Here is a 142,423-nt window from a genome sequence, read left to right on the forward strand (position 1 = left end):
TATGCCATCTCCCCCCAGAACAGCAGATCAATTCCCATCAGCACCGGCCCTGGCAACCTGAGAAAAGCAAGCACCATCCCTTTCAGTCTGCCCCTGAGGAGGTACCAGTTACCACCTTTGCAACGCCACTTCCGAAAAACCTCACAGTATAAAAGCTTTCCTGTGTCAACAGCAGGTAGCACTTAACAGCCTTACTTGCTTTTAGGGCCCCTCTTGATGTATTTGGCCTCCATTGCTACACTTAACATTTATACCAGCACCTAAAGCATTTACACCAAGAATGAAATACAAAACAAAGTATTTCTCACTGAAAACACTATGCTGCAAACAACTTCAGAAAGCTTGAAAGGTCACGCCTCAGTCCTGCAAGGCATCACGAGCTGTTAATGCCGCCTCAAGTTAGTGAGGGCATATGCCACAACAGCTGCCAGAATTGGGCAATAAATCTTAGTTACAGCTGGCAAACCTGTATTCCATGAAATTAGTGCTCCCGGGGCTTGATACAGCCTGCTCCCACAGAGGTCAGTGGGGCACCATGCAGAGCTCGATGGCATGATCTCATTTATAACGGGGACCTGCAGCCAATTCAGCCCGGCCACCGAACAGCGCTGCTTTGGTGACTGTTTGCAACCAACTGTTTAAAATCAAGCACTCTAGGAATTTTATCCTGGCATGCTAATAAGATCACATGCTTATTGCACAGATGAATTTCTAAGTTTAAGATCCTGGGGGGGGTGTGAAGTAAAAGGAGCTAGAAAAGAATAGGAAAATGATCTGAAATTAGGAAAAAAGGACCAAAAATACAGGTAGTGTCAAACCAATGCAAAATAAAGGCCAGATCTGTTATACCTGCATGTTCTGTTTTTTAGATCAATGGCTTAAAAGTTACAAGTATATTTACTACAAAATGCCTTACAAAAATCTGGTTTTATACTGTCGAGCAAGAAGCCTATAAATAGCGAGTAACATATTTCTGAATGTTTCCTCTGGCAAATAGTTTTTGTTTCAGCAGCAACATGTTTTGGGATTCATGCTGTTCTTTAAGTCAAAGATCAATCTTTTAAAATGTATTTCTTCTTCCTTTTTTAATTGGTAGGCATAACGCCACATATTTTACACTGCTGGTGTAAAATCCCCAGATGATTGCAGAAAAAACATTGTAAGAATAATTAATCAATAGCAGAAGCTTACAAGGATCCTTGCCATATTCCAGTTTGGACAAGTGCTTGATTGTATGTGTGTGTGGTGTTTCCCATAGCTGAAATAATTTCTCTAACTTCATAATTAAATTATGTCATCAGGTTATCCTGCTGTGGCTTTGCAGAACTGGCGAATTATATACAGTTGGTAAGATTTTTGCAGATAGTAACACAAGGATAAAACAGGGCGATAGGCTGTGTGGTTTATGTTGAGTGGAGGGGACAGATGAGTTTCTTATTTCACTCTACTCTAGACACAAGAAATCTTGTCTTGGGTCACTCAAAATGGGTTAACACTTGGTTTCCAGAGAAACTGGTTGCTTATAAAAGCTGAGTGACAACCGCTTATACATAAATTTCTTCCCAGAAGACTTGGTCAGCTGCTTGTTTTGGTTAAGAACACGTGATACTTATTACTTCCTATTTTTCATCCAAATCCAGCAGCTGGTACCTCATGACTCACAAGCATGCCAATTCATTCTTGCAGTTCTCCATAGTTCTTTTCCCATTAAGATAGTTACACAAAAATTGTAGATCCGTTTGTCTTTTCTACTACTTACAGTAAGTTAAGTCTATACCATGAACTCTGAGGGTCTTTTTTCCCTGTCTTCAAACAGTTCACTCTGGACTGTTATGAAAAACACTGATCAAAATCTCAGTTACTGTTCACCAACCATAATGGTCAGGAACAGCTGAACAAACTTCTACCATGTTATGGTGTTGAGCAAACATTCTGGACTATCTGGATTCATATTAGGAAAAAATCCAAAAATTGAGTATGTCATTCAGGAAGGACCACATTCCTGTGCAACTGAGAGAGGACCAAGTACCATTCATAGATAAAGTTACACATTGACTTACATAAAGGCAATTTATGAAGTTAAGGAAAACTAGAGATATCTGCCCTTCACCCATTTTTGTCACAAAGATAACATGAGCAGTTGCTCTGATGGATTGAACAGGAACATTTTTCACATGGGAATGGAATTAACTTAAATAGAAACACATAGGGTTTTTCAAATGTAGCCTACTACCCACAACAGGAAAGTCACTCAGTATTTCAATCAATTAGAAACTTTCCTCCCCAAACAACAGATTTTCTAAACCCAAGCCTTCAGTTGACTCAAAAAAGGTCATGACACTGATGTTAAACCTGTAAGATTATCACTGTTATTTCTGCTTTACAATTCCCCCCCCAGTTTTGGCACTAATTTTTTTCAGGATTCTGTCCACAGTTATAATAGCTATTAAATAATAAATTGCAGTCAATTCTTATAACCATCACATCTATCAATGCTGAAAGCTAAAGCTTAAAAAAATACCAAATGCCATACAAAACTTGTGATAAAACAACACCAATTAGCAATACTGCCATAATTTACTACTGGCAAAAAAAATATCCAAAACCAAAACAGCAGCAACAAAACCCCTGACAAGTATCAAGAGTCGTGTTTGGGAAACTTGAAAGAAGTCAGCCCTGCTTACCTGTGTGTAGTTTCCCAGGGACCCACCCAGTACAGAGAAGCGATGGCTTTTAGCTGCTGCTGCGAATCAAGGTGCCAGCGGCAGGTGTCTGAGCAGCCATCTGGAGGCAAGTCTGTGACACTGAGAAATCATTTACAACTCTCACCCTACGGCACCCTCCTGCCCACACAACACAGACGCGAAGTACCAGCGAGCCATAGCTGCTCCACAGCGCCGGTGCTGTGTGACAGCTGGTGCCCCAAGCGCCAGGAACGCAACAGCTGCCATCGAGAGCCCAGAGGTGCATCAGCCTCCGCAGCAGCAGCAGGCCAAGCACAGGGTCAGCCCAGAGAGGGTCCCCACTACAGAGGGGGCTCCTCCCACCCTCCCTTACCCCTCAGCCTGGAGCAGCAGGCAGCCCTGCCAGGCCCTGTTGTGCAAGGGACCACATCCACCTTGCCCAGAGCAGACTTGCTACCATGCCCAGTAAAGCTCCTCTACACACCCAGGCTCGCTCTGCAGCATTTCACCTCTCCCCTCTGCCAACACGGGAGTCCTTCTCCTCTTTTTAAACACAGTTAAAGCCTTACAGCCTAGGGAAACGTCGAGAGCATTCCCAGGCCCAACCACCATCTTGAATGCGCGCAGTGAGCCGCCATCTTGGGTGAGGCTCTCCCACCCATACAGAACCCCCACGGAGCGGCGGGGGAAGGTTCATTTATCCACTTCCTTGCCCTCACCCAAAATGGCCGCTGGCGCGCCCGACCCTCCTTAAGCCGGGCGTCGCGCCGGCGCACCCCAGCGGCCGCTCTGGCCGCGCTCGGTGTTCGGGGCGGTGGGGTTGCAGGAAGCGGAGGCGGCCGGGCCTCCCATTCAAAGCGCGTCGCTGCGGGTGTGCCACTGCGCGCCCCGCGCAGGTACCGCCGGTGGGAGCGGGGGGCGGCTGAGGGGGTGTTGGGGTGGGCAGAGGCGCAGCCTGCCGGCAGGGTCTGCTGGGGGAAGGGGGGGCGGGGGGCCGCGGTGCGGACCTGGCCAGCGGCAGCCCCTGTGGTGAGCCGCGCTGTACCGCGCCTTGGGGAGCCGCCGGCCGCTCCTCCTGAGCCCCCCGGGCTGCCCGTGCTGGGAAAGGCCTCTGGGGAGCGGGTTACGGGCGGCGGCTGGGGGCGAGTCCCCGCCGGCCTGGCAGGGGTGCGGCGGGGTCGCTGCGGGCGGGTCCCAGCGGACGGTCCCGTGTTACCCACGCGTCCGGGAACAAACCCCGGGATGGGTTTTGGCGCTAGCAGCCCCCTGGAGGTCCCTTCCCGAGCTGGGCGCTCAAGTGAGGGGGAGGTCAGGTAGTGCCGGGGTCTCGGTGCGGGGAGGCGGGTACGGGACTGGGAGGTGAAGAGAATTCAGCCCGGTGCGTGGACCTGACTCGATAGGTGTTTGTAGTGAAGCTCTCGGGGTGCTTGTTCAAGGAGCTTTTGCTGGCTGACCCTCGATTGGGGGCTTGGAGGAAGTATGTGAATGTTTATTTGGGTGCTGAAGCTCAGTCTAATGTCAAACCCAACAAATTCAAGCAAAAATAGCAGCCCAAAAATACTCCTCTCGCTGTAACTGTAAAATTGTCATAGCGAAACTCTTGTGTTCGCATAAAGGCTTATGACCGATTTTATTGAGTGGAGCTTTTAAGAAGCTACCTTGGTGCTTTTTGTTCCCTGAGGCACCCACCTTGCAAGCAGCTGCCTCAGGTGATGCCAGTGAGTGACTTTGAGTGGCCACTGTAAAGCTCATACTGGCATTTGCACGGTTGGACTTAAGTGAATGAATATTGTGGGGGGAGAGATGTAAAAGTTCCAGTTTTTAACTGGTATGTATGTGAATTCTGTTTTAAGTAGTGTGTGTTGTTTGTCAAATACAGTCAGATTTCTGTAGTGATCTTTGTCTTTGATAACTTGCTGATATTTTTAGGTTGCAGGCAAGAGAAGGCTTTGTACATGCAGAAATATTTTCTGATATACTCACAGGAGTAATTTGAAAATTAAATTTTGATGCTTGACATCCGGAGGAGGTGGAGTGTGTCTTACGCATAAGTGGTTTTGTCTTTTTCGGTTTCAGATTTTCTGAGATGTGTTGCTAAGAGATTAAAATCGAAGTGATATGTGCTTTTTATTTAACTGAAAAGACTTGAGTAAACCTGCTTTGTTAGATGAAAAAAATAAAATCCCCTGGAGCTTTATATCTAAACTAGCCAGTTGGTGCAGAATTGCAGGAGTGTCATGTAATATCTAAGCACAGCGTGATGACTAAAGGACTAAAAATTGCATATTTTTCCTCTGTAAGAACCTGGGTGTGCTTGGGTGTGCTCTCTAAGTGTTTTTCATGGTTATTCAAAAATCTATTGAATGTTGGCATTCTTCTGGAAGCCTGTTCTCATGGGCAGTTAAGAACAGCTTAATGCCAACCTCCTACAAACTGGTTCTGTGGGTAGAAGGGTTGCCTATTTAATGATTAAAGTACCAAGTCAATAGAAGGAGTTGGTGTTCATTGTCTTCAACAGTAAATGAGCTGTTTAATGCTCCTGCAGTCCCCAGAACACTTCATGGATATTGAGCTTTATCACAGCAATCAGAAAAGTAGAGAGCATTTTCAGAAATCCCTTTTGAGGAAGTTTGCTTAAAACCCACTACCGTAAGTGGTATGAAAGTTGTGTAAAAAGAAAAAAAAGGCAAGCAAAATAGAAGAAATCTGTGATTAAGGCCCAGGTATAACCTGTTAACATTATGACATGATACTTAGCACATGCTTTCATTTCCTGTTCACTGGATTGTGGTTGTCTTAATAATAACGAGCATCTCTTCCAATTTGCATAAGAGAAGCAGTAAGTAGCCTGTCCTTTCTATAGTCACAATCCTGAACAGATGAGCTGGGTCCTCATATGGCGCTTGCATCTCATGTGAATCAGGCTTTATGCTTGTGCTGATAGTGTGACATTGCACTAGAACTCACAGTCATGCCTGACCTGCAACAATTTTGTTATGTAAATAGTAAAAAAAACTTGCTGAAAATGCTGCTTGGGACTGCCCAGCTCTTACTGTTTTTGATTAGTACCTTTCTTTTTATTCTCTACTGTTGCTTTCTGTCTAGGCTGAAGACACAGTCTTGTTGAGGAGACAAACATACTACTTGTTGGAAGCTCCTGGTTTTATTCTTGGGTTGGCTTGAAAGATGGGAATGCTGTATATGGCATTGTGTGACACTGGCACTGCTAGGCTGAGGCTGTAACCCTTGTTGGTCTGTCCTCAGGGATGAGAGACCCGATGTCTGCATTGTCCTGCTTCAGGCTGCCAGGCATCATGGCAGCCTTTGCAGTTGGCAGGAAGAATGTTGTCAGAGAACTTTCCATTGCTCTTGCTGCTTTATTTGTTTGAAGTGCTGCATGAATTAGCAACAACATTGTCCCAGGTTCTTGTTTTTCACATTTTCTTCTGGAATCTGGTTGTGATAGAATGGAAGAGACTTTTAACCCCAAAATGAGAAGTTTCTTAAAGATTTCAGGTTCCTATTGTTGTGCAAGTCTCCGCGTGACAGTTTTCCTTTGCAGTTTTTTTGAGTGTGCATATTGCTGCTCTTGTGAGAAAAAGACTACGCTCTCACCCTGGTCATCTTTTAGTCTAGATTAAGACTTATTAAGTCCTGAAAAATGCTAGGAAGGGAGAGTGCTAGAGTTGACAATGATTGTAAATTCTTACTTATCTTTTTTTTTGGTCCAGTGAGGTTTCATGAGTCAGACTGGGCTGTTGGGAGTTGCTTCTGAAGATGTACATGCTGGTTGAAAACCGCACGAGTTCCCACCTTCATCTGAAGAGGTCACCTGGCATCCGAGCGTGGTCTCTCTTTGTTGGTAAGGCCATAATATTCCTCAGTTTCAGAGCTTGCTTTAAAGGAAGAGCTCACAGAATAAATGGCTGAAAGAGCCTCTAACAAGAGCTGCCCGTCTTCCAGGCATGTTTCTTTCAAGAAGAATCATCATGCTTTGAACTTCTTTAGCGTAGCCACTAAATGAGTCTGAAGTCTCCTCTTCAGTGTGGTAGTTTCAATGTGAGACTGATAATCTTTCAGTCTGTCACCTGCAGAACCTCAGGCTCATAGACAGAATTTTAAGGGGGACCTGAAAGATCAAGAAAAGAAAGTTTATTATATGCCATATAGCAATATAAATATGAAGCTTCTGAAGGGTATGTGTACTTCTGTTGAAAAACATCTGCGTTTTCAGAAATGGAAAAAATCTGCAGTGGAGCGGCGCTGGGGCTAGATCTTGCATGTGGTTAACAGTTCGTGTCAGCGGCAGCGTGTGCATGAATAGGAAGTCATACAGGATGCTCTGAAAGGCGTCTGTTTTTAAATGCTAAATATGCAGTAAAAAAAGTGTTGTTTCTTTGGACCACACTGAGAGAGCAGGAGGGGAAAATGTGGCATATCCTGCTTTACAGCTGAGTGGGTCCCACTGCAGTAACATTACAACATTGTCATGCTTTTGGAGATGTCAACTTGTCATTGAGACAAGCTCTTTGCTGTTGCAGTAGCCCCCTGGGGCATGAGGCACTCTGCTGCTGCTGCTTCCTCCTCAACGGGAGAAAGGGGCTGGCAGCTTCTGACACAACTCTGTTGCAGAAGTTTTTTTCTGGCTCCACCAAGAGTGGAAAAATAACTGTTGTGGTGTTTATGGTAGCATGCTCAAAGCTATACTGTGCTTGAGAGGAAGTATGGTGTAATGGTTAGATTGAGAGTCCTTCTGAAATTCAGTTACAGATTCTGTCATGAGCTTTTATTTCTGACCTCAGCTTCAGTGAGGTTTTTTATCTCTGACCTCAATGTCTTTGCAGAATGGGAGGCGTTTTTATACTGAGTTCAGTAAAGAAATAACGGACTCTTTCATATAGTGATCAATGTTGCAATCGTGTTGTCCCCTTTCAAAAAAGTGATGAAACTTTGTCGATATTCATATGTTTTTCATCAGGGAATTTTAGATTGTTTGAGATGCTTGTTTCCCTAATTCTCTTCCCTCTCATCCTAGGCATAGCCTCCATAGGTCTGGCTGCTGCTTATTATAGTGCAGGTAATGGCCTATCCTTTTTTTTTTAAGAATTGTTTATTTCCTGTTGATCTGTTTGTCATGCTGGTGACTCCTCTCTGCAGCTTCTGTCTGGCCTTACAAAGGCAGTGTAGGTACCTATCGCACTTTGTGCCATGGATATTAAAATCCAATCATGATTGTTGCCTGTGTATGACTTGCTGTACTTGAATGGTCTACTTCTTACTCAGCCTCCCTTTCCATTTGCAAGAGTGTTTTTAATAATGATATTTAGCACTCTGTGGCATTTTGTACTTTCAGTGTGTTTTATAAATGCGATTAGCTGGTCCTCACAGCTCTCCTGGGAAGACATATAATGATTGTTTGCCATCATAATGAAATGATTACCTTGCCTTTGATGGAAGTGCTCTGTTTCTCTGGAAGCTGTTAAATCATCACTAGCAGAGATTACTCATAAAAAACACCTTTAGAGAACAGGCAGCTACTGCTGCTTCCTGCCCCCCCCTGCAATAGAGCAGCCTGCACCAAATGCCAGGTGTCCTTCCATCTGTGGAATTTATGCTGCAGGCTGTCATGTGATTCTCTTGCTGCATCGTGTTAACATCAAATTTTAAAACTTAACAGTGTGTAGGAATATGCTACCAGTATAATCAACATATTTTTATTTGAAGAGCAAGGTCCAGTGAAAGCTGTTTGACACACGGGCTATATCAGCCTTTTTTTTCCTTAAGACATTGCAACAAAATTTTCTGGAACAATACTGAGTGTGGTTTCACTCTGCCTGCAGTAAGAGCCTGAGTAAGCAAATGGCTTAGGCTGCTGTGTGTAAACATTTCCAGAACATAAGATGCAAGTGTTTATTTGTCAAGAGGGCTGACTGCTTCCTTTCATGAAGAACCATGTTTGCTTCAGTGAATTTCAGTTGTCCCTTACCCTTGTCCTCTGCAGCACAAATATTTGGTGACTGAGAGTTTTGTGGATGCCTTTTAAGATGCCTTTGCTTTTAGAGGAGAAGGATGTGTAGTGATGTTACAAGCTTGCCTGTAATACCTGTGCTTGTAGTTCTCTGTGGTTTGGAGCCCAGTGTAGATGGAGTCTTTGAAAAACATTTGAAGAGTTTCTGTATTTTTATGCTGGGAGAGAGCTGTAAAACAGCTTGCATTGCAACTAAAGGCAGAAATGTTGCATCAGAGAGACCTTTTTTGTTCTGTTGCCTTTGAAGGGAGCATGTTACTTTTAAAACTAACTGTTTGAATACCAAAGAAGGAGGAAAACCCCTAAATTTGTGCATGTTATGCATTGTTCAGACAGCTTGGCATGGAAGCTCTTCTATATGGCCGGGTGTTTCTTTGTGGCAGCACAGAATCTGGAGCAGTGGGAGGTAAGATGCTGAACTTGGGAAATGAGGCTGTGCAAGTTTAGAAACGGTTGGCAGATGCTGATTTCAGCACTTGCTCAGTCCAAACAGACAAGTCATGCTTTTGATTTTGAGGAAACCCTTTGGGGTTGCTATACTAGGACTAGAATTAGGGCAATTATTCTTACACTACACAAGCATGAAAATGTGAAGCTAAATATAAGTGTGTTTTTTTTAAGAGGAGACTTGCCTAAAACTGTTTTGTGGCCTTTTCTTCCTCTGATATCAAAGAGGGAGAAGGAATAACACATTAATCTGCTACAACATGATTTCATACTTACTGTTCCAGTAATGATGGAATGACCATTAAATAGGGTAGCTCTAACCTTCTGGGCTACTCAGCCATTTTCCACTGGGAAAAGTGGTGTTTGTGAAGCTGGTTTTTAACCTTGTGGATGTTGATTTGTTAGGAGTTGGACTGAGAGCAATAACCCATTACATAGGCTTGTCACCCTGCTGACCCGAGTTGCTGTTAGAACAAGCAACCCACGCGTAGGAGACACCCTCCTTTCATTGATGGTCAGGGATGTTCCTGGGCCATATAGCATGGCACTGGAATTTTGGTGGAGTTAATGACTGTGTTAGTCAAAAGTGTAATTAGAACCTACATTCACTGTATGCTTACACTGTTGGCCAAATGCGTACACCAAAAGTGAAAATTACAGGAGCTCAGTTAGTGTGCAAATTTGATTCCAGGCGAAGTTTTTATTACATAAATAATGCTGCAAGAGGGGCAATGAAACCAGCTTTAACTTCCTTGTAGCAGTAACACAGGAGATACAGTCAAGTCTCTGTTAAAACCAAGAGCAAGATTGTCATTTTTCACTGTCTGATAATAGAGGAATGTCTAAAATATCTCTGCATTTTTCTGTTACCAAGATTATTTTCCTATATAACTATTTTTTATTTTACTTTGAAGCGTTGCTACTGATGGTGTTTTTAAGAAAATCTTGATTTTTATTTTTCAATCTTACAGGAAGCTGTATTTGATAAGAACAAGGGAACAGTCTGCCTAAAAACATTCAATCTTTACAAAAAAATACTGACCTTCTCAAAAGGAGGCAATGAACAAGGTGAGAAAGCCATATCTGTGGTAGCAAATGTGGTGGGCAGATGGAAGAAATGCATACGTGCCCATTTAATAAGCTTCTCTGGAGTTCTGTACTCAAATTAGTTGCATCTGCTTCCAGATCTGTGTTGTTCCCGAGCAGCAGATGTAATAATCTGCCTCTCAGGACACAAATGCTTTTTCAGGTTAGGGTGCTGAATGCATCTTGTTAGTTGTTTTAATCCAAACTAGGGTTACACGTTGCTTTCTATAATGGCCTTAGCCGTTCTGTTGGGATGTTAATGGGCAGGTTTGCATTTCCCTTGGCTAGCCTGCTTTGCAGATGGGACTGGTGGAAAACCTTAAATTTTTAATCTAGCGATTGAGTTCTCCATAATCTAATCTGGTTTTGGTAGCAGGCAAATCTTTAGCTATCATGTGCAGGCAGGCATGTTATGTCTTGCAGATAGATGCATTTAAAACGGTATATTTAGTAGGCTCAGCTTAATGCACTGACTTGTTTCTTTGATACTGTCAGAGTAACAGAAGCTGCAGTATAGTGGTTGACTTGGTTGAGTCACTGTGAGCCAGGAGCTCCATTGCAAACTAAAGTCGGATCCTTTTCAATGTCAGATTTTTTTATTCTACTTTCTAATCCAAATCAAACTCTCAATATGCTTGGAAAACTGACAACATTTGGAATGCCCTTAAGGTGAATTGGTTTTTAAACAGTTCACTTTGGAGATAGAAGGTAAGAGATGTGGGGAGAGGGATGTTTAATGTTTTTGAAACTTTCTTTAGGGCATATTTATATGTTGGGGAGCTGAGCACGTCTCTTCATGAGAGGTTTTTGATATGGCTGTTTCAAGTACTGTTAACATGGGGATGCAGAGATCAGCGGATGCTCTGAACAGTTAAATCTTTCAGTATTTCTTCAGTCTCAGCAAAGCTAACACCTGTTACCTACTCTGTACAGAAAAACAGTTAAAACTGTTGTTAAATTAAGTGGGAAGTAACAAACGAATGGTCCCCAGTTTCTGGGAGGCAGTATAGCTTCTTCATTAGGGCCTATACCAGCCCGTGTGGGCTGTAGTCTCTCCTCGTTTGTTTTGCCTGACTAGCTCAGCAGTTGTTTGCTATTGCAGCTCTGCCCCGGTTGTGTGGGACCAGAGCCATAGTACCCGAGAGCACGGAGTCCCCGTCACCAAGTCACTAGTAGCAGTGCCGAGAGTTTGCTGTGATGCTAACAGACTGCTTTGTTTCCCACATCTGTCTGCAGTGGTGGCCCTACTGAATGAGATCCGAGATGTGAACGTGGAAGAGGAGACTGTGCGATATTTTGGGAAGGGTTACCTGGTTGTGCTACGATTTGTCACTGGATTTTCACACCCGTTGACTCAGAGTGCAGTGTTGAGCTGCAGGAGGTGCAGTGTGGGCTTTTTTAAATTGGGGTGTGTAAGGTGGGACATACCAGTCGCGTGGGTCGGTAGCTGCCAACTACTGAGCCTCAGCTTAGCTCCGTTTCCATACTGGTTGATATGACCTTGTGTTAGTTTAACTTCTTAAAAACCTTTAATGCCTTCAGTTGCAGACACTTGGGTAACGCCATCTCCCATCAGGAGACTGTATTTACATACCCAAGATCCCTCTAGTGCTGTATGGCTGCTGTAGTTACCTTCATAGCTCAGCTGTGCAACGGCAGAGGGTGTTAATTCTATTTTGCAAACATTCAGTGTATTTATCAGTTAATGGGATTTATTTTAAGCATTGATAATAAGGAATCTTGCAGCAGGGACTGTGGGAAAAGAATTGATTTGTTCCAATGTGGAAGTAATGGCTTGGTATGTCTTCACAAGTGGGATGCTGTCAGTCATACTCTATGCTATATATGGCTGGCCCTTCAAGCAGTTATTCTCAAGAATTAGTGTGCCTGTTCTTGTCTTCTCAACACCATGGTTCCACTAACTCTTACGTTGTTTCTTCTTTTCCACAGTGATGTGGAAGCAGTTGCCAAACTCATTACTAGTTTTCTGGAACTGGACAGAGTAGAGAGCCCACAAGATCTCTCTCAGAGCAGTGAAACAGAGGCTAGTGATGCAGATGAACCACAGGATAAATATTAGTCATCATGAGCTGAAGAAAGCCAAGGCTTTCAGACATCTGGAAGATATACTGATTGCTCTTCAGAAAAAGAAATCCCTCAGTCTTGACCTGGACGTTTCTCTACGTGTGCATTTACAGTGGAGGAATCTGTCTTAGGGCACCTTTTTCTGTGCTAAACTGCTTTGAGATCCGTGCTCCCAGTATTGCTGTCGTAGAGTCCAAAGCCAATTCTGTTTTATTTGCTCCTTTGCCTTAGTTCCTGCATGTGGACACTGCTGGCTTCTGAACTTTGTCAGCTCATCAAACTTGTCTAGGAATAGTTATTTATTAATGAATTGGTTTGAAATCGTTTATTGCTTTCCCATTAATGAAGTGGAGCTACAGATGTAAGCTTGCCCTTATTGCAAACATCTGCTGCAGGTACAGTGTAGGAAATGTAGAAGAGCTGAATTTGTAACTCGTAACACAGTGCTCTGAGGTTTTTCTTTAAATGTTACAAATGACTGAATGTATTGCTAAATTGGTTTTAAGCAGCTTAGTATGTGCAATTAAGTGATGCAGAATAGTGGCACTTGTATTCTCTACTACTGACTTGCCATTAGATACCAGGGGAAATTAAAGTTTGAGTGACTTGGAATTGGAAACATCAGGCTGAATAACGTGTTACATCATCTTACTTCTCGTGGCCTTGCCAAGGAGCCATGAATAGTAAACAAGAAAACGATCATGTTCTAGCTTAATCCTGTTGTGCTTAACTTCTGGGCATAGACTGCCCTAAGATAGAATAGCCTTTTCCTAGACCTCAATGTTTACTGCTTTAACTGTGTATTTAGAAAGGAAGAAAAGCACATCTGTTACTTTAGGGAGGGAAAGGGCTGATGTCAAACGACACTGTAGCCTAGATTTGTTTAGTATTTCCTCACTTGAAATGATACCAAAGTGCTCAATAATAACTTAATTTTTTAAGGTAGATCTAATGTTTGAATTGTACCATGTTTTACTCCAGGTGTGTAGTGTCCAGTGTGTTCTGACCAATGGTTTCATAAATAGTTAAAATACCAATTTTCCAAGGTATTTTTTGAAGTAAAAGCTACCTCTATTAGTCAATATGTTCCGTCTAGAAGTAAAACTTCCTCATGCCTCTATCAACATGTCAGTAAAAGAAAGAGATGAAAGTTCCTTCAACATGCTAGAACTGCTTGTGTTAAAGCTCACTGGGTTTTTATTTAGGAATTGTATGGTGTTAAGATGTCAATTAGAAAATACTTACACAGTTACTCCTAGGAGATCTGAACAGGGTACAGGGCAACTGTGTGGTCTTCATACTTGGCCAGCAGCAAATGGCTTCTGGCAGCAGTTTCTTCAGGACTTAAAAGAACCTGCGTTCTTCTTTCAAAGCACTCTACCTCTACGGAAGAGACAGCTATGAAACGATTTCAGTAGAAGCTCCATCCTATTGTGTGCTCCAGCTATATCTGAAACGAAGCATCTGTGCTTATCTGACCAAAGAACAGGTTGTACCGAGACTTTACTTCCAGCCTTTCAGACCTAGAATGTGCGCTGTGAGACAAAGATGCTCTTTGAAAGGGCTGTCAGGCTATGACAGCTGTTGGTGCAGCTTGACTGCAGCACAGAAGTGGGTCTGTTTCTATTAAATAAGAAACTTGTAATCACTCATCAGGTATCAAAGCAGACCTCTGCCAGTAGACACACTTGTGAAATCCTCTGAGTTGGCGGGCTAATGATGTGGCTTTCAGTCTCTACCCCACATCACTGGAGTTGGGAAGATGCTGTGTATGAAGGTGGGAAAATTGGGTTGCAGGCAAGTAGATAAATTTGGCCTTTATTTTGAAGTACAGCTGTAAGCTAAGAATAATGATCAACCCTGTTTAAAAAAAAAAAAAACAACAAACCAACCCAAACCTGCAGGGTGTAACACTTTGGAGAGTTCTTAATTTACATGCACTGTAATACATACCCTAGGTGACCTTCATTTTGGAGAGAGGAGAATGAGATGGGGAATTTGGAGCCCTCTGTTCCCCGCCTGCCCTGTGTAAAATGAGAATGTCAAGTGTTCTAAGGACTTCCAGTAAGAAATACTGAAAAAAACTAGAGCATTTAGTGGTATAATGTAAGCAAAAGGGCTCAACCTGCAGATAACTGCTGCTTTGTAGCAAGGATATCCAGAGGGAGCACGTGGTATGGACGTGCATTGCACTTCTGTTCTGAGCCCCCAGCCTTCACCGTGGATGGACAGACAGAAGTACCCATGTGCAACCTTAACTATACTGGGTTTCTTTTGTGTTTCCATGAGAGCTAATGTCCTGTGGATGCAGTGGTTTTCCAGTTAAAAATCAGCTTTAGAAAGGTACATGTATTGGTCCAACCCTACGCTGCATCGTGTGCCCTGCTTCTGCTGAGCTCTGTTGTGCATCTAGCTTGCTGTATGTTCTTGATGTTAGTAATGTATGTACGTACGGACTATGCAATGTCATCATACGGAGACTATAACAATGAAAGGAAAATTCAGAATCCCTAGGAAGGGGAATGACCTATAGTAAGATATAACATAGCTTAAGGTACATTGTGTGGAATAAGTTGCACTTTGAGTTGATGTCCAATGATGGTCTCTCTAAAGATGTTCTGTAGTGTCCCCCTCACACCTGGGCATCCTGCTGGTGGTAGGCAGCAGGGGGATGGCACAGTGCTGCTGTGCACCGTGTGTCTGGGAGGAATATTTTGACTCCTCAGCCTGTCACTTGGAGCAGCTGGTGTGATCCTCTTGTGCCACTTCCATGTTGCGTTCGGTAGCTCGGTCACCACACGAACCGGTACAGCTTCCAATGGGGACCTGAGTTCCGTGGCCTGAGCCAGCGTGAAGGGGCGCTGGGTAAATGCTCAGTTGCTGAGCGTTCTGCCTGTGTCCATGTCAGGCACTGCTGGCTGACAGGTACAACTGGGAGCTTGGTGGTACCGACCTTCCGTGCAGGTAAAGGATGTTGTAACTTGGCAACCAGATGCTGTACGTGAGCGTGTGTCACAGGCTGATGTGTACTTCTCTTGAGCTAGGGTTTGAGCTTCCCGTCTTCAAAAACTGTTTGTCTTTTCTACTTGGAAGACATATCCAGACTTTCATGTTTTGCAGGAACTGTGTGCATGGAAAGCTAACTTGTAAATTGCAGTTAACATGGGTTTGGTTATGGCAATGCCTGCGGGCTCCTCAGGGATGTGATGCGGCTTGAAGGGCCTGTTCAGAACAGCAGGTGCTAACTGAGGACAGGTTCTGTTCTTCCCTCTTTCCACTAGGCCTTTCTCTGATCTTCTTTTTCCTGCCACTTCTCCCCATTTTGCTGAAGGTTTTCCTCAGTTCTCTCGGCCTAGCACATGGAAAGGCCCAGTAAACACAGCCTTACATGTGCCTGATGTCAAGTGGCTTGTACTAAAAGGAATGTGACAGGCTAGTTTTGGTTAGGCAATTAGATACCCCTAGAAGAGTATTGCAGATGTATTTGTTAAGGTTTTTGCATCTTGGGCTGTCCAGTAACAAAGTTTGACTTACAAATGATTTGAAACCTTGCATGAAAGATCTTAAGCTGGATCTAAGCCCCTGCTCCACAAAGCCAACACTTTCTATCACGTCCTTTACTGTAACTGTACCGTAAGTGCCATTTGGCAGATGCTTCAGCTTCAACTGGAGTAGTACACCTGAAGTTACTTGCATGTACTGGTGGTTGGATGGGATCAGGGCCTTGGCTGTCATCCTGAACAAAGCAAGGCTGCATGCTGCACAAAGGGGGCAAGCTGCATTATCTGAGCTACAAGCTAATGTTCTGGTATTTCACAAAATGAGATATTCCAGTAACTGGGATCAATTGTGCAAGTCTCAAAGAAAATCAAAGTATTTCTGTAGCCGAGATGTGACCCTTGTGCTGTATTTATGAAGTTACACAGATACCAAAAGCGAAGCTGGTGTATGTAGTAAGTAGAGCGCTAGTTCTGACACTGTAGTAGATTGCTAGAGGCAAAAATACTTGTGGAAAATGTTTGGAAAGTGCTTTTCTACTTTAAAATTGCAAGTAGAGTTTCAGCAGGGCCTTGTGTGTTGTCTTTTTAAAAAAATGTCCATTGATAAACTTGACTTTGATAACTTGCTTGGTGTCCCTGTAGTCTTTTGTATTGTTTTGAATTAAAATGTATTAAAATACGAATGGCTGTCGAAATTACCACTTGGCACAGACGTACTGAAGGAGTTAAGGGTGGGGAGGACGGAATAGAGGAAGCCCAAATACTTAGCTCATTACTGACCCCACTTTCACTCTTTTTCAGCAGTCCAGCTTTCAATTTCATATAAGCTGACAGATCCAACTCTCCCTTGGTGAATAATTTGCATTTTTTCCCTCTTTAAACCAAACCAACATGGCACATGCAAAACAAAGGCAAGTTTCCACAAACATTTTGAGTATCAAAGGATTTATTAAAGTAAAATAAATTAAGATCTTGCTTAGTTCAAAGTATGTGACTCTTGTAATTAAGGTATACATAGCAATTGATAAAAATCTGCATGTGGACCTGACTCTTGGGACTCTCATAAGTTAAAGATTTGCTTATGCTGTACTTGTACTTTCAGCATCTAGAGGGTACCTAGAGCTGTACTCTTCATAATGGATTGTTCCAAGAAAATTTCAATACCTGTGCTTCCACAGTAAGACTTTCAAGAAAGTGATAAATGATGCAAACAAGGAAAGAGTATTTTGAATATTCATGGTAGCATACTTTACTTAACTACCAGAGTTTTGAGTTATTTTCCCTTGTGGTGATTATCTTAATACTCTTAAGTCCACAAAATATATTGCTATACATTATAACAAGTTCAACATTAGAGCAGAATAAAACCTAGCCTTTTCGCCTCTATTCAGTAGACTTGAGTCCTGCTTCAAACTTGGACAAACCTGTGGTATTGCTCAGATTTCACATAGCGAAGCTGATGCCTTAAAGTGACTGAGATGGCGCTTTTCTGTGCGGATGGAGCTGCGCTTAGCTCAGGGGCGCTTTGGTAAAAAGTCAAGCAGCCCAAGGTGTTAAGGCAGTTTTCGCTCAAAGTCCAAGTGCCACCTTCCCTCTTGGTGGTAAGCTCTTTGCTGGAGCTCGCTCTTGCTCTGCCCTGTGATGGTGTATGTCCTCTTTCATGCCTCTGCTCTAACCTCACCTGATCATCAGCATTGCCAGCAGTTCCTTGCTGAGGCTTCTGCCAAAAGCTGGATGTTAATTTCTTGATCTGAAGCTAATCAAAGCTGGATTTAAGAATGATGGTTTTCTGTATTTTAAAGACAGAAAAAGTCCAAAAAAAAATCTGGAACAAATCAACTGCTATATGTTGTGGAAGGACTTGTCATGATGGAATGCTAGGACACATATCTGAACAGAGCTGAAAGGTGAAGGAGTCACAGTACAGAACATAAGGACCTAAAGCATGTTTAAAGCATCCTAAATCTTTCTTTTCATGGGAATTCCAAAAGGAGGATGTGTTGGTTCCTACTAGAGTAGAGCTTGTAGAACCTTTGCAGGTCTTTATGTAAGAAAGTCTGTTACTACAAGTACTGAATTTGGAAGAAACTGGGTTCTCCTCGTGCCTTGTAATATAGCTGAGTTCTGACTCACTCCTCCATTCTGTTACACAAGGGGAGCAAATCTGACTTACAGGGCAGGTGACTTAAGGCTCAGCAATGTGTTAAGACAGAAAAATTACAACAGAGTTGAAGCCTATTACACTAATAAATTCCTTTGTGCCTTCAGGTCACTTGCTTAATCACAGTTCTTGCTTCCATTCTCAAGATGACAAACCCTAGGTGTATGACGAGCTCTCAGTTTCCACTAGGCACGTTTTCCCACGGAATGAGACAGACTAATTGAAATGCCCCTAATTTTGTGCCTTTATGGCTTTATCTAAATCATCTACCACTTGCTGCAGCTTCTGTAGGCTGGGGTGGACGTTCTCCTCCATCCACTCCTCTACAGTACACTTGTGGAAAACTTGCTCCATGGCTGCTTGGAGGTCTTGCACCACAGCATTCCACTTGGAGAGAAGACTAAGCAGAAATCAGAAGGAAGAAACAATCACATTTGCAGGTGAGCTCTGCCTCGAGGGAGGGCTGGCTTACTGGGCCTTTTAAAGGGAGTGCAGTCCTTAAAATGACTTTCTGGGAAAATAAGCATCTATTACAGGAGCTCAAAGGATTTTATTTTGTACAGATGGCAAAAGGTTGATGCTGTTCGTGTTTAAGTACCATTAATCTTGGCACTTTTCTTACGCAATGACTTTTAAAGTACTGAAATGTAAGTTCAAAAAACCCCCATTGCACACATTTGAAGTGTAACTGAAACCCCCTGTGAGACTTGTTGGTAACTTAATTCTGTTTTTTATCAGGAAGACTGGATGCAGTTGGATATTCACCTTATCACAGCAAAAAATCTATAATTAGCCATTTAGCATGAACTGGCATAAAGTTTGGCCGAGCTTTGAAAATGACAGGGAGCAGGGGAAAGGGGTCTGGCTTTATTCCAAGCCCTGCCTGGAACCTGCCCCACGCTGAGCTCCTACACAGGCCAACAACTGCTGTACGATGCAGCAGGTCTATATAGGAGCAACTCCATATATAAGGGAGAGTTTTTCAGAGACCAATCTTGTACTTGTATTCAAAGAACTTGTTCAAAGATAAACACGTTCTTCTGTTTAAAACTGTATTATGAATATTTCATATTGTTTGATTCCCACTGATGCTTTTGGAATAATTACAGAAGGAGGCAAGGACTCAAAACTGTGTGTACTTGAGTGCCCAAAGTATGACAGACTCTATTTCCCCTATAATGCAAGATAAGTGGTGTTACCTTACTGCATCTGGCTGAAAGTGATGCATTATTATAGGATGAATAATCTTCCTTTTTCTGTGGTAAGGGCTGAACCAGCCTGTGACATATCTGAAAATGGATGTTAGTATGAGTGGTTTTTGAAGCAGCAGGGACATACGTGTTTGTAGGCTGGCAGGGAGGCGCTAGGGCTTTAGCTGAACTTCTGGACAAACAGAGATAATGCTTAAGCAGTGAGTAAATTTAAGTCTACATATCTTTGGAACTAGCTTGTAAAAGACTGTTCCTGGCAGATGAGAATAACTGACCATCTGTTGCAATTTACGTTTCATTTCATGCTCCTTTTTTCTTAGAACCACATCATTAAAAAATGTCATTTGAACTTTAAATAACAGTAAGATTTAATTCAGGAAAGAACTAGATTCTTGAAATAAGGCAGCACATAGTATTTAGGAATTTTGTTGAAATACTTTAAATTTTCCTCTAAATATTATGTTCTGCTGAGGTGTCAACATCTAGGGATGCGATGCCTGAAATGCAGAGCTTGATGTTAAAATTGCTTTGCTGGAGTTACGCCCCATTTTGAGATGATACAGCTCCAACACTCCTGCAGGCAGCCAGAGAATCAACATAAACCTCGTTACCTGTTCCTTTCAAGAAGTTCATCCACTGATGACTTGAGGTAGAAACTAACTTGTGTCACAAGTGTAAGGATATTGCTTCCAGGAAAGGTCCCCAGACTTGTGCTGTCCAAAGAGGATCTGTTAGTTTCTGAACTTACCACACAATGAGAAGCATCTGAATCCTGCAGCTGGAATTTTACCTCATGAAAGTATCGGTTTCCAGGTTGGACATTCCCAGGAGCTTTTCTACATTTTCTTTAATCTTTTCAGAATAGCCACCTGGCAGAAGACAGTGGAAGTAAGTAAAAGAAGCCTAAATAACTAAAATGTTCATAAAAGAGGGCTTTCCTGGAGTACTCTGCATTAGCTTAGTAGCTCTCCTTGGATGAAGGGTTTTTTTAAAAGGTAAAATGGAAGTAGAACAAGGGGAAAAAACCCAGGGGTGGGAGGAGTACATTGTCTTTCACACAACTGTCTTGTGCTGGGTAAAGCACTTCTAGCTGTGAGCTTTCCCTTCAGGGTGCTGAATACGTTTAGTGCCTTAGTTAAAAACAAGCAGGGTGAGGGTGTTTCATTTCGAAGATAAAAAATACAGAAAGACAAAAATTCTGTTGGCAACTGCCTGTAAAGAAACCAGAAACTACAGGAAGGATTTTACTAGACAGTGTACTCCCTAGATCAATTTTAAGAAAATTGATTACTTAAAACAACTTTTACATGTAAACAAGATCTATATCTACAATCAGTCTCACTTATATACCAGCAGTGTTTCAAATTGGTTTCAAAAGCAATTCAGCTTCTCAAATTTTTTTTTAGTATAAGTATGAAGAAGTTTGTGACCATTTGTGGGCTACAACATAGTAAATGACTAGTACAGTGTGGCTGGTTTTAAATACTTAGGCCAAGAGGCTTCTGCTTCCCTATCACAAACATGCAATATGTATAATTTATTGTTCATAATTCAGACCACAATCAGATAGTCAAACTACCTCAAAATATAATAAGCCTGTGCCAACCTTAGGGCAAGGTCACTTCACTCCTGCGCTAGGCATTAGCTGAGAGAGAATAAAGTTGTCATTGTACCATTCTTTAGAGCCTGCAGGCATACAGCCAATGACGGAATTGCCACAGGGAGGAGCTCACACAAAACAGAGAAGTGATCATACCTAAATAAGAAAACATTAATTCATTAGACATTTTACCGTTAGAACATACTAAACAAGTGGGAAGTTGTAATATTTCAATCACTAAAATTCAAAGAGCTTTAGAAACATCAGTTTCAGTCTCAGAGAAGGGACCTTCTATCTCTGAAATGCTAAATATTCCTGTTTTGCTAGTAAGAACAGATAAAGACTAGATTACTTTCTGAAGCCAAATTACAGTCAGGAATTGGAATTCAGCTCTCTAGTATTCCCTTAGACCTCCTGACTTGCATAAAAACCTTTCACTCCTTCATTACATTAACAAGTTCTTCTCTTATGCAACTTCATTCTGTGTGAATTCCCTTCAGATATACACCATGCATTAACTGTGCTGTCCACACGCAGTTCAGGGTGGCACACAGTACATTCAAGCCTTCAAATCCAGTCTGCTGGTGGTGGTGTCTGCCAAAACAATTGCTCCTGCTGGTTAATGCTGTAGCAGTTGACTGGAACTCTGAAATCCCCTCTTCGCAGTCAGTGGGTGAGGCCCAGCAGTAACCAACAGGAAGGGCTGCGGGGTTGCAAAGTTCCCTTTGAAATCCCCAGCCTCCTTGTACCTCTTTGGGAGTTTTTGGATGGAAGTTTGCTTCCATGTGACCCTTGGAACCATTTAAAAGGGTGTTCCTTACCTTTGCCAGCCGGTCAGCGCGATACCTTCAAGGACATCGGCGGGGCTACTGCTCGCCACTTTCAGCCACTGAAGGTGGTTTTTTAAGTGGTGTCCAATAAGCGTTAGAGACTGATTCACTCCTGTAGCTCCTTTAAAAGCACTAGCAAACCACACCTTGGAGAAGCCACATCTACGATACTTCTCGATGAGCTGCACTGCAATCAGACACAGAAGAACACTTACAGGACAAGTTTTCCTCCATTTTCAGCCTTGACTGTAATGCTCCAAGTAAGAGGAACCCAGGTCCAGTTACAACAGGCTGCTGAGCCTTGTCCCGTCAAGTTTTGAGCATCAGCAAGGACAGGAGATGTGACACCCCCTCTGAGCAATCCGTTTTGCTGACTGCCCTCCTGTTTTCATGTGCCCAGTTACCACAGTCCTTTCCTGTGAATTGCTAAACTGCTTCCATGCTAAGAACAGGGGCATGTAACGAGCACGTGCAACATCTGACAACTGATCTGCTTTCAACAAAGAAATATTTGTAGGCATGTTAGATGCCTGATGGGACCCTTTAGGAGTTTTTCCTTTGAATTCTATGGATGTATGAAGCCTTGAAGCTTCTTTCACAGAGCTGTTCAATATGGAACTATCTGCTTCTACTAGTTTTAATGCAAGGAGAGTTAATGCAACGGTGCTTGTGGAAAAACCTCTCAATCAGTGATTCCATAGCCCTGTTGAAAAGACTTAAGCAGCAGACAATGCAAGTCCTTCACAGGAGAAGCATAAATAGAAGAAGAAAATAAATAATAGCAACTATTATGTGAGATCAAACAAGGGCTATGTTTATGCTACTAAAGCAATAAAAAGCAATTTAACAAATAGAATTTTTTGGTGTCCCACTAAGGTATGTTTTAATCATGCTATTTTGGTTTGGCTGTTTTGCTTAAAGGGTAATGGAGCTCGTTGCTTCTGCACAGCTCAGCAGAGAAGTACAAACCTTTGCCCTCCACGTCGAGGTCTGCTGCATAGTCCCAGATCATTGGCTGCACGAGCTGTGGGACCCCGGACTCTGAAAGCAACGGAGTTCTGCTAAGTAGTGGGCAACAGACAGTTAAAAGTGAGAACTAAGCACATGCTGTTGGTGCAGAAGCGGGTGACTTGTCACTAGAATTCTTCACTTACAGCTGAAGTGCCCCTGGGCATGTTCCACCTGGCCAGGGCTTTGCATGTGCAGGTTCACATGCCAGAGGCCACTTAGTCCTGACAGACCTTGAAACCACTAATATGGACCAGCAGGGACAATTCATTGGAGACCCCATTCCTCCCCAGCCCATCTTGTTCTCAATCCCTTGAATCTATTGGTAAACCCGCTGGGTTGAACTGGTAAAGCTGCAAACTGTACACACGTGATTTCAGCTAAATTCAAAGGAAATGTTCACCCCTTAAGTTAGATTGTCTGAGCTGTGCTCAGAACTTAGCTTTTCAAGATGCTTTTACAGTACAAATATAAAGGTTTAGCTTCAAATCTCTTTATAATCAACTCCCTGACTAGTTTTAAACACGAGAAACTGATCTCTAGAGAAGCTGCAGTAAATCGTACAGAAATTCAGTACTTTAACAGCATCCCATTTTAATTTGTTTAGTCTTTATTGCCTGTGGCAGTAAAGTGCACTTAGCTAGATGCTGTGCTGCTCATGGGGAAACTGCACGGGTCCCATCTGCATTTTTTTGGATGGTTTCCCACTATTAAAGGCGTGAATAGGTCAGTCACTGCTGGAGGTGGAGGAGCTACACAGCTCTTCATGATATTGTCTAAATCTGTTTAGAGCAGACATGTAAGATGGCTCTGAAAATGCTGGAATCTGTCTATGCTAGGACTGCCCAAATTTTAGCAGTGGTTTCCCATTTTTCAACAAACAAGACTTGTGACATCAAGGTCTTGGAGCTACCCCACCATTAAGCACCAGAGTTCCTCGTGACATGCACTATGGTCACGTATACTGTCAAAGATGCTCACAGGGTCGCAGCTTCTGTGTGTGAGTCTGCGCTGCTGGAACCAGATGCTGCACACAGCAACAGCCAACACCAGAAGGTGGCACGAGGACAGGAATTTAGACTGAGGCCACAAATGCTAACAGTTGGGGTTTTTTGTTAATGTGTAAAGAAAGTAGCATTGCTGGCAACCACTGCATGATGACTGTTTTGTTTGTGACTGTGTATTACCAGACAGAAAACTGAAGTGCATGAGTTGAGACTTGCCCACTGTCATACAGAAAGTCTGTGACGCAGCCAAGGACTGAACGTCTCTCCCTTCTAGTCTAATGGATCATATCTCAGCTATTCTCAGATTTCTTGTTTTCATCTGCCGACAAAGCTGTTTTAACTGGTTGTGTAAACTTTTTTGTATGCTACAAAATATGACTCACCCCATCACTGGTCACACACCTGCCAATGTTTCCTCACTCATCCCCCTGAGCATATCATCCCACACGATGGGCGTCACAGCGGGGTAAGACGAGGCCACGCAACTTGCAACAGCTTTTATGTGGGATAAGCACAGCTTCTCTGGAGTGTTGTCTTGTTGCTGCAGCCACTGCTTTGACTCCTCTCCTTCGCCAAGGTAGTAGACCTGAAACATCAAACAAAGAATCCTGACTTCTTTTATAGGAACAGGGGGAGCGAGTCTGACACAGTGGCATGAAATTGTACAATATTCCAAACCTACTGCAAAGATATGGCACATCAGACACGTATCTGAGTATGTCCCCAAGAGTGGACGTGTTCCAAAGCACCTCTCCGTGTTGAGGACGCTGCAAGCATTTCTGTTGGTCTGCAGGAGACAGTGGCCCTGCCTAAATGCATCAGGTAAAGGAATTTTCCTATAGGAACTAAAAGATCTAAGGACTAATTAAAGCATGCTGTGTTTGTCTTTGGAAGGTTTGTCCTTGGAAGCTGCTCTCACTAGTTTTACTCAGTTCAAATCTAGCAACCCAGAAGGTCCTGAATTACATGAAGTGAGGTTCCTGTCTTGAGGAAGGAGATCATTTGTACATGAATCTAGAAGTGACTTGGGGACATGTCCAAGAGCGGCCCAGGCATACTTCATCCTATGCAGAGTGGATTCGGGCCTGTTAAGCTGGATATGCATTTAAACTCTTTGCTGTTTTAGAGCAGGTTTTAACTAAAACACATTTAATCTACATAAATAGTCTTTTGCTTTATAAAAGCTTGCAGGTCTCTCTTTAACCTTGCCATTAGTTCCCACATAACAGGATACAAACTGCTAAACCAGTAGCAGTACAGTTAAGGTGATCACAAGGAATTTCAGGGATCTGCATCCCATAGGGATGGTTTTAAGAAACTGAGAAAGAAAACAGATTCTCCTCCTCAAGGAGACAAGCTACCCAGAGGAAAAAACCAAACAGTTCCCACCACAAAAGGGCTTACTTTGAATAAGTTGGCCAGAACAACGAGCCAACATCTTACATCCGAACTCACATTATTGTTAATGAACACCTCCAATTAATATCTCACTTTTAATACTCATTTGACCTAAACCCATCTGCTGAGTTAGCTTTAAGAAACTGCTTTCAATACTACACTCAGAACAATAGAAATGACATCCTGTGCTACTGGAATAATTTATTGTCAAAAAGACTTTTCTACACTGGCTTGAGTCGGTGTTTTCTGTCCCCAAAATCCTACCCAAATGTGGCCTGGTCACCGCTGAAATGCAGAAGCCTTGGCCCTTACCATCATTCCTCACAAGGAAAAAATTCCTGGCTCAAGAGAAGTCCCACCTCATCACATCCGATGTGAAACCATTTTAAGTCTTCGTGCAGTGCCATGACCTGGTCAATCATGGCTTTGACCAGTGCCCGTGACTCTTCCTTGTGTGGGTTGAGGGCGTTGGGAAACACCTTCACCTCCCGGAGATGAGCGAACTCTTTGTGCTTCAGCACAAACTGCAAGAGAAAGGAGAGCTTGGGGAACAACTGCAAAATGAAGGGGACAGCAGTGTCCTCCTGTGCCACCTGGGCTGTGCCATGAGATATCCTCCTAAAACCTGGGTTTTGGCTGCGTGTGGGCACAGGGGACAGCACGAGGCCTCTTGCCAGGGGTGGTACAGGCAGGAGGGGCACGGCTGCTGCTCCGCGGTGCTGCGGGGGTCTCCGACCACAAAGCACCTCAAGGGGTGAAGGAAACGAGGAGGTCAATGCAACGCCACCCTGTCGCCTGGAGCCTGCAGCTGGCGGGAGCTGGATAACTGGAGCACCAGGAGTTACGATGGCGATTTCCCAACAAACCCACCCCCACGCCGGCGCTCCCGCTCGCCCAACGCGGCGCTCCCAGGCGTCGAAGGCGCGACGCCGCCCGCCCGGCGCTCACCTCCATGTGCCCGAAGGTCTGCACCAGCGGCACCACCTCCAGCCCCTGCGCCCTGGCCTGGCTCAGCACCGCCCTCACCTCCGCGGGGCTGCGGGGCGAGAGCGAGAGGTCAGGCCCCGGGGCCGGCGGCGCGGCCGCCCCCCCCCAGCCCCGGGCCCGGGCCCTCCCTGGGCGGTACCTGTAGGCGTGGGGGGCCCGCAGCGGCTCCAGCGGCCCCGCGTAGGGGAAGGTGTCCTCGTACTCCAGCAGCAGCCCGGTGGCGCCCAGGGCGCGGAGCAGCGGCAGCACCTGAGGGGGCGGGAGGGGACAGCGGGTGGGCCAGGGCGGGGCGGGGGGAGGCCGGGCCGGGGAGCCCCCGCCGGCCCCCGCCGCCTTACCTGCCCCAGGTAGGGGGCGCGGGGCGGGGCGCCCTTCAGGTCCAGGTGCACCAGGCGCCGCCGCAGCCCGCCCGCCTCCATGCCCGCCGCATGCCGCCGCTCCGGCCTCGATTGCTCCCGCCTGCTCCTCGATTGCTCGAGGCTGGCCGCGGCACCACCGCTCCGCATCGATTGCTTTGGCCTGTCGCCACCGCCGCCCCGAGACTCCGGCATAAAGCGCTTGACCGCGTCTCTTCGCCCCGGCTCCGGTGTCTCCGCGCTGCCCAGCCGCTGCCTTTCCGTCTCGGTGAGGCTTCTGCCGCTGCTCTCGGCTCTGTAATGGCTGTCTCCTCTCTGCTAGTCTGAAGCGTTTCTGTTCGGCGGCCGATTGCTTTCCCCTGGCAGGCGGGAGTGGCGGGCCGAGCGCATCGCTCTGTGTCGGCGGGCGCGATGGCTCCGCAGCGGCGGGCAGCGCCGCGCGGCCCCGAGGGCGGCGGGACGGCGGCTGGGCCCGACCGCGGGGGCCGCCGCCACAGCAGGTACTCGGCGGGGCTGGGCCGCGGGGCTGCGGTTAGCGGCTCGCACCTCCCGCCGGCAGCGACCGCCGCTGTTCCCGGGGTGGCGGTGCCCAGGCCCGGTGGCTGAGGGGAGCGGCCTGCGGCAGCGCCGCCGGCTACTGTGGGAAGGCGGGCTGTAACCCTTGGGCATGAGAGGGATAAAAACTGCGTCTGTTCATAAACATGTGTGTGTATAGTCAAAACGAAGGGTCAGTCGGGGTACCGGCCCTGGCCCTTGGCCGGGTCTCCCCGGTATCGGGCAGGGTAGCGGCCAAAGCCGTTCCTCACCGGCTCGGGAGCGTGTTGTTTCCTGACGTGGGACTGTCGCTGTGCTCCTTCCGTAGTGCCAAGAAGAGCAGAGGCCAACAAGGGTCACGGTGGAGGTGGCTGAAGGCAGCGTTCCTCCTCTCTTCTGCTGCGGTCGGTGGCCTCCTGAGCTGGAGCTACCTGAGCGCCGAGGATGGGGTCACCGAGGTGCTCGCTCGTCACAGTGAGAACTTGCAGGACAAGTTCATTGAGATCCCCTGCTCTGAGGACTACGACAGCCACAAAAGATTTGAAGGTATTTGGGTAGGGTTGTCTGAGGTGGGATGAAGCAGTCTTCAGAGGACTGCAGCAGGCTGACTGCTGTCTAAGTCTGTTAAACCAAACGTGTGCTGCAAGGCTCCTGTGTTTCTAGCAAACACCTGGTCACCGTGTTTATCATTTAAAGTCCCAAATGTTCATGCCTCTTGGGCCAGCCCAGAAGTTGTTGTACCTGAGAGGTTTTTCTGTCGTTCCTCCATAACTCTCGTCTGAAGCTGCTTTGCTTTGGCCGTGGGAAATAAACCTTTTGTTAAATTTGTTTCTAGTGTCTCTTCATACTCTGTTGATTCTTGTGGTGAGTTTGTCACTGGTGAATAACCATACAGGATATGGAATGGAACTGATTTAGAGTATTGTCTGTACTGCTAGCAGGTGATAATGGCGCAATTGCCAGCTTCTGATATGCTTGTTTTGAGATGTGTCTGCACAGGCAGCTTTTTATACTCCTGCAAAGCATTTCTCCTTTGTCTTTTTCTTTCAGCTGAGCCTGTTTTCTCTCAAGTTAGTATTTGTCTCCCCTGGCACTTATTTCTTTGGAGTGTTGATGTTGGATCTTCTGGAGAAAGGGAAGATTTTCATCTTCTCTGATGAAAAGCAGTGAGAAAATTGCAGTCTGCATGGATAAGCTATGCTGATGTTCTTTTTCAGATTTGCAAAGTGTCTTTTGATTAACATTTTGAGCTGGTACTGCTGCCAGAGAGCAGCTCTGCTCTTGCTTTTTATCAGCCTACCTGTATGTCTAGCTGTGTGTTGACTGATAAGATTTTGCTTCTGAAAAAAAAAGTATTTCTGAGTTATTTTTTAGGCAAATCAGTTGTGTTATCTGATTCGTTATGTGGCTGACAGAACACTTGCTGACACAAAGCTGGAGGCAGTGTGGAGGCTGGAAGAAGCTGCTTGGAGTTGAGGAAGAACGAAGATGATCAAAGGGCTGGAGAACCTTCCCTGTGAGGGAAGACTGAAGGAGTTAAGTCTCTTCTCCTGGAGAAGAGAATGCACAGGGGGACCACATCATAGTATTCCAGTACTAAAGGGCAGCTATGAAGAGGATGAAGGTTCTCCCTGCACAAGGAGCCACAAGGGGCAAGGGGTACAAGTTGCACTGGGCAAGGTTTCGTCTTGATGTGAGAAATATTTTATATAAGGAGAGCAGTCAGTCACTGGAACAACCTCCCCAGGGATCTAGTAGAGTCCCTATGACTGGAGGTTTTCAAGATGCAATTGGACGGGGTGTTAGATAATCTCACCCACGCTCACTTTCCCATCAAACGCTGGACCAGGTGATCTTTTGAGGTCCCTTCCAATCTGAGCTGTTCTACAGTTGTACAATTTCTAACTTCCAGTGCCGATTCTGGTAGAAAGTGTTTGTCAAACTGCAGCCTGGGTGTGGTGTGCCAAAGCTGTGGAAGCAATGCCCTCTGTCCTCTTCTCTTGGCTGGTGCTGGTGCTGTTGATTGAAAGGCTTGTAACATAAACCAAAAGTTTGTGTAGTCTGTGGGCAGATAGTTTTTCCCCAGTGCTGCCACTGTAGCATCTTTTTGGGGAGGATTCATCCCAAATGTTATTGAGGCCAAGAAAGCTGCTGTCAGGAAGCTACCAGCAGGAAAACTTCCTCAGGTAGGGGGATTTTTTGGATGAGCATGTCAAAACACATGTTCTAACTTTTCACAGTTGCTGTAAGGAGAAAGGCTTTATTGGCTTTATTTGCATAGTGCCAAGGCCAGAGAAAACTGCAGCCAGTGTTGCCACAGGTTTGATAGTTATGACTGAGGTAAAGCTAAACTGTCTGCATTCTCTTATTAGGGCTTCTGCTTATCAAAAGAAACCCCCAAAACCAACAAAACCTTATTTTTTCCCTTTTGTGGTTTGGCAGGGGAATTTTCTGAGCTGTGGACTTGTGGTCTTGGCAACCCCATCAGTTATTCTTTCCTTCAGAAGGAAGGCAGGGACTTTGAGGGGATCTGTGCCTGGGGAGAGGAATGAATGTGGTCTCTGTTCTGGTGATGTCACGGGGAGCAAGCTCTGCAAATGCTAACTGGAGGGTGAAGGGTGACCTCTTGGATTTGATTGACATGGCTGGCACCAACCCAGGAGGAACAAAGGGGAGTCATCTTGTGTGAGTTCGTATTCCGGCTTTCTAATTAGATGTTTGCTTGCTGCTGCTTCTTCCCTTGTGATTGACTTTGGTTTTCAGCAGATGTTTTTACATGTGTGCCCCTGTGCTATGCTCTCAGAAAGAGATCGGTGCTATTAGAAACGTGTGAACATCTGTTTTGTGAAGTGGTTGGTTGAAACTGTGTTTGCTCTTGGTTTTTAACTCCTGTCCCCTGCTCTGTGCCCACAAGAGGGTGGCGGTGAGCTGCTGAGCCTTGCTGTCGCGTCCAAGCTGGGCTCCTCGCTCCTTGTGTGTGTTACTGATAGCTTAGTGAGGCAGTAAATGTGGATTACGGGTTTCTGCCAAACTGGATCCAGCTCCGGAGCTTTAGTCACTTTGTTGGAAATAGCTTTCTATCACTCAATAGCTTTTCATTCTCTGTCGTTACTCTGGCTTGACATCCGCAGCTGCTGGCTCTGTGTCAGAAGGAGGCACATTCCTATCATCACTTGGTGTCTGATGCTCAGCTGTAAAGTTTCCGCAGCTGGGATGAGCTTTTTATTTATGCACCTGTCCCTGCTTCAAACTGAACTAGTGCAACTCAGCTTCTAGTTTGCTTCAAATGATAGGTGGTGTCATGGAGCGGTGACTTGATTTCCATAGCGCTGCCTGCCAGTAAACATGCTTTGTACAGGGATAAAATGTCTTATTTTCTGGAGGCCAAGCACTCAGCTTAGTGTGTTTGCAGAAGATGGGGTGTTCTGTGAGCACAGTCTCATTGGCATTCTGAACCCTGCAGCCAGATCTGGCTGTTTCTGCTGCCCTGAGGCATGGTTAACTACTTAAAACTGCTGGGGCTACTAGTGTGTCTGATGAAACTCCTGTCTAGTCTCTTGTGTGCTGACATGTTGTGTCAATGCACAAAGCATCCATGATCACTGCCCAGGAGACAGCTTTAAGATGCTTTTCCAGAGACTAGTGGATGTGGAAAGCAGAGAAGTCTGTGAGCAATGGAGGAAAAGGTCTAGCACCTAGACTGCTGGTGTGCTTCTGGGGATGGCATCCAATCAACCTTTGCCTCCTCTTGTCCTGCTTTGGGATGGATTGCGTTAGGGGGGCATCACAACGTGGCTTTTTTCTCATGTGAATCATCTCGGTCTTGGCAGCGTATGGTTCTTGGCCAAGTACCGCTTTAAATAGAAGACCAAGGTGCAGTTTAGGCAGTTGGACCCCTGTGTTATGCTCTGTTTTCTGTGTACTCAATAGGAGCAGGGGCAGTAGGGAGTGCTGCTGGTTTTGCATGTTTTGATATGCTCCTCCTTTACCTTGATTGAAAGACTACAACTCTAGGATCCAAAGCTGAGTGCCTTACTAGATAAATGAATGATTTTGTGTCTACTAGGCACAAATTTGTGGAAGCTACTGGATGCTTTGTAATCCTAAACTGAATTTCTCCTGAGTGCAGGTTCTCCAAGTGTGCTTTTAACACTTCAGTGCTCCCATCTACCATGGCCTTGTAGACAAAAATGACACGTTTATTAATGCTAAAACTGTTTTCAAACAAACAGACTGATCTTTTCCTTAGCATTCATCCAGTGTTTGTGCTTTACCATTGGTACCTGACTGACCGGACTATCTTTTCCTTATTTTCCTTCTCACTTTGGAAAAGCTTCTGCTGTTGCCTTCAGAACACCTCCTGCTTCCAGTACTGTCTTTGCCAGCTCTTTGTCAGAGACCCTAGGCGTGTAACAATTGTCCTAGGTAACCCTGTAGTTTTGCCAAATCTGGACTCTCCAGTCCTGACCTTTCCAAAAGGGTAAAATGTGCTGTTGTTTGCAGCTGGAAATAGAGAGTACAAATCTTTTCTGAAATCAGAAGTCTTTGCTAGTGTGTTTTTGCAGAATGTGGTACAAAGAAAACTTTATTTAGACAGATTTGTCCTGGAGTATTGAAATTTTCCTTTGAATTGACTCTTCCTACCTCTTCTCTCCTTGAATATCCAATTTCTATCATCTCAAAGACAATTTTCTTTTGATTTTCATGCGTTGAAGAGACCTTTTCAATGGCAGAAGGAAAGTCACTCACCTTTTCTTGTCTCTGTTAGCCAAGAGAGCTTCCTTGGTTTTCTGTGTTCACCTTTCTCTGAACTCCTGAAAAATATCTCAGTCTTTTTTAGTCTTGTTTAACAGGACTATAAAAAAAGTGTACTGCCAATATCGAAACTTGTGCTTCCTAACATCATTGACATCTTTATACCCAACAGAACACTGGGTACAGTGTGGACCGTGTTACGTGATTTGTGATTGATGATTGTTGTTCTGCGAGTCTTTGAGTGGGTCTTGTGACTACTAATGAAATGTTTGGTAGGGTTTTTTCAGTTCTGTCAGCCCAAATTGCTTCCTCTTTGGCTGGGTGGTTTTTTTTGCATGCATTTGAGTTTAAAATTGGGTGCTGGAAGCTGTTACTGCCTCAGCCATCTGTCTCGCTCCTCGGGTGAGTATTTGCTAGTCTGGAGGCAGAGGTGGCTCGTCCCTGTCAGTTGGCTTCTGAGATGCTCTTCAGCCTGGCATTCAGAAGTGAGTAACTGATTTTAATCTGCCCCTGCGGAAGGTATGCTGGAGCCTTTAAGGCACAGCGACCCAAAATGTGTATGTCTTTGTCAGGGCAGACAAGAAACAGTCTGCAGTGTTTGATGGCTGCTACTTGTTGCTTTTCAGACCTGCTAGCTCACACGCTCCAAAGGAACACAGCACTTCCAACGCTGGCATTTTTACTGCAAGATCTGTGGTGTTTAACTTGCAAATTGTTGGCTTCTGGAATTGAGATTTAGAAATGCACAAATTTCCACAAAAACTGTGCCTGGCTTTTCTGGTTGCAGAGGGGATATTTGCAATGCGCCTGAAACATGGCAGAGAAGCTTCCCCTCTCTCCACTCCCAAATTTCTAACCTAGACCAACTTTCTACCTATAAAGCCCTTGTGGGTTTGAATTCTGTACCTTTGGGGCTGGTACTGTATTGAAAAGTGTTCGTCTTTCATATGCAAAGCACCTTTGGGTTGCTGCCAGAATTTTTAATTTTTTTGGTGCTTTTTTTTTTATATCAAGGCAGTATGGTTTCTGATGAATGGTGTGTTTTGATTCTACTAATTTCCTTAGCCGACAGGGTCGAGAGGAGAAAAGTGACCTAGGGGAGCAGGGGTTCTGGTTCATTTTTGTCACAGTGCTGGGTTCTGTGCTGGCATTGATGAATGGATGCGTAAGAATGTCATCTCCAGCATTATTTTAGCCTGCTAGTTTCCTAGGTTATCTTCAGATAACTTCGTGTGCGCTTCTGGGAGTCTGAATCTTGAGCTGACTTCAGTGAATTGCTGCTGGGTAGTCAGAAAACATGATGAATTATCTGGGTTGTAATCCAGTTGGTTCGACCTATATTTACACTGTCTGCTTGGTGTGGGCGCCTTTGACTTCGATTTCAATGTGTGTCAAACGAGCGTCTTTTCTCGAGCGAGGAAGCAGCGTGTAATTTGGTATGTTGCTGTCAGTACTCGGCCTATTCACCCACGCGTCTTTCTCGTTGCTCCTCTCTCTTCTTGAAACACTGGTGTAATCAGAGGGCTAGGTCAGGGTATTTCCAGTAAAGCGGAGAGGAAATTCCTCCAAAGCACTCATGCTGTGGCAGAATTTCTCTTTCTGTCAGTCTGTGGTCGTTGTTATTGCTAGTTGCTTTATCAGAGCAGACCGATGCTTTTGACTTGCATGGGTGAATTGATTTATTTCTAGGAGTTTCCCCCTCCCTCTTGCATTCTGATGAGCACAGAGTACTTGAAGAGGAGCTTGGTTCAGCAACAGTAACTGTATTGGCAGATGTCAGAAAATACACTCATCCTGACTTTGCTGTGGCTTTACATCTGTATATGGATCTTCCCCGGTGAAGCGCCAAGTGTGACATCTCAGGGTCTCTGGTGGCTCAGTATTGATCTTATTTCTTCTTGCCTGAAGACTGCTGTGGACCAGACTTCTAATTTCATGAGAACTTCTGTATATTAGTCACCTGAAACTATTGCTGCTCTTCCATGAGCTTTTAAAATTTAACATTAAGTTTCTTTGCAATTAATTTTAAGAGATTTTTTAATCATCGTATATGTCCAAGGTGTTTGCTTCAAGGCACTTTTGTGTGTAGTCCCATATAAGAAGCTGCCCTTCAAGGTGTGTTTGTATAGACACCCCACACAGAATGTGGCTTCCTTCCTTTTGACTCATGTTTGGGGGGGGGGGGGAGGGTGTTGAGCAAATCTGAGATATGCTGCTTTTGTACTTGTGACAGTACAGTTGGAATGTTCAAATTCACTGGGTTTTTCTTATGTTGCCATTGCTTTTTCAGTGGCTTCTAGTGGACAAATACAGTGGTACTTACTGCCTGACTACAGGAATCTCTGTTAACAAACTGCATGATTTAGGCTGAATACCAAAGCATAAGTTAAATTGTTCTTTGTGTTAATACATAAACTGTTAATACATGTACTGATACTACATAAAGATCCTGTACCTATTCAGGAACCCTTGTTGTTAATATCTTCCTCATGGCTTGAACTGTTTGTGTTCTAATCAATTTTTTTCAGTGTTGTTTTTTTTTTTGTCAAGTAGTGATTTCACTCCTGTGAGTGGCATTGTCTTTTCTGTTATTGGCATGGAGGTGCTTTGGTGTTACATCTGCTGCAGTCTGCATCCAAGTGTGTCTTGTCATCCAAGAATGTCATGTCATTTTTCTCCAGGACAATTGAGTTGTTTTATTCTGTTGAGACTGATTTTGGGACAGAATTCTTCATGTTGTGTATTGTACCTAAGAGTGGTGTGTACTGGACCTTTGGGTTGAAGACTTGCATGAACTGTAATAGAAAACGTTTTATATGTGGACAAATTATATTAAGGGGGTTTAGTTGCTAGAGATCTTGGCTGATTTGGGAACTGTCAGCTTGAGATGGAAGGATCCATGTGGCACTGCTGAGTTTTCCAGTTCTTGTCCTGCCTGTCCAAAGGCTGGAACAGAGTGGGTAGGATGAAGATCATCAAAGATAGTCATCCTTTCAAAGACTAGTTATATAAACAGGAGCTTTTGTTTTCCTACTGCACTTGGGAAAATGACTGGATCTATCTGTCTTGCTGCATGCCCATTGAGATACAGATGCGGCTGATTTCACCTTCCTAACCAAAGGCCATCTTCTCTACCTTGAGGTGGTAGGTGTGCAAAGGGAGATCAGTAAGGCGGTTGTAATCCCAATGTTTGCAACAAACTTGTAAAAACTTGTAACAAACTTAAGGTTTCTAAGAATTACTTTCAGATCAACAAGAAAAGTAGTTTGGTTTTGAAGGCACAGCAATGCTGTGCATTTTGCTTAACGTAAGCACTGGAGGCTCTGGGTCATGCCTGATGGCCCCATCTCCAGTGGCTGTGATACTTCGGGTGTTAGGATTCATTCCTTTTGATCATCTCCGTTCTGTTGAGTTGCATTATAGATGTAGCAGGAAATGACTTGTCACCTTAGTTGGTGTCATTCAGGGGAATGACACCAACCAGCTGTGGTGGGGAAAGTGATGTAGCTTAAGGAATCCCGGGGACTTGAACCTGTGCAGAAGCAGCAGTGACACTGGCTGGGTCATCTTTGCTCTGATGGTTGCAGTGCAAAGCGCATCAAAATGGAAATGTGACTTTATTGTAGTTGAAGTGATCTAAAATATTCAGAGACTGCCGATATCCCTTCTGAATGTTGTGGATCTGAACGGGAAGTAGGAGAATATTAATAGAAACTTGTTTTGAACCTTGTTTGAAATATTTTCTTTTCTCTCTTCTTTGTGTTCCAGGGTGCACTCCTAGAAAGTGTGGAAGAGGTGTGACTGATGCAGTAATCACGAGGGAAGAAGCTGAAAGAATCCGTAGGTAATATTTCTTTTAGCTCTTAACTTTTACAAGCACTTACTTTAATGACAGTGTGCCAGTGTTTAAGGTGTAGCACAAAACTCAGTAGCTGAAGGACGTTGGGTTAAGCTGTTTAAAAGACCAAACTTTTTTTAAAAGCCATTTTCCATTTTTTGCTGTAGTGGAGGCAGTTCTTCTTTCATATGGACTCTGCCTAGCTCTGTGGGGCCTGAGTATTGTAGAGAAGAAAGGAAATGAATTAAGTTTTAAAGGATTTTCTCTTGGCCTTCTGTTCCATTTGGTCTTTAAAAACAGAATAAACAACATAAGCCTCCTTTCAGCTGAGTCTCTGGGTAATTATGAGCTAGTGCTGACCCTGTAGTCCTCTCTGAACACTGAGTGCTGAGATTTAATCAAATAGTAGGGGACACTGTCAAATTATGCAGTTAGAAAAGTTATCAGCCGCTTTGAGTGTGATTTGCGCTTGATAATCATGTTGTGGGGAATATCACTGTAATGCCCGAAGCAACATGCAGCTGGTAGAAGTGCTTTGTTCACGAGTCAGGCTGGCCACTCTGTGATTTCAGATTCACTTGTGCTCCTGATTTTGATACAGCATTTCTGCATTGTACAGGTTTATTTGTACTGCCCTGAAGAATCAAGATCTGGTTTTTTTGTGTTTAATCTTACTTGGCCAGAATGTATTTGAAAGACAATGTTTTTGGGTGTGTTTTGGGGATTTATGGAAGGGGGCTATGAGCTCAGAAGTGTTCTGAAACATAGATACTTCATTTTTATGACAGGCTGTGAGATTGTTTCATATAAATGGCAGCTTCTATTAACTCAGGTTATATCTGATGCATCAAATACCACTTACTGAAGAGTTATATGTTGTAAATAATGACATTAAAGGACAAAATAATCAGACTTCAGTTCTCATCTGAGGTTATTGTTTTGCCTGCAGAATAGCAGAGAGGGGACTGTCCTTGGGAGGATCTGATGGAGGGGTGAGCAGTGTCCTGTTACTTTTTACATTCTTTTACTGCCAAGGCAAGGTTATAAATGCATTTTTGGGGCTCAAGAAGAGGAGATGGAGAATTTTTCCTTCCATTCACTTGGAAAAAATTGTTTGGAACGTTATTTTATCTTCCATTAATGCTTCTGCTCGCAGTGTAATTCATGACTTGTGCGACACAGTTGGCATTCCCTGTCGTTCAGTTTCGTTATTTCTAGCGCCTCTCGAACTGATTTTGCTTTCTCCATCTGGAAACAGTTATTATAGTAGAACTGCACAAGCTTCACTTCTGAGACTAAATTACAGTGATTCACAGCATCATGTAAAGATTGGTTTAGTGTAGTGACAAAAAATGTCGTGTAATGTCTTAAGTAGAATTTGAGTAACTTTTTTTAAAAATTAAAACAAACCCACTTCTCTTTAACAAGCACCTTTATTTTAAATTCTTTCTTCTTATCTTTGTTATCAGGATGTTTTTGTGTATGAGCAGAAGCTGTTTCTTGAGTATTTGTAAACACAACCACTTCTTTAGGCCTCTCCTGAATTAGGGCGTATATTAGCAAAAAAGGAGGAAGGTTTCGATGAAGAAGTGACTTTATTGTCCTTGTGTTTGCTGAGAAAGACCTGCAAAAATAGAACCTGAGAAACTTCAGCAGTGCTGCCCATCTGAAAGAATATATTTAGAGGTTTTAACAGTCTCTGTTCAGTTCTGTCAAGATCCCTTGGATTTTTTTTCAGTTCTGTGATTGTGTAATTTGCCACTTTGCTTAGATTACTCTGCCTGTTGGGACCTCTGGCTTAACTCCTGTCATTAGTGCTGTCAAGTGGGTTTCCCAGCCTGTTCTTTTGGGACCTACATATGATTTTTCGTTAGACTTCCACAAAGAGGGATTAGAAGGGCAGTGGGTAACACACAGCTTCATGGATTTGGACCACAGGAAGCTAATGTCCAGCTGGAGGTCAGGGCCCTGGGGAAACTGAGACAGAGAAAGCTTGGAAGAAACATGAGGGGAGGTAACCTTGCTGCCCAATGTACAGAGCTGGGCAGGGGTCCTGAGCTGGCTGGCTTGGACAACAAGCCAGAGCATCAGAAAAGTGTAAATCCATCATCTATGTCGTTTTGGAAGCATCACTGTGAGGTTGGTTTTGTTTTTTGTTTTTTTTTTTTGTTTTTTTAAAGGCAAGGGAAATGAGGGTGGGGAGGAGATGCTATTGCTGCAATAAAATAAGTCTGTTAGGAAATCTGATGTCCATTGAGAGGTCTGGGCTCTGATTCAAGCCTTCTCACATTTCCCATAATCTGTAACTGTGAGAAAGTTACTGCATGCTGTTACTCCTTAGGGAAAGGTGCAAGAAGTGGTGTAGTGTTGCATTGAGGCCTTATCCAAAATAGTGGATAAACACGGGAAGATGCTAAAAGCAAGAGCTGAGCAGTGTTTCTGGGAGATTGTGCTTAGGAGAAGCCATTAAGTACAGTCTCTACCGAGTTTCTTTTATGCCTCTCTCCTCTGTTCTGCTGTTTCCCTCTTTGATGTGCATGCTTGTATTCCCCATGTCACGGAGTGACTCTCTTCCCGATGATACTGTCTTGGCTCCCAGATATTGTTAAATGTTGATGGATGTGTGCTGGTGATGTATAGATGAAACTGTCTTTCTTCATTTGAGCCTTTTATCTTTTCAGATCTCTTACCTACACAGCATACAAAATGTTTCAAGTCTTACTTTGTATAGCTACGTTATCTGTATGCCTCCCAAGCCTGTTGGATTAGGCCTGGCTTATTGCTTAGGCTTTAGGGTGTTTGGATAACTCTGTCCAATTATGCCTGCTGTTTTAAGACTAATATTTTCCTTAAAAAAATAATCCTTAATTAACTCCTTGTTTTTGTTTAATTCTTTTTAATTCTTTGTATAGCCACTTTAATATCTCCACTATTCCAAATAAAACTTCTTCGGATTTCTACTGGGGTGCAGACTGCATTTTCATTATCAATCCCTTAATTTCCTCTTAACTCCTTCTTAAGCAACATGTCTGATTTTTTTTTTTTGTCTGTCTGCCATACTTGTATTTTGAATTCATAGATGTGGATTTGTGTTTGTGTGTCTGGATATAATTTATTAACATAAAGAACTAAACTTGCAGTTTGATTCTCAATTCTCTCCTCGCTTTGTTTGCTGCCTTTCTTGCTTCCTTGGAGTACTGAAGTATAGCACAAAACCTTGTTTCCCTTTTCCATCCTTTTGTGTTGAGGGAGTCCTGGCAAACATCTGAATTATTGAAACATCCCAGGAGTCATGCCCCAGTTATCATGCTGAGCTTGCTTTCTTTATCTTTCTCTGTAATTTTTCCTAGATTTATTTTTATTTGCGCACACACGCAGAGTGAGGCTAGAAGAGGCCATTGTAATCTTCTAGTCTAACTTTCAGCAGAATCCAAACAGGAGCATCTTCCCCACCAGTCTGCTGCTTTCCCTTGTACGGCTCTGTCTCTCTAAAATAGTTTTATACTGTGTTCCTCATTCACAGGATGTGAATTGCTTTAGTTCTCTTGATGTTTGCCTCAGTTTAGTTTTTTTTTTTAATAAAGATAATGGCTTTTCCCTTTCTTCCCTACCTAATACTTCTTGCATGCCACCTCTGCTTGCGTTACCACTTTAGTCATGACTCATTCATTCACGTCTTTGTAGGTGCTGCCATCATAACATCTCTCCAGTGTAAATGAAATGACTCATTTACTATCAGATCTATTGGCACTTATTTAGAAGTCCCAGAAAAAAAATCCCTTGGTGCATCCAGTCAGCTGCAGTCTGGTTCCTGTGTTGCAGCAAACTGGCAGGAGTAGCCACCTAGATCTCCCTTTTGCAGGGGAACATTTACATTTCTTAATACTCGGAGGAGCAAACACCCTGTGTAGCTGTGATGCCAAACAAAGGTTGCTGATGTGGGCCCACTGACCCATGCACAGAACAGTCTTTCTGCAGACCATATCCCTACTTATTCTGCTTTCAGCCCTCCCAACCAAACCCCGAAGTCCTCAAAACTGTCAGCTCTGTGTTTTCCACAGAGAAGACAAAGCCTCTGCGTAATACTTGACCTACTCATAGCTCTGCTACAGGCTGCCTAGTTTTCTTCCTTCCTAATTAGTCTCTTGATAGCACTTAGGAAACAATGAGTGAAAGACGTACTTGGCAGTGTGTCTTTCACTTCATTTATAGCTGTGTGATTGTCTAGACTTAACTCTTGGAAGCTGGAGAGGAACTGGTTGTATCTAATATTTATCTACCGTAAACTTGTACTGGACTCCACAGTCCAATACTGCATTTAATTTCCACAAAATAACCTGTACCTCCAGCACTCTGGATGGTGTGTAAATTAGATTGGTTACACTTGTGTCTCATAATTAGTCAGTGTGTTTTAAGAGGCATTGCCCTAAGGATGTAACCCTTGTCTGTCTACTCTCAAGATTCAGGTAGGGAAGGGTATTTAAAGGCGATAGTGTTTTCAGAGTCAATATGAGGCTGCCTGCAGTGACAGCAAGTTTGATCTGCCCAGGAATCGGTGGCTGTGTAGAACCTCCACTGCTCTGCCCTCTTCTCTGCTCGAGTGTGTGAGCATTCCCACAGGAGGATTGGGGAAGGTTTTGAGTGCTACCAGCTCCTTTTTGTTCAAGGGGTACATTCTTAGGGTAATGTCTTTTAAAAGTTACGCTGACTAATTGAGACACAAGTGTAACCAGTCTAATTTATACACCATCCAGAGTGCTGGAGGTACAGGTTATTACTGTGGAAATCAAATGCAGTATTTGGCTGGAGTCCAGTACAAGTTTGCACTAGATAAAATACTAGATACAACCAGTTCCTCTCCAGATTCCAGTTTGAGTTTTTGCATTTGTGTCTCTTTTTTGATCAGTGTCTGCTGTTTTCTTTAAAAGTATCCCTTAAAACTTTCTAAGGGGTGGAAGAATTGCTGTAGAAGTGAGTATATATTTAATGATTGGCAATCCCTTTTAGTGAGGATCAAAGGCATGGCCTTTCATGCTTTGCAAGATGGGGAAATTCATCTTTTTTGCCACAGGCTGAGAAGCGGTGGTTACTTGCAAGATCCTTTTCCGTTCTTTTAGGAGTGAGAGAGAATGTGGGATTAACAACACTGAAGGTACAAAAGAACATAGATTTCTACTTTATTTTTCTAAAGGAAGTTCAATTTTCTTTCAATAGAATTTCTGTAAACCAGGATATTGGGGTAGTTCTGTTAAAGAATCTCTTGGAAATAGGTGTGTGGGGATCTGTGTTTGCAGTGTTCCTGCCATCTTTAGATAAACTTTGTAGAGCTTTCAGCCTGGGAACACTGACCTGAATTGCAGGCTAACCCTTGATCAGATAGCTGAATTTGAAATAACAGTGATGACACAGGCTTCCTCTGAGGTATCCTCAGTGTAGGAAATGATGCTGAAGATGTTTAATGTTCTGAAATGGCAGAGACCAAAATAAATGCGTTACAGTTTCTTTCCAAGGTAGCTGTTAAACAAATAGCTCTGTGCTCATGTATAATCAAGTCCCTGTCTGTTTGGCATTCAGCTGTTTTCCCCTGTCTGAAACAATCCTGAAGAATATTCTTTATTTTTTCAGATTCCCTTTTCAGTTGTCTTTATCTGGCTTTTCTGGGCTTTATATCATAGCTGTTATCTTTTCAGCTGTGAATACCTACAGTTCTTGGGGGTGTCTCTTATTGACTCATCTGGTTATTTTGGATCTTTCCAACTATAATCATCTGGAGCTTGAGGAGCGAGAAGAAATCTGTATGTTTGGAAAGCATGTTGAAAGTATTTGAAAGGGATTTTTAAAAAAATTAACTTTTTCTGATGTCCTGCTACTTCTCCTTATAATTTACTTTAGCATGATCACAAGCATATTTTTGAAGCTACACAGGAGCAGTTTTACTTCTAGCTGTAGCTTAGATTATTGTACAGAACCAGAAACCAATAAATGAAAATATTTTGCTTCTGAAGCTTGAGTAAAGCTTATTACAAGAACTGCTCTTGCATGAGTGTGAGATTATTTGTTTCTATAACAGTCCGGTGAAGCTTTTGGAGAATGGTGGGAAGGGGAGGTCTGAAAGGCTCATGCTATGTCCACTTGAACAGCTTGTTACTTTATATATTTTTAAAGGGGTAAATAAAATTCTTTGGGTAGGTTTTTTAAAAGAAGGTTGTTACTAGCTCCTTTTAGAAGGAGTCTTTAGCGGAGTTCCCCTGATTCAGCTCTGAAGCTCAGAGCAATTGAGCCTGTGGGAATTTTCTTTTGCTGAGAGATTTTCCTGGGTGTCTTCCTCCAACATGATCCAGAGGAGGAGGGAGAAAAGTGCTTTGAGACTAGGGGTGGACGTGAAGCTGTACTGCTGGCCTGGCACTGCAGCTCTGACGTGCCTGTGGGCTGATGATTTGCTGCTGCTTATTCACCAACCTGCCTGCCTTTGGGTAAAGGTACAAAGTGGCTTCAAACAGCAGTGTTCCAACCATGCCCAGAAATTCTTGTTGCTGGTAAGATGGAAGTTATCATTCTTTCCAGGCAGCTCACCTAGTGGTATTATTATTGTTTGGATTTTGTTAAATAATGTGAATGGTATGTGGTGCATCAAGAAATGCCAAATTCCAAGATGACTGCTTTTGCCTGAATATTGTATATCAAAGATGTCATTACTTTGGTGCTGGTCAGGTTAATTAACTGTTGCTACTTCATATTTCCAGTATAAAAAAAGACTGCTATTAAGCAGTCATACTGTTAAATACTGTTGAACCGATGCAAAACAAACATGTATTTTGTGGACAGCAAGGGACATACAAAAGTGTACTTTTATTCAATTTAGAGAAATAATTTATAATCCTGAGAGCCCTCTATCCTGGCAAATCTGAATACTAGTCTTTTTAGCTTGGTCTGGAGCTCAGCAGAAGCGTTTGGCTTGAATCAGATGGAGAAATGGATTGAATTTTCATATGTAAGAACTTTTCATTCTTTGGTTTTCTTTTACAGCGGTTTAGAGATTGAGGAAAAGAAAGTTTGGCTCTAGTAAGCCTTAGAATTGTAATTGTTCTTTTAAACAGACTTTTATGTCTGTATTAAATACAAGAAGTATACAGGAACTCATGGTGAAGGAGAAGTTTTAATAACAAATGTTGGGCAAGATAAATATTAGTGCTGCTATTTGAGTGCCTCACAAATATTGGAAAATTAGTCATCTTTGTGTGGAAGGGAAATGTCTTCAAGAAGGGATCCAGGAACACAGTGTCTTACCCCTAGCCCGTGGAGGAAGACTCTGGCAAGTCCATGTGTCAGATCTGAATCTCAGGAATAGCAGTGCTGTGTTTTTTCCCTAGTACCTTATATTTTGTGCATCTATATAGCAAATTGAGGGAGACCTGTAGTTGTAAAGGAAGCATTGGTATTGTGAACTCAAATGCTAGAAACTAATATTTTTACTTGGGAGACTGTGGAAAGGGAGAGCCAACTTGGAACAGTTATTAAAGGTCATAGTTAAATAATGATAAAACCTTTTCAGGCTCATTTTTCCTACTTTGTTTCCTTTCCCAGGCATCGATTTTGGACTTGCACTCTGGAGCTCTTTCACTGGGGAAGCATTTTGTTAATCTGTACAGGTAAAATGGGGCTGTGGTTTGCTGCCTCTCTTGTTACCCTACACTTCAGTGCTCATTGCTTTTCAGATTTCTCAAGCCCTGTGGGCTGGGGTTAGTAATGACAAACTGTAGAAGTTGGTTAGGTTCACCGCAGTTTCCATGACCAGTTAAAGAGCTTTTGTGGCATGAAAACTGATCTTTTGTTGAACTGGGCTCTTTGAAAGCTACTGTTACCTTTATTTTCAGAGTTCTTCTTGCACCTGTAAATAAATAGTATTTTTTTTCCATAGTTATGGTCTAGTTTGTCATCAGTGGAAGAAATCAAGTAGTCTGAACTCTTAAAAACCTGAATCCATATGCTTATTTCATGATTTGGAAGGGGAGTCTTCCAAACACCTGGGAAGTTCTATTATCAGCTGCTGCATCTCGATCATTTAATCTTTTATTATTTAATCTTTTGGCAAGGCTTTTGGAACACCACTCAAAAGCATTTGTAGGACTTCTTGTGTTGTGTTTTCGCTTTTTGGTTGTGGGTAAAGCACAGATGGGGGTGAGAATGCATCTTGATATTACTCAGGCAGTCTGATTCAGCAACTCCTCTTTTAGACTTTGCTTAATTTTTCAGGTACTTTGGGGATAAAATTCAAGACATCTTCACAGAAGAGGATTTTGCATTATATCGGTAAAGATTTTTCAATAACTGCTGAATGAACCACAAAACATAACTTTGTATTTTTTTTGTGGAGTGCAGGTTGGGAGGGAATCGTCCTTTGGATTCAGACATACAATTGATTTTTGCGGTTCTGTGAGAATTGAGATGCCTTGAGGAAAATGGGTAAAAGGACCTTTTGGTGACTACCTGATAAATAATATCTGCTGCTTTGAACTTAGCTGCCTTAGCAATGTCAGGACAGTATTGATGGTGTAAATGTAGTCGGAATGATTACAGCACCACACGCGCCCCTTTCTGCATAAGGGGTTGAGGCCAGCCCTGCAGACCTGCAAGCAAGGAGAGCTGCTTCATCTGAGTCCTGTGGTTATTTGCTGGAACACTATAGCTGGGATGTCAAATCCTTCAGCGTTAACTCCTATTTCACACATGTTATCCAAGAGGCGTTATGTTAGATGATAAAGACACTCCTATGCTACTATTTCATTAGGAACTTGGGTTTTTTGGGTGAAGTGTAGCAAAACATTAAAAATGGTAAAGCAGGAAGTGGAAGGACTTCAAATTACTAATGTTCTGGCTAGAGAAGCAGAGCATACTTTCCCCCTAAGAATATGAAACAGTGCTATAATGTAATAGCTTTGGCATCTGGTGCTCTTAGCTTTCCTGTAGGCCTGCTCATATACTTAACGAAGACAACAAATGTAACGAGTTCCATGTGTCTGAAGGTGTGTGGCCAAAGTTTAGGAGCAGGCGTTCTTTGTTGATTAGATGCAATAAATCTTTAGTTATGCATTTCAGTTGCTTTCTCATGATTTAAAATGTATCCGACTTGAACGTTTTAACTCTTTGTCTTTTTTTTTTCTTGCCTTTGTGAAAGAATATGACCTCCCTCTAGTGGTGGAAATGGTATTAAGTAGCCAAATAGGTTTATTAGTTTAATTAGTATGGTAATTTTTAAATTTGAACCACTTAAATTTTTAACCACTTAAAGCTTATTTCCGTTTAACAACTGTTTTTAGATACTGTTGTCTTTATAGGTGATTTAAAATATGTTTACTTCTGCCAGAATCACAGAAATGAGATGCTTGATTATTCTCAAACTTTGTTTAAAGAAAATATATAGTTTCTGCCTCACCAAGACAGTGGAGATTATTTTTGAAGTAGTGTTTGTTTTGCCTTCCTTTCTGTAAAAATAATATGAGTGTATGGAGGGAGTGTCTTACTAAAGAATGTTTGTTTCGCATGAACAGAAACATTTAGTTTTTTCAATAATTTTTATAGATTTCTGATCCTTACACTGAGATGAGACAACTGCTAGGGAACATCAGTATCTCATGGGTATTTCATGCCAATATAGGGGATGTTTCAGTCACCTGGATACAAATCTAGTACAAAATACATTATTAAATCCTTCTGTTCATATTAATGGCAGTGCTTTAACATGGACTGTGTACCTTATGTTGTTAATGAATGATTTTATGATATTCTTAGGAGCATTTATCTTCATTACTCTCACTTACCTTACCAAGGCCAGTTTAAAAATACACTCTTGAGAGAAATAACTAAATGTAATTCATGTCTAAGTATCACTGATTGCAACAATAACAAATGTGAGTAGGCATTCTGAGCCAGGAGGCTGGCTTCTAAACTGTCAAAATTATGTTGCTTCAGAGTCAATTATGGTTTTTAGGCTGATGCTTTAACCACCATCTGCCAAGTACGTTACAGCAGTTCCTCGTTTCATGTAATAGAGGCATCTTTATCCAGAAGAGAGACCTTTAAATCTGGACGCTTGGTTTAAGGGTTGCGCCTTCAGTAGAAAATGGGACCATCAAAGATTTATTCCAAAAACCTTACAACGTATTAAGGTAGAGACACAGAATGAGCAGAGGGAGAGCTGATAGTGTGCTTTCTTCCTTTATTCATTCTGCATGTATGGCTTCTGTTTAAAACTTTCTGGCTGTAGAAGAGTGCTGCTTTGCCTGCTTCTGCTGCCTCTGGTGCTTTTCAGTGAGAGCAGTGCGGAGATGCTGACAAGCGGGCTGGAGAAGTTGTGTAGTTTTGCAAAGCTTTGAGGGTTCCTGTCACTGTGCTTGAATTGCAGTTTTCAGTGACTCCTAACAGTGCATTTTTTTTTTTTGCTGGTCTGGCAGAACTTGTATCTTACAGAAACTTTTCTGTGGTATTTTAGTCCTTTATGCTGCTGCTGATACATTAAGCTGACAACTTTACATTCTAGTGAACATCTTTTCTCTTAAGTTTCATGTTCCTTAGACTTGTAGCTGCTACCTTGGCTCTTTTTTTCTTCCTCATCACCCTGACTCCAAAATAGATTTCAGTAACTGCTTTTATAGAAGGTGGTCATATGCCCTTTTTCAGTGAGCTCTGTTCTGCATTTCCCAGAGTCTGGCCTGTGCATTTTGATATTATCCAGTGACTCAGTGCAAATGTACAAGGACTGCTGTTGCCAAATTCTGGGAGGGATTAATTTGTTACTTATATTGTTGACTGGGTGCTGTACTCACATATTTATTGCCATAGCAGAGCTCTGTTTAGTGCATCTGAACAGAGCCAGGGTACGCTCTAAGCAGTTTGAATGATAGAATAGTTGCTGTGTTTATGGAAATGAATGCTTACATTCTCCAGCATAAAGAATTCATTTCTTTGTAGCTATGGTGCACCAGAGGTCTCTCAACAGTTTTTGAGATATGGGGAACATGGAGCAAAAAGTATGAAGAATGAGTGGGCCAGGATCAAGAAGGGAGGGGGGGGCTCCTGCCTGAGGCTCCAGTTTCTTCTGGGTGCACATGAGAAGTGGCTGAAGGAACAGCTCTTGCTGTACCAGCCCCAAGGTAGCCAGAATTTCTGGGCTCGTTCATTCCTCGATAGTACTTTCTAAGCTGAAATTTGGCTTATCTTGTCATGTCATTCACACATGAAGGACAACACGTTTGTCCTCAAGTATTTTAGCAATATGTTTATTCATATTCCAGCTGGCTGATGCAAGTGGCCACCTGGTGTCAGAGCCAGGGAATATGCCACTTGAATATTTGTGGGTAAGGCTATTAATTCCTGTGTTGGGTTGTTCAGAGTGTCAGCTGCCCTCAATTCATGAAGTGAAATGAGCAATTACATTTAATGCTTTTTAAGAAACATAAGGCAGCCTCTGCTGAAGTCCTCTTTCTTGGAAAGAAGACAGACAGAAAGATCAGGCTCCCACAGGCATGAGAGGAAGGACCTGTAGATCCTTTCCTGATGTCAGTTTTACAAACGCTGCTGTAGCTCTCAACTTGAAACCTCGGTTCATGCAGCCATGTAAATACCTGAAAATCTCAGCTCTAACTTAATTTAATGGTTTTGACATTAGTCTTCTGTTTTCTAAAATAAAAAACCCTGTTCTTTTCTTCCTGTTTCCCAGGAAAAAAAGGAATAGCTGAGGTAGAATTAGTTTGGTTGAATCTTTGAAAATAGTTGGGAAAGACATCTTGCATTCCTTTTTAAGGAGAATCTGGTTATGACACCATTACATATGTTGACTGAGAACCCTGAGTTTCATGGTGTCAGGGACTTAATTGGTTAGTTCAAAATTAGTGTAAAAATAGTTGAAGGTTGTTCCGAGGCAACCCTTTGTGAAGATACACCTCTCTAGGTACCTGCTTTGGATTAAAAAATATGTATGTGAAACACTTTAATCTTTTCAGTAGCTAATAAACAGTGAGATGTGCATGGAATTTTTCAGGAAAAGAGTCTGCTTACACAAAGAAACTTTAAAACCTTATGCCACAGGAGACAATTTCTTTTTCTTGATATTCTGAGAATTAAAAAACAAAACCAAAAAACAACCAAAAAACCCCAAAACGAAACAAACCCCAACCCAAAACACTGGGCAGTGTCCCTTGTTTTTGATGTAGTATATCTCCTTTATTTAAGGCAAAGTAAGAGAGTTAGTATGAGTATTTGTTCCTCAGCTGATAAATCATGGGGAAGAAGTTTAGCTCTAAAGAAGCAATAATGGTGAACTAAGGACAAGACAGAAGAAGCAGGAGAGATGTGTCACTTAGCGTGCTGTGTTGTGTTCTTTGCAGTGATGTGAGACAGAGAATTCAACAAAGGATTGCTCAGGCATTTGGTATCAGCTCTGCTTCCATGTACCTGACTAAGCCAACGTTCTTCTCAAGGATAAACACCACAGAAGCCAAGACAACACATGATGAATACTGGCACCCACATGTTGACAAGGTAAGTAGGAGGCTGAGATGGGATGCAAATGTTTCCTGTTACTGTTAGATCACTTTGAAGTCATTTTGTGTTAAATAATCAGTCAAACGTGTTTGAAAACTGGTGCTTGCAAAAATCCTTTGGAGGATGAACCTACTGGAAGGACAAGTGAGTTTTAGAAAAATAGGCCAGTACATTTCTTTTTATTTCATTTTCTCTACTTTAGTGTTCAGCTAGAATTAATACTTTGTGTGAGTGACTACTCAGGAATCTCGTGCCAGAAACATTGATTAAATTGACCTGCACCCACAAGGTGTTTCAGTTTCATCAAACCTGTGTTTCCAGTTAGGGTATCGCTCTTTCAGCCAGGTCTAGCAGGAACTATTTCAAAGTGATCAATCTGTTAGCTGGTCTGAGCTTCTTGCTAAATGTTTAACACTTATATTTGTCATATGTGAATTGAGGCTTTTTTGCTGCATGCTCTTCAATGAGCATATGGTACCCTCTTTCAATAGTTCAATGTCTTGTTGTTTTTAGAATGTAAGTATTGTGACTTTTAACTGCATAGACTTTTATCTGTAGGCTCATAGCTTAATACTTCAATTACTTTAAATACTTTAGTTTCTCAATGGACTTAAATGATTTGGGATTGGGAGTGAGTTTATTTCTGAATTTAACTGAGTTCAAAGGTTCTGTGCAGTGTAGCAGAATACAAACTAACAATGGAAGAATCAGACAGGGGAAAAAAAAAACCCAAAACCCAAACAAACAAAAAAACCCCACACCACAATACCCACATTTCATGTCTTCAGGATTTAAAAATTAGAGTTATGGATTACCCAAGACGGAACAAAAAAACCCCAACTTATCCCATCAAAATCTAAGTTGCGCCTCAGTGCTAGAGTCTGTATGTGAGCAGTGTACCTTGAGTCTATGACCTGAAACATCTAAGATGGAAAATCAGAGAAATATTCCTTGCCTTGAAAATATTTCCTGGAAAAAGTCAGTCTGAGGGCAGTATAATGTCTGTTGTTCCTCACAACATTTGTGTAAGCTGCTCTGCCCTTGTCATGTAAGCTTAAATTTAGAGAACGTGGTGACAGTGATACCTGATACAGCTGCTCTTCGAAAGAAGAAAGTAATGCAGGGTGGAATTTGGAGTTGCTGATATAACAAAGATGAGACCAGCTTTTGGATGCTTCTTGTTTAAAAAGCCGTGATGTAACCATTGAATAGGAGTGGACCTAGGACCAGGGGTGGTAGGGAAGATTCTGAGGTGCAGATTATTTTGACTAGTGCTGGTAGTGCAATTGCATGTTGTGCTCCTTTCCAAGGGACAGACACCAAATAAACTGGTGATTCTGGTTGTGTGAAGTGTAATAAATTCATAGATTTCGTACAGTTTTTCCACATCTTGAGAACTGAACCTGACTGCTACAATGGAAAATAAAGCATTTAATTTCAATAGCTGATGGCTATTTTCTCCACTTCTTTCTTTCAACCCAAAAAATGTATTAGAATTTCAGACTCTGATTTATTACTATGAGATTTGTGTCTGCACAAGCATTAGGCTTGCCAATAGTCTCTTTACTCTTTTCTGCATGTGTTTTGTATTGGTAAATTAATAAGGTGGATGGATAACATCACAAGTAAGTGTTTCTACCCAAATCTTTCCTGTAATATAAAAGTTATTTTGTCATTTAGAAACAAATTTGTTTCCATGAAGAGAATTTGGTGGTTTTTTTTTGTAGAAGCTGCTTCTTTGTTATGGCATCCAGACAGTGCCTGTAGATGATGGACAGCAGGCTAGATGTTTTGCTGGTTTTATCCATCTGTTTTGTCCACATTTTGTTTATTATCTCACAGGCTGTCTGTTCAGGGAGCAGATACACCAGCTGATTGGCCTTGGCTTTTTCTAACTCCCCCTTCCCAGATTCAAAACACAAACCAAACACAAAATGTGGTCTCTTAAGCTTGCTATGCATAACCTAAACCTTAATAGCTTCTATACTGAATAATTGGGTGGTCTGATTTATGACAGCAGTGAAGAGAATTATCCCGGTTGGGGCAGTTACTAAACACTTTGTTCATAATTTGTGCCCCCCACCCCATCCGCCCCCAATAGCATACCTTCTGTAAAATAGGGACATGTGACTTATGCTCCATTTCAAGGTATTTTTGAAGAGAAGTATTGTTTAGATAACACTCAGTTAAAAACTGTAGCTTGTCCTCTTTATTCTATATGAGTAGTTTGAACATTTTTCAGTTCTGTAGCAGCTGACTTCTGCAGTAAGTTGTCTATTGGGAAAGCTAAAGCATTCAGACCATTGAAGTGCTTTTTGTCTGTGCCTTAAACTTATGTGCCAGGTTTGATCCAATATATTTTAATGTGCTTATTTTCATTCTCGTTCAAGAGCATTCTTGCAGTAAGGATTAAGTGTGAATATGCCAACGCTGTGCCATTGTCTGTGCTGTTGTGACAGCAACGGTGCATGCTGAGCTGGGAGCCTTGTGTGGATCAGTTCTTTTCCATTTTTTGGGAGAGCACAAGTGAACAGAACTTTCCTGGCCCCCAGCCACAGTGAAGGGGCTTTGCGGGTGCTGTGGAATAGAGACCTAGAACAAACTTCTTGTAAGTGGTTCTTGAGCTCATGACTTGGGGGTCCATTCCTCACTCTTTGGCCTTCACATAGAGCGAACGCTGCTGCCGGTGCAGAGGGTGTTGAGAGATGGACCAGCCGCTACAGGCTGGGATCGTTCTTGTGGGAACTGCCCCAGCTTAGTGGTTCATCTCTTCTCTAGGGTAAAAGACTTCAGCTATTGCCAGATAACACAGTTACTTCTATAGTTTAAATGATAGCGGTTTACATTGCCTGGTTGAAAATTCTGAGTTTGAACCAGGCTAATGATGCCTTAAATAGCATCTGATAGGGATACATCCTTTGTCCTGTTCACTTCATGTCCATCATGAAAGTCCAAATTACATCATCATGTATCATTGCTACTGGACGCTGGCCACCTTCACTTCTGGTGAATCATCCACTTGAATTGGCATCAGAGGATTAATTTAGATCCTTTCCTTGCTTCACCACCAAGCCTCTAATTACTCTTTCCTCTCTAACTTCTGTTTGTGTCAAAAGGTCTGATATTATTTTCCTCTTAAGTGCAACTGGAACAGAGCTATCTGGATGTAGCATTCACATGCGTGTTTGCCAAATCATGGCTTCCAGAAAATGTTACAGTATGTGTAGAATATTTGTCTGCATGTAAGTTCAGCCTGCTATAGGTGTACGTTATATATATCTGTATCTTCTAGAAAGAAGTAAAAAATAAGTATTTATAGCTGATCAGGCTATGCAGGAGGCTGAATTCAAATAGAAGGTCAGTAGGTCAGAAAATACTTCAGAGAAGGCTAAACAGGATAGACAAGTTGTGTAGCTTCACGGGTTGTCTTCAGTGCAGTTGGCCTGCCTTGTGTTTTAATTTCTCCAACAAACTAAGTTTCACTTACCACTTCCAGACTGCAGTTGAAGGTAAGAAAAACAAGTATGCGTTGTTATTGATCTGAGGTAGGAAATACTTCCCAGATAAAAGCAGTAGTATTCTTATGTGGCCTCCAAAACAAGTGTGAATACTAGCGAGTTGAAGAAAGGTCAATAAAACTCAGCATGTTAAATATTTTTGCGAGTTTGTTGGATGCTATTGTGTGGTATCACTATTTATGCTTTCCCCTTGGAACAGAACAAGTCACTTTATCTATTTCTGCATGATAATTAAATGGTGAAGGTTGCTCCTAGAAGACTTCAGCATTCTTCCCCCCTCCCACCTCTTTCCAAAAGAAAGATAAAATTAAGCCTTTGAAAAACGAATCTGACACTTTTTTTTTTTGGTTCAAAGATGTAGGCTCCTTAGAGCAGACAGATACCCCTCTTGCTTTTTCCCTATATTGCTGAGTCTATTGCAATTATATTTTTCAATCTGAATATCCTTGGTTTGGGAGACTTTAACTGCATGACGGAGTAGCACAGATCTATTGTGTGTGTCTGAGGCTTCGGTTTTTCCCTAAAATTTATTTGGTTTTTAGTTACATACGAGTGGAAACCCTAAAATCGCCCAAATGACTAGTTTAATCTTATTGAATTTATAAGCATCTAAATCAAATTAAGAGAGTGTGGGCTTAAGATGTAGAGTTACATCTTGGATGGAATTTGTTTGGAGCTGAGCCTTTCAAATGTCTGATTTATAATGGAATTGCTGTTGCCTGCTCAGCTCTGATGGAAGTATAGTCTTATAATATTCCCTAATAGAAGTGATGTGGGACTTGAAGATTTCTGCAATCCCCTGCCTGGGTGAGGATCCCGTCATCCTTCACAGAATTGTCAGCCTCCACCAGAAGATCAGTTTTGGTTTGTTTTCCTTGAATTTCTTCTGTCGGAGCTATTCCAGGACTTCAGTACAAATTTTCTTTTAGCCTAAACTTGTTCATAATCAGTTCATAGCTATTTTTTTCCTCCCTCCTCCCAGTTACACATCCTCCCATCCCCATGAATTTATGGGCAGCAGTCATATCCCTTTCAGCCTTTCTTTAAGCTGAACAAGCCAAACCTTCAAGTCTCCTTACCTGCGATATGCCATCAATCTCCCTAACCCTTCCAGCAGCCTTCTCTCCTCTGGCTGCTGAGGCTATCACTGATAGCAGCTGCTCTCTGTTCTAGCAGACTTTTCACTCCTTTTTTTTTTTTCCTTTTCTTCCCCTCATGTTGTTAGATGTTAATGAAACACATCAAAGGATCTTACTTCTGCCTTAGGACAGCATTTCTTTGAAATCCAAGGAAGTTTATTCTAGCGTCTGCTCAGACCTGTTACCTCACCTTGCCTACAGCCCCTTGTAATTCAGACATGCTATTTGGTCTTATATTGTCTACTAGATAAATACTGCCAATATAGAGGACACTAGAAGTATCTATCAAGGCTATTCTTGTGATTATCTGCACAAAGAGATAGGTGGAGGCTTACAAGAAAAGAGCAGTTTTGACTCTTATTTTTGCAAGATGTCGTGCTAGACCTGTGCTGATGGGAAAGTGGATGCATGTTTGTATCTTCTTCCGTGATGGAAAGCAGAGGACACTGTCCTACGTGTCTGCCTTAGTGACTGCAGGCCTGTTGCATGTTCCCGCAACTGTTTAGTTGCGTATAAACATTGGTCCCTCAAAAACCCAAGCGTGCCACACTGCAAAATGTGGCTGGCTAATTCTGACAATGAGTTGTATTTACAATAATAGCCTTTAAAGAAGTATCATATAAATATAATTTTAAGCATCTGCCATTAAATATTAGCTGAGTTTGACTTATTTGGGTAAAGGGTGCTCAAAAAGAGCCCACTAACTGTACAAAGTATCAGGCTGAATGGGAATGCCTACATTTTTTTTCTGTTGAATTGTTCATAAGGAGCTATATAAATTTGTTTTGCTGCAGTGTGCCTGTATGGCTTATCACCTGGTTTTAATGACAGCTTTTCTCACATAGTTTGAACTTTATTTATTTATGGTTCAATTATTAACCTTTCTGGTATTGGAAATCATTACCAGGGTAATAAATATATTTGATATACATGGGGGACTTCTAGTCATTTTCAATAACGGAGTCTAATTGGGTGCCTGCTTTCCATAGTGTTGCATTTCTCAGGCCTGACTGCCCTCTGAGAGTAATGAACAAGGACAGGAACAGAAAAGCCATTTTTCCATTGCATACTTGGTTACCCAAATAAGTAGTCTATAGAAATCAGATGTATTTGGCTAGGCTTTTAAAATGGTTTGTAGTCAGCTCTTAAAACTCAGAATTGGTAAAGCCACCTCGGAGAGGATGGAGAGTGCACTGACGGAGCAAAGACTGCTGCACCACTGGAGTTCAGAAAAGCAATTTTAATCATTAGACTTGCAAGTATGAGTTGAACAGACTTCTTCACTGTCTATTGCCTTCACTGGCCAGAAGATTTCCTTAAACTGACTGGAAGTCTTATCACCAAATCAATGAAGGTGAAAATAGCTTTGCAAAGCTGATTGCATGAAGAGGGCTGTAGCATGCCTCTTTTCATGGTGCTGCAGTCCCACATACTCATTAATTCCTATTTATTGCCTTGTATTGCTACAAAGGTTTGGGTGGTAATGGGGAGGAGGGGATCACCAAGACATTTCTCTCATTCTTGTGATTTGGCCTGTGTAGTGCAGCATATCACCGAATTTGGTGCTTTTCCGTTAAGCCCTTATGGCCAAAATAATAAAACGAGTAAGAATGAAAATGTCTTCCTATTCCATCTGCTGTTATGTTCTCTTTAGTCCTTGCCCTTGCAGAATAGTATGTGCAACTGCTGTTGAGCCAGAATTTCACTGGCACTAATGAATGTAACTTAAAACAAAATGGAAAATATTTAGAAAACTTTTAAGTTTGGAAGTAGCACCTACCTCTGGCAGTCACCGGGTCAGTCAAAACACTCTGCAAATGCTGACTACTACTGTGCTGCACATGTCACTGTGTGACAGTGTGATGCAGAACTTGAGTTGCGATACACTGTAAAGAAATTGGAGAATACAGCCATTGATTCTAAGTATATCTTTAATTGTTGGTGACATGTAGTATGAAAAAGAAATATTTTTTCAGAATCAGATAAATTCAAGTGTTAAATATTTAGATAGCTTCACTGTGGGCATTAATATATAGTATTATGTTTCTCCATCTTCAACGTACATACCAAGCAAAAATAATACTTTAAAAGGAAGGAAAATCACCTTGTTATACTTAAAATGAGATGTTTGGATTGTAGGCTGAGAAGAAGCAGAGACTTTGAAAGTTAGATTTGAAGGTTTTTAAACAAAACCTGTATGGAAAAGAGTAGAAGTTCCTCCAACAAATGCAGGTTTCCTTGGAAGGTGTGTTTCACTGTTACCGTGAAGCTCCTGCACAGTAGCTGGTGAAAGAGTAAAAGGTGAGGTTTCCAGAATCCTATAACTGTGATTAGATAACGAGTAAATTAATTAGTCACAGGCTGTTCTTTGGTCTCATTAACCTTATGGTGAAATTTTATCTTGAAATAGTATAAATAGATCCGAGCCCTTCTATTTTTGATACAATGCAGAGGTGTAACTTCTGATACTATGTTGACTTTTGCTGTTTAGTAGACTTAGGATGACAGAAATCAATAGGAGCACTTTTTTAATTATGGAAACTAATCATAGAAGTAATAAATATGCTAGTCTTATCTGTAGTGTGTGTGTGAACACAATAGAATAGACTAATAAACATATATCACTTCTACAAAAGAATGTTTTCAGCTTTCAGAGACCCCTTTAAATACGTGAAAACTGGAAATTTAGAAAAATGCGTCAGATCCATCTGCTTAATTATTTGTACTCTGCAGACTTGAGAGTAGAATTTGGTAATTTTTGGTAATGCTGTTTACTCCTAGGTAACTTATGGCTCCTTTGATTATACTTCCCTGCTCTATCTCTCTGACTACACTGAAGACTTTGGTGGTGGACGGTTTGTCTTTATGGATGCAGGTTCCAACAAGACAATAGAGCCCCGAGCAGGTAAGAGTCTTGGTTTGCCTGCACTGGGGCAGGCCAAATTGTGCCATTTATTAACTGGGCAGGCTGGCAGGTGTAGTGGGACTTTGTTTTGTGTCAGCAGTAACAGTCAGCAGTGGAATAATGTAGCATTTTGTCTTCAGACTGATGACACAAAAAGTAAAGATTAAAAAAGATTAAAATAAGGCCACAGTTTGGAGTGTCTGGAGTTAAGCCACACAAAGTGACTTTCTTGAAAGCTGTAGGACTTAGAACTGCAATCCAGTTACAACAGCTTAGCAGGTCGCTATGCATCAAGAGCAAAGATAACGGTGTGACCACAGCAAATCCAAAATAAAATAATTTGTTTTAGACTGGCCTGAAATTCCTTTGCTGTTCAAGGTGGGGCTTAATACCCTGTAATTGCTGTGGGCTGGATGTGAAGATGATTGATTACCACAGCTCTGCTAACCTGCGGTAACATAATGAGCCATGGTAACTTGGTTATAAGTTTGTATTCGCTTTCAGTTGATCTGACAGGGATGAGCATTCTGATGGCTATCAGTTATACCTAAAAAAAAAAAAGGCTTTCCTTTAAGGCTAGTTTAAGATTTTTCTATTAAGTGGATCGTTTGAAACTAGAATTATTTTGGGGCAATATGCCTAGGAAGGAGCTCATCTGTCTGGCAGGTGAGTACTGAGCTTACAGCAATGTAACCTTTTCTAATGCAAGACCAGTCACACTCCTGCAGGAAAAAACCCCCCGAGGACAGCTTTATATTCCTACTGTGTTCTGTCTTTTTTAAGAGAGAAAAGGTGGGAACTTACTTATTTAAAGACAGCCTTAGTAACTGTCTGCTGACAGGCATTACCCCAAACAGAACTGACTTCTGACTATTGCTGCCTGCGAATGGGGATGGGTGTGGGGTGTTCTTGACTTACGGATCATAGCGATCCACTCACCAGAAGTAGTGCTGGCTTAGATAAACTCTGAGATTACCTGTATTCTGGGTTTGGTATCAAGAATTGTATGTTTGATTATTTTGACTTTTGGGGCTGGAAATAAACCCTAAATTGAAAGTATCATCTCTTGCAAAATGCTGCCACCAGTATTTTGAAAGGGTACACATTAACCTATTTCATTTCCAGATGCAATTCTAAGATTAACATGGGCTGTAGAAATGATAGTTGAATTCTAGGTAGCTGGGAGGACAGCTGTCCCCTTGCACTGTACAGGGGCACTTGGTCCAGTTGCTATGTGCAACGTACCCCGACTTAATTTCAAAAAGTCTGCAAGTGTGAAATTGCTTCCATTCAGCCCCATCTGGTTAATTTTCAGGCTCTGCTGCAAGGTGTTTGCTTTTTATGTCATTTTGGGGGAGGAAGGGGGAGCAGATGAAGTATGGAAAGATTTTTAATAGCACCTGGTTTTGGCGATTCCCTTTCACAGGTTGTTTGTTGGCAGTATGTGTGCCATGGAACTGGCTACGCACACCTTTTAAAATAAAACAATGCAAAGCTTGTAGTGAATGGCCTTTTTTGAAAGATCAAATGTACCACATGTACACAACAGAAAATTAAGTTTAATGCCACTTACACCTTTCTAATACACTCCTCTGTAAACACAGTTGTTAAGGCTCCTGTGATTGTGATACTACCTATGGTGCAATCTAAATAACTACTAACATTCTGTGAGCAAAGGAGAAAAGCTTTAGAGGTGAAGCACAATGTGAAGGCAATTGCACTTAGTTTTCCTCTTGCTGATAAAATGAGGCTTGTGAGAGAATGCTAACGAGGGAATGACCCCAGGGTGTCTTCTGTTGCTGGTACAAGTTGATGTATTTTTCATGTTCAGAAGGTTCCTTTGCAGTGTGTTTTCTCTCCTTCCATCTTTGTGGTTTTTGTTTGTTTTGTTTTGTGCTTCTTTTGATCCTTTGTGCTTTGCTTGTCACTCCAACCAACTTTTAAAACCATGTGTTATAACTTTTATGCTTCTCATTTAGGAGATTCAGGCTTTTTTAGAACTGACTGACATAATCGCTGGTTTGGTTTTAGTGCTTAACAGCTACCTTACCTTCTCGGTAATGCTAATGCCACTTCCGTTCTAAGACCTGGCACTTCTGGTTGTCTCAAAGTTAGTCTTCGTTTTGGGAACCTGGTACTGTGTGCCAAAATGAGCCCATTCCTTTTGCTGTGAGTGGTAATTTGTTAGTGTCAGGCTCTGCAGAAGGGAACAGAAAGGCATTGTTACTGATGCAGCAGAGCAGAGAGCAGTAATTGAAAATATGAAAGACAATTAAAAATAAAACACTGGGATTTCCTGTGTTTTGAAGTGCTGCCTAGGCAAGTCCCACTGCTTCAAATGCTTTCGCAGCGCTTGCCATTTAAGGCTCAGTCTTAGCCAGGCAGGGACAGGGAAAGCTCGCTTGTTAGAAGTGGAGCCTAATTTGAAAACACTTAGCTCTTCTCTAAGTGTGTATCACTGGGGGATTGTACAAGAAGTCTGTGAGTCCCGATTCTTACCTATTTGAGCGAAAGAGTCTCAAAATTTGTAGAGTGGTCTATAACACTGTGTAGTTCAATTATTAACAAACACCTCTAGCTTTAAGGAGGAGTAATAACTTATTAACCCAGAGCTTCTTGAGATTATTTTTTCTTTTTAACAGACACTGACAAGTCACCATTGCGATGCCAGTTCATATGTAGAGACCTTTGGCTAATCCATTACCAAACATGGCATTAAGGAACACATCTATCTTGTGCCCTGTTGGGCTTCGGAAATATCTGTGTGTCTTTTGACTGAAGTCAGGACCTCTGTCTGCTGCAAGAAACTCACTGTACTGTGAGTAAGAGAATTCTTGGTGCCAAGTGAGATACTACTTTGAAAAGGAAACACTTTTTTTGGACAGAGAAAGAGTTGTACAGTAGTAGTATCTGTTGCTTTTACATGCAAATTCTATTTCCAAAATTGACATATTGGCATTTTTTTCCCGTCTTTTCCATCGGAGTAGCTCTGTTCAAGAGACTAATAGAAATAGAGAAATGTTTAGAATAAGGTTCTTCAAAATGAAACCTGTGTCCCTTCAAAATGAAACCCATGGCCCTTTCAGTATTAACTTTGCTTTGCTGACCCGAGACCTGTTTTAGTAATCTTCAATAGATACAGGAGGATTAAGAATAAGTGGCAGACATCAAGGCATTCCTTTTTCAGTGATAAAACTTGTATGCTTTCTGCTGCTACTAAATTTGTCAGCATAAACCATACTTAAAATGTCAATTTTGAAGAGTCTGGTGTGAATTTGGGGACTGGCAATATCAGACAGGTCACAGACTTCACTTTATGGTAAAGTGTAGATGAAACCCTGTGCTTGAAAGGAAATCTCAGTACCAGTTGTGTGTTCCTTATTTTCATGTACATTTCTTGGGTTTGAGGTCAGCTTTGCCGCACTTATTTGTTAATCACAAAGGAGATCGTTCTTCATACAAGTTGTTGTATAAGGGTAGAAGGAAAGGTTGCCATTGTTACTTCTGCATGTTTGTGGAAGAAACTAATCTATGATGCAAAATGAATTCAGTGCATTGGAGAGTGAAATGTGACTCTTCCTTGAATATCAAATTTAGCATATTTTCATAGCTGTCAGAGAAGTGAAAAGTTTACACTGAAAGTGTAAAAAATATTTGAGATGAAGGTATGAGCTATTTGGGAACTTGTGAAGTGGGATTATTCTTTATTTAGATGGAAAAAGCATATGATCAAAGCCTGAGCCATTAGTTTTTCTGCTCAGGTGAGGAAAAGCATACATTTAGGAATGCATATGTAGCTTTTCATAGAGCTAGGGTGGGCTTCAGGGTGTCTGTGTGTACATTTACTGAGATAAGTGTGGCTTCATTGCAGTGGTTAGGTATCACATGACTCTCAGATCCTGTAATTGTGCAGTGCTCCAAGTTAAGTGGTAGGAATCTGTCATGTCTTTTTTTTTTTAATTGTGCTCTTTAAATATATCAGTTTGGAGGAATTAGCTACTAAAGGCTGAGGGAATGTAGCACAGTGACAAAGTGCAATGACATGAGCAGTAGGATCTCCAGATTCAGAAGTCCCATGACAACATTAACACAAATTGTGAAAACTGTGTTTAAAGCATATATTTAGTAATCCGTCTTGTATTATGGAATAGTGGATTTATTTTTTACCCACTGAGTATAGGTGATCTGATCTCTTTCTACATTCAGTTCGCATCATCCAGATTCAGTCTAGATCCTGATAATCTTCTGGCATTCCTAGCTTTACTTTTGCTCCAATCAGTAAAACTGGAGTGCATCTTCATGTGAAATCAGTAACAACTGAAAGTTGAGAATGATTTGTAAAAAATCCACAGAAGTAGCTGTCAGTCCTAGAGAAGAATAAATGGAGCCAGCATTAGCAGCTGCAGTAATAACCAGCTATGCAAAGTTCATGGGTTGTAGGACAGCAGTTCTTACTGATTTGCCATACTAATCACAAATTGCACCTCGGACTGGTGAGGTGATTGCAGAGAGAAATGATAGAAAATGGAGGTGCTCTTGTAGTTGTGTCAAATATGTATAGAATAGCTCAATATCTCCTCATTCCTTTGTACAACTCTGAAGATTTTTCTTTTGCTTTGTTTTTGGTTTCCATGTACAGGATAACCATCTTCAGACTCTGGTTTTGTATTGCGGTGGTGCTTGATGATATGCTTGTGATAACATTACATCAAATAGTATTTTAATTTGGCCCAAGCAATAGGTCTGTGAGAGGTGTAGGTCAGACCTGCACTTATGTCTTGGTTTGAAAAGACAGGTGTCTGTGGAGGAAGGCAGGAGCCTCCCTTGAAAGGGAAAGTGCAACCCCCTTCCCTCCAAATTATTATAATTTTGAAATTAACGGGCCTTCAGGCAAAGATATGGGGAATAGGAATAACAGTTCTTTACTAATATATATATATATAACACAAGGCAGGGGAAAAACAAACAACCCCCTGGTTTACACTGCCAGAGTCAGGAATACAACCTGACACCCTGTTAGGGGGGCAGTAGCAGTCCGATAAGATGCTGGCTGCAGTCCTCCTGAAGCGATGGGTGTAGTTCTGTGGAAGCAGCGATCAGGTAAAAGAGTCTGGTCTTCCTCCGAAGGTCCAGTGGTAGGTAGGTAGCTCTTGTCCTCTGGAACTCCAGTGGGGGGAAAAGCTCCTCTGGGAATCCAGTGGAAGAAAGGCTGCTAGGGTGTTCAAAATCTCCGGTTTTATTTGGCATGGACTGCTTGGCTCCTTCCCCCCCCCTCCCCGGGCGGAGCATCTCACAATGGGATGGGGAGACGTGAGGCAGTTCCTTGATGGGCCATTAACAGGAGATAGCCCAGGAGCGAGTTATCGATGGGTCAGGCGATAAGGCATTGTTGTGGCCATGAACAGGAGATAGTCCAGAGGGGGGAGGCAGGGAGCACCGCCCCGCCTGGTCTCAACAGCTCCTGAAGATGGTAATAGAATACTTTTTTTTTTCCTTTTGGCACATTTTACACTGTAACCCAGGACAACTTAACACGATGCTTACATGAATTACTTGATATAAAATACACTGCCTTGTTGAGGGCATCTGTTATTGAGGCTAGTTATGGTCACTTTAGCCGGACCATTGAAAGGATTGATGAGTGCATACTGGGAGCTAAACAGATGTCTTGTGGTAGTGCTCCACAGAGCATTGCGAAGCACTGTCAGTATTGAGAATTGGCCTCTAAGGTGCTTCTCCCTGGTGTATAATACTTGGTTATAAAGGAACACATGTAGCATGCACCTTTTGTGCTTTTTGTTGCTTGCTGCACGGGACTTTGTTTCATGTAATGCATATGCAAGCCAATATTTCATGAATTTGATTTGATGCTGCCAGACAAATATGTAGCAAAGCTGGAGACATAAAGAGGGAGCAGAGGAAAATCAGCTTCAACCAGTTACTTGATGAAATTCAGGTAATGTGACAGATAAAGTAAAACAAAACACCAAATCAACTGCAGGTTTGGCTGTGTTACACTATAGTTCAGTAGTGATGTTTCATTTCTTGGTTCCTATGCTTTGTGAGTGTTAAGGTCACACACCATAGGTGCTATCATGAAGTCCTTCTGTTTAAAGGCCATTTTTTGCCTGAGAAGAGCAACAAGAGTTACCCTTGTGTTCATGCTTTAGTGCCTTACTAAATGTAAGGATGAATTCCTTCTCTATCAGAAGTCTGAAACCTAGAACTCTGGCATCCAGAGCTCTACTAAACATGTCATGTTTAGCAAGGTCAAGAAAAGTAAAACATGATCCAGAGGTATTTCATGTGATTGAAACTGCCACACTGTTTTTAGATGCTTCTGTTAGTGAGAACTTTTTGTAGGAGTCCAATTTAGAAATCTTCTGTGGCTTCCCAGAGTGCTCTAACATGGGAAAATGGCGCAGACTTGGCAGTATTGGTTGAGTGAGGTTGAGTGCTGAACGGGAGAACCAGAAGGCAGAGCAGAGGTGATATCCCTGTCCTTCTCTTGGCTGTAGGGAGAAGAAACGGAGCCAAAGGCCTTGCTGAGAATCAGTCACTGTGATTTGGAGAGAGCAGTTACACAGTTCTCACTTCTAAATACTTCACTAGGTTGTCACACCTTCAGACATAACGTACAGAGTGGAAACTCCTGTTATTTTGAGCAACCAACTGTGCTGATAGGAGAGAAGCAGGCAGGGATTCTGTTGAAGTCTAAAAATGTTCGTGTACTTTTAGCAGGAAATAATTAAGTTCATTTATTTTCTTTAAAAACTGTAATTTGGAAGTCTTCAGTCCAAGTGCTTCTGAATTTTAAACAGAATCAAGTACTTTTAAAAGTATTGATAATAATTCTACAAATTACAAGCTGGCTGTGGGAGAGTTCACTATGTGAATCAGTGATTTTACTTATAACGGCAAGTAATTTCTCCATCTAGTAAGTAAATTTGGGATAAATTTGTGTCTAAGCTTCATTAGATACCCATTGCAGTTTGGGGTGTGGTTTTTTTTTTCAGGCCATAGGCTTCTTTGTCCTTCTGTTATGTAGCAAAAATTGTTTGAGAAGCTTGTGCCTTCTCTTCATGCCAGATCAGGGCACTCACAGATGCTGTCATTCCATATTACTTTTGTGGGGTTTAGGTAAGAACTTGCTTAAAGCTCCCTCCATTCAACATTTATTTCTATGTAATTGAATAAGTATGTCTGTTAAATAAGTTTTATTGTGTGATTACAGAAAATATATCAGGTTATTTGCCATATCACAGACCAGTAAGGGCTGGAAGGGACCTCTGGAGATCACCTAGTTCAACCCCCCTGCTAAAGCAGGTTTCCCTAGAGCAGGTCACACAGGATTGTGTCCAGGTGGGTTTTGAATATCTCCAGAGAAGGAGACTCCACAGCCTCCCTGGGCAGCCTGTTCCAGTGCTCTGTCACCCTCAGAGTAAAGAAGTTTTTCGTCACGTTCAGGTGGAACTTCCCGTGCTGCAGTTTGTGCCTGTTGCCCCTTGTCCTGTCACTGGGCACCACTGAAAAGTCTGGCCCCATCCCCCTGATGCCCGCCCTTTAGATATTTATAATGATATGGTGGCTTTTCTTGGACACATTATGTGAGAATGAATTAGCAATTAATCTTAAACAGATGACAAGGATGAGAACACAATTGGGTTTGTGCAGTTTCCCTGGCAGTGCTTCTGCCTTGGTGTCATTCAGCAGATGAGGTGCAGTTTTTCCTTCTTTCCCAAGTAACATTTAGAGCTGATAAATGTTAAGCAGACAGTCAAAGCTGTCAGTGCACAAGATGAAAGATGTTGAATAGATCTGTAGTGCCAAATAATCTGTTCCTGCTTCCCTTTAATCAAGCAGATGAGTTGCTTCATTTCCTTCTGAGCAGCAGCTCAGGCTTTCCAGTGCCTCAACCAGCTGCCATGGAGAGCGGATGGAGGGGAGACCTGTTACCTTCCCCCAGTCCTGCTTTGCATCCCTTCCCTGTCACTGGCACCAGGCAGGGGTAGCCTCTGCCCTTCCCTGGTGTCCAGCCACAGTTTAAGCAGACCAAGGACAGCGAGGAGACAGTTATCATTCCCCAACTTGCTTGCATGATTGAGTGTTGGCTGAGACAACCTAACACCTAATTTGTGGTTTCTCCTTGATGTTCTCATGACCCAAGGTGTTTACAAGGAAATTTGGCAGTGAATTGAACTAGAAGGGCCAGAAGGATGCAGCCAAGAAAGCAGAAGGGGTAGTCTCATGTGAAGGATGGGAGCATGAAGGGGCTTGGAATCCAGCAGAAAGCAGGCATGTGCAAACAAAGTGATTGCCGAAGCTGCTGTGAATGTCAACGGCCTGTTCTGTGTGTAATCAAAATAACTGAAGTTGGAAGCGACCTCTGGAGGTCACCTACTCCGTGCCCTCTGCTCAAAAACCAAGCATAGGAGACGTGGTACCAAAATCCATGTGCCTGAGACATACCTGGGGAACGTCAGTGCCTGAATGCTGCCCTCGTATGTGCCAATGATACGACCCTGAGCAACCCAATGGAACGGAGAAGTTGCATATAATTTAGAAGTTGGCCTTGATTTGAGAATGGGAATTGGACTAGAAGACCTCCCAAGGTCTCTTCCAACCTAAGTTATGCAGTGAATTTATTAGAGGCATAATAATCTTGTAGTATTTTTTTTCTTACAAGCATTGTGCTATGTTAATATTTGTATAGTTCTCAAAGTCCTTTCATATACTCCCTGCATCTTGTTATAATTTAATCTGGCATGCCTTATGACTTTGTCTCTTGCCAGGATAACAACAACAGAGGACTTTTATTTATTTATTTTTTTAATCATACTTGTAAAACAGAACATGTGTTAACTGCAAAATATTGTAATGATGTTTACTAATTAATTTTCAGAGTAACCTTGTTAGATTAGCTCAGTACTACTTTCATTTTAGGGACCAGGAAATAAATGTGAGAGAAAGTGGTTTTGTTGAAGTCACAGTTACGTGTCAAGGGCCTGGTGGTCACTGAAAATTTTCCTTTGTATATTCCTCCAGTCTGTATTGCCTCACAGAACAGAGGTTAGGTAGCAAAATTTAGGCACCTTGTTTACAGAAGTGCAACTGAATTTTTAAATTCAACATGGATAAAAATCTCCTGAGAGCAAGCCTTATGGGAATACTGGCGTTTTTACTGTGATACATAGCTGAATGCGTAGTTCTTTCCCACCTGTATGCTGCTGCTCGCAGTGGTTATATTTTCTGAGTACACCAAAAATAAGGATTCATTGCTGAGGGGCAAGTATGAAAATGATTAAAACCTGGGAAAGCAAAAGCAGGGGAAAGCAAAAGCTCGTCATTAATATATATATTTCTCTAGTGCTTTTGAGTAATTAAATGAGACCTAATTGCTGCATAGTGAAGTATCTGTTGCTTTTGCTGCTTGTTAAGTATTATTCCTGAAAATAACAGTGTCTTCATCTAAATTAGGAGGATCACATAAAATTCATGGCAGTGGAGCTTGACTGGCACTTGTATGTCTTGATAAACAATGACTTCTGTGGATCAGTGCAAAAACTGATTCTCAAAAAATCAGACGAATAAGTGGTTACCGCTAATATGACTAAGGTCTTGCTTCCTGTAAGAGGAGCAAGACCTTTCCTTTTTTTACATCACAAGCTTTTCTCAGCCTGACAGCATTTAAGAGCTTGACTTGTGTCAGTGACATCAAAGACCAGGCTCAGTTTTGATGGATGCTGTGGTGCTGAGCTTGTTAGCAGTTCCTTGTCTTAGCTCAGTGTGAGAGGGTGGCGCATTTAAATGAGTTTGCACCTGAGTTTTCCATGGCAGTAGTTCTTTCATCCCAAATACAATTTATCCTTTGCTTACTCTCAAGTTTCTAAAACTTCTATGGATGCTTAAGGGCCACAGAAAGAAGGGACTGAGAAGCAGCTCCACCTGTGGATGAAACTCTTGACTAATCTTGGTACAGAAGCAGAGCTGGAGGTGGATCTGTGAACTAGAAAGGGGAGTAACTCACAAAAACACTTTCTGTGATCTTCAAGGAGCAGAAGCTTATCAGCTTTTATTGGACCAAACTCCATCTTGAAACACACTTTCTAGTACTTAATGCTGGAAACTAGAGAAAGCGTGGAAAGGAAGAGAAAACAAGCTGTAGATTCAGGTTTTGTTGTCAAATAGAGAGCAAAGGCAAGGATTATGACTTCTGTTCCTGTGGAGATAGGCAGGCAAGCTAATAATTTAGAAACAGGCTCCTGCAGGTCTTGAGGTTACCACAGATCTTTCCAATTCTCTGGTGGGTTTTTTTTTCCCGCTTAACGAGAAAGGTGAGAACAAGTGCATTTGTGTGGGAGGAACTTACTCCAGTCCATTGTTGCCCTCTTCCATGGGAGCTAGGCTGGAGTACAGCTCACTGCCCTGTTACTGGACAGGCTGATGAAAATCTTGAAGCCAGTTGGGAACAGCTATAAAGAAGTTTTAAGTGTGTGTGGGCAGAAAAGAGGAAAGATCATTGATAAGTGTCTACAAAACGTGAGTGTTTTTTATGTAATATGGGGGCTATATGTCCATGTGTTAAAAGCACTAAATTGCACTAATTGCTGTGGTATGCTCTGCCTGCTTGACCTCTTGTGGAATGGAAAGTGGAGGTGAGGAGGAGATGATAAATGGTAGATGTGAGAGGGCAGTCCGTGGTTACTTGTGACTTACGGATCTAAAAACTCTTCTCTGAGGTTGAGGTACTGGTCAAAGCATCGTGAAACTAAAGAAGCAGTGGAGTTTCTGGCATCTTGCAGTGATTGGGGAAAGTGAGCCAAATGTTCACAATCAAGATGAAATACTTTTCAGACTATAGATTGGTCTCAGTGGAAAAAACCAAATACTTTGGTTTTACCCTTGGCATCACTTCTAACCCCAGGACACCTCCATTCTAATCGTCCTTCAGAAAGTAGCTCAAAGACTGGCCTTACTCGGAAAGCTTAGAAGCATGGACCTCAAACCAGGAGATGATCCCATTGCTATTTTTTCCTCTCCAGAAGTTCATTCCTTAAGAACCAGGGATTAAACACTTTCTCTTTTTTGGTTAGATAATATACAGTAAATTTGTATTGAATAGTAGCTTGTGATCTCAAAAAAGCTTACACTTTTAACAGTAAGTGTTCATAAATCAAACTGAAATTACGTGCCAGGAGGTAGTAGTCAAGTTGTTCTTACTGGAGCAGAAAAGCATGTTGGAAAGAAATCTGTGCAGGCAGGTCAGAGGAGGGGAGAAGAAAATGAAGACTGATTTGAGGCCATTGTTAAATAATGAAAGAAAAGGACAAAGGAAATGGGATTAGAATTTTTACACACTTTCTCTTGAGCTGTTGTTGCTCAAAAATGTTTTATGAGGAAATTGTAAGTACGTACTTTCATGTGCAATGAAGAGTTGCATAGCCAGTCTTCAGCATTTGTAGTACAACACTAGTCTCTTATGAAGCTCAGTATTCACTCTGTCAATACTTCATGGTCTGGAGAGCTTAGCGGAACTAGCCTATGCATGTCTTCCTCACCATTCACAATGAGAGAAATCCTGTCACTGCTACATTAGTTCTGGCAGTGTGTTAAAGTGCACTTCAAACACTTTGAAGTTGATCTCACCGCTAAAACCAGACCCATGTTGTATATGATCCTACTACCTTGCTAATATGGTTCACAGATTGGAACTTTGGAGTTTAAAATCTTAACTAAAAATTGATCAAAAAATAGCTAGAACAAGGACAGGTCATAACCTAGGAGTAGGTCCACACTTTAAGAAACTTTGTCCTGATCTGCTTGCATTCTTGTAGTGTTTTGATGTTTGTAGTGGTTTCCATAGACTGTGTATTGAAGCAAAATTATGAAGGATCCGGTCTTGGATGTGCTTGAATGTCCTAGAAGTCATCCTATCTGGTAATGGCACAGCTTTTAATTTATCTTGTGTCTTTCCCCAGGAGTCTCTGGGTAATGATATTGCTATATATCCCTTGAAGGTTTTGTCAGCTGGGATGGGAATTAACATTCTTTAGCTTTTTTTGAACACTTATACTATTAGACATAGTGTACTGTGGAGACAGTGTGCTTTTGCTTCAAAATTTTGCAAAGTAAGTTTAAAAAAATTCTTCCCAAGTGACGAAAAGTGTCTTTGAAAACTGACTGTAGGCTTGTTCAGTGACTCAGAGACCCCAATTGACAGATATGGGACCAGATGCACAAGGAGCTATAAGATACCATATATATGAAGACATATTTATTAAAGAAATTAAAAGACATTCTGTATAGCCAAAAAAATCCAGTTTAACGGGCTTAAACAATACACTGTAACTGGTCTAACTCTGAATTACTACTGCTTCTAATAAGAGATCAAACCAAAAAAGCTTGAAAATCAGTTTAAAGGCAAAGCTTTGGGTGAGTAGGTGGGGGACCGATAATAAAGTATTTAAATTTCTTTTTCTTTTGAATCATATTTCAACATCATTCATGACACAGAGACTTTGTATGGAATCTTTGAGGGTAGCACTGTTCGCTGCAACACTCATAGCACAGGAGTACATTGCCTTCATTTAGTCTTTCGTCCAGAAAACCAGGACACCAAGGGGTAAATGAGCTGTGCATACAAATGAATCTGTTCTTTATATATATAAATATATATATATATAGCTTTACCAATTATTGATGTGCAGCCACAGGTAGAGCAGAGTATGATACGACTTCTGCTTGGCAGTTACAAAAGGCTATGTGAACTATGGAAGATTAAGTATGAACTGCAACTGGATATGCAAGGGACACAGAGGCTACTCAAAGAGACTTGAGATTAGTGGGTAAACCGAGCTGCATGAGGCCAGTCTAGTTCTGTTCAAATCTCCCATGTGTGCTGCTTAGGAGTACGCAAGCAAGGTAACTTCTGGATGTTTTGGATCACTTTTAGGAAGAGCAAACCAGCTATGTGTCTGGTGCCCATTTCTGCAGTGGAGATTGTGTAATGGTTGGAATAGTTAATCTTGTGCAAGTTTTAGGTAGGCATCTCAGTGTTGCATTTTGCCTGATTGTGAATGAGTCCCAGGCAGAGTTAGATTGTCAGTGTGAGTTCTATGTGATAAGCTCTTTAACAAACTTGATCTGAACAGAGAGCGGGGGGGGGGGGGAAGCCTGAGTAGGAAAACCACGTGCTATTGGGATGAAACAGCTGTGCATATGAGTATTACCAGCTTTCTCAGGAGAACTTGCAGCCCTACAGAGTTGTGTCGGTTCTGAGGTACTTGCTAAACATCAAACTTGTATGTTCTTAGAACAGTTTAATAATGTAAAAGTGCAGAAGGCTCCATTCTGCTTTTTCACCAAGTGAGATGCTAGTATACCTCCGCTGTCATTATCAAAGTAACTGCATTTCACCTTGATGCCACTTTAAGGCCTGGAGAACTCCAAGGCAGGGTGGTGGTCAAAGCTTGGACAGGGTGAAGCACAGGAGTAAGCACTTGCATCTATAAAACAATTTCCAAGCCAAGGCATTGATGCTCTTTCTAAGGAAAATTAATTTGTATATGACTGGTACATAACTTTCTAACCTGTCTGAACAGCGAGTGGTCAGACTGGGCACAAAAAGCCATAGCAAATACTTGGTACAATGCTGATAAGCTGTCACAGCTGCTTGTAAACCTGCTGAGCATTTTTTTCACTGAAGACTTTTTGCCACCTTTCTAGTACTTCCTCCTCCTTTGGTCAAAGGATCAGAGCCCAGACTAGAAGGGGAGCAAGGAGGGAATCAGTACACTTTGAGTTGCGCTTTTTTTAGTTGAGGCAACTAAGAACTGGCTTCAGATGTTCTTGGCTTCCTCCTGCCTTTTATAAACTATGAGATATGGTGGAATTATGTCTCCAGCTTTGTAGCACAAAGGATTAACGTACATTTTAAACAGTACATAAAGCTGTCGGAGTGCAGCATAAGCTCATAACAGTTTGTCTCTGTGATGACCTATGGGCTCTCAGGTAGCTAAGGAACAGCTGGGCCAAGACAACGGCAAAACTGTAGAGAGCTGATAGCTGAGTGGCAAACTCCACGTCACTGATTAAACACTTTATCTTTACAGGCCGGGTTTCCTTTTTCACCTCTGGATCGGAGAACCTTCATCGGGTGGAAAAGGTACACTGGGGCACTCGCTATGCCATCACCATCTCCTTCACTTGCAACCCAGACCATGGCATTGAGGATCCAGTCTTGATGTAACTCCTCTGGGGATGGAACGTGAGGTCAAATGGAATGAGAAAGCCCTGCAAGAGGAGAGGAGAAAGGGAGATAACATATCTTGTAACCTCACATTCAGTTGGAATTTCCCAGCTGTAGTAATACGTTGTAATACGCTTTGTTTTCACATGTCCTTTTCCATAAACGTTGCAAACGGTGCCTTAAAGACCATCTTAAATTTGGTGTATTCTGAAAATGGTTTCCCCTCGTCTCCTAAAGGGATGGGCTACAAAGAAGAGTTCTGGAGTGGGCTCTTTTTTTTTTAAATTATTAAAAGAAAAAAAAATCTTCAGTGTAAAAGATCCAGACAACCTTTTGGACCACGTCTTGATACGACTCCCCATGCTGCTGTTTCCTGTTTAATTATTTAGTCTCTTCAGTTACTAATGCGATGTAGAAGGTTTACTGAAGTTAATAGAGCAAGATGAGTGTTATTCTTTTGAACGTACCTTCTGCTGAGAGGAATGTATTCTCCTTGGCATGGGCAGTAGTGGGCAATACACCTGTGGTTTGACTACTGGAACTTACTTGAACTTTTTTTTTTAATTGAATTACTACAGGTATTTTCTGCTACAAACTGGGACTAGTTAATACAAAGTCAGAACTACAATTCTCTGGTTAGCCAGGAAGCATTTGGATTACAAATGCTTTGGTGTCTTCCTCTTGGAAGCCCAGTGTTAAAGTTAAGAGCTTTTTATGGAGATGGCTTGACCGTGTAACCCTGTGCATCCAGTAAATACTAAAAAGGAGAGCTGGGCAGAGGTAACCAGACAGTTGTCTGGGTTCATCTGAGCATGCATCGATACCGAATTCCCAGGTTAGGGCAGTAAGATTTAGGAGGGGAACAGCTGAGGCAAAAGCTACTTTTGTTGTGGTTTTCCATGTGCCAGTCCTGGCTGCCTTGGACTCAATCCTGTAAACCTTGGTTTGCTGTTGGAAGGCTGACTAACAAAACCACATGGACCAGTGGACTGTGGTATGTGGGGCCTGAGGGAAACTGGTGTCCACCTACATTTTAAATGGATATGGTCTTGAGCTGGAGCTCGATAATAAAACACTTTTAGGCCAAATAAATACATGTTTTCAATGCAATCTTAAGAGCAAGTTGAGGGAAGCTTGGGGTCTTTTTTAATTGTTGACGCAACTACAAATCTTGTGTTGTGAAATCTGTGTTTATCTTGTCCAAAACACTGGTTTATCTGTTTCAGAAAGCTTCTCAATAGGTCTTTTTGGACTTCTCTTTTTCAGTTCAGTATGAAGACTTTCTGTTAACTAGGACTGTTAGTCTGTGGTGTTCCTTGAATAATAAATTGCCAGGACTTCACAGAAAAGGGGGTGATTGCATTGCAGTACGGATAAAGAAACAAACAAATGTGTAATCTTGACAACTACCTTGCTTTCTTATTACAATCAAAGATTTTTGTGGGTCAGCACACTGGTAAGTAAATGGTAGGAAAACCCAGTTTTTTTCTCAGTCAAATTCTGAGGCAAACATGTTCATTTGTTTTATTAATAGTCTATATAATCTTTGTGAAACATTTTTTGAAAATCTGGAAATGTGCTTTGTGGGTTTTCTATTTTATGCATACAGTTTTCACTTTTGTTTTAATCTACGCTTTTATGGAAATAATAAGTATGGGGGATTACGCTGAAGATCAGTATAAAGAGGAATGATGACAGGACACTTGGACTTGTTCTATTGTGAGTGTTCTCATTTGACACACCAGCAAGAGTAGTCTTCTGTAACTTCATTTCTTTGTTCTCAAACCTGAATAAGGCTTCCTTGTCCATGCTAACAAGGAAGAGTTGTTAAAATGGCGGGATGCTAGGAAATAATAAAGTCAGTTGGGTTCCACATCTAAATACTTGTCTCAAAGCCTGTTAATTCCAAGAAATTAATTGGTGTTACACCCAAGTTGTAAGTCTGTCTGAATGCAGACCAAGAGCACCAGCAACTGCTTTACTGGCTTAAAACTTGATTCCTAATGTTACTTTGAGATTTAAATGTAGGGCCTTTTCCACAAAAATACCCTGTAGCCGTGGAACCTAAACATCAATGGACCCGTGTGGGTTTGGTTTGCGATTCCCCAGGTTGAGGTCTTATGTTCCAGAATTTTGAACTTCACCGTAACTCCTGTCACCGCTCTGCAACATGAACATGAATTGCTTTACCACTTAAGTGTTGCTTATTTCTCTGTCTGGCAGGCTTTGAGTTGCACTAAATGAAAATGCCCCTTTCGGAGCTGCCCTCTATAAAACTGCTCAACAAGATCGTGTTAGCCCATGGGGGGAAAATTCAGCTAATTTCCTCTCATATTTTAATTTTTTGAAGATCCTGTGTGTTGTAGTGTCTCCTGAACACAGTGCATCTCTCATGCTATGAATTGACTGTCATTCAGAAATAAAATCAAGGTGGTACTTGTCTTTCGGAGTTTTTAATCTTCAGTAATGTGGTCATGATGATGACCAAAGCTGTCAAATATAATTTATGGAAAAAAAAGTGCTCTCTACCTGGTAAGAGAATTCACCTTTTGAAAGACGGATAATAATTCAATATGCTGTATGTTTCAGTACCAACCAGGATTTTTCTATTTGAAGCTTCAATATCCAGGCTACTAAAAGCAACATCTAGGTCTGTGAAGAAATTAAATCACAAATGGGGATGTAGAGTGCAATCTAAAAGATTCTGAATGTACCCTCCAGCAGGAGACAGTAATCGCAGAAAGGCTGATGTTCCTGGGGCAGAGTGGAATTTGCAGAATCCACTGATCATTAGAAATAAACTTGGCTTAATTTATTTCAGTCCACTTAAATACCCTGAATAACTTTTTATTAAGGGTATTTCTTCCCAGGTCTTGACAGATAATTCTGAATTGGAAACACTTTAATTACTGTCTGTCCTCTTTCAGGTTCCGCCTGCCTGTTGCTACTGGGAAAGGCAGTGCTCTGTTTCTTAGAACTCTGATTAGGCCAAGGACAGGATTTGTTCTGTTAAACTAGCATAAATCTGATGCCAAGCTGCTGCAGACAAGTGCTCTTAATTGAACACATGGCGATGGCTGAACTTGGCTTGCTGTTTCCCGCTTGTGTGAGAGCCTTTGTAAAGAGCCCTCGTGGTTCCAGCAAAGTAAAGAAAGGTCAGTACGTGTTCAGTGTGAATTGGGGCTAAGTCCTGACATTAAATTTACAGCCTTGCACCTGAAAGCATACCAGTTACAAGTATTTGGTTGTGTTTATTTGTATTTTGAAAGAAAAATATTTGTCAGGCAAGGTAAAGCCTGCTTGTGTGAAAAATCCCAAGGTGAAATAGAAAATACAGCAGGAGAGCAAGCCAGAGTTTGAATCCCTACTGAGAGATTGAGTGAAGCTTCCTGAGGACTTGTCCTACTCTTAAAACTATCTTTCCAGTCAAAGGTTTTGGGAAATATGAGGAACTTTAAAAAAATTAACAGGTATGTGATCAGATTAGGTTTTTAGTGTAAACCTAGTTTTCAATCCTGTAGCATGCATTTTATTTTAATTTTTTTTATCCCCTATGATGTGATTCTAGGAACTCTGAGTGGACTTCTTGGTGTTTCTCATGTATAAAATTTTCATTGTGTAAGCAGTTGTGGAATCGGCTTTTTTAGTTCCCCAGAAAACAACTGAAGGTTTGGAAAGGTACGTTTATGTTGAGATTTCCCTGAACATGTATTGTCCACCTGAAATAGTCTAAGCCTCCATCTTAATGAATTTCAAGTTCAGAAATGTTTACCAGGGTACTCATTTTACAAAAATATTTTAATTTGGATTTATAGCAGAAATATAGCTTCATTACCTATTTTTATTCATAAGGTAAACATCTCAGCAGGGTACTTTCTGAGGCTGTAGCACATAATGATGTGCACATTAAAATAAAAGCATTGCTGAAACAGCATTGGTAATGACTGTACTGTCAAGAAAACCTGGGTTTTTTTCTTCAATTGGAATTCTTAGTACATTTGAATTGCTCCTTTCTAGCTTTCCTTTCTGCAGTAAATAAAGATGGCTTTGTTTTTAATAGAGAGTTCCTCTCATTCCTTCTACATCCAGATACCCTTACACAGTGTTTACATGTGAATTGGGTCTCTCCAACATGCTCACGTGTAGCTTTGTGCAGTATTTCTGTCTTGTCTAAATTCTAGGACTAAAACCAGGAAAAGCTGCTGGATGTCAGGGCCCTTTGGGGGGGATTACAACCACCCACCCTCCTCTTTTTCCCTCCCCCAAGCAAAAAAAAAAAATCTCAACTCCTGTCTCTTCTTTTGGAGTCTCTGGTGCGGAAATCCAAGCAAACATTCCAAAAACAGCAGAAGAGTTATTTCCTTTCTCAACCGCAGATGGCTCTGGCATGCATCGGTCATCTTAGCCTCATTCAGAAAGGCAGTCTTCTCAGGAAATCTGGCTAAGAGAGCCATCATAAAGTGGTGAGTGTCTGTTGCTCCTTGTAAAATACCGTGAAGAACTATAGCGTACTCTGCCTTTTCTCTGTTTTTGTAAACCTTCTTAGGAAGCAGAAAGCTAATTTTGTCCTGTTTGCTGAAACCTACCAGTTGAGTCTCTGAATGATCATCAATTTATCCCTAAAGCATCTGTGTAGGCACTTTATCTTCCACAGGAGTAGTGGTGTCTTGTACTAAAGCTTTTCAGGATGGACCGTCCAAGGAAAATAACTGTCCTGTTTTCAAGCTGCACATCTTTCTTTGATTCTGCCCATCATCTCCCCTTAAATCACATATTTCGCCACTCAATTCTGTCCCAGCATACTTAAGCTTTTACCTTTAGCATATATTGAATAGAGTATATAAGCTCAGTCCGTTATTTAGTCATAGAGTGGCTCGCCAGAACTGAAAAGGAACTAGCTTTTTCCTTGTGACCCTTTTAGCCCACGCAGTGTATTAATCTTAAAGAAGAATTTCTAACGGTAGTGGAACTGTCAAGTGTTGCTCAATTTTTGAGATTTTTTTCATTCTTCATCGTTAATTTTTTCCACTCTCCTACTTTCCTTCCATTACAGGCGTTGTCCATACTTGAAACAACACCCTTCATTTCAGAGGTATTTATTTCCATCTTGCCTGTTTTCCTATGTAGCTGAAATAATGACCAGGTAGGGATCAATGTTGTCTGCTGTTAAGCTTTCTTGTCTTTCATGATAACTTGTGGACAATGAGTACTGAATTTTGAAAGAGATACTAGAGAAAATTAATTTTTGGGTTTTTGACTGTTTTTTGTCAGTGACTGTTTTGCATTAAGGTACTGCTGGTAGAGCCGCTCCTTTGTGAACTCTCATTAATGGGATGCTACACACGCAGATCAGACTGCGGCATCACAACAAGAAATGCCTTGCTTGGATAGTTCTTATTGTGAAATCAATAAAGCAGCCTGCAAGTACTTTCTGCTTTATTTTTGTAACTTTTAGATGCATCCAAACAAAGCAAAACCCTCAAAATATCCAGGTAGATATAGGCTAGTTAATCCTGAGCCTGTCCAAGGAGTCTGGACTGGTTGAATCCATGAGCTGCCAGGTCAGATATATTGTTAACCCCAGACTGGTTGGGGCTGGAAGGGACCTCTGGAGATCATCTAGTCCAACCGCCTGCTAAAGCAGGTTCCCCTGGAGCAGGTGACACAGGAACGCTTCCAGATGGGTTTTGAACATCTCCAGGGAAGGAGACTCCACAGCCTCCCTGGGCAGCCTGTTCCAGTGCTCTGTCACCCTCAGAGTAAAGAAGTTTTTCCTCATGTTCAGGTGGAACTTCCCGTGCTCCAGTTTGTGGCCGTTGCCCCTTGTCCTGTCGCTGGGCACCACTGAAAAGAGCCTGGCCCCGTCCTCTTGACACCCACCCTTTAGATATTTATAAGCGTTGGTAAGGTCCCCTCTCAGTCTTCTCTTCTCCAGGCTAAAGAGCCCCAGGTCTCTCAGCCCTTCCTTGTAGGAGAGATGCTCCAGCCCCTTAATCATCATAGCCCCTCGCTGGGCTCTCTCCAGTAGTTCCCTGTCCCTCTTCAACTGGGAAGCCCAGAACTGGACACAGCACTCCAGGTGTGGCCTCACCAGGGCAGAACTACAGAGACCTTCACCTGAGACTTCAAGGTCCTAAAGACTCAGTGGTGTAGCAGTACAGAAGGAGCCTGTGCCTGAAACCATAGCACCTCTTTTTGGAGGAAATATTTTATTTATAGAGAGAAGCTGAGATTTATGGAGTGGTCGTGTTACTTGTTTCTGGAAATTTCTTATAATAGGCCTCCAGTATTCAAAAAGCTCATTTTAGAAACAGATACCCTTCCTATTCTTTCGTTAACAACAAAAGAAAAAGCCATCTAGGTTACTGAGGCATGATTTTTCTGGACAGTCACCTTAAGAATTTGTCTCTTGTTCCTCAGTTTATACAATTATATTAAGCTGTTTATGTAGGTGCCTGGACACTTTGCTGCTGACTCCACAGAAAAAAAAATCTTGATGTTTTCTTTCAAGACTTCTTTTCAATGCCAAGGTAAGGTCTCTGGCTGGATTCACGCCTTGGAGGTGACCTCTTCAGCATGTTAACTTGCCAGCCAGACCATTAAATCTGAGGGGAATAAACAATGGGAGGTCCTAATGGAGTCATTTTGCATGTTTGCTTTGGATGGTGGTTTCTTCCATTCCCTCTAGCAGGCAAATTTTTTTTGTTTCTGATTTATGTTACTGAAGAGGCGACATGTTCTGGGAGTCCTCTCTGCATATTAAGGCTTTAAATCTAATTCACTAAATAACTCCATAAAAAAGAGACCGCATTTTACCAGGTGAGTCAGAACTTAAAAGGCTACTGTGAAACCAGGCAAACTCTAAGCCCATTTAGTCCTTGCACTTCTCAACACAAAAGAAGTGAGAAAAGTGATCTTGCACTTGGATTACTTCTCTTTTACTATGATATAAGTGTGCTTTATCTCCTTCGTTTCTTTATTTTCAAGGGAGATAGAAATTCATTGGGAAGGCATTTCTTTCCACAGGGAAGCATATGATCAAAATGAATTGTGTTTACTAGTATGAAAGAAATACAGCAAAAGTCAGTCCAGCAGAGGGTACGTTAAATTTAAGATAGCATTAGGCGGAGAGCAGCTATGGGAGATTTTCTCGCACTGAAATGTCTATATCAATGTGGAACTGACGTTCTCCCTCCCTCTTCAGTCTGCTTTATTGTTTCATTAGAAGATCAGACAAGTGGAAGGTATGAGCTTTCAGGCAGCAAAGCTCTCACTGTTAAAACCCTTCATAAAACTTCCAACAGGATCTCTTCCTCAATACCACTTACTTCAGCTATTTATCCTTCCATATTCTGTTTGAATTAAGGGTGAATGTTGAGCATGCTGGAATAAGTTATGTCATGCTGCATCCACCTATTTAAAGAACGATGAATTAAGCTTTCTTCTCCATGTGTCTTGTATATCAGCTGGGCCTGTTTCAGGTGATGGTGTCCTCCATGTATAGCATGTGTCTATTGTACCTTTTCTGGCACTAGGCAAAATTTAGACCTGTAAAGAAGCAATCCAAGCAGAAATTAAGACTGATTTCATAAATATACAGAAGTATACAGAGATTTTCCCCTTGCGGGGTGGGGAGGTTTGAAAAACTCGCTTTTTCTGGAACTGTAAGAAAGGACAAAGTTTTGCTCATTTTGTGATCCTTTACTTGAGGTGCAGGGGATATGCACTGCTCCTCAGGACTCTCCACTGAGGTTCTACTCTGCTTTTTTGTGCTTGCACAGTATCTGGAAATCTAGTCCTCTCCCTGCTCCTTTTCCCTTTCCTAGTTATAGACATACTTTGTTGGAGATCTTTGTCCATTCAGACCCCATACAGGCAGGAAGAATCTTATTTCTGTGCTGCAGCAGAGGCACAAAATAAATGCCCATGGATTTCTCAGGAAGGCTGTTCTCGTCTCAGAGTGCCCAGCTGAAAGCCCACAGCTCAGGAGGTGATGAAGGCACTTGCTCATGTCACATTTATCACTGCCAAGAGCCTTGAAGTCTTCCATCTTCGCAGCTGCCTGTCTGCTACCTTTGAGCTTTGGTATTTTCATCTCAACAACTGGAACTTGAGATCTCTTGACTGTTTCCTAAATGCTTTTAGAACCTGTGAATCAGGGAATTCCGGTATGCTGCAAAAATTATCACTTTCAATACAAGTTAATCACGTTTTGACTCTAGCTAAGATTTTTATCTAGGCTTTGGAGCAGGCCTTTAAAACTTGTCCTCTTCCTAATCATTCTCCTTAAATTAAATACTTCAGCCATAAAGCATGCACAGAAAGGCAGTAATCAAAAGCCTTCCTGTAGCTGAATTGTACAGGGAGATATTTTTGAAATGTTCAGGTCTAAATTAAATACTCTGTCCTCCAGTCAGGCCAGCTTTGTGATCTGCAGGATCCCGAGCAGGGCAGGAGAGAAGGTGTTTGACAGCAACTGTGCTGGTCGCCCGGCTCCCTTGGAGCGGGAGGTGTAATAGTGCTGTAATTGTGTGTGCGCTTACGAGGGCTTATGTATTAAAGTTACAAACGTGGCAAGGGTCATAAGGAACAGTAATAGCCTCTTATTAGAGTGTTTGATGGAATTAAAAAAAAACCCAGACAAAGTTTTGAGCCTTAAAGCCTTGTTTTTCATGGATGAAATGGAATGAACGAGTAAGCGGATCAATTAACTTAAAAAGTAAATGTCATTGTCCGCTTCTCCCTTGCCCATCAGCTGAACAGGGTTATTGAGCCTTAGTTTTCTTTCCTTACAGTTGTGGATGGACATGGAGGGGATGGACGCGTGGCAGGGGAGAAGTCTCGGCTTGGTCGTTAACCTGCCTCCGGAGGCTGCCGGCGCTACTTGCTCCGGACATCCACAGCTGCTTCCCAAGCGCTGCTGAGCGCTTGTTTGGGGCACAGAGAAAACAAAGGTGGGAACAGGACTAGGGTATTGCAAAATCGTTTTAAATGAGTAAGGCTTTAGTTCTCTGATAGTGATGGCACGCTTACCGAGTGCATTCTGAGTATCCAGCTGCACCAGACCTCATCACTTAGGAGATAAGATTGTCCAGTTGTGTTCAAGGTGAGGACAGCATGTGTACCTCCGAGCCAGCTTTAGTCACGGAGCACGCTAATGGTTCAGGTTTGTATAGTGTGATAAGTAAAATCTGTCTCTACATTAGCTGCCTTGAAATTGAGAAATATTATTTTGTTGGGAAGAAAGCAGGTGTGGAAAGAATGCTTGACTTAATGAACTTACCTAATCTCATCTCCCTCAGAAGTACTAGCCTGACCATAAATATTAAAGTAAGTTCTTTTTAGAGATAATAGCCAAGAATGCTTCCTAACCACATGAGGATTTACCATTCTTAAAGAGCCAAAAAACTGAAACTAATCTGAAATAAGAAAATTCCATAAACCCAAGCATTTTGCAACATTGGTGTCTTGCAGCTGCAAGCCAACCTCTGTATTCGGGCACAGGCTTAAACCAGCCCTCGGCAGGAATTTTTACAAGTGACTCGGGTGAAGATTGCTAGTCCTCTGTATTTCTGCAAAATAAGTTTCAGACTGTTGTTATGGTACCCGAGAAAACTGCACAGGCTTTTTCTAGTCTTAATCCCCCTTACGGACTGCTCTTTTTATGTCTGACAGCAGGGGAAGGTTTCTTCTGGGGTTAGTGCCACCAGCCTGCAGGCACCTCCCGCACCCCGAGTAGCTCCCCAGCAGCAAGGGTGTCAGCTCAGCTGCACGTTTCTCGTTTCAGGAGAACAGTTACTCTAAACAGTGGAGGGTGTTTATCCTCAGGGCCAGGACTCCATCAATTTGTCCAGTTTATGTTAGGAAGAGGCAGTAAAACTGATGCTTACAAGAGTTCTGACGGCACATGCTCCTGCGTAGGAAGCCAAGAAAACCCTTGTGGCCCTTGGCCCCTCACAAGGTGAGGGGTAGAGACCACCCCAGGAGGAGGTTCAGGGTATGGCAGGGGCTGGACGGTGTGCTCTGGCTGTCAAGTCCAAAACGCAGTCAGCTGCTGGGATGGGGAGGACACATCTGCCAGGTCTGGAGACCCTAAGGAGGTGGTGGCAGCAGAAAAGACTCCAGAGGGGAATGGGAGATAATATTTGGGCTCTTTTGTGGGACTCAGCAAGACATAACAGGTGTTGGGAAGGGTGAGACCTGCTGCTGCTGAGGAGGTGCTGAGAAGGAGAAAATGCTAAATCCAGGTACTGGTGAGTGCTGAATGGCAAGGTCTAGCATCCCGAATGACACTTGATGGGGACTGGTATCGTGTGGGTACGTATGATGTGGAAAGGCAAAACTGACTGATGGCCCAGGGGCTTCAGCAGAGCGTGGGATCCCTTCACAAGAAGAGACTGAAATAATATTTTAGAGACATTTCACTTGGTATTGAGAGTTGAGATCAGTTTGCAGCACTTCTCCAGCCATCCTTTGCTAATAAGGCTCTGTAGTTATTGACTTTTTGTAGCTTCTTGGGTACCATTGAGGAAAGGAGGCTGACAGGAGAGGCAGATCATTCATGCTGTCCTGGTGTGCTACCGAAAAATGCTTTGACAGGGACACTTAGCAGGAAGAAAAGATCTGGACAGCATTGCTGTCATCCTCTTCCCACCACAATACCTCCAAAATCCAGCAGTAAACTTAAGGGAATGGTATCAGCGAGAAAAATGGAGACATGCCCAGCAGGAAGCACCAGAAAGCACAAAGGCAAGACTGAATGATTAAAACAGATTTTTTAATTATTTTTTTTTTTTTTTTAAATTTAAAGCTCTTCTGGAACTTGATAAGCTGGTTTGCAGAAATGTTTTGCATAAAGCCTTACTTTAAAGCAGGATGTTTCAGTAAGAATAGTTAAAAAAACTTCAGTTAAGGAAGCACTTTGATCAACTATATCCCACCAGGAATTTCCTCATCTCCTCAGCAGCCCAGACTCAGAATGGATGAACTACATTAGTTTGGAGCAGTTTGGCAAAATATTCAATTAAGGACCCAATGGAGTGCTCGACTAGTTACCATTCTAGATCATTTGTTCTGCCTGTTTGAGAGTTACAACCCTCGGTAGGTTTAGATTCCGTTTCATTCAACAGTTTTGTAACCACGGGTAACTGCAGAAATGACGTGGCTTCGTGCTGCTGCAAGGAGGCTGTCAAGGTTGTCAGGTTTTAAAATGAACCTGCTTTGATGGCTCTTCTGTTTTGCAGAGGTTACCTTGCAGAGTTTGCTCTGAAAAACCTGTTTAAAAAGGATTTTCCTTTTTTGCAGCATTTAAACTAAAAGTAAAATACAAGAAGTTCATGAATGCCTTTGTAAAAGACTGGTATGTCCCCAGACATGTGAGATCTGGCTTATTCTACTGTTTTCTCCCTAACAGAAGAAATAAGTTTACTTGGTTCTGAAGCATATTGTAAAGGATGAGGTTCAGTATGGACTCTTCCTCCTCTTTACTTTGTGCGTACTGCAGACAGGATCGGAGGAGCCGCTAGCTCTTGGAGGCTCTAAACATTTTTCACTTTGGAAGTGCAAAGGGGATAAATCTGCTTGTGGTCAGCAAAGGCATCAAGGCTTTGCTTTTTCTTTTTTTCCTCCTTTCTGAACATCTGCAGTTGAGTTCTGTGCTGGGAGGAGGGTACCCTTTGCACTAGCATGTGCCAGCTGGCAGCCAAATCCTGTGGGCAGATCTGCAGTGATAGTTAGACCTGGCTGATACTGTGCATGAAGAATATAACATGTTAAATTAATCTAGGACAAAGGATAAAAGTACTTAAACAAGAAGCCCAAAGCAAAATAATTATTTAAAATCTGTTAACTCATTGTTTAAGTTGTACTCGAGTCAAATGATACATCCCATTTAAGTTCTTCCCTCAAAACTCTCCCCAAAAGTCCTCAAATAAAATCCTTTCAGTTACAAGCCTGCCTCAATTCACATACTTGACATTCTTGGTGCAACAGTAAAGACATGACAATAACCTGTAAACGCTTTTTTTGCCTTGAGCACTTTCTTGCAGATTCCCCAGAGCCCCTGGAAGTTAGTCCAGGCTCCAGAAAGCATCTTCTGGGTGATAAACTTGCTTCCTAAGCCTTAAATTATCAAAAACCTCAAACAGAAGAAACATGTGCCCAGCAACTGTGTTAGATCAGCAGCAACCGAAAAATGACGAGGGTTGGGAAGCTTTCCTCTGCTTGCACTTAGGGGGTTCTAGTCAACACTCAGACTTTGCTACTCTGTCTGTAACATCATTTTTTTTCATCAGATGAGGATTTGGACCCAAAAGTGCCCGAGTGCTTACAGGTGAGTTGTTTCTAATTAAACATCTCACTGGGACTGATGGCAGCTTCAGAGAGATCTTGATGCCTGTGAAGCCCAATGTGGGAGGGCCAGAGCTAGTAGGGAATAAGGACCAGAACCGTGACACTGCAAGGCACAAAGCAAGTGCCATCTCGGTGACTGAAGTCAAAGACCAGCGAGAAAGCGTTCCTGCTTCCCCCAGCAGTGTGGTAAGCAAAGGTTTTCAAATCCAGGGGACGTGAGCGCTGTTTTGGAAGGCTAAACTTAGGAGTGATTAAATGAGCTCTTAATTAACCAAATATTCCCCCTGCTTGCCTTTCCAAATTAGTCAATAACTGAACAATTATAATGAGCTCAGCAAGCAATTACTATCCAGTCCAGGCACTGCCCTTGCCAACTGCAGCCTTCGAAACCACCAGCTGTTAGTGTGCTGGGAACTGAAGTCCGTGAAATATGAGTCAAATAATTGAAAACTGAACTGGGAAAAAACCCCACAGGTTCAGAGGCAATGTAAGGAAAACGGCTCCCCTGTGCCCAGTCCTTAAGTGTATAGTCCCTTCCAGACTGAAGATCTGTCATAAAAATTATTAGTGTGGATCGAAGCTGCAGTACTATGTTTCCATGGGTGCTCTGGCAAAGATATAAAGGTTCCTGATGATTATTCTGCCTCAGAAGGCTTTACAAAGCCTCCCTGGGGGCTAATGTGTATCTCTAGAGAGGGAAGCCATGGCCTCACTCATCAACCAGAAAGAAGAAAACAGAAGGTAAAGCCCAAATCATCCAAGAAGACAAGTCTTACAGGTATTTGTAGTTGCAGCGGGGTAAAAGAAGTTGGATGGTGAATTTACCGGTCTGAGTGATATTTAAACAAGAACAAACTCGAGTGCATTGAAGCTTCTCCCCCTTTATTTTTAAAACCAATTTGAAGATGTCGTTTCAGAAACACCTCTTTTCACAGCTCATCAGTTGTATTGGTTTAGCTGCCAGGAGGTGGATGGCGAATCTGATCGGGACAAGAATAATCTTTTTTGGCTTGATTGGGGAAAAAAGACACCAAAACAACCCTAGAAACTAAAATGGCTTAATCCTTTAAACCACAAGGCTGCAGAATCAGATGTACCAGCCCAAATGAGGGGACAGAGGAGGTTTAAGCTGGAGCAATGTAAGGGAAATGCTTGTCAAATCACGCTCCTAGCTCTGCAGCTGTAACTTTAATGTAATTGAAGGATTTGCTTATAGCAATCACGCTTGCAGAAATGTGCCTGCTTTCTGATTAGGTCGTGGAAATCAATAGAGACTTCTGCCGTCTCTGCGGGCAACCTGAAACAACAGATTTGAAATTCAAGAGGTATGAAATTTCCCCAAAGCCTCAAAACAGTCACTGGGGTGTTACAGAGTCTGACGGGTGGTGTGTTTAGCTATGGAGCAGAGCGAGGGTGGCAGCAGAGTCCCTGGGAGAGGCTTCAACTTGTTGCTGAGATGGAAACGAACACAAAGAAAGGACAGAACATGCAGAGACAGAAAAAAAAAAAAAGCGTAAGATTAAAATAAGAACGCCAAAGATAGCAACATGCTAAAACCAAGCACGTATTTCTACTGAGCTAATAACCTAAACCTTTGATCCATGATCCTTCTGTAAAAGCTCTCTTCAGTGTGGTCAGGAGACTCCGTCTACGGTGAGCAAGGGGAATGCACAGTCGTTAAGGCAGGCCCTGGGAAGAAGCCTGTAACTATACATAGACCCTCCACAGACTGAGTCTGAAACACGTGCCTCTGAGATAAACATTTACTGAAGACTGTGACGGAAGACAAAAACGCCTATTAAGATGCTGCTTGGATGCTTTTTTTTTGAGACCTAAGCTAACGTGCCCGTGCCAGCAAGCTGCTCTGTTTCTTTCTATGCCCCGACACCATCAGGGTGGCAGAGATGTCCCAGTAACTCCTCACCGTGCACCACGAGGGCTTAGTGCTTGCAGCAGAACTTGGAGGCTCCTGTACTGGGTTTCCTTGCGAGCGCAGTCAGCAGGGCGAGAAGAGAGGAGGCTCGCAAGGAAGACAAGCTGGGACTTGGCTGCATCCTGAATGGGGCGTGTGGCTGTCGGGTCAAGTGCTGGTTCTGCACCGAGATCCAGACAGGAGGCGAGCTTTCAGGAAACTGTAAGTGTTGGGCTGCTGCCAGCGCCTGGGTATGGGCTCTGCTCTGGAGCCCCCTTGGGGTGCCCGTCTCCTCCCCATCCTCTTTCCATGCCAGGTGTAAAACCTTATTACTGGAGGTTGCGTGAAGCTGATGTAGTATTGCCTTGCGAAGCCTCCTCTCAGCCTAAAGCAATTTCTCTGTGCTCTCATTAAGATTAATAATTAATTCCGTGTGACACACTATTTCACTTTTGCATTTTGCAGGTACTGTAGTTGTCAAAGCCCTTCTGCCCGTGCCTGAGGCCCCTCTTGTCCTGCTTCCATGGGGCCCCTCTGGGGCTGTGAACATGAGGACTCAAGTTGGGGTGGACACAGTTTCCCAAGTCTGTGAAGTTATAGATTAAGTTTTTTTCTTGTTTTTTATTGGACTAAACCCAAGACATCTTAGAGGTTTATTCTTCTGAATAACAGAGATAGAGTCCCCAGGGCACGCAATGCCTGGTAAAGAAAATACTAATTTACGATGGATGGAGGTAAAAGACCACATGATGCTCCAGGTCTGTCCCCATCCCTCCACTGTGGTCCTCCTCATTTACACCAGATCTGTAAGGAGCTTTTCCCCTGACACTGGGCACAGTGGGGCTTCACTTTCTCATCCCGCCTAAGAGAAGCTGCTGCAAAGATCGAGGTGGTGTTTTGAATTTTGAGAGATGTTTGCCATAATAAACTAGCCTTTGTATTCAAACAAACAAAACAAATGAAAACAGCCAAGGAAAGTTACTCGGCTGCTATTTCCTCTGCTTCTGTTGTTGGGAATTACTCGTGCTGTGCCTCAGGCAGGTGGTGGTTCCTCGACAGATTTAATCATTCTAAAAAGATGCCAACAACAAAATGACAGGGAAGCTCTGCTGTGTTTAGCAATGGGGGATGAGCTTTGGGCTAATGCTTTCTATTCAGCCTCCTCTGCACCAAGATCCTGCAGTTAGAGCAGGCTGTGGCACGGGCTCTGCCTGCAAGGGATGCCCTGCCTTTACCTCCGCTGACCCCAGTGCTCCCAACCCATAATGGGGGGGGGAGAGGCTGCCAGGAGGTAAAGAAAAAAGATTTTGCTTCCCTACCATATCTCCTGCTATTGTTTCTCACCTGAGGAGGTGCTTTAGAGAGGGTATTGATGCACTGAAATGACGATGCTTTTATCAGGAGACTCATTTCAGCCGGGTTCCCAGCGAAGCCAGCTGAGCACAGCTGCCATTGCTGTGGGCTACAGGATCGTCTTTGCTGATGAGGTGCCATTAATCAAAACCGGAGGAGTTCTGGTACACAAACATTTCCTCTATCTGACCATTAATAGCTACTCCAAGCCCTAAGTGATCCCTACAAGGAGAGCTTTTCCCTTCTGTATGTAGCACCTCTCATACAAGGATCTCAAAACATTTCACGCACATCAGTGAAGTCTTAAACCACTCGTGCAGATGGTGGAAACAGCGCTGCTGTTTTCTAGACAGTTAATGACCGGCTGCACAAGAATAAGTGACTTCCCTGAGGCCACAGTGCAAGTCACTGGTGATTTTCTACGAGAGCCAGGACTTCTGACCTCCCTCCATTTAAGTCAATCTCTCTCTTCAGCTCTGACAGCGAGTGCTGCCTCAACAGGCGTCTCCAACATCAAACCCCGTGTAAATCTTTCCTGCATTTTATTAGCTATCTTGCTCTAAGCCTGCCTGCGTTGCTTATCAACAGCACTAGTGCCTTCAGGATGAATGGCCTATGAGTCCCCACCAGCAGATGACGTGAAGGAAGATAAATATATACACTTGAGTGGGATCAGATAACCACCGCTACCACGAGGCGTGACGCAGGCGGGTGCTGCAGACTCCCCGGGTAGTCCTGCTGCTGCTCCTTAATCTGAATGCTGCCCAGGGGCAGAAAGCTGCTTTCTGCTAGAGGTAACTATGACTCCAGCTGATCTATAATCATGCCGCTCCTGGAAGATATTCCCTTCTATGGTGTTAAATGAAAGAGGAGAAAAAAAAAAAAATCTGTTTCAAAGAAAAAGCAGAAACTCAAACCTGTGGGGTTACTGGGATTTTGAGCAGTGTAATGCTGGGAGCTGGCTGTCAGCCCATGGTCCCCACAGGGAGGATGCTGCAGGAGCTGGTAGTGCCTACTGCTGTGCACAGCTTGTCTGGTGGGACCTGCATGTCCCTGAAGGTTCAGGTGTCCTCTCTCTACCTGGGGATTCAGGAGTGCTGCCGTCTCTCCCTTTTTAGCATTACTACGTCACAGTTAAGCCACCTTCTCCACCCTTCCAGGCTTTTGAAAGGTAAGTTCAGTGTAGCTTGAGAAGCAATTGCTGTGTAGTGCCTTCTCCTGGGAGGCTTCTTGGAAGAGCCAGCCTCGTGGTTCTCAAATGCCAAGCTGATAATTAAGAAAAATAAAAGGCATAGTGGTGCTGTGAGTTTGATGGACGTCCCTGGTGCGGTTTGCAGGATTGCCTATATGAAGCGGTGACTGTCTCCAAAAGGCTGTGTTTATGGACACACCACATTTAGCATCAGGAATCTCCCTTGCTTTGTTTGGATGAAATCATGTTTGGTTTTAGTTACAAATTCAGGAGCTGAATTCAAGATCCTAACGGGAATGCACAAGGAAAGGCTATTGACATCTCAGAGAGACACTGGCTTAAGCTGAAGGAAACTTAGCAGATTTTACTTCTCCAGCATTAGCACTGCTTTGGATTTAGAACTGTATTCTTTGCCAAGCACAGCTAACGTTGCTGGATGGTTTGATTTTGAACAAACTTATTTACTACTTTCCCTCCAGATATCTTGATGGAGGGGTTTGGGTGCCATCTTCCACAATACCGAAGTTCAGCCTTCTCTAATAAATTCAGCAAATGCTTCTTAACTCTTCACATTGTTTCCCACTGCAGAAGCATTCCTAGTGTTTACAAAAATGTTTCACTTAAATTAAAATTTAAATTGTAAAGGGAGAGAAACAGAAAAGTGGAGCTCCAATGCCAGAAGAATTCTTCAGGGTTCATTTCGCCCTTGCCTCTTCTAATTCTCCCTTTCTTGGGTTGGGAAAAAAAAAAGAAAATGTTTCAGCAATTTTGCTTTGGTATGTCCCATTGGGAACTTTTTATTTGGGACCACAGATCACAAAGCTCAGTTTTGATCATTGCCCTGCTAAGATGAAGTTAGTGTCCCCCAAAGGTGATACACACCACACTAGAACCTCGGTGTGGGCAGACAGCTGGATTCCTAAGCAGAAATGTTCGTAGTTAAAAACCCCCTTTTAATATATGGCCCATTTAGGGGTTTAATAAACCTCAGTAACACCTTTCAATGTTGAGTGTCTGACAGGAGGTTGTTGCATCCTAGAGGTTTGGCCGGGCGAGCTGGCAGCAAGCTCCTCTGGCTGCTTTCACAAAACCCAACCTGGGCCATCCAACCCCCCCCGATACCTTTGCTACCAGCTGATGCATCTTTTCCCTCTGCGGTGTTTTAGATACGTTCCCAAACAAGGTCAAAAAAAAGCTTGTGTAATGATGATAACAATAACTTTAAAGGGTACTTACATCCTGTGAAGCTGCAGCTACCATTTTGAAGACAAAGCAATCTATTTCTTATATATAACCGCAGCAATTTATTCCACATCTCTCCTGTTCCCCAGAAAAACCTGAAACTAACAGGAACGACCAATATTATAAGGCAAAAAAACCCCAGCTGGGCTAAACTGTAGTTAGTCACCGGCTCTGGGTGTTTCCGTGGGTGCTGGCAGTGGGGATGTTGTGCAAAATGACAGGAATAAAGTTAGTCTGGGTTTGGCATAGAAAGAAATGCAGGAGAGGAAAGTTAGCACTTGGAAGTCGGCTTTCTCTTCACAACAGACTTTCCCTCTTCACATGCTGTGGTTTTATTTTATTTTATTTATTTTAAAGAAATGCAATGTTATTATATAGGCAGGTTTTGACCTTGTTCTGTACAACTGTTACGTTTTAAAGCCTAAAATAAAAAGCAAATTTTCTTCCTGACACTTCGGGAAGGAAGATTGCTGTTGCCACCAGAGGGACTCAGAAATACAATGGTAGGAGCTGAGCCGAAGCAGCCAAACTTCCCATCTGACTTGCAGGGGCTGCATTCGGGATTTCTCAGGTGCTGTGTTATCGCTCCCTCGAGAGTTGGGCTGGGATATGAGGTTGATGCACTTTCTCCTCTCATCATGCTGATGGGGAAACAGATTATGAATTTAGTCATCCTGCCTGTTCTCCTCTGCCAATGCAACAGGGCAGCAAGCCGTGCGTTTTGTGGTGTGCAAGATACAAAATACTCATAAAATCATCGCCATTCCACTGGCTTCCCTGGCATTCAACCACATGCTAAGCACCAAAAATGACGGCTAAAATCGGAGTTAAAAAGTTAATGATTTGCTCGTGCTCATGATTAAATTGTAACGTGGGGCTTTTGAGCATTTATTGCAAGTCTGGTTTAAAAAAGGGGGGAGAAAGATGATAAAAAAATGTGTGATGAAGGTAAAGTCTGCAAAGTCTGAACAATTTGGTAGGGTTCAGATGGATTCTCCTGTGTCTGGTGAAAAACAGCCGTTCTCACTTGGCCCACAAAGGACTGGTGTTTTCTCTTTTCAAGTGAAAGTGGAAAAGTTGCTGTTGCTGCAGCAGCTACTGCCTTAGATTAAAGGAAGGAAAGAGCACTCAGGATGAAACTGCATTTCTTTCAGTCTGGGTTGGTTTCAGGGTTTTTTTTTGGCCATAAAACGCTGAACCCTAAGGGGTGTTGGAAAAGATTTTTCTAGTGATTACACTGTTTTCTTTCCTCTAAAGCAAGTATGGAGTTTTGCAGTGACAACCTCTGGCCCAACAAGAAAAACGCTGTTGCCTTTTCTAAAATTACCATTTCCCATTTTGCCGAAGCACTAGCTGTGTCACTAAACCTGCAGCAAATTTTCATTTATAATAAAACCCCCCCAAATATTAAGAACCACAGGATTTCAATGATTTGGTTATGATAAATGATCCCAGGGTACACATAGCTTGCCTTCTTGGAATGTAAGAGAATAGCCAAAGCAAAATCGTTTTCAAGGAAACCACCACGTTTTGCTCAGTTACAGCCCGACTGACTTTCCTGTTGTTACTTCAGCCCTGGCCCAAGATGCTTCAGATTTACCGTAAGTGACAAGATACGTAGAGTTTGCAAAGCCCCATCATCTGGATTTGGGTTGTCTACCTCAATTTTCATACACTTTTGCAGGCTCTGTGGTTGTGGAGAAAAGGTGTGGGTTTCGTCTCATGATTTTGGGAGTCCTGACTCACCCTTTTTGGTGCCGACGACAGGGAATACCTCTCTGCCTGAGCTGCTTTACAGCAGTTGTGCATGGTCGGCACTGACTCCAGGGAGATGTGCTCATGAACGCTGGGATCCTACCAAACCCAAACCAACACCCTCCCCAGAATACTCTGGGTCAGCCGCAGGCAAAGCTGCTCCTTACAGGTATCTGAAAGGTTGTGTCAGCCCTGGACAGGACTCTGCTATAGAGAGGCAGCAGCGATCCCCTTCCAAGTCTAACTACCGGATTCATTTGGTTTTGTTGTTACAGGAACATGAAGACTGTCTCCTCATTTCCAAAACATGAGCACACCCAGAAGAGTCAAGGCTTGCCCAGTTACAAAGAGGAACTCAGTTAAAACATCTGCTCTTGTGGGATATTTATGAAGTGGGTTAAACCTTCTGACTTTTGGCAGTTTATCTGGTCCAATGGGACAATAAGAGGGATCACGGTTATGTAACTCATCTTTTAAATGGAGCTCTGATCCCTGGGAGTACGAGAGGCTCCCGAGGAGCCGTATTTGCGAAGGTCTGCACCATGTCGTGCTTCCTGCGCTGCTGAAGAGCCGTCATTCATCATGCACAGCAGCATCTTCTGATTGCTGGCCAGTTCTGCATGTTAAACAGGCTCTCCTCTGCTCCAACGACAACATGCTTTGTGGGTGTCATCACATTTACTGGTTCTCTGGTTAGAGTAACCTCGTATGGGTTTATCAGAGCCTGATGGGGAGGAGGAGCAGCGCTGGGATGGGACTGGGCTGAACCACATACTGGTTGAAAAACCCCATGAGTGACAAATATCCAATGCTTTGCATTTCATCTGGATGCTCCTCCATCAACCCTTTGATGGATAATGCTCTGACGACATGGCACAGAAAGCCATCCCCTACGTGCCTGTTCGTGGCACTGAGCAGAGTAGCAGAGTCCCTTCGGGGACTGATGGGGCGTCTCGGGAAGCGTACCCCTAATCCAACCCTTCTCTTGGCTTATCTCCACGTTAGGGTATGAATGTAGATCTGCATTTTCATCCCTACTCTCTAGGCACAGCTGCTTTTCAACTTCCCCTTCTTATTAATAACTATGTTTTTAGACTGCTTTTAGATATTTTACTGTGGTTTTTTTTTTAAAGCAGAAAGTGTATTCCCTAATACTCTTTTTGATACCTATACAGCTCTTCCATCATCTGCTTTCCCTTATGTACCTGTTAATAGATATACACTAAGCCTTGTAACTTTTTCATACGTGGTAACCATCCATCCTGCAGCAGCCTCGTAACGCTGTGGTGGGTAAGTGGCCTTCCAAGGACCCTCTTCTCAGGCCAAGCAATGGAAATCAAGACACATCAGCACTGTGTCAGGTCGGGATCCAAATTGGGGTGGGGGTTTCTTTCTATAGCCATAAAGAAATATTAGTTTGTTTTTGCAGAAGTGGGCAAATGGCGTGTGCAACGCCTGGAAGGGATGAGCCGTGCTTGGCTCCGCCAGGATGTCTGTCTGGCCGCACCGTTACGCGCCCTGAGAGCAGGATGGCACAGCACACCTCGCAGATGACGCACGTACTCCAGCCTTCCCACACCGCCTTTTGAGACAAGTCTTATCTTTGTTATTCTTCTATGGGAGTGACTTCCAGCCTCGGAAATGGGAAGCAAAGGAAAAGTAACAATGACTTCAGAATCCATAATTAAAAAATGAATTAGTTCCTGAAAAGTTGTTCCTAAAAATTGTGGAAGCCTGCTCTCCCTGACAATTCCCAACATGAACTGTGTGTTGGTCCCCCTGTTTCATAAGGAAATGGGCACCATTAGGGATATTTATACTGCCCAGCTTGGTAGTCTGTGCAGTACTGGAACATGACAAAGTGGTCACCAGTGTTTTGCAGACAGTCCCGTGGTTAAAAGCAGTACAAGCAATTCTAAGGTGAGTTATTTATTCCCCTCTCCCCAAAAAGCACCCCAACAACTGTACATGTAAGAAGAATGCCTGACTCCCAGACCGGGAACATGCTTCCCTGGTCTTCATCCAACACGTGCCCTGAAGGGTTTATTTTTCTGCTGCTAGTTGAGCGCATAAAATCCAGCATGTGGCTCTGCTGTGTTCTCTGCTCCCAACCCTTGGCTGTGGTGCTGGCACTTCGTGTCTCTGCTTTAGCACAAACATACCCTGAAGTTTGGCGTGTGACACAAGAGGATCACCCAGGGACACCAAAACCCAGTACCACCGCAGGGCTGGAGTGGGACTCCTCTCCAACGGATGGGGTCGGAGTATGCCTAAAGAAAGTGGCAATGACTGTTCCTTAAGTAACTGCTTGCCGCTTCAGAAGTCCCTGGGCACCGCCAGCTGCCGACAATAGTTTATGCAACTCGTATTGTGCTTTACTTGTCCCCAGAGCCTGTCCCAGAACAGGAAACAGAACTATTGAAGCCAACTTCATCCCCACGTACATGAGCTCTTCGGAGCACAGCTGGGAACGGCAGCCTCTCCCCTGGTAAATAGAACCCCTGAGCTGGGTGAAGAGACCATGCGAGGGGAAACCTGATGATGCTCCATTTTTTGATCAGCATTTATTTTATAAACTGTGGCTTTACAATTGTTTAGATGCTTACAGGCATCTCTAGTATTTATGGTGAAGGTTTACTACGAGACGCTAAGTGGGGAGAAAATGAACAGAATGCATTGAGGCAAAATGCTTTTGATGAAATGTCATGAATAAATTTGTCCCTTTTATGATGAGTCTCATGATACAGGATTCAGTCATTTTTCTTAAAGCCTCAGGTCTTTGAGTGATAGGATTATAGGACATTTTTCTTTCTTTCCGAGGTAAATTTTCAGTTTCCCAAGCCCTGTTGACTGTTGAGAAAGAGACCAGCTTTAAAAAAACCCAACCCAGTGGCAAATTCAAATCACCTTCAGTAGAAACCTTAAAAAATTACAAGCTTTTTTTAGATAATCCTCTGGTTTCTGACAGCTTACCTTGTGGTTTTTGAATGCTTGGAGTTTGAAGTGCTGCTGCAATGAATTTTAAAATAGAGACTTTAAGCTTGATGAAACTGTAGTGCACTATAATGTAACAGGAAATAAGAAAAGGGGCTTAAAGGTCTCTTTACCCACTCTAGAAACAAACAATGTTAATACATAGGGCAAACCCAGGGCTTGCAGCTAAATTAAGCAATACTGGGACAATTTCAGACTTTCACAGATCTGACCTAGCTGTAGCCTGAAGACAGCACTGAGAAACCACACAGGAGAAACAGTGCAGAGCTGGAGCTGGGCAAAACTCAGCAAAGTGTGAAAAGAGTTTGTGGCAGAACTGAACATGTTATCTACCTCATCTTCTGCCCCCAAAACCCTGAAGGATTTGTCCTGAATGGCTGCTGGCTCCTGGCAGAACTCCTCTGACAGCCCTAAGCCAGACAGAGATTCAGACCCATCTCACAGTGCTTGGGTTCACACAACTTCTTGCCCCTAATGAGAGTGACCACCAGAAATGAGTTTTTAGGACCCTTCCGAGCTAAGGGGTCCCAAAGCCCTACCTTGGCCAGACGCTCTGCTGGTCCTGGTGTCTCCGGAGCGCCTCCTCTTCCTCACTTGTCCTTCAGCGTGGCCATGCCCAGGGCTTCCGAGCTGTAGTCATACTGGTTGCTGGAGGACATGGACCGTCCCCAGGAGCACTGCAGGTTGGAGCCCCTCTTGCGAAAGGAGGAGGTGAACCTGTAGAAGTTGCGGTGCCTGTTGCGCAGGTATTCCCGGTAGTTTTTGGTGAGCAGGGTGTAAAGGAAGGGGTTGATGCAGCTGTTGCTGTAGGTCAGGCAGGTCACCAGGTAGTTAATGCACTTTTGGGTTTGGTTGGTGAGCTGCAGGGAGTTGCTGTAGAGTCGCACCAGCTGCCAGATCCAAAATGGCAGAAAGCAGGCCCAGAAGACCAGCACGATGCTGAAAATCATGATGAGGACCTTCTGCCGGGGGGACCTCTTGCTCTTCTCCTTGTGGGGGGGATTCCTCTGGGACTCCAGGTAGGTCCTGGCCAGGCGCGTGTAGAGGAAGCCAATGATGATTCCCGGGGCCATGATGCTGGTGCTGAAGAGCACCGTCAGGTAGGTCCGGTAGGCGTCCTCGCTCCAGGTGGGCGCACACATCCTCTTCACCTTGCCCTCTGCCTTGCCCCCCTCGGTCAGGGTGACCATCAGCATCATGGGCAGAGTAAGGAGCAGCGAGACCGACCAGACAGCCCCCGCCGTGACCTTCCGGTAGCCTTGCGACCGCTTCAGGGTGTCCAGGGGCCGCGTGACGGCCAGGTAGCGCTCGGTGCACATGAGGGTGAGGGTGAAGATGCTGGCGTGCATGGTGAGCAGGTCCAGGCTGAGCAGGATGCGGCACCCCAGGTCCCCAAAGTACCAGTCCTGGGCCAGGTAGGTGCAGACGATGAAGGGGATGGTGGAGAGGTAGAGCAGGTCGGCCAGGGCCAGGCTGACGATGGAGCTGTACATGGGGGCGGCGCAGCGCGCCGAGTGGCACATCACCACCAGCGTGTAGACGTTGCCCGCCACCCCGGCCACGTACATCACCGACAGCACCGTCCCGAAGGCCGAGGAGATGAGCAGGGGGCCGTCCCCGGGGGCACCGCCGCCCGCCCCCGCCGCCGCCGCCGAGCCGTTGCCCCCCGCCGCCGCCGTCCCGTTGGGCTCCATGGGCGGCGGCGGCGGCCCCGCAGCGTCGCACCGGCCCCGCGGCTCCCGGCCCCGCCGGCGCCCGCTCCGCCCCCCGCGGGAGGCAGGGCGGTACCGGGCCGCCCGCCGGGCTGCCCCCGGGGGGAAGGGCCGCCGCCCCCCGCCGCGCCGGGGCTCCCCGCCTCCGCGCCCGGAGGGACAACGGGGACACCCCCCCCCCCCCCCCCCCGCCTCTCGCCCCCCCCCTCCGCCGCGGTGCGGGGCCGGCGGAGCGGAGCGGAGCGGAGCGGGCAGGTGCCGTCCCGGAGGAGGCGGCTCCGTGCGGCGGCAGCGGGGCGGCGGGCGGAGGGGGCGCGGGGGGAGGCAGCGAGGGGCCGCGGCCGAGCCGCGCTGGGGACCCCCGGCCGGGAGCGGGCTCGGAGCGCTGCCCCGCCAAGCGAGCCGCGGCGCCGGGCAGGGGAGGGAGGGCTGCGGGAGCTGCCGAAAAAGTTTTCCTGGCCGCTCGGCTGTGATTTGGGTTTTCTCCCCCGGGCTGGCATCGCCGGCGAGGGGACGCGGTGCTTTGCTTCAGGTCATCGGTCAAGGAAATCCCTGTGGGCAGCAGGGAGAGCCAGAGCCACCCCGGGTGTTGCTCGGGTAGGCAGCAGATGTATTCGGCGGTAGACTTAGATGGGGGTGGATACAAAACCATGGCTGAAATAATTTTTTTTTCTTTTTTTTTTTTTTCCCCGTGGGTATAGCTTGTATTTTGAATTTTACTCTGAAAAGCAGGGCAATGCTGCAGTAAAATTCGAATCTGAGCTTTGGTGAGAGCTGGTTCACCTGAAGAGGGTAAAGTACAGAGTGTGAGGAATGAGTTTTACAGAGACAACTTCCAGTTAGACAGGAAATCTGGGACCAGTTGCACAATCAATGAGTGCCTTACATTTCCATCTTGCTTTAGAGGAAGCAGAGATTAGGTCAATCCGTAGTCAAAGGACAGCTTTCCAGCAGTGCAAGAGTGCTGTATTTCCCCAGCTCCCATTGATTTCCAATAGGAATTAACCGGCCTTTATGCCTTCAAACATTTCTGCTTGTATCCGGAGTGCTAAAATGACTGCTATGTGTTTATTTGCTTGTTTTAATCCCTCCTCGAAGTGCTTTTGCGCAAACTGTCATCTAATTCTCCGTGGTATGCTGCAAAGTGGTGAAACTTGTTGACTCGTGGGAGCAGGATTCAGCCCTATAAAAATACTGTATTGAATATTCGGTTGTAGTTTGCTGCAAAGTTAACACACACACACACACGTGTACCTCTGCTTTGCTACCCAGTACTGCTGATGAACGTACATGTCTTTCCAAAGCTCTCCAAACGCTTAAAGCTATATTCAATAAAATAGCTGGCTCAAACATGATTTGAATGCTGGTGAGGGAGAAGAATCTAAATTGAATTACTGTCAGGCAGGGATTTGCTTTATCAGATTCAGCCATCACACTGACAAAGTTTAGATCCAGGCGCTGAGATGGAAATATTTTTCACTGGAAGTTCGGACTCAGTCCCATGCCAGCGCCCTTGGCAGCCCCGCGTTCCTCCGCAGCAGCTGGACCCAGCAGCTGGGAATGCAGGCGGATGCTTTACTGGGGCCAAATCCTGCCTGCATGGCAGTCAAGGGGATTGACTGCCACAGACTTCAAGTAAGATCCGGATTTGGCATAAATAGATCATCTCTGAGAATTAGGTTGCACGCAACTTTTGCAGTCCTGTCTCCTTTTTATTCTGAAGCTGTTCTCTGCACTGTTTTGTTTTCTGTCTTCATTTAACAGCCAGGACAGAGGGCCAAAAGAGAGTAGAATAGATATTTGTCTGCTGTGCTACCTGATTTGGTTTGGGTGATCACATGAGATGGTAGAGAGAAGCAGAGCGATATGTTCTTCCAAACAGAGAACTACCTAATTAGTAAAATACCTAATTTCAACCTCCCTTTTTTCCTTCCAGCAGAAGGACGCCTAATTGAGCAATGCCAAACATTAGTGAGTCCACGAAACACTTGTTTTCTTAAACATGTAGGATACTCACATGTATCCGTGGGAACTTACTCCTATCAAACTCTTAAAACATAATTTGCTACCTGAAGTCATCCTGCAGCAGAGCAAAGCCTGTTCTCTGAGCAAGAGGCACTTCTCCCCTCCAGTGCTCTGCTCTTGCCATGCACCGAGTCTCTTCTGAGCACCCGTGAGGATTCACGCAGCACTTGATGCCTGGTGGAATTGGGCCTGGAGCGTATGACAACCGCAATCAATCAGAATTAGAAAGGGGGCGATGCAGGAGTCTGGAATACTGATGGTTTTTGTTTGTCTATGTACGGAAGATACACATTTTTCAGCAGTGAGGGTGACAAGCTACCAAAAGAAGTGGTGAATTTTCCATTTCTCCAGATGTCTAAGGACTGCAAGTGCCTTTTTGGAAGACGTATTTTGATCAAATACAAATATGGAGCTCACTGCAGAATTACTGTCAGAATAAGTCCTTAGGGACATATTGCACACAAAACCAAGTTCATCAAGGATCAAATCGTCTTTTGTGAACCTCAGAATCTGTTAATCCCCTTGTGTTTTTTCTTGTAATATCCTGAGAAGTATTGATAGAAAATGATGAATAATGTACTTCATGTGCAAAATTTCCCCTCTGGAGTCATTTGTGCTAATGCACAAAAACATACCCAGCCATCTTAAAATATAGCTTCATTTTGCGTTTTATTGTCTGTTTTGAATAGTTTTTGTTTTTTTTTTCAGGTGCTCAGTGCCTAATTTTAGAATTTCCTAATGAAATTGTGTGCTTATTAGGCAGTAGACACTAGCAGTCTATGTGATGAGGGCTGTTTGAGCAGCCATGTCCAATGTCTTTCTTATAAACCCCTTGGTTTACTCCGTGAATAGCTGGTGCTCCTTTGTTTGGTCATGAAGGTCAGGGTATATATTGTGGGCAGCTGAAAGCTGTGGTCTTGGCAAGTTGAAAGGCAGCTCTCATCGCTCCGTTCAGCTGTGACAGGCTTCAAAACTAAGTGCTGGCTGGGCCAAAGGGAGGCAGTGCCTGTTTGGAAGTGGAGGCTCCCTGTTAGGGACTGTCACTGTGAGGTGTTGTCCTCCTGAAGCACCTTCTGGGTGGAGTTTTATTGTTGACAGTGAATTTTGCAGTCTGGAGTAGGGAACATGTGAAATGCTGCCTCTGCATCCTTCTTGGCCTACGTCAGCTGTGAGCGTACCGGTGCCGTGGTGCACAGATCCAGCCTTTGGATGGGTTCGCTTTTAGTCGAACCCATTCTGCCTGGCCAGGTGAGCAACCGCTGCTTCTTGCGATGTTCTTGTGCCCTGTCACCATGTGGCCAATGCTTTTCCTACCCAGCGGGAAGTGAAAAGACTTAACTGAGCACTTGGCAAAGCATCAGGAAAGTATTTAGCTTTTGCCAAGTTCAGAGAGGTCCTGATTACAGCATCCAGAGATTGAGATGGCTCTGGAGAAGCCCAAGGGTGAGGTTTGTTAAATCCCGAACACATGCTGTCAGATGAGATCCATACATTCGTTTCTTAATCCTAAACTTAGAGGCTCAAAGTTATCATCTGTTGGTTTAGAGCCTGTAAATGGAATGTAATGTTGTAGTGGAAGTGGATGACAAAGAGGTATCGAAAGCAACTGCAGCATAATATCCCACAGGATACCCGGAGACTGATCTGGCTGCATCGCTTAACTCAATAGCCTACGCCATCCAGAACCTTGTCTCAAGTTACTAACACACTAATATATAATCTCTGCAGCTTGGCAACTGAATCTCTTCGGAACAATGTTTGCGCTCTGCAATGATATGCATAGGTCTTCATCTCTCTGAAATTGTTTCTGAACCAGAATCGCCACTCAGGTGTGAAGGATTATTTAAAACCGTGGACTGTGCACACCATAACCTGCTGATCTCAGTGGAGTCACTCCCGATCTGCCAAGCTATAATCAAAAGCAAATTTGAGGCACCACTTCTGGAAGCTTGTTGTTAACACTTATATTTATGTCCATCTTACACAGTTGAATATGTCCTTGAATTTGAATTTACAGGTATGCTTTGATTTAAAGTTAGAGCTCTCGCTCCACACTCAGATGTTTAAGAGGCAAGAGTCCTAGCACTGGAGGAGTCACCGAAGAGAATCTGAACCCTCTCCAAGATCTCTAAAGATGACTGCGCAACAGGTTTCAGGCAGCATTATTTCAGGAATGTAATTGAGTGGGTTTTTAAAAGCCCTCCCAGATATAAAGAACATAGGAGGGACTTGCTTTTCTACCTCTTAATCACAGCACTCGTGAGCAAGTGCATTGCTCTCTCGTTCCTGCTGCCACGTGTGCAGGGTAGAGTTACCAGCAGCGTAAGGGCTGAGACGCCACGTGGATTTGCACCCGCGGAGGATCTGGCGGTGGTGCTTGCTACCTCTGTAGGCACGCTGCAGGCCTTCTACAGGAAGGCACCATCAGGGCTGCTGAGTCCAATTCCAGATAATTGTAAGCAACCGCTTAATAGATAAGAGTCATGAAAATATGCTCCTCACCTCTCACACATCCAAAGCCCTCCGAGCTTCTTCAGAGTGCTGCAATAAGCCCGAGATCTTCAGTACTGAAGATTATCCTTGGCAGAGGCTACAGTGGGCCACGAGAAAAGACAGGAGATTAAAGGCTTTGTCCTTGGCTTTTGCAGTAGAGGGAGAGTGTGAATTGTGTGCTATTATAGGCACTTTGAGCAGTAAGGGCTCTGGCAGGATTTTTAGGATCTTCTCCTTGCGTTAGAGCGTTTGAGTAGAGATCATTTTACAATGGAAAAACCCCATGTTAATAACCCCAAGTAATTTCCTGTGGAAAATTAAACCCTTAGATTTGAACACTTTCTCCCCACCTAAAAGACGGAATTGTACACTAAAAAAAAGTGAATAAATCATCCTTCTTCGCCATGCATGTGAGTACAAAGGAGAGAGTACGGGCTCCTGGAGAGGTTTTTTGTTATTATACAACTCAGCATCTGGACAGCCCCATGCACTGCAGCGATGGTGCCAAACAGCTGGCAGAGATCTGACCCAAAGAGCGGAAGGGTATTGCCGGGGACAGCAGCAGGTTTGATTTGGCAATCTGAGCTCCCTTTTCTGTAGCCGAAGAAGCTCTGGAAGTCACATGCTCGGTGCAGTGTTGCTTCTAGTACTTGATTTGGTTTTGTTCAAGGTAGGAAGGCTTTCAGTCCCATTAAGTACCCCATTCTACTGATGGAAAAATTACAGCGTTTGTGTCTGTGAATTTCTCCCCCAAAGAAGGAAGATCTCTTTCTACAGTCTAAACTCCACTCAGAGGTGTATGTAAAACCTTCAGCATGCCTTCACCACCACAACTCAACCTCTTGTTCGTAAAGGGCTTCAGATACTGGAAACTATTTCCCGGCTTCTGTAACATTTCTCTGTCCACACAGAGGAATTACCTTTAGGTGAACAGCTTGCATTTGGTGACAGCAGCCACAAGAGGAGCTGGTGGGGAGCAGCCGGCTGCTGCCAGGACGGTGCACCCCGCACGGTGGAGGGGGAAACTCCCACTCTGTTTTGGAGGAATGGTTAACTGGAAAATGGATGTTTTTTCATCTTGGTTTTATAAGAATTATACAAAACCTCCTGACAGATGTGAGAAAAGGGTGGAAGCCCAAGGAATCTCCTTTTGCCAAAGAAACACATCCCAGTTAAGCTTTGTGCTGTGTCTGGGTCAGAGCTCACTTGAGTCAGTGGGAGCTTTTCCCTGGATTTCAGTGGGCTTTGGAGGAAGCTGGTGATTAAAAACCCAGTGAGAACTCGTATCCTTTCCTCTGAACAGAGGTTCAGACCAGAGCTGGGTCCAGCTCTGGGGATGTTTGAACTGAGCGGTGATTCTGCCTTGGAGGTTGGCAGCACAGCATCCTTTTTAAGGTCGATTATTTAAACCCCTTCCAGCAGCAAACCACGCTTGGAGCATTGCAAAGCAGTGCTGAGAGCTCTTGGGTAGCACTTTGACTCCTGGCATAGCTCTCGAGGTGAGGGCGATAGCTGTGTGTGTGACTCAAACCCCCTCGCCTCCGCTTAGTCATGTCTCTCCTCGTTATCTACCTCCTCCTATACGTTTCTTCCTCCTAAACTCCTCAGAGAGGCACTCAGTGCAGGTGTGGGTTGTGCAGAAAAGGAGACTATGCAGCAGCCCAGCGGCACCAGGCAGGGACTCACTGCTGCCCGTTTTATCCAGAAGCTGACTTTTGCCTCCAGATTTTAGTGCCTCAGGGGAAGCTGAGAAACGTTTGTTGTATTTTTATTCTAATGTTCCTCTGGCTTAATTATTTCAGGGTATGTGTCGGAGTCTATCACTGTCAGATGTTGCTGCTGAAAGGGGATTTCAGCCAGTGAAAATTCCGGCTGGGTGGGTACTTACATAGGCTTTAGTGAGAGCAATGAAGTCCTCTTTGTTCCAGTTTTTCCATTGCCTTTGGATCAGACTTTGTCTCTCTTTAGATGTGTGTTAAACTTGATTTTAAAAGCCTTGACCAAACAGAGCAGAGGGTTTATGCCGTGTGCTCTACTTCCAGTCCTTAAATTATCTTCAAAACAGCTTTTCCCCAGTCATTTTTCCACCCAGAGCTGCTGCAGTGCTGTGCTCTCTGAGCCCCTGTGGGCTGCGAGCCGGGCTCCCTGGGCAGAGGGGTTTGTTCAGACCGTGCCTGGAGAAGCTGCACGATGCCATGGCCGTGTGCCACCAGCTGCTGCCAGCGCCTCGGTCACACCGACCCGAGGAGGTTTGTTCCCCAGGGACTCTCTCCTCCCTGTCACCATGCTGGCTGGCAGACGAGCAGGATAAACAGAGGCACCGGAGAGGCACAGTGATAGAGGAACTACAGGGATCTGTTTGTTGGTTTATCGGAGGGGGGTTTAGACCCATTTTGTGATTTCATGGCAACTTGTAGACAATCAGAAAAACAGTGTTCAGCAACTCAAAGACTTAAGAATAACCACTGGGAGCATAGCTTTTTCCCTGCAGGCTGCGGATAGCCAGGTACATTTACAATTCTTTACTAATCAGCCTGGGACTAGACCAGCATATTTATGTAAAAACACTAATACTTTTATTACTGAAGAGAGCCCAGAGCTCAGGCCCCCACGGTTTGCCTAGAAAATGGAATATTTTATTTTCACTCACTAATAGTATGTTTTTCTTGTCTCTGGCAGTTTGCACAAAAGCTCTGAAGTACGTGACATACGGCAAAGAGAACATCAAAATCTGCCGTGCCATATGATCCGCTCACATTGCAGTGGGCATGTTCCTGGCTCCAAAAAGCTTCACAGTCATAAAACTATTCCTTGCTTCCTGATGGGAATTTGTGCCTTTGCTTTAACTGTCTGCAATAATTCATACATATTTGCTCTCAACATATGCAATGTTAATGCTTCCTTTAAATATAAAATTTACCTAGGGTTGGTAAAGGCAGGGTTTGGTATTCCTGAGCACTGCTGTTGTCTAGGCGTCTCCAGTGGAGACACTTTGTTGATGGATGCTTCCTCAGGCTGTGGATTTGATACGAAGAACATATCTCTAAGGTTAAGTTGGTATCTGCAGAGACAGTTGCGTTCGTGCAGCCATGCCAAAATAGGGTGAAACCTCTTTTTTTCCCATTTGGGTGGCTGGTACAGTACTAGCATGGGACCCATAAAGCGCTCCTCTGCCTTCTGTATCCTTCCCTCAGTAAATTTGCTACTCCTTATGATGCTCAGGCGTTTGTTTGGTAGTGACTGTCAGGACAACTCTGGCAGCAATGATATAGAGATGTGTGGCTGCTTTGAACAAGCACAAGCAAATGGTTCTTTTGAGCAATAACGGACAGAAGCCACTTCAGTAACCTCTACAAGATAAAAGAGCGAGGCGTGTCAGAAACAGAGACCAGATGACACAAGCGCAATTCCTTATGAACCAAAAGCTTTATTATTCCCCATGAGCGATTGGCAAATCTTTGACTAAAAACTACTTCCATTAAAATTTAACATTTGAAAAAGAAGCCATTTATCTTTGGTAGGATTTTCCTGCACTGGGCTCAGCAGGAGAAATGAAAGATAAACATCCCTCTCACAAGCAGAGTCCGGGGAGGGAAAGCCTGGTCAGTGCAGCTGAATAGCTTCGGGGTTTTTGTTCCTGGTGGTGGGAAGTGGAGAGATCCAGCTCAAGGGCTGTTGGGAGCCTTGCTCAGGGGAGTGGAAGCTCTGCGTGGGGATTCATTGTATGCGGAGGAAATGCCGCATCTCGGGGTTGTTTTTGTCAGACTGACAAACGCAGCCTTTTGGCCCCCGTTAACTGCAGCTGTAGGATGCTCCGGGGTGCACCGAGGCCACTGGCTGTGGTACCCTCTTCCTCTCACTGAGCTGCCAGCTCGCACCTAACAGCGGAGAGGTTGAAAGGAGGCCGTATGACTTTGGCCTGAGGTACAGAAATTTGGTTTTGTAGGCTTCTGCTTAAAGACACAGAGAGTGTATTAATCTTTTTAAGAGACGTACCTGGGCTTGGAAGCAGGACTGTTGCTTAGTCCTTTCAAGCGTTGCAGGACAGTTCCTGCACCCTGCGGTACAGGTAGAAATAGAAATACCTGTAAGTTGTCAAAAATGGGGCCAGAAGCATGTGTATGTGAGGCATGGGACTTTGGAAAGAAAGGATGGGAGATGGTGCTGGAGTAAAGAATTAGACCTGATGGTTTTTCTTCACAGCCACCAATTAGGGGGCATATTTTTTTGCTGAAGTGCAGAAAAAGGGCTGGGATTTCTCTGCGTTCCTCAGTGCTCAGATGGAGGACGTGGGGGGACACTAACAGTTTTACCTATCAGTGTCAGGGGAGATTTGACGGCTGAAAAAGAGCCTTACATTGTACCCTAAATAGCTTGGATGAGAGGCAGGTATTCTCTGCTAGGTGGGATGATCAACTTTTCTCTTTCAGGGTCCAGGCTGTCAAGCTGTGGGCTGGAGTGTCTTTCCTAAGTGGGAGAAATAGCAGAAGTGTTCTTCACTTCCCAAAGAGCTCTCTGTTCCCCACTAGCCCTTCCTAACCTGTTCAGAAATGTCTCCCTGTTGGTAGCATGGAGTTGAAAGAAGGTAGGGGAATATCTGACAGAACCACTGGGTTTTAGAGAATTTCCTTACATATTGGTAAAACCATGAATGCAAGCACCGACTGCTAGTGCTCCGTTCTCCTGGTCTTTATGCTGCCAGTGGCCTGGGGGTTGTTCTCTGTACTACCACTTCGAATTAGCACACCACCGAAGGGAAGGAGACTATATGAATATTTGTCTCCCAGAGAGCTGCTGAGATGTTGGCTCATGTTTGGCGGTTGTCCTAGCACATCGTTTGAAGGTGCCACCTCTGCTCTGTCTTTGAGGTGTCACAGCACTGCTACTGGGCTGAGGTTCAAATGCGCATCTCTAGAACCTCACATATCGATCCAGCATTTGAAAGAAGCAGCTGCTTTACAACTAGTGTAACAAAGGCATATCTTAGCAAAAGGAAGAGCCTCTTCTGACCCCTGCGATGGTCCTCAGATAGGCAATTCCATTACTCCTAGAAAGGGTGCCAATGTAAAAGTCTTTCCAAGCTGCCTAATATGCTTTTAAAAGACTATATGCTGTTTTTGTAAAGGACTTAGAGATGTAGGATCACACATTTGATTGAAAATCACTGGGATTTAGGCGCTGAAACAGTTTTGAGGGTCCAAGCTGTAAAACAAATGTAGAGCACAACCTTCCAGCGTCCCTGTGCAGCTCCCAGCTCGTCGTTCAGTGCTCAGCCTCGTTAGACAACCTTTACGTGGGTGGAGGTTTATGTATGTATCGCAGAAAGTGGCTGAAAAAGGAGCTGTGGACGACAGGGAAAGAAAGGGGTTGAACATTATCACAGCGATCTCATCAGCGACAAGTCCTGACCTGTGGCAGTTCCTTCTGCTCAGGCTAGTCAGCTATGAAACCCCTCGTGATTTGCTGTCAAAGCTAGATCTGCTGCGGGGATTCCACGTCGTAGTTTCCCGTTGCTGTTATGAGGACCCGCAGGGGAGCGGGCGGAATGGCAAAGCGCCTAAGGAAGCGTTTGAGCCAGGTGGGCTGGATGGTCCGGCCTGCCTCAGGCTGCAGGTGCTCACCTGGAAACTGCCGACAGGAGTGCTCGGGTGAGGAATCCCACCTTGGATCCTCATGGGATCAGCTTGAGGTACGGCACCGACCAACCCGTTAGCTGTCTGGTGGTCTTACGTGGCCTTGCACGTGCCAACCAGCAGGAACAAAAATGCTTGTGGGGTTGTGTAGCAGGGTTTGAGAATGGCAGTGGCACATAAATGTGGCACTGAAGCACTAGGAAGTCTAAGAATTCTTGATTTAGACCCAAGTCCATTTTGAAAAGAGGATTTAAGCATTTTTTAAATGTTACTCTGTACGTGTGACATGCTATTTTTCTCTGGCAAAGGGAAGCTGTCTGCGCTGCATTATGTATTAGGCTCCTGAAAGCCTAACTAGTTATGTAATTATTAGAATTACATTTGCATTCACGACTAGGATGTGTATAACTAGTATGGTAATGCATGCTAATTAAATACCAATTAATAATTTTTAAAAATGAGGTTTGAATCTATACAGCTATCACAGATGTAGTAAATACTCATTGCTTATGAAGAATAAATCAGGTGTGTTTTAATATGCAACCCTAGTCCTATATAAACACATAGTGCCAATTATTCGAACAGATTTAATGTGTTCCTTACATTACACCGCTACTGCTGACTGAGTGACAGTTATTGTAATGTATTTGGCTACTTTTACACTATTGCACATTAACGTGTCCAGCTGGTCATGCTTCCCTGGCTCGTGTTTCAACCATCAGAAAATGTGCAAATTCATTAAGTTTTACCCTGCAAGGTAGAGGGGTTTACTTATGCTTAATCCATCCAGGCAATCCAGACAGGCTGCTAAAAACCGATTGTCTGTCTTTGTATGGTTTGAAGCTTTATAGCTCTGGCAGGACATCTTACATCGCTTTATCTGCAGGCTTCAGGAACACTGTGGAGGAGAATCAAAGTCTACATAGAGCTGAGAGCATTTGATGCTTCTGATTTAAGAAACATTCAAAGTTACGTCTGCCAGAGAGGCTTTTGTGTGCTCTGCTCTGGTATGAGTTGCTGCTGCAAGTTTAGGGTTGTGTTATAGGCCTGGGAGGCGACAAGTCCAAGCTGAATTAGCTGAACACGATGCCTGCTGCCTACCGTAAACTGATAATGAGCAAACTGAAGGGCTTGTAGTGTGCGGCCAAGCAGGGCACTGAGGTGAAGATGTCACTGGTCACCCTTACAGCAGGCAGCCTTGCACGGCAGGGGCTGTGCTTGCTGAGGACTGAGGACAGCAAGTGGGCCCTCCCGTGCCTAAGGACATCTGGGGCAGCAGCAGGCGGTGGTACAATGAAGTTGTGGAAATGGAGAAGCAGAGAGGAGTGTAGCTACAGGTGGAGGTGAAATGGTTGAGACGGCTCAGCACTTCCCACGAGATCTGAGTTTTGGCTCGTGGGGATGTTTTCCAGACTTTTGCCATGCTGGGTGTCTGCTTTTGATTGTGTCTTGCCTTGAAAGCCATTCCCTCCACGAAGAAAAAGGCTAATTAAAGAGTTGCTTTGGCCGGGCAGGATCGGGCCAGGGTACGCTGTGGTGCGAGAGATGCATCTCTGTTCCTGCGCCCACTTGCTCTCGCTGGGCTCCACCAGACCAGACAACTCCGTCATACACAGCAGGAAGGTTTTGCCTGCATCGAGGCTAGGACAGGACTAGGGCTAAGACACCTGCCCAGGAATTTCCCCACCTCGCCGCTTGGGAGTATCTGTGGTGTTGGGCTCTTGGTGCTCCTCTGCCGACCCCAACAGAAAGCCAGCTGAGGGGACCAGGGCACATGGAGGAGGAGCAGGAGGAATGAGGGAGGTAATTAGGAACTGGCATGCTGTGCAGTTAGGAATGGGGTAACGAGGTCGGGGGTAGCATTAGTGCCTACCCCAACAGCTCCCGAAAGGGGCCTGTGGCTCCTGAGGCACGTTCTCCCCCAGTGTCTGGCTCTCAGTCCAGAGCTCCAGAATTCCTGCCTCCGGCACTTGTCCATAAACAGCTGCAAAACCCTCTGGAGAGGAGGATCCCTTGTTCCCTTGGCTGGCTGACGCTTCGAGGCTGACAGCTGAGGACTGCCTTCAGAGATGTCGTTAACCCTGGGCTCCCTGGGCTTCAACCAGGGCTTCCCTGGCTTAGGATGGGAGGGACTGGGTCCTGCAGATGGCCGATATGGGGGTCCCTGTGATGGATTGCCTAATTATTCTCCCCTCCGTTTTTTCTTTTTCTTTTTTTCTTTTTTTTTTTTTTTTTTTAAAGTTAAGAAATAATGTAGCAAAAATCTATTTTACATGAATTTTGTGAGTTCCCAAGTCAAAAGTTAGGTAGTGACAGAATTAAGGGTTTTCCTGCAGCCTCTGTTGTGTATGTGGATGTTTCTTTAATACTTCTTTCATGTAGTTTCAGTAGTTACTAAACCCTGATACATTTGCTTTCACTAGAAATGGCCCCATGCTCCATACAACCCAGAATTGGACTGAAACTTACTGCGAACATGTAAATTTGTGCTTTGCTAAATTACCACCTTCTTAAAGTGCCTGTAACTTCTCTAATTACGTGTTGCACCATGTAAGGGTTCCAGCATCAGGACGGTTAGTTTTACTTCACACTCTTCTGCTTACTTTGTTCACTCTCACTTTTAGGAATCAGGCTCACTGATTTTCAGGGTCTTTACCTTTAATTTCTGGATCAGGTGAAATCTTAAATGGATGATTTTAGATCATTTGGTTTCACTCAGAAACCAATCAAGGCAAATCATCTTCAGTGATAAGTAATGAAACGAAGTTCAATCATTTCTCCAAGTGTTTTCCTACGGTGCTTGTCTGAGCTCAAGCCGTGCTGCATTTGTAGGATAACTTAGGTCTGAAGCTCCGTTGAGACTTAATCAACAAGGTAAGAGAGTGGTAGTAATTATTCTAATTTTTCAAGTCAAGACCTTTGTTTGGCAGAATGGCTCTGTGCTTCCCTTAAGGTTACTGCATCTCTCTTTTTCTAATAATTAAGAATGTGAAGGCTAGATGTTCAGTTTGGTGTTATTTGCTTTCTTGATTGTGTTATTTCTCAACAGAGAAATACAAATTTACTATTCCTAACAACAAGATTTATTGCTATCTATCAAGAAGAAAAAGTGTCATTTTACTAAAAGTTCAATTTTGATAGCCCTGAACAAAACCCGGTCTAGATAGTTGATTCAGAAGCAGCAACAGGTGTCATGTTCATCTCTGTAATACAAATGTAAAATTGATGGAGGTGTTAAAATAGTTGACTGCTGTGGAAGCCAAACATAATTTTGCATCCTCAGTAGGTTTTTGGCTTAGAGATGTTAGGCTGGCTGTTTGTATTCTGCCAGGTTCAGAAAATGCAGTGATGATGTAATAAGAGTTATATTTTTATATGTGTCAAGCAGGCAGGTCTCTCCCTAATAGCAGTGTCCTTTTCTCTCCTATTAAAACATAATTCTGGTGATTGCCTGTATCGGGTAGAGCCAGCTTGTAACACATCTTAATCACTGCAAATGACTTTAAGGCAGTCTCTGCGTGGATGTATCTGGAGAAATGATGTAGAGGTTTTAACCTTTGAATCACTTGTTTGTTTGTGAACCCAGCGGATGTTAACCCTGAGTTAATTACTGTCCCACAGCTCTTGGGTGCAAGCTGTTGATGGGTCTCAAAGCAATCCCCAGAGAACAACCAAGAACAATATAAAACCACCAAAGTTGAAGCTAATGGAGCTGGCCTGGGAATAAATTCATTGTAGAGAACAAACTTGAAGCAAATTTTTGAGTATGGGGAATGTACTTATGCTGTTCCTTTTCAAAAGATAAATGGATGATTTTAACTGTCATCACAGACTTCTCTCATTAGGCTAAATTCACTTGGGAGTGCTTTTCTATTCAGAAGAACATAATGTGGAATAGAAATTGCTCAAGCTATAAAAAGGTTAATGATTTTAAGGCAAAGTTAGATATAAGCACTGATAATGTTAGAAGTTGTGTTATTTCATTTTTCTGTAGCAAGGCACATCTGTTTCTTTCATTTCAACGCAAGTTTTCGTCTCATAAAAGAGCTCTGAGTTTGGGAGCAGAGTACTTGACTATACTTTTCTGCTGGACATTTTGAAGGTCTGCAACCTAGTACTAGCCCTCAGGTATTTAAGCTTTTGCCTTTTAGCTTTGTTTTAGGGATAATGAGCAACTTCACTGATGCCTCTGAGGAATTAATAGGTACTTCTCACAAATTTTTTTTAAAAAAAACAACAACCCAACAAAAACCCAAACAAACAAAAAACCAAACCAAAATCCTGATTCTGTCCCTTTCAGAGGTCAGGGTTCAAAAGACCTCCCACTGCCATTTTTGGTCACTGTGTCTCAATGGAGGTGATGATAACTTGGATAAGGAGAAGAGTAGGTTGTTACAGTAGTCTCCAGGCCTGAGGAGCTGGGGGGGCGGCAGGGGAGGGAAGACAACACTCTGCATTAATTCTGCCCAGCAGTCTCTTTCATAGGGATTTTTATTATGTGTGGTTTGTATTGAGGGAGCTGAGGCAGAAGAAAGACACGTGACTTTGCCACAGTTGTAAAGAAACTCAAGCTTGGGCTGGAGATCAGCCTCTAAACACAGCTCCGGTCACTCCACATGAAATGAGTCCTGTGCTGAGCACTTTCCATGCTGCCCATTGAGAGGGGTTATTTCAGGGTAGGTGGTTCTGTTAACAGGACTCTGACTCTTGTTCAAGACTCCCAACAAAAGATGGTGCGGTGGAGTTGTGGAGTTGGACGATGGATGAGCCAGGACCGAGGCTGGGACTGCTCTGGTGTCGGTGGCTTTTTCTGGAGTAGGGAGCTCCATAAGCAGGAAGGAAGAGTTTGCCGAGAATAAATTTGACACAGTGGAACAAAGTGTTCCCCTTAAATGTGTTCTACAGCCAGAATAGCAGCAGCATTTCTGCCAAGTAAGGGGCCTGCTGCAAGAACAGTTTGGCAAGGGAAAAAATATAGCCAAATTTGTGCTCAGCAGCCTGGTAGTGGGTGGCTGGATTATGCAGTCTTACTGATATTCAAAATTCATTATCTCTTGCAATGTGTCTCTGAATGAAACGGAATGGTAGCACAGATAACTCTTTATTTTGTTTTCTTCCCCTCCACCCGCTTCCAAAAGTTGTGCTTTTAAACACCTTCATTCAAATTCTTGGAACTTGAGAAGTAAGACCGGGAGGACAGAGCTTGTAATGAAACCCTCGTTGGGAACCTGAGGGCAGGGCTAGAAAATGAGTTATTGCAATGTCAGAAATTCTTGGATTAGTTGAAACTTGGTCCTGGAAGGGATGAGCCAGAAAGGAATCCTAAGAAAAGGAGGAAAGATACAATATCCTTTCATTTCACCGTGCTCTTTGGTAAGTGTAGTCATTTCTGGGAGACGTATCAAGATTCACAGCTATTCTCAACACTGCTGTGTGGGATGAATGAGCTCCCATGAATGGAAGAATCATCCTCATGTAGAAATCGGTGTGGTTTTGCCTTGGAAAGAGTGGTCATAGTTCAACAGTTGTGCTCGACTGCTTCTGCTGTTTTGCTGTGTACAAACAAGAATAGTCTTCTAATTGCTTGGCTTGCAAATTAAGGAAACCTGGCTGATTTGTTCTCGCTGAGAGTAACTTTGATCTCACAAGGTTGAATTTTAGTATTAGTTAAGGTGTATTTAAGAACAAATCTGTCTTGTCCCTTTTGCAGGTTTATTCTAGGAATAAGGGAGGACTGAGCTTGGGTTACAGATGCCACAAAGATGTCAGAGCTGAAAGAAAAAGGTTGTTGCTTGTAACATTCTGTCTTGTTGACTTAGCCAGTGTGTTCTGGAGCCTGTGAGAGGTGATAAACAAAGGCAGTCTGTGGAGACATTTTGCATTCTGGTGATTTTCAAAGTACATCCCTCCTTTGAAGCAGACTGTTCCCATGAACAATCTTAGAAATGCAGTCCAGCGTGGAGCCAAAGGCTTGACTCTTCCTTAACCAAGCTCAGTAATGATATCCAGCATAAATGAACCCTCAAAGAAGTAAATAAGAAGAAACTACTTCTTAGTAGTGAATATTTTCTGTATTGCTACCTCTGAGCCTTAAGGAGTCTATGTGGACTAAAGGCTGTTATCAGTGCACTTTGCCCCCTTGCCTTTCATTTTGGGGTTTAAAACCATCTTGAAATTACTCTCCCAACTTGCACAAGTGAAGAGTGTTTACCCCTGGGGGAAAGTGCATGATAGCACTGCTACAACAGAGTCCGTGACTGCAAGTTTTGATGTGAAATAGTCTCGCACAAAGTAAGAGAAGCCACTTTTGGCTCCAAACCTTTGCTGTTCTGAAGCTGGTTCCTTCTGGTGACTGTTGCCAGAGGAGGGGAACCTTCCCGGGTTTGGATCCTCTGACTTACTGTGTAAACTTGGACCAACTGCTTCCACCTTCTGTGCTTCCCAGAGCAGTTCCTAAACAAAACCACGCTTGCTATAAATTCCCAGCGCCACTTTGGCAATGCAAGTATTGAGTTTTCCATTTTCCTTCTCTGGATTTTGTTTCCTTTCACCTTTTAAGTTTCTTCCCTTTTCCCCAAGGGAGTGCTTATGTTCTCAGATTAAAAACAGAAGTTCATTCAGTTTTCTGTGAAGGTTAATTTATTTAAAATATAGTTTTAGTATCCTTTCAAATTCTATTTTCCATATAAAAATATTTATTTTACTGAAACCACATCTTTCTGATAGAAAAATGTCTGGGCATTAAAAAAGTCAATGGCTGTCTAGTAGCTTCAGCTTATAAATGTTTCTGTGGCATGACTATGATTTTGTGGAGTAAAGCTATCTGAGACAACCAGTTAAGTTCTTCATTTTAGCTGAAGGTATTTAATTACAAGATTATTTTTAGCTAAGGTATGAAAACTTCATGCACTAGAGCCTTACTGTGACCTTCTGAATCCTAGAAATGTGGACGTTTAAATTGTAAAACATGGGTGTTTTCAATTTTTTATCGACGCAGTAAAGGAGCAGTGGAAGCTAGGTAAAAGCTTGCTAAGGTTTTGTGGCAAACTGCCCCTAGACAGCTAAGCTGTAGTTTGCAGTTGCTCGTTATTAGACAATGCAGACCTGTGGTGGTCTGAACTGGAGAATTTTAGACCTCGAGTCTCGGGAGTCAATCTCTCCATCACTGCAGGTTTCCAGAGCGCTGGCTGCAAATAGGCATAAAAAGCCTGTAGTAAAAGCTCTGAAACCAGCCTGTTGGGTTGTGATGTCCTTTGGCACTCAAATACTTTGAGAAAGAATTTTGGTTTGGAAGGAAAGTGGGGGGGGGGGGGGGGGAAGAAAAGATTATTTTGAAATTACTTTTTGTTGTTTTGTGTTGAAGACAAGAGGGACATGTGTTGTTAAGAGGGTACAAAGTCTCATCTTTCTTGGAGTCTGTGCTGAAGACCAAATCCAATCTGAGCTGACAGGATGCTGCTTTATTATGGGGCTAGCAGTGTTTTAACCTCCTGCTCCTGTAAGAGCATTTGGAAATCGCTCTTCATGTATTAAATTAGGCTATTAAATCCCGTAGTTCTCTCCAACAAGACTCTTTGTTTCAGAGGTCTGTCAGCAAAAGCCAGTCAACCCAGTAAAAGCCAAAATATTATTGGGAGAGAAGGACTAGAAAGTAAAAGAAATTACAACTGTAAGTCTTAAGGAAGTAAGTCTTCTGTCCTGGTGGTCTGGATATAGCTTGCTCCCTCCAGCAGTCTCGGTGTCTTCCTCTTCCTCCCTGGAACGACTGTCACCCCTTCTGGGGCACAAAATCCTTTCTCAAATTACAGGACTTTTTCGGTCTCTCACATGCCTGTCTCCTCACAGCACTACTGTGAGTGCAAAGGGGTACCCACTTCCTCTGTTGCTCCTTTTCTCATACAGTCATTGCTGAACAGAAACGATCTATTTACGTGACGCAGCGCTCGGTGACCAGCACCCAGGGTGTTCCTACAGGAGTGCAGATCTCCGTTTCTGTGTCAAACCCAAGTGTGACTGTGATGGCAGAGAGGTGGTGGGATCTCTCAGAAGGTAGGAAACGATTTTGGAGCTGATTTGGTGGCAGCACATGAAATGACACTTAGGTGTTGTGTCCTTTGCATTCCTAAACAGCAGAACAGGTGAATAAACCAACATGGTGCAGCTGATGACGAAACAGCTGGGTCGTTCAATATATGTAAAAAGCATTGTCCGTATTGCTCCTCGGACACAATGGCCAGTCTCTGGCAGCTTTGCAAACCCAGCAAAACAAGTCCAAGTCCGCAGCTTGCAGACCTTTCAAAGCAGTGGTGTTCTGTCCCTGTGCTGTGTGTTAAGTAACTGAGGGAGAAAGTGGTTTTAATCAGACTGCGTACAGGTCTCCAGTGAAATAGATTTTAACTTTTGAAAATCAATAGGTAGACTCAATCTACGGTAAAGATAAAGTCTTTTACTGGTTAAATATCACCTCATCCTTCTTCGAGGACAAAATGTTTATCTCTAACTGCTTAAACTTTTTGAGAGACTTCCAGGGTGAAAGGAAAGGCAAAGAAAATCTTAATTTTCTTGGTATTTGAAGGGGGTAATCCTTCTGCTCCTAGGTCTCCAGTGTATATTCTGATTAAAAATCTCAACCTTCCAGATCTCTCCAGAGACTAGAGCACTAACTGGTGCTTTTTTTTTTTTTTTCCCCAGTGTTTTCTGGGTTGCTGGAGTGCTGTTTCCAAGCAGCTGTAGGCACAGAAGACTTGCGCAGCAGTGCGAAAAGTCCTTCATCTCAGTGCGCTGCCTTTTGATATATGAGCATGAATATTTCCTCTTCTGCACTGATGTATTTGTTCTGCCAAAGGCCAGACTAGAGCCTGAAGTATGGTTACAAAGATATCAGCCTGTCTTTAACCTGTTCTCCCTGCCCCACAATACAGTTAGGAGACCTTCTCACAAATAAGGACTGCAAAGTGTTGGGTAGTGTACAAAGCTGGAACTGAAGAGCCTCTTTTGGACAGATCTTGCGCAACCCGTGCCTAGCAATTTAAAAGCAACAAAAGCCTCCTAGCAGCGCAAGAGGGAAATACCTGCTTTAGCACAGCAGAAAGCTTTCCTGGGGGGCTGGTTACAAACTTCTAGGTGGTGCAAAAAGCTTCACGCCAACCCATTTTTAACTGCAGTCTGTGAGGAGTCTCCCAAAACTCAAGGTAGGTCTCAAGCCAGACGCTGTCCCGCAGGCTGGCACTGTGCTGGTGATGCTGGAGAAAGGACAGCAGAGGAAGGACAAATTCCCAGCTGACACAGCCCAGCAAACAGCAGCCACTGGTGAGTGACCACCTCTCCTTGAAGAGAGAACCCAAGTGTCATGAGAAACAGAGCAGACATGTGAAGTATAAAAGCAGCTTGAGCATCTCACTGAGGCATAAACCTGGTCCCTCCTTTCTTTTCAGCAGAAGGTGACCTTGTCCACCCTGTCCGCTCTCTGTCCGCACTAATTGAACCAGGCTTTGAGGTATCGGGCCTTTATGTTGGTGACGTTAGCATATAATTTCTAGTAATTTAGCCAATTGTTTTAGAAATGAACCTTTAGTGCTGTGAGCTCCTCCTATGGAGAAATGGTCTTGAATCCTGATTGGTGTAGTGAAAAGCTGCTGACAGCCATCGTTGCGAGTTAGTTCTACTGGGCTAATGAATTTAGGGCTTTTTTTTTTTTGTTCTGTTGGGTTAAAATACAGGACCTGCAGTATTGTTACACTAGTGGCAGCAGTGTGTAAATAAAAACTAAGTTCTTAGGGGTGTTGCGTTGTTTGTGGCTCTTGAGGCAGAGAATCTGGACTATTTGTTTAATTGAAATGTAAGCTTATGACACTTTACGTGTTACACTGGTAGACAAATTGTGGGCTTGGAACAAGGCCATGTGTTTGCACTAGCAGGAAATTAAAGCTGCCAACTACAGGCTGATGCTATGTGCTGGTGAGTCAAAATGTGATGACAATAGAAGCTGTGTCTCAGAAGCAAAATGTTAGCACTGATTATGTTTTTCCCTGTCAGCAAAAGAGGGTGCCAGTTGCTGAGATATGTGATCCATTTTAGGTTATAGCTCCTTATGAATCTTTTTTAAGAAATATAATGCATGTTTTCATGGATAAAAGCCCATGTTAATTATTTTGAAGGTCTGCAGAGAGCTCTGCACTATCGTTGCACAGTGGTGCACATAGCTAGATGAGCTATTTTCCCGCATGATTACCACCACTGATGCATCTGAAAGTGTCATGGTCTTTAATTTTCTTAAAATTACTTTTTTTTTAAAAAAAAATTCTCTGTCCTTGTGTGCAACTGTGTGTGCTGTGCTTGGAATTTAAACAGATGTTTTGGAAGTAGATGTAAAGGGTTATGTTTCTAGACATCAGTGTCAAGAAATGTTACGTGATCATCAAAGTGGGGATTTTTCAGGGGGAGGAGAATATCTTGTGGTGGAACAGGAATGCTTGATTGTAATCTTTCCACTCTAGCACTTACCACAGTAATTGGGAAAACCAAGGAAGAATTGCTTAATTTCTCATCATCCCTCCTTCTCTGTTTATCACGGTGGAGTAATGACAGAAACTGCCAGAGAAAGGTCACAGTCAGCAGTGCATCTATAGCAACCTGCAAAGATGAGATGCTCTCTGGCTTTATTTATTGAGGTCAAGACGGGTTCAAGATGGATATGGTAGGGTTGCTCTGGCAGGAAATCTTGAAGGGGAGGAAAAAAAGTCATGCCAGGAGCATGCTAACTTTACTAGGAGTAAAGTTTGTTGGTGTCAGTAAGTCTGTTGGGAGTTGGAAGAGCAGAGGATCTCAGTACCAGCTGAAGGTTAGCAAACCCTCCCTGTGCCCGTGGCTGCAGTGGCAAAAATAATTTTGTGAGCCTGACAGCTTTTATTTGGCACCCTGGTCTAAGTCATCACTTACTGCCATATGCTCTCTCTGCAGGAAGAGAGCTTGCTGTATATTTAAAGCAGCAGTAGGAAAGCTTTTCTAGTGGCAGATGAGGCCAAGAGCTAAATTTCAGGCTTTGGGCTGGATTGGGCCAGGTCCTTTGAGTCTCCTGAGGACATTAGGTGGGCTTGGGGTATGGTGGCACCCCTATGGAGACTGTCGTGGTTTATGCTCACTAGTCCTTCACTAGGATGTGCTATAGAGCAAACTTCCTCATCATGAAAGTCACTGTAGGAATCATTGAAATGACACCTGTAATTCCTACTATTTATTTGAAGTACTGGTTATTGTAGTGGGAATACTACAAGCATAATACACTGATACTCTGGTAATCTCTTAAATCCAATTCCCCCTCTGACCTAATCGACCATTTTTGATGGACATGTTCTCTTTTAACAGCTGAAAACATTAAAGTGACTTCTTGGATTCCTATTGCAGGCAGCAAGATTCCTGGGAAATGTGTTAAATTGTCTCCTCACTGCTCAGATAAAGAGAGTGGATGAAGACAGAAATTATACTGCGACATCATTGTTCTTAATCTGACTTTTAATAAATGGAGGAGTAGATTTTAACTGTTTTGTTCCTGTGAGAAGTCTTACTTAATTTCCTTTTAATTCACGCTTCGGACTTGCCTGGATTAGTATCTTCCACTGTGTAGCAGCTATTAATATAGTGGCAGGATCAATAAGGGAAGAAAGTTCGGTATATACCTCTGCTGGTCTGTGTGCATCAACGCCCAAATTTTTTTTTTTTTTTAAAAATTGTCTAGAGATTTTTGCATTCTTGGTGGCAAATTGATAGATCTTGAAAAATCTGGTTGAAAATTCTCTGGAAAATCTGTTTTATTTGAGGAAATTCTTGCTTGGAAAAAGCCAAGTATTTTGCAGGAACACAAATTTCCGTCTGATCTTTCTGTTGGAAATTTTTCAGAGTACCTTGTTTAGACAACATAATTTTGATCTGATGTGCTAGCAAGAAATCAGGAAATTAAGACAAAAATTTCAAAGTAAAACTCTCCTTAGGAAAGTTTAAAATATTGCAGTATTTTTTTCTTTCTTCTGCCAGTTCTGGAGAGCCAGTACAAATTGACTAAACTTGAAGTCTGTATTTTTCACTAGTCCACATTTAAAGAGGTCTTATCAGAAAATGTGCAGTGCTGACATTTAGAAATTCCTCATTTTAATAGAAGTTTCCGATTAGTTATCAAAAACTGAAGGCATATAGTGGGGACTGTCAATAGTACTTAATGGTGAAAGCCAGCTGTTTTCAGTAACTACATCATCAGATTGTCATTTAAATATTAGTGAGTGTCTGTGTTGCATTTTGAGGAGTTCCAATTGAATACCATTGACAAGATTCTCTGTCTGATCAGAGAAAGGAACTATAAATACCAAAGCCAATAAGCACACATTTTGCCAAAACTCTACTTTTCTGAATGCTTTGAGATTTGTGCAAAAAGTCTGTGGAATTCACACTGGGCCAGCTTTGCTTTTCCTACCTGAAGACACTGTGATTGCCTTCATCTGCTGCAGCATGCAGAGCTGTCCATTCCATTGCCCTTTTGTTCCTGTGGCAAGTAGGATCTGCACCTTGGGTTCTTTTTCTTTTATTTTAAGTTCATCTGCTTTTCTCTCTTCCTGTTTGGGGTACAAAGTATCTTTTAAAAATGACTCCATTCTGGAAGGATCTTGCAGGGAAGCCAGCAGGAGTTGCTCAGCTCAATGCTTCAGTCCTGCCTGAAAATTCACTCTGGAACTGGAGGAAAAGTACTCCATCCCTTTTTCTGTGCAGAAAGTCCAGAATCTCAGTGTGCTGTTGTGGTGCCAATGCTTTTCCCCTGGGAAACTTCAGTACAAGCTCTGGGTAAAGACTAACTCGGCCTGGTTTAGGGTAGGACAAAACCGAGAAGGAGCGCTGAGATGCGAGAATAACATCTGCCCAAGCATATAATGTGCCCTGCAACCCCTTTACATATGCCTCATCTAATAAGACCTCAGTTTTTGAAGAAATTGCTGATTCCCCTTAACTCCCCCTGCTGCTACTGTTGCTGATGTGTATCATGGATGCTGTATAAATGTTCATCTCTCCATAACAAATGAGGCAACAAACTCCCACATTTCTCTGGTGCCTGAGTTGATTTTAGTATGATTTTTGTTCTTGTGATGTTTTAATATGAAAATATCTTACTAGTGGTATGAAGAGGTATAAGTGATTTTTTTTTTTCTTTTTTTTGGTTCTTTTATGTTTGAAGATGGTCCATCGCAGCCCATGTTTCACTAGTGCTGACAGTCCTGCTATAACTACATCCTTAAATTTACAGCTGGGAGGGAGGGAAGACTTTTCAGTGAGAAGTGGTGTAAAATAGAAATTTCTGTGTTCTGGAAAAAGTTTAGGGATTCTGATTCCAAAATAAAAAAAAAAAAAAATCCTGTGGCAGCAGCTGATGCTCCACAGGAGGAGCAGCACACCCAGCACAGACGACTTGTTATCACAGTTTTCAATTTCTCTGTCTGAAGCTATCCAGACTTGCAGCCTAGAACGGAAAGAACCAGAATGTAGAATATTGATATGTTTTGATCATTAATTGTGAATCTCCTCCTTAAAATGACGCATCCTCACAACTTCCAGAAAAATGGCACATTTTTGCCTCTTTTCATAAGAAAATAAACCTCTTATAATCATATGCTCTGCACACATCAGCCTTTCAGTTCCCCTTGTAACTTTGAGTGCCTTGGCCAATTTCAGCTAAAGAAAACAAATTTCAGAAATGCACCATTTTCAAAATAGACAGCAGTTGAGGAAAACCCAATTAGAGGACCCATGGAGGGGAAGAAGGTGTGAGTCCAGGATTTTACTAGGCTTGCAGGAATCTACAAAGAATGGAGATGTTATGGATCCCCCAGCTGAGGAAAATCTTCAGTAGGAGTTTGTTGCAGCAGAAGGCACAAAACAGAGGCACAAGGTGGGACTCAATCCTCTTTGGGTTCTCTGGTGTGTAGTAAGGAGGACCCCGACACAGCAGCTGCAGCATAATTCTGTATTAAATGCTCTCTTATATGACTCACAGGTGCATTGCAAATACTTGTTTACTGTATTTATCACTTATTCTCCAAACAATACTTTATTTTTGCTTAGTCTTTTCTCCTGATTTTAGGACTACATTGCTTCCTCAGCCCTTCACTCATGCTGTCCTCGGTGCCTGTCCAGCTCTCTAATTGCATTTCTTCCTGTGCTGTTGCTTGGATCTTGTGTGTCAGCTTGAATCCAAGCTCCAGTAGTCTGAAATTGGAGAATAATGAGAATGTACATGTGATTAAAGACTTGGTCTAGCTCCTAATGATGTTCAAAAACGTTTGCCCACATGCATTCCTACAGTCCTAAGGTGTGCATTATACCTATGCACAGGACAGCTTGACAGCTTTTTCTCTGTCTGTGATTATGTGACCTGATTTGAGCCGTGTTATCTCTAGCTGTAGTCTTCAATTTTTGCCCTGACTCTTGTGTGAGAGGAAAGAAAAGTCACTAACATGAAACAAATCATGAAGAGTGAAAATTGGGAGATCTCATATTAATGAGGTTCATGCTGTTCCTGGATTTACTGCTGTAGGATCTTGAGAAAATTGTGTCAAGCTGATAATGACCTCCTTGTATGACTCTTCAGGAGTAATAGAAGAAAAAAATCACTGCATACAGTAATAATCAGAAAGATGGAGATGTGGACATGGGCAGTTGTGGTGGTTCAGTGTCTGGCAGGGTTTTGGTAGCAGGGCAGGGGGCTACAGAGGTGGCTCCTGTAAGAGGCTTCGAGAAGCTCCCCTGGTTCCAATTTCGGGCCCACCTCTGGGCAAGGACAGACCAATGACACCTCTGCGAATAACTATTTAAGAATTAAAGAAGTGGCTAATTATTCTGCTTTTGTTTGTCTGTCTGTGTTGGTGAGCGGGTGAGAGAAGGGGGACGGGAAGGAGACAGCCCTGGGGACACCCAGGTCAGTGAGGAAGGAGAGGGGGAGCTGTGCCGGAGCAGAGGTTCCCCTGCGGCCCGCGGGGGGGTGGCGGCTGAGCCCCTGCAGCCCCTGGAGCCCAGCGGTGGCCCAGAGGTCGCCCTGCAGCCCATGGAGGGCCCTGGCCGGAGGAGCCCCGGGAGGGCCCCGCGCTGGGGTGGGTTGGGGAGCTGCGGCCCCGCGGGAAGGACTCGCGTTGGGGCGGTTGGTGGGGGAATGTCTGCCGGGAGAGGGACCCCGCGGTGGGGCAGGGGAGGGCTGCGAGGGCCCCTCTCCCTGAGGGGGAAGGAGCAGGGAGACCCCTTGTTCCGGCCGGGCTGTGACCCCCATTCCCTGCCCCTGAGCTGCTGGGGGGAAGAGGGAGCAGAGCTGAGCCCGGGAAGGCCGGAGGGGTGGGGGGAAGGTGTGTTGTGTGTAAGACCTGGTTGTGTCTCTCGTTATCCTTGGTGGTGGTGGTTGTTTGTATTAAATGTGTCTTGTTATCCCCAAGTCGAGTCTGTCTTTTGCCCATGACCATAACTGGTGAGTTGAGCCCTCCCTGTCCTGGGTCTCGACCCTCAAGCCTTTTTGGTTGCATTTTCTGCTCTGCATCCCTCAGAGGACGGGGTAGGGGTGATGAGCGAGCAGCTGCGTTGCCAGCTTTTGTTGCCAGCTGGGTACACCCAAACCACGACAGCAGTGTTGGCTCCTTACTGGCTTTTGGCCACATCATGCTGGGGCAGACCTTTCCCCAGTTTAACTACACAATTGTGGGTAGAAAGTATTTCCATGTCTTTGTATAAAACCTGCTGCCTTGCAGTTTCACTTGATGTTCTCTAGTTCCTGAATTGCCAGAAACAGTGAATAGTTGGGCAAGGTAGTGGTTTGTGGAAAACCACTTATCCCATTGACATGAACCTGTCAGCTTTAAAACGTAAAAGTGCACAGTCCTTAGTGGAAGAAGTGCTACTTAGCATCATTTTAACTTAGAAGTGAATGCAACGTTCAGCTAATACTGGGTATCTGACCAGCAGCCCATTCTCTGACAGTCATTTGCAGATTTGGGTGGCTTTAGCCTGATGTAAGGCTGTCAGAAAAGATTTGTTTCTCTCACCACCTACACAGCATCTCCTTTCCCCCAGGGGTGGGGTAGGATGCGAGGGCAGCAGCAGCAGGGATGGCTTCGGCACTTCTGCTCAGTGCTGTATAACAGGATTTTCATAGTCCGTTTCCTTTGCATGGTGCTCTTCAGGGAATATTTTGCTTTCCTGCAGGCATGCAGGTTTGTGAGATATAGGGAGGGATTATCTCTTCTCAGATGCTGTGTTTGCATTCTATAGAAACCATGCTAATATCCTGTTACTGCATTTGCAAAACACCCACAAGTCATAAGAAACATGAATTTTGTTTTAAACAGGGCAGATGTAGTTAATGAAATTCATACTGGTGCTGGTTCACAAGCAAGGAGTTCAGTTTGCTCAGATTTCAAAGTCCAGTGAAGTTTCTGTAGTCTTCAGTGGAAAAATTGGGACATTGAAATGACTTACGGCAACAACAATAAGTCACTGATTTTCTAATTGAGACCTTAATCAAAGAAAAATGAGGAAGCTTCAATTCACTTCTCACCCTCACAACAAATAAGGGTGCTAACTGCCAGAAAAATGTTCTAATGATTGTATCGTGTTGGTCCTCTTAAAAGAGGCAAATGCCTTAAATGGGATTATGATAATGATGTGATCATTGTCTGGGCTAGTTTAATGAGTTTAGCGACTGTTGCAATATTAAATAGTTTGCACTTAAGAAAAATACCTCCTGTTCCATTCCAAAAAGATCAGAAAAAGCTGCTAGAGCTTTTGCTGTTGTGCTGGATACATCACATGTATTTCTATACACTGCCAAAAAACCTGCTAGTTTGGACACTACAGTCCTCTGTGGATTTGGCAGCTTTGATGCTTCAACATAAACACAAGATTAGGCTCTTGGAGGCTGTACTCTGAACGGATTAATAAATTATATGAAAGTTCGACATACCAGAGAGGATGGGAAAGTGGTTGGAGTGTGCATTATATGCACATATATGTATAAAAAAAGTGAGAGTACCAGGAAAGGAGGGTTCTGGGTCAGTCTTGCATAATTAGTCTAGGTGTTGGTGGGTGTTGCAGAGACAGAAACAAGGTGTAATGTGTAGGGAAGAAGCAAAGAGGCTTCATGTGAGACTCTGTCCCTGTTCTGGTTCTGTTAAGCCACCTCCAGTTGCTCTGTTAGATGGCAGAGATGGCCCCAAGGACACTTCCATCAGTGATGCTAGTTTGCCTCCTCTTGGCAGTGCTGCCCTGGGGATTGAAAGCCCTGGGAAGAACTTTCTGTCTTGTCTGGCATCCTGCATAGGTTGGGGAGAGGCAAATGGTGGGTATTGACGGAGAAAGCTTTCATGGCTTTGCTGGAGAGCTGTTCTTGACCAGTTCCAGTCCAACTGAGCATCTGCTGAAAGTGCCAGGCAAAGGACAGAAAATGTGTGCATGCAAGGAAGTCCAGTTTTAATGGAGTTTCATGTCTGAAAACAAAATAGTTACGTAACTCAGACTGTGGAAAGACTCTTTTTGCCTTGAATAGTTTAAAATCGAGGGGTCTCTTAGTTGCATGTGTCTTTACTAACTTTGGGGCTTAACTACATGATATCCTGCAGAAGGCGGTGTTTCCTGTTGTACCCCATTTTGAATGGGAGTGGTCAGTTCGTTGCCTGATTGCTTAGGACTTCTCTTCAGCACTAGTTTTCACTTTAAAAGTGCATCATGTAAATGCTCTTGACCTCTGTCGTTTTGGTGTAAAGAAGCCAGGTCAGGTCTGAGAACAGCATCTTTGGGAATTAACATTTTTGTACTGGAAATCTGAAATGATTTTCCAGGCTGTTAAAATTTAATTAGTTTTACTGCTTAATAACGATGCTCTGTATCTTCTGTTAGTCCCTAACAAAAATTAATTCAAACTTCCGTGACTACTGCTGGGGGATGTGAGTAAAGAAGAGCTGCTTACAATTTCTGGTATGGTGAGAGAAACGATCATTTTGCCTTCATCATTGGAAACACATTCAGAGTCTCTGAAAATCTTGAATTAAAGAAAATTTTAAGACACTTGCCTAAAGCATGAAAGATATTTGCAGTATTAATACAATAATAAGCTTCATGCTATGGTTTGCATGGCAAAGGTATTAAAGGGTTAAGGAGTATGTGTGAAGTCAAAGATATGCAATAGTTTGTAACTCAGTTTAGAGATTCCCACATGTCAAGTGACAGTGATCTGATTCACAACGTGTGTCTGTCCAGACATGCACTTTTTTCTTCACGCCAGAAAAAAATGTCAGGTTTCATCGGTACCCGGGTAGAGACCTAGGCACGAAAACTGTAACTACTTTGCAGAGTTTTGGTGTACAGGATTTATTGAGTTGTTCAGGTATTTATTCCTATCCTAATACATATGCTTGGAAATGTGGCAGGAGACACAGAAAATACATACTTATTTGTTATGTGGAGCAAATGTTCTGCTTTTTCCATTTAGTCAATTAAGACATTGTTTGTAAGTACAAAATGTTTGTTCTAGACAAACTGATATATGAAGTTGAGCTGAGGCTGCATTTTCCAGGAACAAACAGTGCCATGAATGTGTACTCACTGTTTGGAGCCGGCAGAAATGCAAGTAGATTTTGTAAAATCTCTCCAGTTTCTCAGTGTGAATATCAATGATGGTGGTTTGTTTTTTCATGATTAAACTCATTCAGCTATTAAATTACTGGAAAGAAATCCACCACTTCAACAAAGAAGCCTGAATGAGTCATGTGCATGTATAAATATAAAGGATGTCATTATGATTGGTTTCTGACCATTAAAAAAAAAAAACCACTTCACAACTTCCCTGTGGTTTTTCATTTAAAAGCACACACCACTTTTTTGGAATATAAGAAATCAATAGCACTGGTATTAAAACTCTGCACATGCAACTCTGAACCTCTGTTGCATGTCTTAACACAAAACTAACTTTTTTGTGGGCCTTTTATCGTGCAGAGGTATTGAGGTGTGTGTATGTGTGTATATATAGCTGAACATAATACGACTATGAGGTAACTGCGCTTATACTATGTAGGGCAATATCATACACGGTACCTTTTCATATACATACAGTTTACATAAAACTGTAGCAGCTCAACCCTGTGTAGCTACTATTTAAAGGCTTAATGGAAATACACTTATAACTATCTTGTTGGGAAGACATCAGGGAAGAAAAAAAATCAGACGGCTTCTGCAGTTCTAGTATGATAAACCCTTGAGGCTGGGAGAGAAATCCTGTTTTTTGCTGGGTGGTTCTCAGTGGCTGAAGTGGAGTGTCGTTTCACATGATGGGTTAAAGGAGGTCCACCCTCCAACTGCAGAGGCATACCCTAAAGCAACAGGTGCTCTAGTAGCCAATTTTTGGGCTCTTTAGCCAGGATGTGATTAAAAAAATCCTGACTCTTTCTCCTATCTCCCATCAGCTTTTTGAAAAATGCTGCTTTTCGAAACTCTCCAGAGGGGTGCAAAAACAAATGCTTAATCAGTATGAATAAAACAGCCTTTTCCAAAGGAAAGCAGCTTGGAAAAACGTGCTTTTAAGGGTAGCAAAAAGATGATATCTGACAGTTTCAAACTACAGTGACTCCTGGTGAGCTCCCTGGCTTGAGTAATACAGGAGGCCAAAGCAGATGAGCACAACAGCCCTTCGTCCCTTATAATCGGTAAAGGCAGAAGCAGTTTTGGCCCTGTTATGTGACATTTATAAAGCATGACACTGTGTCATCTGCGGCTGATCTTGCCTGGAGGGAATTCAAGGGTGAGGTGTCCTGGCTTGAGTGAGACTGATTTGTTTTAGTTTTGGATGAATACCAAATAATTTTTCATCATGACATTTAGCCCTTGGAGATCTTTCTCCAAATGACTGATGTAGGTTTGTAAACACGAAGCTGATCTGGGCTTGCTGCTGCCACGCAGGCACAGCTGAACCTGACCCTTAGACAGTCAAGTGCAGGGGAGATGCATGAGGCAGAGTGGGTGCTCCTTGCTCATCCCACGCTGGCTGGTGGTCAAGACAAGGGCTGTAGATCTGTATTTTGGTAACTTATGTCTATGTGGCATGAGAATTGTGGGATATAGAGACAAAACAGGGTGGAGAGAGATCAAAGACTGAACAGTTGCAGAGACCAAATACCCTGGAAGTTGACCCCGTTGGTGTTATAACTGAGGTTCTTGGCCAGTTATGCAGCTACAACTGCCCTAATCATGAAAGTTAGTTTTACTAGGGTACATTTCATAAGCTGTGGATTCATTTGAAAGCATGTTCTTTCCAAATTCAGTGCATCCTTAACCACAAGAAGACTTTGTGGAATGTTTTGGTTAGATGCTCTGGGAGCGAGCAGTGATGTACTGGCAGCCAGGAGCATTTTGCCCAAGAGGTGCTGTGGGTTTTGTCAGCCCAAGGTGCGGCACCAGCTACACGTTGTGCTTTCTGCTTGTCTGAGTAAATGAAATGACAAAACATCATGGGGTGGTGAGGGGACATCACGTGGCTGTGTGGTTGGCCTTGCAGCAGGTGCTGGATTGCTGTTGTTTTCAGCTCTTAGTATTTTTTAAGAAAATAAAATCATATACATGACAAAGGCGGTGAACAGGAACATGGTGCTTTATTTCTTTTTAATTTTGACAAAGCAATGAAGTCACATGCTAACATGGCATGAAATTACATTTTGATTTTTTTTTTTTTTAATAAAGTTGACAGTACTGTGCTAAAATCCCGGGAAACCTTGAAGGTAGTGAAAAGCAGAGTGCAAATATGAAGTGCCCCATAGCCTGGAAGTTTATGAGGCATCAAAGCAGTGCCTGGAGCCCTTTGGTGCCATATAAACTGTTCTGTTACATAAGTACATCTTCTTATGGCTTAACTCATGGATATAAATTCCCTCTGGGCTGGTAACAGGACCGTGCCTCAGCCTAGAAATGTCTGCTATTTATTTACTTTACGGGTTTGGGGGCAGTGAGAAAGCTTAGCCCTGTCTAATTCTTTCTGGGCTTAATGGTTGCTCCGTAGCAAAAGTCGCTCCAAAGTCGCAGTTGTGTTGGCCATAAAGCTGTGTTGATGTTTGCTTCCCTACTGAGCCTTTACTCAAACCGTATTTGTAGCCTCAAATTGCTGCAAACCCACTAAGGATTTTTCTACAAATCGTTGTAATCTCGCACAAAGTTAGTATGATAGGGTATGGGCGTCCAGGCATGATTAGCCTAGGTCTGGACCTGACAAAATTGTGGGGATGTTGCCAGTGTCTCTGGAGGAGGCAGAGCTGGGAAAGGTTTGTGGCAGCTGGCGGTGTTGCTGAATTTGGGTCAGCCTGGACTGCATCTTCAGTGTCCGGTCGGCCTCACTGCCCGAGTGAAATAATCGTCCAGGCAGTTGCTACAGCTGGAACCATTTGTGTGTACAGCTTTTTGCCTTGAATGGGCTTAAAACAGTTTAGTCAATGTGATCCCAAGGAAAAAGTAAAGCGATACTTTACAGAGCTTCCTCTGTGCTTCTAGGCGTGAAAGCGGTCTTGGACGGTTCAGAAATGTCTTGAGATCATCTTTATATCAAGCCAGTTTGCGTATTCTGGCACGCTCTCTGGTGATGTTGGAGCGACTGAAGCTCAGTGATACCCAAGAGATGAGTCACTTGTTTGTCAGACTCTCAGCGTTTGTGACTCCTCAGTGGCACTGGCTGGCAGGACATCACCGATGGGCCTTAGGGTGCTTTGGGTGCCTTGTATTACGGGTTGGTGTAAGTTTGCAGTGCTCTGCATAGCATTGTGCTGATAATGCAAAACAAAGAGCTTTTAATACTTAGAGGGTCTCGTGTATATATGTTGTTTTTTTTTAAATCATAGAATTGTTTAGGTTGGAAAAGACTTAAAATCTTCGAGTCCAAAAGTTATGTCCGTGTTGCTGCATATTTGCACTGAAAAGAGACTGAAGAACAGCTGGTTGTCTATGAGGAAGAAGTTGGTGAAGTTTCTTTGTACCTGTGGACATGCTCTGGACCTCAGACACACCGTGCCCTGCCTAGATGTGGTACAACCCACTGTGAGGGTCATCTCCAGACCGTCTTTGTCCCACTTTCCTTCCCAGTACATCCCTGTGGAGGCAGCATGTGGCTCTTACTCACCTGAATTAGGGCTGTAGACGCTTTCTGATGGAATGCTGGATTTTTTATTTTCAAAAAGTCATCTGTATCCCCAAACCATTCTAGATTTTTCTCAGACAACCGAGAGCAAGCTGTTCTTGGCCAAACACGAACTTTTGTAGGGTTTGGCTGAAAAGTGTCTATTTTTAATGCTTTATTTCCAAAAGTAACTTTGGTTGATATGAGCCAGAAAAATAAGGGTTTTTTTCATCTTCAGCGATGAAATTATTCATATGAAAAGGATACCTGTTGGATGTAATATGAACATTTAGCAGCTGGAGCTTGGATAAATACTTGCCCAGTTCTGTCTCAATAGAGATGACTTTGAGAGGTGTATTTGCTATCTTGATATTGTTATTACACAGGGAAATACACAGAGGTTTGGCATAAAAATCTCACCCAGTAAAGTTTAAATGCAGTGTCAATGTATGCGTCAGTGTGACTGTTCAGATAACGTGTATTGGAAATGAGGGCACAGAAAAACGCATTTCTTGGACTTGATTCATTTAATTCTGAATAGGTCTGGTGGACATGTTTGTACTGCAGTTATTTAAAGCTAGTGGAATTGAATACCATGCAGGGTAACTGAACAATACAAATCTCTCCTTTATTCCTCTTTGTTCCCAGTGTTTCAGTTTTTCCTACTCACCTGTCAGTTATTCGATGTCCTTGGGTGATGCAGGGTTGGGTGTGGAGCTCTAAAGTGGCTGCTGGGAGTTTGGTGCAGTTCTTGATGCTGTTACTTGTTTGCTGGATTTCGGATGAATTCTTTGCTGTGCCTCAGTCTCTCTGCTGTCAACAGATTATAATGTTTACCACGGTGGTGAAGCGCTTTGATTTCTACAAGTAAAATGCTAGGAATAAATACTTTTCATCATGCTGTTGCACAGTATGCCTTTCTTACCTCTACAGTATCTGTAGTTCCTATTTTGATGGTCACTTTAATTTCACTCGGATGCGATGCAAGATCCTAAGCTGCAATTTTCAAACAGAATTCAGAAGGGAGGGGGTTAAATTGATATATTTTCAGGACATAAATTTGGCCTCTGAAAGATGGGGTGGGAAAGGAGAGAATTTCTACCCACGTCCTGGTTGCGTGACTCCATGGGATGCCTGGTCTTTGGATGCAAGCTCTGTTGTGCGTCAGGGCTGGTGGAGGAAGAGATCAGGCGATTTGGGAGCATTCCTGCTTCTCTTGTTCCAAAAGCAACTCGCTTTTGGAATCACCTGGCTAAGGTGTAGGTTCCCTGAGATCTGGCACTATGGGTCTATCAACCAGCCAGGTGCTGTTATCGCAAGCCATGGTGGAGGTACCTGCCCTGGCAGCCTTTGGGTGCAGGCTGCAACATGGGTAGTACTTCAGCTCTGCGGGAACTCCTTGCTATTGTGGATATTTGACTTCTTTTCCTTTTTTAAAAAACCTCAAGGGATAGACACCTGCACAAGAGCCTTCCGAGCTTGAGCCAGCTGTTTGCTGGGTTATCTAAGCTAAGCAAGGCCTGAGTAATAAGTCTAACCTCTGACTGACCTTCATTTGCTTTCCAACAGCCTCCCAGGTCTTAGTAAGTAAACACCCTATGCACTTATTTTCCCAGCAATATGCACATGTAGTTGCCATTAATATTAATAGCAGCTATTATTTGCTAAATAGACTTCTTGGTTAACTGTGTATTTATTGAAGGTTGTTTGAATAAAGTCAGAGTGTGATTGCTGTTATGTAGCGGCTGCAGGCTTGAGGACAGGGGAAAGAGAAGAAATAATAGTTGGCAGGTAGCCTGTAATTACCTGGATAGCATGGTCTTGCTATGCAATTAAATGCTTGGCACTTGCCATGTAAATAAAGTGATCTGCTTGGCTAATATGTGCTGTGTAACCGAGGCAGTAGGCTTACATGCAGTGCGTTTCCATCAGTGCGTCTTTGCTAAAAGCCAAGTTCCTTCCTAAGCTCAATTCCTGATGGGTGTAAATCCTGCACGAGTCTTACTAGTGAAGCTGAGTACTATGGGCATAAGTCACACTTTGGGTCACTTTGCTGGTTTTCCTGATTGATTAATCTGGGACAGATTTACGTTAATGTGTTGAAGTTTTGCAAATGCAATTGAGCTCTCCTGTTTTGGCAGCTGATATCATTCTGAGTTGTAATTTAAATGTCTGTTTAATAATCAGAATATTTTTTTTTGGGGGGGGGGGTGTCAGTGAATCTGATTAATATTTTATGGGAGGTAGAATCCCCTATATCTCTCATGCTTCTTTACACTGGAGCATTTTAGTTTACCTTTCCGTCATTAGAAAGGTAAACGGGGAGGAAGGACGAGGGTTAAGGGTGCTGTTTTCTAGGCTGCTGTTCATCTTGGCGTGGTGGTATTAGGTTGACGGTTGGACTTGATCTTAGAGGTCTCTTCCAGCCTAATGATTCTATGATTAAAGAGATGCAGCTAATTATAAAACGCCTTTAGCTCTAAGAAAGGCCTAATGGCTGTGGGGGCATGCAGACTGCTTATCAGTGCTGAACTGTGTTAGTTTATTCTGAGTATGTGCAACCTAGATGAGACTTTTTCAATATCAGCCATTAATGCCTCTACAATTCCATCCTTAAGTGTATTTGAGTGTTTTGTAGCTCTTATCATGGGCTAGATGGCACATGGGATGTCACTGCATGGTGGCTTGAGGGTACTTCATTGCAGGGAGCCCCTGTGCTAGTTCAGTTCCCCTCCAAATTATATTGACTTCTGATGTGATGCTGGGGAAGTTCCTTAAATGATGGCTTTCCCAAATGGTTTTCAGTGATATGTTCCTTATTTTGAGTACTCTGTTTGATATTCTGGTGTCTTATTTGTTTAGTCCACGGTGGACATTCACAAATACTCAGTGCAGTCAGGTTAGTCCCTGAACGTGCTTGTAGGCCATGGAGAGACATGGGCGTTGCCAGGGCTGTGTTCAGGGTGCTTAATGATGCTCAGTGGGTGCAGTTCTGAGCATAAAAGCTTCAGAGAACTCAAAAGCAGATCTTATTATAAAGTTAGTATCATAATGTGTACATGCTGGGAGCCAAACTTGAATTCTTAGAGCATTTCCTGTCTTTTAAGTGCTTGACTTGGCAGCTGTAATAATAGTGTTTAATAATAAGGTATATCTTATTGATGCTCTCACTGGAATGATGGAAAACACAGTTATGCCACAATGACGAGAGAAAAAACCCAAAAACCTGTGTAACATTTGAATGAATTCCCGTTGCAAATAAATAGGATGGAAAACCCTTTTCCTTTGTGGTGCATCAATATTCTAGTCCAAAAAGAATTGAGCAATCTTAAATGAGCAGAATTGTTGTTGTTAGAAGGAGCAAGCAAGATACATGGTTTAAGATTCCGTCAGCGTATGTGTGCACTTAAAATTATGTGTGCTTTACATTGTAAAATGAATTGAAAGAAGAATTCCTGCTTTTTGTGCATCTCCCTAAGATGCAGTCTAGAATTGATACATTAAAAAAAAATTGTCAAACTGTTTCCTGAAAAATAATAAGCACAGCACTTTAGGGAGAAGAGAATTACGATGAGAAACAGATTCTAGGAAGTACCTAATGTTACAATGGCTGAAGTGTGATATCTAATGACTTGTTTTTATTTCAGCACAGGAATGCTGTAAATCAAATCTTTAGTTCATTGAAAGAGTAGTATTATGTCTAGGTCGAAACTGAAAGGCATCGTACCAGTGTGATTTGTATTGCTGGAGGGATGTATAGGAATCCTTCGAACGTGCTGATTAAATGCTGTTTGGGAATGGACTCAAATTATTCATCACTTATTTGTCCATGCACACTAGTGTTTTCTTTTGATCCTCTTTTGGTTATCCATCATGCTCTGACTTATCAGAACTGAAGCATAAATAAAAATTCTGTTGTGTCAAGAAAGCAACAGGACAGGGCTCCAGGAGCAGGCTTTCAAGTTGTACTTTATGCAGTTGTTCTGCATCCATCCTTGGAGGTGGGAGAGGATAATAGAACAAAAGTTTTGCATTATAAATGCCCAACTCTTCAACTTGTGGTTTGGATTGGCATGTTAGCAGTGGTTTGCTTTGACTACATGTTCTCCATATGTGCCTGTTTAATAATTTGATCTAGAGCTGCCTTTGCCTCCTCTGGTCTGCTTTTTTTACAGCATGGATGAGGGTTGATGGAAAATATTTCCCAGGACTCTGCACAAATTGGAAAAAAGATTATGGTTTTCTTTCACCTTTTTCTTAAGCCTTTCCTTCCGTGATTTTTCCATATAGTTTGAGCCCTGGTTTAGGATCCTGAAACTTACGGAAGACATTTGCTGTGCATAATTTATAATGAATATTAACTATTGGATGCTGTAGCATAAGTATAGACTGCAGAGAATCCTCCTGGCCACTGAGTGTCATTGTTAACTCAGGAGAAATGGGGTGATGAGAAAAATCTATAATTGGGGAAGAGGGGGAGATGAGTCTGTGCAGGGAGCTTGGGAGGGCATTGCAGTCACTGAAATGGTTTGCTGAACGTCAGGGTTAGTCTTCCAAAAAAGTGTTGTGTGTTCGCAAGGGTAGATATTGTCCGAAGTCGCAAAATATGCTACCATGGTTGTACAGGAGAACGGCCTTCTTGGCTGAACCGAGTTTAATACTATGAGTTTCTGGGATCCTCCCATTTGGGCATCTTCGGTTGCTCTGTGTTGCCTCTGCTTATCTCCCACTCAACCCAGGTCACAGGCCACTGAGTTTTCCCCAAAACTTCTGGCACTTCTGACATCTCTCTGGGCCCTCTTCCCTGCGGTTTGTGCCCACTGAAGTTTTCTCTGTTGCGCGGGGTGAAAACCAGCACTTTGCTATTCTGGTCTGTTATATGCGCCTGTAGGGCTCTAGCTGGTGCAGCGGGTGAGGGAGAAGAGCTGGTGCCTCTTTCAGCTTGCAAAGCCTTGAAATGCAATAGTCTAGAAGAGAGCCATCACCGTCAGAGGCAAAATTATTTCCGTAGAAGGAAAAACACTTTAAGAGAAATAGTTCAAATAGTGGTTTGTGCAGCTGTTTTCAAATAGCGAGTGAGTTTTATTACCTGTAAGTATTGCCACTTCACTTTATGGCCACGTGTGTTATATGAGCAGAGTGCAATTTCTTCGTATCTAAACTTATGAATTAATACTCTTACTGAATGTATTATTCATAGGGCTGATTGGGAGCCTTGAAATTCCCATGCCTTACTATGGACTGTTTGCTGTGCAGGGTAAACTCACCTTCATTATCATCATCAACACTGGAACTAATACAGGGACTGTTTTCAGGAGTTTGGGCTTAAAATGTGCCCCGCAATAGCCTTCATGTTAATAACATTGACTTCAGTGATGGCAAGAGGAAAGGATGTGGCTGGAAGGAATGAGCATGGGGTTGGGAGAAGGAAACTCACAGGTAGGAAGGAATGTGGTTGCTGGGTTTGCCAAATGAGTAAGTGTTACTTTAACTCTTCTTCTGAAAACCATCTTATTCTTACGTCTTCATGCTACCTCTCAAAGAACAGTTGCTCTGCAGATTTGTCTTCAACTCTGGGAAAAACAGGGTCTTTCCTCTGCAGAATGGCAAATCTGTCTTAAAGCCCCTATATTATTGGAAATGAGACACTGGTGTTTTACTGACAAAGCAGGAGAGGAAACCCTCTCCAGCTGCCTTCACTTCACTACGATTTAACAGCAAAGTTGTTCTTGCCTAGTAGTTATGTTGCCATGAAAACACCACCTTTCTGGCCTTAAAACCTACTTAAGCTGGGCTGCTTAGGCTGGAGCAGGGCAGCCAGGAGAAATTCCACAGTCTGCCGGTGTCTCGCTGTCTTGGTGAGTGGAGACTGCCGGCGTGGAGGGAGAGGCTGGTGCTTTGCCAGAAACCGCCTCCTTCTTTTGCTCTTTTCCTTCTGTAGCCCCATAGCTGTGGTTTAGCTCCTCGCAGTCCCAAAGTTGTGGTGGTTCTCTCCCATCTTCACTAAATCACTTTCCTTCTGGTGGGTGTTGGTTCAAGCAGTGGGAAGAGCTTTCTGTGTTGAGTTTGAGGCCATGGTTTTCATTCATGTGATTTCTGAGGGTCTCTGGTGCATTTGGGCAGAGTTGTAAGTGCTCTGAAGTGCTAGAGGAGCAGCTGAGAATTTTTTTCTGCCCAAATTGTCTTGCTATAAACGTTGGGGTTTTTGTTTTGTTTTTGATTTTGCTCAAAATCACTTTCCTGTGTGCGTGAAGATGTAATTCAACTCTACTTTGATTTGTGAACATTCAGAGCCCTCTGGGAATTCAGGCATATTTTTGCTCCACTCTCTGAATAGTTCCCTGCCCGCTCGATTCACAACTGCTTATCTCCAATGTCTCTTGTGCAGCTTGAGTCAATACAAGCTGCGAAGAGACCTTATCTGTTCTGGGCAAGGGGTAGCGCTAGCATCACACAAACGGGTCCACACAGCTGCTGCGGGAAGCACCACGTGGAGGCTAAGTGGAACAGGCATTAGGACAAGCAAGGAAGATAATGCTGAAAAAATATAGGAGCTATGTATTTTCTCTTCCCTGTTGATGCTTGTTTTTTCTGCATAGCCAATTAAAGTCCTTAATTGCTACTGTGGTCCCTGTTGACACCAGCTCTTGACGCTATGGTACTAGTGTCTGCTGACCTTTAAGCTCACCACTTGTGCATGGTAAAAACAGAACAAAAAAAATCAAATGGAGCTATTTGGAAAGAGTAAATATAAGTGACATAAAACTACAACATCAAACTCATATCAACATCGCTTCCAGGTCAGGATATCTTATTTCCTATGAAAACAATTCTAAAATGTCTTTAAATGTCCGTCTTTCCTAGACATTTCTGTTTTGAAACAAAACCCACTTGCTCTACAGCAGCTGTACAGTGGAGTGCTTTCAAGAAATTAAATGCTCTTTGGTCCTTTGTGTTTCCCTGAATTTTGGGGGTAGTGACGGGGGATGGTGTTATTTAATTTTTAAAGGCTTCCCTGTCTGTCACTGTCGCTTTGGCGTAATGCATCTGTCAAATGTAGTAGCGGTCCTTTAATAAGAATGATCCTCTCCGTGCTACGTCTACTTTTGGACAGGTACTTTATTAAGAAGGATGTGAGCCAGGGAGAGACTTTATGCTCAGAGTCCTCAGCTAGGTGAGGAGTGGTTGAGCCTTTCTTTGGACTCTCGGCTCACAAACTGCAGTGATATAACACTGAGTGTTTCTGGAAGACTGGCCACAGCGGGTGCCCTCCTGTTTTCCACTTTGCAGCAGCGTCAGCTTCCTCCCCATGTGCCCTTGTGGGGCTGGAAACTCCTGGAAGATGAGAGGTTTCTTGCACGCTGTTTTGCTTCTTATTCAATTTCTTTCCTGATTGATGGTTAGCAGGGAGCTTTTTAAATAGAGTTTATTTCAACATGCAAAAATGCAAAGCGTCACAATTCATCTGATGTAAGGCAGTTGGGCCGGTTTATGACTTAGTTGCACTTTGAAACAAACTGCTGGTTCCTTAGTGAAATTGTTCTTACATTAGAAAAGCCTGAAAAGACCACTGTAACGTGCTTCAGGGTGAGGAGATGTTATCTGTTGATCATTTCTATTGACTATCTGTCACTAATCTTTAACACTTCTCATTCTCTTCCCAAAATACGCCAAATATCCTGATATCAGCATATCTAGTCTGGGGACAATTATTTGGTCTGCTGCTTTACTCCCTGTCCCAGAAGGGATAAGGAAGGGTTTCCATGGGATCTTCCATCCCTCATCAGACATGCGTATGAGCAGGATCAGCCTCAAACCTGAGGTAGCAAGAACCAGGGATAATTTTCACAGCCACTGAAATAGGGCATGCTTGATTCTAGGAAAGGTGTTTGTGGACCAGGTATAAAAATGGCTTTTGTTGAGTAAGACTGAATTTGTCTTCTCCCCTTGCCTTCCAGAGCTGCTGCTGGTTATTAAGCCTGTCTCCAATGCACAGTCACCACTGTACTAGATAGTAAGTGTTAGACAAAGGCTGTCACTCAGGTATAACTTCTAGATAGAGGTGCATTTCTTAGTGGTAAAGAAAAAAGAAGACATTAGACAAGAATACTGAAATTACTATACTTAATTAAAATTACTCATTCTATAGAAAGGCCCCCTTTTAGGCTGATGTGTAACACTTTGAGGTGACCACATTAGTAATTAAATTTAAAGCAGGGCTTGATGCACCTTCTCTATTTTTCTTTGGGTTCAACTCTGTCCTAATTCACAACAAAACTCCCCAAAACCCCAAGGTAAATACATTGCACCTAATGAAATGAAATACGTCACAGCTTTGGACTTGGCACTTTGCTTTTTCTTTATGAAATGGTGTTTGGGTGACCTTTGTGTTCATGAGGCTGAAGGGGGCTCACAGCAGTGACTAAGACTTGGCAAAGCAAGGATTTGCTCTGCCAACTTTTTCCCCAGCAGTTCTGCCAGAGCCCTGTGGAGAAGCTGCTTTTGCAGACTGCTGTCCTTGGACTGTGCCGACGATTATTTGTGGTCTGTGAGTGACCACCTGAGCCCCAGGGCGTTCCTTTGGACCAAACCTCTTGATTTTTCTCTGCGTGTTTCTAAAAGCCTGGGAGTTAACGCTTCAGCACAAAGGTTTACATGGCAATGTGTTATATTTGCATATATTTCTGTCTTTCACTAGCCTTTTTGCAAACAAAAAATTGCAATTTTATATACATGTTTACAGTGACCAGCAAATGACGAGTGTGCCCAAATGTAGTGCTTGCAGATCCCGCTGTAGCAAAGGTGGACTGCTGTGTGCCAGGGCGGTGCTTTCGGGAGGTACGTTGACATCACTGCAAGCTGGGAAGCAAACTAAAATAGTGGCATACAGGGGTGCTTTTCTTTTCCACACTAATATTTCTGAAATCCCATTTCAGCCTCAAAAGGTATGTCCTTTTTAAAATAATTACACGCTTCCAATCTCTGTAGTATTCAGCCTCATGGTAATTGTTGCATTTTTCCTGATGGTTTCGTTGTGTGAGAAGGCAGTGGCTTTTTTTTATCCATTTTACATTTGGGGAGCAAAGCGATGAAGTGACTTAGCCAAAGCCTGAGCAGAAGTCACTGCTGCACCAGGTACTGAAACATCTGCATTCCTGGCTTGTGCCTTTTCCCTCGCGGTACCAACCATCTCCAGCAGCCAAGCATGCCTTCACGTACTCTTCGGTGTGTTTATTTTCACATGTATGTCTGGCCATAGATCAGTTGTTATTTCACATCCAGGTACCTTTTGTGGGTATCCTGACCTGGGTCTCCCCAAAACAAATCTCCTGTAGGAGGGGACAGCCCCAAGCAGCAGGGCCTTGAGGCAGTAGATGCTAATTTGGTGTTAGGGGTCAGCCCTTGACTCTTATTTAGCAGTACAGGTCTGAAGGCTGCAGCTCCCTCTAACCCACTGGAGCCTTCGGGAGGTCTCGGTGCCGGGGTGTTTTCGGAGGGGGCAGCCTGCGGGAGGTGCAGGGGAGCAGAATGCTTGGGGCCGGGGGACTCTTCCACGCTTCTTCCTTGGCTCCAGCGATGTTACATCCATCAGCCTTACACCAACACACAACGCTCTGGATGGGGGCAGTGATGCACCCAAAATAAACAAATGATGCAATTGGAGAGAACGCCCTGCAGTTTGCGTGAGGATGGCTGCCCTGGTGGTGAAGGGGATGGGCACACAGGTCCATCGACTGCTTTCCTATCTCATTTTTAAAGCAGGTGAAACAACATGGGGAAAATCATGTTTGTCTGAGGTTTTTCACAGCAAAAACTGAATATAAGTAAAAGTGTGTTTGCTAGCAGTTCCCACCTCTGCCATCTACCCCTGTGTTTATACTGTTGCCTGCTGCTGCCATATCAAAGTATTTATATTTTGAGAGATAAAAGCATCCTTAGTTCTAATGTAGACTCTTCATTTTGACGTGGAAAAATCCTCTATTGTTGGGGAAACTTTGTTTCTGTGCTGTACTCCTGGGGGAGCAGGCAGCTAATTGAATAGCATGTGCGGTGGGCTGCAGCCCCACATGCCAGCACCACTGGCAGCTTTCACCTGGGCTCGGAGCCTCCTCTGTGGGCTCCCACTGCATCCCCACAGCATGGCAGGGATGGCTGCTCTCTGCTTGTGTCCCTCTGGCTCAGCCCACAGGAGGAACTGTAATCACCTTTAGTTATTCCCAGGGCAAAGGGAGTTATCTGCTCCCCCTCTCATCTGCATTTTCACAGCATCCCCTGGGCAGGAGCTTGAGTCCTGTGGATGGGTCCCCAGCAAGTGGCATGGTATAACACAGTTCCCTAATATTGAAGAGAGGGTAGCAACAGACTCCTTATCAAATGTGTGACCTGGAAAAGTGCTTGTGAGACTAACCCGAATGATGAGGCTGTGCAAACTGCTGTGTCAAACAGCGTAAGGAGGTACCTTCATTACTAGATGTCATTTGCCTTAGTCAAGGACAGAGCAGTATTTGATCATTATAGTATTTTACTCTGAAGGAGTAATATTTCTTTAATGAACAAAAATGAAGTAAGTTGAAGAAAAGTGTGGTATGGTGGGCTTTTGTTTGTTTGTTTGAGTTTTTGTTTATTTGTTTTTAATTTGCTGACTATTTCTTCTTTCCACTGGAAGGGCTTTCACCATCACGGCTTTGAGCTGTTCTCTGCTCTCCTCTTTGCCTCTGATCAGCTGGGAAGTTTTTGGTTAAGTCAGACCCTTTCCCTGGGCCAGGATCTGCTCTTGAACTCAAAAGTAACACAAAACCCAGCCAGGCTTGACCTTAGCAGGAGAGCTAAAAATTCCAGCATGCTGCAATAATGCTGGCACCTGTATGCCCGAGTAACTTGATAACCTGCTGAAAACATGAATTCTTCTCACCAGGCCCCTTCCTTAGTCAGGACTTCCCAGATGCAGAACAATAAATCCCGCGGGGAATGGTGTGGCAGTTGCCGCATGGCCGAACACCAGCAACGCTTGCTTGAAAAGGGAGCATTAGTGTTGTGGGAAGGCATTCATCACATTGGTTTAATCTGTCCTTGAGGAACCACGATGCTGATGGATGTTGTTAACGACACATGCACATACATGAAATCGCGGTGGGACCAGGGACCCTGCTCCACTTGGCTTCTCTCTCCTGTCAGAGAGGAGTTAAATCCATTTCCCACCTGATACATAGGATTGCTCTGCCACACAAGTTGAGGACAAGGCTACTAGCACCCCAAGCTTTGCTGCTAGGTCTGAACTCTGAGTTAGAGGTCAATGACCATCTTCATCTGCTAACTTCCCTGCTTACAGTGCTGACAAACTGCTGATGGTCTCTACTTACAATGGCTCCAAGTTCATAGCTGGCTGTTAGAGATGGAGTGCATGCCTTGCGGTGTATTGCCGTGGTGCTGCTTGCTAAGAACTCTGTCATGTTTCTCAGAAAAATGCATCCTGTGCCCATGTGGAACTTGCAAGCCGTCAGGGCATGAATAGTTTGGGGCCTCCAATTTGCTTAGAAGAGGTAGTTGTTAAAACATGTAACAGTAACTGCAAGAGGAAATAGGAAGGGTTTTGACAACCTGTTGGAGAGAGTAATTAGTCTAAGTTTGGGGACAGTAGAGGATGAAAATATGAATTGGAGAAAACAACGAGCCAGATTTTGGTTTCCTGAAAATTGGCTTTGAAGTCAAAGGAACTATTTAACACGGGAGAATGTGCCTTGCTTTACTTTATTTTTTATTATTTTTTTAATATGTATTAAAATACAGCCCACTCCCAAGGACTGGGTGTCTTTGGGTGACAGTGTAGTTTGTTAGTTGCACTGAATTCCAGGCCTGAAGTCAGTCTGTGCAGAACTTCAGATGCTGGGGCCTCCAACTGTTCTTTCAATAGTGAACCAAAAAGAAAAAACAACTCTGAGAATTCAAATTGGCTTCCTTTCTTCTCTCATTACAGGTTTAAATTTTCATGATCTAAACTCCTTTAAGGGACTAGTGTGACTTTACTACTTGAGTGGCTTACAGGTAATAAAAGCTTAAGTGTCTAAAATGACATATCTCCTTATAAAGTGCCTTAACGTGGTTTTAAGAAGCTTAGCAGAATTCTACTATGAACTTACTAGTGGCAAGAAGTCAGAATTGTAAAGGGCAACCAGATGTCTTCCGAATTTGGGCTGCTCCCTGTCAATGAGTGTTTTGCAGTGCAGCTTTAAAGGGGCTGGAGAAAGGAGCAGGAGCCGCCACCACAGATCTCATACCACATTGGGCATCTCTGTAGAAATGGATCCAGCTGCAGCTTCTGGGCACAGACCGAATAAAACTGTGGCTGTTTCGCTTATATCAGTAACAGAAATAAGAGCTGGTTGACAGGGAGCTAGTGCATACGTCTGAGTGATGTGGTGGGGAAGAATAGGAAAATGCAAGTTTGGGAGTGGTGCCTGTCAATGTGAGACAGGATCAAGGAAGGAGAGGTTAAAAGCTCCAAGTGACCCCACCAGTCCTTAAATAGAGTAGGAGAGTAAAATAAAATGAATAAATGAAAGAAAATTACTGAAGCCCCATCCCTCTTTACAGAGAACAGGAACAGACAGAGGAAACACAGAAAATACTGTTTTCATGTATAGAAATATAACAGATGTGGCAGAGCAGAAGAGCTTGACTTACTAGAGGATGTCTTACCTAGTTACAGCGAGACCGTTTTTGTAAGAGTAGGAAATGGCTCCAAATACAAAAAACATGAGACAAAAACTTTAGGAGAGATGCATCCCCTTAAGTTTAAGACTTATTCTTTTATGGATATCAGCAAACTTTCTAAATGCAGAAAACTATATTTAGCTTTGTTTTAGAAATTAAGGAAACTGAGGCATGGAGCCCCTTGACTGGAGGCTCTGTACCCAAAGTCCCAGGTGCTACAGGACACAAGGTCTTCTGGCTGCATCTCCTCTCCCTTGCAAACAGGCAGCCTCACAGCTTTACCCATGGGTCATGTTCCTGGGGAGGCACCCATCACGTAAACCCCTTCAGTTCCTCTCCTCTGCTCCTGTGCAGAAGCAGTCAGGTGCCCAAAGGCTCCTGTTGCAGCCTCTCAGGAAAAACCTTTAATTTAAGGCCCTGAGCTCCTGTGCTACCTATTTTGGGGAAGCCTTTTTGGGAAGTGTTTAATGATCTTGATGTCTGTGAATCACATGGCTTGGTCGGAAAGGCCACTCAGAGAGGTGTCTGAGGAATATTTAGATATTCCTGAAACAATCCTGGGAAATTTTTTTCCTCCTGGTGTCTGTAAAGAGCACAGCCTGCATTTGTGTAACTAATGAAATGTTCCTGCTGATTGAACCCTAAACAATTACTGCATCTTCTGATTCCTAATAGCGGGGCTGTTAAGAACAGAAGAGGCTCTATTAGGAGACAGGGACCCAACTGAGAGCATCGCAGTTGGTATCAGCTAATGCCCTCTCAAGTGTGCACCAGGAGTTCAACCCACATATGCCTAATTAATCACAGTGTGAGACATCTGCAGCATTGGGTTGGTGTTAATCAGGCCAGGCTGGGGACCAGCATGCTGCCCTGGGCTGCACATGTTGATGGGAGGGATTTCTCAGCTGCAGAGAGGTGGATGCTCATCTATTTATTAGCAGCAATTTCATCACTCTGCCCTCCCTTCCCTGTTTCCGTGTGCAGATTAACTAAGAGACAAAAGGTTGCTTCTGACAGCTTTCTGGGCAGCTATTGTGACCAAAAAAAAGTCTCTGTGACAGTGTTTTGTTCTTCCAGAATAAATGATGTGGTGCTTTCTCTTCTTGTAACAACAAAACAAAGCACTGCCAGCAGCCTGGCATTTCTGAGGAGCCCTGCAATCATAAACGGGGGAAAAAGAAGCCCAGCTCCTGTGAGCAATTTTGTGCGTTAAATAATCAGAACAGCAAGATGTCGAGACTATTAGGATGAACACATGTTTCTCATTGGTAAGAGGATGTGGAGTAAAAATAGAGAATTGTTACTTTTGCTATGTTTAGATACCGATCAGCAAACACCACCACCTCCCCCCTGGCCCAAAGGTGAGCCATGTTTGAATCCCTAACTCAGCTGGTTTTAAGGAGGGAGAATGAAGAGAAGCTCAGCAAAATTCATACAGCTGTACTTACCCCAGGGCTCTGCTGAGGGGCTCACTCATGTGCCTCATCCCTTCCCCGGTTCTTCAGATCCTCTTGAAGCCTCTCCCCAGGTACTGTTCCTTCTCCTTGGTCTGTGGTCCTTAGGTTTCAGTCCTGTAGCAACAACATATGGTTTGGAGGGCATGAAGAACTGAGCAAAGAGAATAGAAGCTGTTAGTTGGGTATTTGCCTTTGGTCCATAGTAGCCCAAGTTTGTTAGCATTCAAGATATGCTTTGAAGTTCCAATTTTCTCCATATTCTGCAGGGAGAAGGATAAATGTGTGGAACTGGCATATTTCTTAAGAGATTTATAGTATGATGTTGATTAAGTCACTCTATCATAATTTTGTCTAATCTATAAATTTCTGGTGGCATAGATACAGTCCTTTGCCACCAGATACTGGAATGAGTGGTGGGAGCCATCTAAGCATATTACAGGCGAAGTCTGAGGGTGACTTGATATGAATCTGTTGCTGTTGGTTGGATTTCATGTGGTCTGCCAACTGCTTTGAATTTGGGGTCTTCCCTGAATGGAATAGCTCAATTCTAGAAGATCTTGCAAATTTTTACATAGGTGGTTAGTATTGGAGTTTCTGGCACCGTTGGTGTATTCCTCCTTATGTATTGATGCTTAATCTGCAATGGAGCTTTTTTCAGAGTCCTTTTTTTTCACGTATGTTGTAATATTTTCCTAAACCTTTCACTCTTAAATTAACATTAGGGTGTGAAGGAAACTTTCTGGTTTTTCTTTTCATTCCTGTGGTAATGTTTTGTTGCATGGCTCTCTTCTGCCTATTTCGTTTAAAAAAAAAAAAAACAAAACCCACACTTAACTACTTTCTTCCAGTTGAGATTCATCACTGCAAAATTGCTCCCAGAATCAAGTTTCCTTATTCCCCTGATGATGGTATTTTACAGGTCTACCAAGTCCCATCCTGTACATTGAGGCTTTGTGACAATACAGGTGGCTCTGAGCTTTATTTTGGAGATCATCTGGCTCCACAAAGCTGAGTGCCCAAAGGATCTTGTTGACTTGAATGGGATGAGGAGTTTCCTCTGGAGATGCTCTGGAAAGAAAGTCGGCTGGGACTCGAAAACAAATGTAGTTTGTTGTTTTATTGTTTTCCTGTTGTTAAATATTTTTATTTCCTTTATTCCTCTAAAGGCTCAGTTCTGGCTTTAATGAAGCTGTGGATAAGGTGCATTATCTCATCAGGCTAAAGCTCATGTTCCCAGAAGAAGGATCTAATCCATTAAGCCTCTCTGCCATCTAAACACTTCACTTTCCTTTTCAAACTTCCTCTTAGCTCTACCAGGTATTTTTGTTTGTTCTCCTGTCAGGTTACATCTTTGATCTCTTTTCCTTCTCTTTGCTGGATCTCCTCCAATTTGTTATTGCATAATTACTTTTTTCCTTTATTTTCAAATATGAATTTAATCCACAATCCCTGGAGACTCCATGCTGGGAGAACAAGAAGAGAGTATTTGAAGTGTTATATTGTTTGTTACTGAGGCTGAATTTCCTGCTAATTAGAAAACAGGGTTATTCTATGGCTGCTGGGGAA

The 142,423-nt window shown here is 43.3% G+C and overlaps 4 protein-coding genes across 4 annotated transcripts; 2 read left to right on the forward strand and 2 right to left on the reverse strand.

Moving 5' to 3' along the window:
- The first annotated feature begins 6,447 nt into the window (after positions 1 to 6,447).
- CYBC1 (cytochrome b-245 chaperone 1) lies at positions 6,448 to 12,344 on the forward strand. The gene is made up of 6 exons (XM_086473707.1): positions 6,448 to 6,546; positions 7,720 to 7,761; positions 9,045 to 9,118; positions 10,131 to 10,227; positions 11,482 to 11,626; positions 12,196 to 12,344. Exons 1-6 carry the CDS (start codon positions 6,462 to 6,464, stop codon positions 12,323 to 12,325), a joined length of 573 nt encoding a protein of 190 aa, XP_086329833.1. The 5' UTR covers positions 6,448 to 6,461; the 3' UTR covers positions 12,326 to 12,344.
- A 4,463-nt stretch (positions 12,345 to 16,807) lies between these two features.
- HEXD (hexosaminidase D) lies at positions 16,808 to 26,451 on the reverse strand. The gene is made up of 12 exons (XM_086473454.1): positions 26,371 to 26,451; positions 26,172 to 26,281; positions 25,994 to 26,081; positions 25,405 to 25,569; positions 24,050 to 24,233; positions 22,602 to 22,673; positions 21,624 to 21,819; positions 20,876 to 20,958; positions 19,993 to 20,071; positions 19,814 to 19,915; positions 19,191 to 19,280; positions 16,808 to 18,391 (listed from the first exon to the last, which is right to left on the reverse strand). The coding sequence occupies exons 1-12, from the start codon at positions 26,449 to 26,451 to the stop codon at positions 18,223 to 18,225; spliced, it is 1,419 nt and encodes a 472-aa protein (XP_086329580.1). The 3' UTR covers positions 16,808 to 18,222.
- A 348-nt stretch (positions 26,452 to 26,799) lies between these two features.
- Positions 26,800 to 70,149, forward strand: OGFOD3 (2-oxoglutarate and iron dependent oxygenase domain containing 3). Its single transcript, XM_086473615.1, has 9 exons — positions 26,800 to 26,888; positions 27,251 to 27,468; positions 35,446 to 35,521; positions 36,465 to 36,507; positions 43,100 to 43,164; positions 43,769 to 43,825; positions 47,899 to 48,052; positions 55,494 to 55,617; positions 69,729 to 70,149. The coding sequence occupies exons 1-9, from the start codon at positions 26,800 to 26,802 to the stop codon at positions 69,863 to 69,865; spliced, it is 963 nt and encodes a 320-aa protein (XP_086329741.1). The 3' UTR covers positions 69,866 to 70,149.
- A 23,105-nt stretch (positions 70,150 to 93,254) lies between these two features.
- LOC104341960 (urotensin-2 receptor) lies at positions 93,255 to 94,358 on the reverse strand. The gene has a single exon (XM_009956388.2). It carries the CDS (start codon positions 94,356 to 94,358, stop codon positions 93,255 to 93,257), a length of 1,104 nt encoding a protein of 367 aa, XP_009954690.2.
- Positions 94,359 to 142,423: the final 48,065 nt, after the last annotated feature.

This window comes from Leptosomus discolor, chromosome 15 (assembly GCF_034619465.1).
Source record: "Leptosomus discolor isolate bLepDis1 chromosome 15, bLepDis1.hap2, whole genome shotgun sequence".
In the NCBI taxonomy this organism is placed as follows: domain Eukaryota; kingdom Metazoa; phylum Chordata; class Aves; order Leptosomiformes; family Leptosomidae; genus Leptosomus; species Leptosomus discolor.

Excerpts from the sequence above, each read along its gene's own strand:
- CYBC1 (XM_086473707.1), top strand. The coding sequence starts at position 6,462 with ATGTACATGCTGGTTGAAAACCGCACGAGTTCCCACCTTCATCTGAAG. Across the intron at positions 6,547-7,719 it reads AGCGTGGTCTCTCTTTGTTG|GCATAGCCTCCATAGGTCTG; the intron begins GTAAGGCCATAA and ends CTCTCATCCTAG. Across the intron at positions 10,228-11,481 it reads AAAAGGAGGCAATGAACAAG|TGGTGGCCCTACTGAATGAG; the intron begins GTGAGAAAGCCA and ends ATCTGTCTGCAG.
- HEXD (XM_086473454.1), bottom strand. The coding sequence starts at position 26,451 with ATGGAGGCGGGCGGGCTGCGGCGGCGCCTGGTGCACCTGGACCTGAAG. Across the intron at positions 24,234-25,404 it reads TTCACATCGGATGTGATGAG|GTCTACTACCTTGGCGAAGG; the intron begins GTGGGACTTCTC and ends TTGATGTTTCAG. Across the intron at positions 19,916-19,992 it reads GAAACCGATACTTTCATGAG|CACAAGTCTGGGGACCTTTC; the intron begins GTAAAATTCCAG and ends CTCTTTGGACAG.
- OGFOD3 (XM_086473615.1), top strand. The coding sequence starts at position 26,800 with ATGGCTCCGCAGCGGCGGGCAGCGCCGCGCGGCCCCGAGGGCGGCGGG. Across the intron at positions 26,889-27,250 it reads GGGGGCCGCCGCCACAGCAG|TGCCAAGAAGAGCAGAGGCC; the intron begins GTACTCGGCGGG and ends CTCCTTCCGTAG. Across the intron at positions 55,618-69,728 it reads GACAATAGAGCCCCGAGCAG|GCCGGGTTTCCTTTTTCACC; the intron begins GTAAGAGTCTTG and ends TTATCTTTACAG.
- LOC104341960 (XM_009956388.2), bottom strand. The coding sequence starts at position 94,358 with ATGGAGCCCAACGGGACGGCGGCGGCGGGGGGCAACGGCTCGGCGGCG.